The sequence below is a fragment of the Psittacula echo genome (assembly GCF_963264785.1).
Source record: "Psittacula echo genome assembly, chromosome: 22".
NCBI classification, from domain to species: Eukaryota; Metazoa; Chordata; class Aves; order Psittaciformes; family Psittacidae; genus Psittacula; species Psittacula echo.
Window position 1 is genome coordinate 4,412,543 of NC_137758.1, and position 139,396 is coordinate 4,551,938.

At 50.9% G+C, this 139,396-nt stretch overlaps 7 protein-coding genes across 9 annotated transcripts in view; 4 read left to right on the forward strand and 3 right to left on the reverse strand.

Annotated features, from left to right (window-relative positions):
• Positions 1-12,552, forward strand: part of WNT2B (Wnt family member 2B) — a gene marked incomplete at both ends in the record, with an annotated part of 16,620 nt that extends 4,068 nt beyond the window's left edge. Inside the window, 4 exons of the mRNA XM_080633078.1 lie at positions 8,138-8,358; positions 10,092-10,369; positions 11,186-11,450; positions 12,323-12,552. Coding sequence (XP_080489204.1) covers positions 8,138-8,358; positions 10,092-10,369; positions 11,186-11,450; positions 12,323-12,552 — 994 coding nt within the window. The remainder of the gene's footprint in view (positions 1-8,137; positions 8,359-10,091; positions 10,370-11,185; positions 11,451-12,322) is intronic.
• Positions 12,553-18,893: 6,341 nt separating this feature from the next.
• On the reverse strand, positions 18,894-42,305 carry ST7L (suppression of tumorigenicity 7 like). Of its 3 annotated transcripts, XM_080632735.1 has the most exons (16): positions 41,873-42,305; positions 40,921-41,003; positions 39,687-39,846; positions 38,784-38,838; positions 38,093-38,208; positions 36,084-36,162; positions 35,174-35,328; positions 34,352-34,449; positions 33,644-33,758; positions 31,759-31,831; positions 30,983-31,085; positions 27,843-27,993; positions 27,615-27,707; positions 24,697-24,836; positions 19,587-19,655; positions 18,894-19,368 (listed from the first exon to the last, which is right to left on the reverse strand). In XM_080632735.1, exons 1-15 carry the CDS (start codon positions 42,069-42,071, stop codon positions 19,602-19,604), a joined length of 1,674 nt encoding a protein of 557 aa, XP_080488861.1. In that variant the 5' UTR covers positions 42,072-42,305; the 3' UTR covers positions 18,894-19,368; positions 19,587-19,601. The 3 variants fall into 3 exon arrangements, with proteins under 3 accessions (XP_080488861.1, XP_080488862.1, XP_080488863.1); XM_080632736.1 differs by lacking the exons at positions 35,174-35,328; positions 36,084-36,162; XM_080632737.1 differs by lacking the exons at positions 39,687-39,846; positions 40,921-41,003; positions 41,873-42,305 and adding an exon at positions 39,220-39,343.
• A 59-nt stretch (positions 42,306-42,364) lies between these two features.
• On the forward strand, positions 42,365-54,774 carry CAPZA1 (capping actin protein of muscle Z-line subunit alpha 1). Its single transcript, XM_080632738.1, has 10 exons — positions 42,365-42,455; positions 47,849-47,912; positions 48,167-48,218; positions 49,055-49,118; positions 50,217-50,423; positions 50,804-50,883; positions 51,318-51,396; positions 51,882-51,953; positions 52,567-52,629; positions 53,237-54,774. The coding sequence occupies exons 1-10, from the start codon at positions 42,417-42,419 to the stop codon at positions 53,375-53,377; spliced, it is 861 nt and encodes a 286-aa protein (XP_080488864.1). The 5' UTR covers positions 42,365-42,416; the 3' UTR covers positions 53,378-54,774.
• Positions 54,775-56,701: 1,927 nt separating this feature from the next.
• On the forward strand, positions 56,702-63,377 carry MOV10 (Mov10 RNA helicase; the record flags this gene model as incomplete). The annotated part of the gene is given in 24 exon segments (XM_080633133.1): positions 56,702-56,835; positions 57,695-57,791; positions 57,892-58,025; positions 58,111-58,349; positions 58,418-58,658; positions 58,882-59,004; positions 59,110-59,263; positions 59,340-59,494; positions 59,599-59,775; positions 59,859-60,006; positions 60,077-60,238; positions 60,337-60,477; positions 60,479-60,532; positions 60,535-60,591; positions 60,755-60,902; positions 60,991-61,110; positions 61,195-61,297; positions 61,486-61,609; positions 61,687-61,878; positions 62,003-62,077; positions 62,167-62,292; positions 62,447-62,535; positions 62,664-62,785; positions 63,007-63,377. Coding segments are annotated over 23 exon segments (3,108 nt in total). The 3' UTR covers positions 62,779-62,785; positions 63,007-63,377.
• A 426-nt stretch (positions 63,378-63,803) lies between these two features.
• On the reverse strand, positions 63,804-72,658 carry RHOC (ras homolog family member C). The gene is made up of 6 exons (XM_080632804.1): positions 72,619-72,658; positions 71,404-71,476; positions 65,424-65,581; positions 65,037-65,157; positions 64,610-64,740; positions 63,804-64,460 (listed from the first exon to the last, which is right to left on the reverse strand). The coding sequence occupies exons 2-6, from the start codon at positions 71,408-71,410 to the stop codon at positions 64,287-64,289; spliced, it is 591 nt and encodes a 196-aa protein (XP_080488930.1). The 5' UTR covers positions 71,411-71,476; positions 72,619-72,658; the 3' UTR covers positions 63,804-64,286.
• Positions 72,659-73,746: 1,088 nt separating this feature from the next.
• Positions 73,747-82,123, reverse strand: PPM1J (protein phosphatase, Mg2+/Mn2+ dependent 1J). Its single transcript, XM_080633079.1, has 10 exons — positions 81,830-82,123; positions 80,555-80,681; positions 79,758-80,069; positions 79,286-79,398; positions 77,843-77,927; positions 76,209-76,327; positions 75,931-75,994; positions 75,644-75,751; positions 75,392-75,543; positions 73,747-75,251 (listed from the first exon to the last, which is right to left on the reverse strand). The coding sequence occupies exons 1-10, from the start codon at positions 82,111-82,113 to the stop codon at positions 75,104-75,106; spliced, it is 1,512 nt and encodes a 503-aa protein (XP_080489205.1). The 5' UTR covers positions 82,114-82,123; the 3' UTR covers positions 73,747-75,103.
• Positions 82,124-95,890: 13,767 nt separating this feature from the next.
• TAFA3 (TAFA chemokine like family member 3) lies at positions 95,891-105,785 on the forward strand (the record flags this gene model as incomplete). Its single annotated transcript, XM_080632934.1, has 6 exons — positions 95,891-96,005; positions 102,241-102,390; positions 103,216-103,340; positions 104,677-104,750; positions 105,509-105,645; positions 105,700-105,785. The coding sequence occupies 6 exons, from the start codon at positions 95,891-95,893 to the stop codon at positions 105,783-105,785; spliced, it is 687 nt and encodes a 228-aa protein (XP_080489060.1).
• Between the last annotated feature and the right edge of the window lie 33,611 nt (positions 105,786-139,396).

Consider the following 139,396-nt stretch of genomic DNA (forward strand, 5'->3'; position numbering starts at 1 on the left):
TGGAGAAGGGGATGTTCCTGCCACAATGCATAGGAAGGAGCGGTGCTCCTGCAGCCGTTCCTCTCTGGGCTTCGCCATGATTTTCTCTCATGGCACCAGTGGTGGATCCTGGTCCAGGGGCCGTGGATGGGCACAGAGAGTGATGGAAAAATTGAGCCACCCGTATGTGTGGGTATAGGATACAGGGGCTTATTTAAACAGGCACCACACCGAGGTGTGTGGGAGGGGAAATAGCATCAGTAGGAATGTTTGAAAGGAAGCCAACAGAAAGACAGCTGCATGGAGGAGCTCCACAGCCGCGTAACCCTGCTGGGGTCACTGCCTCCCTCTGTGCCAGGCCCAGCGGCCAGCCCCCAGCAGCACCAGGAGCGCTTCACTAGAGTCTAGCAGCTCATAAGGTGGCTCCAAAGACCTTTTCTGCAGCTCGTGATGCCATCCCATGCCATGGATGAGCCTTTCCCTCCTCCACCAGCATCCCCACTCCAGAGCAGCTCATGCTCCAGCCCCCGTGCTGTCACAGGCAAGATGACATCTCAATGGTGAGATGATGCACAGCGCTCAAAGCACAAGGGAGCTGCAGGGGGCTCACACGGGCTGTACGTTTGTTGTTGCAGAGCATTTTGCATGGCAATAAAAGCAGGAGGTCAGTGACCAGGAAGTCTTTATCCCTGCTCTGGCTGCCCGCACAGCCATGCTTTGAAAAATCAGTTTTAAAGTAATGTCAGCCTGATGGGGAATGAACCCTGTGGCCTCTGCAGCAGCCTTGGTGTTCTTGGTTGGGCTGTATTGAACAGATGGGTTCTCTCAGTCACTCGGCACTGTTAGACTAATCCCAACTGTGTTTCTTAGTTCATTTGTCATTAGGGTCACTTTCACCTATGGGAAATCTTTCTTGCAAAGCAATGCAGAACAAAGCATCCTTCTGGTTTTCCAAGCTCATTCGCTTTTACTAACACTAAGAGCAATTTGGGCAGTGCCTGCAGCCCAGGAGATGTGTGCTGGGCTCCGAGCAGCTTGCATCTAACACACAAGTGATGCCACGGACTAGAGAAGAATTATCCATCCTACTGCACCAACAGAGACTGTCTTACCTCCCCCCGCTCTTAGCAAAGTGCTTTGAGGTTTGGGGGAGAAAACAATACTTAAGGATGAAGCATATTCTTGAGGAGCAGTTTGTGTTGGATTCATGCATCACCCTTGACAGACAGCTTTCACCCAGTGCTGAGTGAGAGTGTGGGGCACTGCAGCGTTTCCCTTCCCACAAAACCAACATCCCGTGGCTGCACATGGGAGCAGGAAAACCACAGAGAGGGGACTGCGACAAGGAACCAAAGGCAACTGGGAAAAGGGTGGCACAGACACGATCGAGGTGCAGAAAATGTCCCTTGGATGGCACGGGTTGAATGGCTCAGCATTATGGTCTTACAAATTACTCAAGTGAGACTAACGCTCTCAACATACAGAGTAGTGGCTCTAAGTGAGGAAATTAGGACTATTAATCATTCCAAGGCGTTAACAACTCCAGCAGGCCAGGATGGCCCTGTTCCCAGTGGGGCTTAATAAAATACTCAGGGTTTATAATAATAAAACAATATCTCAAATGTCTATAGCACCTTGCAACCCACAGTGCTTTGCAGTTGGCTATAAATTGTCTGCCCACAGCCAGGGAGAGCAGAGGAAGGAAAGTGCAGCATCCTTGGGAAGTATGCAAAGAACTTGAGGAGGTGAATGCTGCCAGGCACGTTGGAATTTGCTCTTTATCAGGCACAGAGGCAGGGATGTTGGATTTGATCCTATCTGGATGAGGTGTCTCCAATAACTGTCTAGGGCTTTCCAGTCTCCCACCAAAATGCAGATTTCGTGCTGACTCAATGGGATGGGAAGAGAACGGAAGCCAAGATAGTTTGGCTCCCAAGTTGATCTTTCAGGACTATCAAAATGGTTGTAATGGGGAGGTGGATCAGTTTTCTCAGGGGTAGGACTCCAGCAGCCTCTGACACCACCAAGAAGCCAAACCACGCTCCCATCTCAGTATCCAGGGCAGAGCTCTTGGAGCAGATGTCAGCAGGGATGAGGCTCTGTGCAAAGCAAGCTCTTGGCCCCAGCCCATGGGATGGATGGCACAGGAGGCTGGGCATCTCCTGCCCAAGGAGATGAGGACTGGGGCTCCAGCATTCACCATTGACCATGGCACAGCACACTCAGGGGAAAGAGCAGTACCAGTGTCATGGGGAACATCCCAAGCTGGGACCAAGCCCCAGTTACAGCTCAACTCATGGGTGTCTGGTCGCACACGCTGGAGCTGTGGAGGGGCTGGAGCCCAGCACTTCTTCTAACTGGTGCTGAGGTTATTTGTCCAAGTCATATTAGGTGGGAGAGCTGCATGTAACACACAGGCAGTGGCAATCAGGGGATGCTGAGTTGACAGGCATGCTTAACACGGCCAGGAACAACACCTTGTGCTTTACACGCTTGTTTGCGGTTTTGGTTCGGTTTTCTTTGTTGTTTAAATGTGGCTTGGTCAAGGTCAGAGCCCCCGAGTGATGCTCTGCACACAGCGCGAGGCTGCCGGCATCTCTTTAATGCCTGTAAGAAAGGAGCCTGTTTGGAACCCCCCGGCAGCAGCTGATGTGGCTGGGTCCAGTGATTTAAGCTTGCATTACCCAAGCTGAGAGCACCCTGTGCTTGAGGATAGGCAGCATCAGTACCTCTAGAGACAACCCCTGCAGTCCTGATCCACCTCTGGGGCAGCAGCACCAGAGGGACGTGGAGCTGTTGGAGCGAGGCCAGAGGAGGCCACGGAGCTGCTGCGAGGGCTGGAGCAGCTCTGCTCTGGAGCCTGGCTGAGAGAGCTGGGCTGGGGCAGCCTGGAGAAGAGAAGGCTCCTGAAGGGGAGACCTGAGAGCAGCTCCAGTGCCTAAAGGGGCTGCAGGAAACCTGGAGAGGGGCTTGGGACAAGGGCCTGTAGGGACAGGCCAAGGGGAATGGCTTTAACCTGCCAGAGGGGAGACTGAGATGAGCTCTTAGGCAGGAGTTCTTCCCTGTGAAGGGGGTGTGACCATTTTGTGATTCTATGATAAGTATGGAAGGGAAATTCTCAGGCTGAAAACCCATCAGATGGGATGTCAGAGCTGAGCCTGCTTCCTGCACCAAGGCTCTGGTTGGAGGAGCAGCTGTCAAGGATTTCAAAGCCATCACGCTGACGGGCTTCATGGTGCTATGTCTGGCCAGAGCATCTCCTGCTTCCCAGGCACTGCATCCCCCTCGTGCTGCTGTTCCTGCCCTACTCTGAGCCAAAGAAGGAGTTACGAACAGGTGTCAAAATGGTTTTGGATCCTCTGAAAGAGAGAAGCCACAGGAAGAAGGGCTGTTACCCTCCCACAGATGAACTCTCTGCATTACCATATGGCACGTCTGGCTTACTGATCATGAGATTTAAGGTCCCTTCCAACCCAAGCCTGTCTGTGATTCTATGATGTGGGAGGCAGCCTGTAACCCACACACCCCACACTGACACGTGGGCAAAGGCCAAAACCACACAGCAAGGCACTAGGAGGAAACACAGAGCTTTACTCAGCCACCGCAACCACCACAGCCCTGCAACGGCTGCTGTTTCCCTGCAATGCTTGTCCTGACCCTATGGAAAACAAGCGGCAGCCGGGAATGCTGCAGGGATACAAAGCTTCGCCTCTGTGGCGCTGACTTACCAACTCCCTGGAGAAACGGCCCTGCACGTGTGGCTGGTGATGGGAGCCATGGGGCTGCCGTTGCCTCTTGCGGACTGGAGAACCACGAACCACTGGGTCTGCCAGGAGAGTTTCAGCAGTTAACCACAGTTATGCCAAGAGCTCAGCAGCAGAAGTTACCTCCTGCCTGTTGCTGAGTGCCTTTGGTTGTGCGCTGAGGGATCTGCAAGTCACAGAAACATAGAAACCCAGAACACTTCGTGTTGGAAGGGACCTTAAAGCTCCTCCAGCTCCAACCCCTGCCACGGGCAGGGACCCCTTCCACTGGAGCAGCTTGCTCCAAGCCCCTGTGTCCAACCTGGCCTTGAACACTGCCAGGGATGGGGCAGCCACAGCTTCTCTGGGCACCCTGGGCCAGCGCCTCAGCACCCTCACAGGGAAGAGCTTCTGCCTAAGAGCTCATCTCAGTCTCCCCTCTGGCAGGTTCAAGCCATTCCCCTTGGCCTGGCCCTACAGGCCCTTGTCCAAAGCCCCTCTCCAGGTTTCCTGCAGCCCCTTTAGGTATTGGAAGGCTTCTCCAAGGTCTCCGCAGAGCTGGTCAGGCTCTCATGGGAAGCACGGGAGCAGAACACATTCAGCACGGAGGCACGCCGTGGAAGGGGGTTAGCACAAAACGCACGCTGCCAAGTAAATAGATGCGTCTGCCTCTGATTTGCATGTTTATCTTAGAAGCAATTTGGGTTTCGCCTTGTTTACAAGAGTCGAAGTCAGCAGACTCTCAACAAGAACAACAACTGGGAGCCAACACGTGATGCTTGGCTCCTGTCTCCTGCTCCCCCAGTGCAGTGGGGCAACCAGCGAGGAGCTTGCTTTGGCTGCATCAGGGGCTGCATCCATGCAGTAGATTGCTTGTAGAGAGAAGGAGGGTTAGCAGGGAGCAAGGAACACTTCATCTCCAGGCTCTGGAAGCACTTGCCTTTCTAGCATGGAGCTTCCATGGGTTCTGCACAAGCTGCTTCTCTCAGGGAACAGGGAAGGGAAGTCAGTGCCACATGGGGTAGCAGAGAATTCCCATGCATCACACCCATCTCCTGGCGGCTGGACTGGAGCAAAGGGGAAATACAAGCTGGTGGTTGATGCTGATTTGCAAGAAGCAAATGGTGCAGCATCACACAGCCAGAGGCTGCCAAAGGGACTGGTGCCAGCCCTGTCCTGAGCTGAGCAAACAGCTCTGTGCTTGGCGAGGCAAGGGCTTTAATACACCAGGACCTCACAGAAGGCAGCAGCCCGTGGAACCCCATTTGACAGGGTGGGGGATCACTATCCCCACATGCACTTAATTATCAGCTGCCTCCCTCGCAGCTCCTCCTCGCTGCAGGCTCTCACAGCCTTTCTCCTTCTGACCATGCAGAATCCAAGCCGGAGCAGCCTCCAGCATCAGAAGCAGTTTCCTCTCACAGAATCCTCTTAGCTCAGGGCTTGAGGGTTCTTTGTTTCCCTGCAGTGAAAATGTAGATTCCCCAAGAGTGCAGCATTTCACAGGAATTTGCCTCTTCCAGCACAACTCCGTGTGTTAAAACTGAAGTTCTGACAAGGCAGCCGGGGGCTGCTCAGAGCATCCATTGTCTTTCCTCTTCCAGTGCTTTTCAAGTGCCATAGTTTTTTAGGAATACAATCGGAAGGGATGCTTTCATCACAGCAAAACAAATGCTTGGGTTGTTCCCCTCCCACCATCCTGCTTGGCAGAACTCTCTGATGTTCCCATCTCGCTCCATTTCAGAAGAGCTGAACCCAACTGGAGCATTTCTCACGCAATGGAAGATCTCAGCCCTGCCGAGCTAACCCCAGCCTTTCCAAGAGGGGAAGGTGCCGTGCCACTTCCCAGCACACAGCCATCGGGAGGTGGGTTTCAGGATGCACTCCACTGCATGCCTGTAGGTACCGCAGCAGGTACGCTGCTTGTTGGCAGCCACAAGCAAAGGGAGATGCAGGCACTGGTGCTCCCTCGGCGGTCGGTGCCCTTTGCCCGGTCTCCTTCCACTTTCTCCTGCTGATAATGTTTGCTCTGAGCTGAGTATTTGGCAGGAGAATTAATGAGACGTAGTTAGCTCAGGGTGCAAAGGGAGGGCCTGGTGTTTATCTTGTCTGGAGGGTTCTCCTTGATCTTGGCCTCCCGGGGGTGCTGTAGTTGGTGTGTTACCTTGTCGCTCTCCTCTTGTGGAGGCAGCTCCATCTTCTCCAGCTTTCCCAGCATCTCTCCTCCAGTGAAGGGGAGCTTTTGTACTGCTGCAGCCTCCATCCTGCAGCCTTGTCCCAGCTTTTGGCAGCACAGGCAGGGACACATCAGCCATTCCCATCCTTGCTGGTCCTGGCCAGGCTGTGCAGAATGAATTCAGGACCAGGGTACCCAGCCATGCTTCCCTGCGGGATCTCTGCAGCCCCACTCGAGACCTCTGGCCATTGCCATCATCCAGCTCGTGAGATGCTCCTCTTGTCCTGCTCCCTGTGGGAAGCACCGGCAGCTCCTGCAGCCCGGTACAAGCAAGGCAATTAAACATCCATGGGCAGCATTGCTCCTGTTGGCTTTTCTGCCCTAAAGAGCTTCTGCCACCTCCCTTTTCCCCTCTGCTGCAGAATGAAAGGCTGACGAGCAAAATAATGCTCACCAGCCCTCAAAGTTGGGGCTTACAAAACCACGGGGAGCCGGGTTTATTATCCTCAGCTCCAGCCTGAGATGACCTTGTGCCTCTGCCAGCATTTAAACAAAATATGTTTGAAAAGGGAACAGATCCCACTGCGTTCTGTGCTCCCAGGGCTTCCCTGAGCCCACAGCTCACTCTGGGGCTGATGGAAGTGATAGAACACGGCCAGAGAGAGACAATGAAATATGGCCCAAGCTTATAGCTTTTTATTATCATTAAAGGAAGGTTCTTGCTTCCAGTCGGAGGGAGGTGGGGGTAAAGAATGTGAATCCCACCCAAACCTCATCCCTTCCCTCCAGAACCACAGCTCCATGCTCCCTAGCAAAGCACACATCACCACTGCCTGGCTGGGATGAGCGGGTGGCGCAGGCAGGGGCTGCCCGGGATGGAAAATTCCATGTTGCCACCGTTGTCCAGGCTGGTGCAAAGCTCAGGATCCCTCCCTGTGTCTGTGGAATGCTGCCCGTGGGGCTCAGCCAGGCTCTACCAGACTGTTGTTTGCACATTGTCTTTCTGCTCCGAGCTCCCACCCTCTCCCACTGCTGCAGGGAGGGGACCGGGATGCAGGCACAGTGCAGGGATGCAGTCAGGGTACAGGGATGCAGTCAGGGTACAGGGGTGCACACAGGGTGCAGGGAAAGCTGAGAGGTTTGGGCTTGCTCAGCCTGGAGAAGGCTCAGGGGTGACCTTATCACTGTGTTCCAGTATTTAAAGGGTGGCTACAAAGATGGAGACTCCTTTTTGACAATGAGTCCTATGGAAAAGACGAGGGGTGATGGGCACAAGTCACTCCTGGGGAGATTCCGACTGGACAAGAGGAAAATTTTTCCCAGTGAGAGCAAGCAGCCACTGGAATAATCTCCCCAGGGAGTGGTGGATTCCCTAACATTGGACACTGTTAAGATTTGGCTGGACAGGGTGCTGGGACATCAAGTCTAGGTCATGCTTTGCCTAGGAAGGTTGGACCAGATGATCCTTGAGTTTCCTTCCAGCCTGGGATTCTGTGATTCTAGGAACAGCAGTGTCATCCAGGACTGCAGCAACAGGAGGTGAAGCCTGCTCCTCCTCTCCCAGCTGAGCATCATGTGGGTGCCTGTGCCATGGACCCCACAGCGTGCCCCAGCCAGCGTGCAGAGCCTGTGCTGGGCTCCATCCTGCTGCGCTCAGCAAGGCCGGGCTGGGATGCAGGGGAGAGGGTGGGAGCGAGGTTTTGCACATCAGCGAGTTCCTGTGCTCTGCCTCAGGAGTTCACAGAGCCCAGGCTTGCAGGAGCATGAGCACCACAACTCACAGCACCGTGGTGGGCATCTGAGGGGAGATGGGCTCTGCAGGACCCTGCTCCCTGCCGCAGCCATGTGCACACAGAGCAAAGCTTCACCCACCCTGGGCTGGTGCAGCTCAGCAGTATTTTGTTAAACCCAAAGACCAAAGCCAAGTGGCTGTTATGTGCCCTGTCCCTGTATCCTGCCTGTCTGAACCACAGCGCTGGGCAGGTCTCCTTGGGCAGCCAAGCAGGTACGGGGATGCAGGCAGGGTACAGGCAGGGCTCTGCATCTCACACATACCAAGGGGATGCTGCAAGGAGGGATGCCCTCAACAGGGCCCAGGGCAGCTGTGACAGGTAGAAAGAGGGAAAGGTGGGCTTCAATATCAACCCCTCCACAGCAGAGAGAAGACCCAAGGAGGCAGAGCCCTGCAGCTTCCCTCTGTTCATGCAGTGTGATAACGTGGCTCTGTTCTATCCCACAGGTACATCGGGGCGCTGGGTGCGAGGGTGATCTGCGATAACATCCCAGGGCTGGTGAACAAGCAGAGGCAACTGTGCCAGAGGTATCCTGACATCATGCAGTCGGTCGGGGAGGGAGCCAAGGAATGGATCCGGGAGTGTCAGCACCAGTTCCGGCACCACCGCTGGAACTGCAGCACCCTGGACCGGGACCACACCGTCTTCGGACGGGTCATGCTGCGAAGTAGGTGCTGCCCCATCCCCTCTCCTCTGCCTTGTCTCCCTGGGAGAGTCTCTCCTCTCGCTGGGCTGCCGTGCCCAGTGGCTTGAATTACTCCCTTAGGAGAGCTTTGCCTTTCCCTGTAAATTAATCAAGCCGTAATGGGAGCAGAGCACTGCGTTTGGAATAGCTGCACCAGATGAGAAGGAGCACTGGGGGAGAAGGGGGAAAGGAGGAGACACCTCCAGAGAACAGGCTCGTATGTAAACAGTAATGGGATATATAAATATTTGGAGAGCAGGGTTGGCCAGGACTCAGCTGTTCACGTGGGAACTGGCTGCTCCCTTGCATGGCAGAGCCGCGGCTCCAGTCCTCGCTTCGGGCTCCGAGGTGGAGGAGGACCACGGCCACGGGGCCCGGGCGGCTGCGCACAGACCCTGCTGGGAGGGACCTTCCTCTCCAGGTGAGGGTCAGGTACAGCGCAGGCAGGGATGTACCCGAGGAGCAAGGAGAAGAGGTTTAGTGGGGACAGGGACCGGGGTGGCTCCAGAGCAGGAGCAGCATCGTGGGCTCCAGCAGCAATCGGGCCCCGGAATCTGGAGAGAACCCAGCACTGCGGGACAGATGCTGCTGCACCCCGTGCCGTGCTGGGGCACATCCAGCCATGCGGCCTCTGAATCAAAACAGTTGGGAAGAGCCTTTCCATTCACCAGGAGGGGCTCATATGGAGGACATGTGAGCCCCACAGCGGGAGTGGGAGCAGGGGGCTGCTCCCAGCTGCAGGGGGATGGGGCAGCTCCCTATGGGGTGAACAAGCAGCAGAGCTTGCCAGGAGACCCCCAGATCGGAGCTGGTGGGAGAGAAGCAGCTGTAAGCACCAGGATGCAGCATTCACCCTCCATGCTGCAGCCTGCCCCATTTCAGCCTCTCCATCCCTGTGCCTGCACCTTTACTCTTGCTCGCATCCTCTCCTGGCAAAGGATGGGAAATGATGAAAGCTCCTTGCCACAGCCCCATCTTGCGAGGCCCAAAGAGAGCTCTGCTGCCTTTGAAGTTGCTTTCAAAGGCTCTCAAAATGAAGATGAACATGGTTTTGATTTGCAGCTTCTTTTACAGCATTATAAAACCAGCTGCGAACTCAAACCAGAGACATACAATAGCAGGCAGCAAGCTGTGCCATGGGACAAGGGGAGCCCGGCCAGAGCCGGCACCAAGCTCCCGTGCTCCACATCACCCTGGGAGGGAGGTGGCCTTGGCTGAAGGGTCCTGGTGGTCACAGCACCAACAGGCACCCACACCGCCCCCATGCTTCAGGTCAGCAGCCCTGAGAGCAGCCCAGCATCTGAGCTGCACAGCCCTGAGGCTCCACATGAAAATATCCTTACAATCATAGAATCAACCAGGTTGCAAAACACCTCTAAGATCACCCAGTCCAGCCATTCCCCAGCACTGCCAAGGCCACCACTAATCCATGGCACTGAGGGCTTCCTCTATATGGTTTGTGAACCCTTCCAAGGACAGTGACTCCAGCCCTGCCCTGGGCAGCCTGTTCCAATGCCTGAGCACCCTTTGGGGAAGGAATTGTTCCTCAGCTCCATCTAAACCCGCCCTGGTGCAGCTTTCCTTTAGTCTGAAAGGTGCCAGGGAAGCTGGGGCTGGGCTTGTCTTCCCTGTGCACGGGATGCTCTCACCCAGCTGCATGGTTCCATGCTCCCCGGCACGCTCCCTGCTCATCCCTGTTCCTCTCCCTGTGGCAGGCAGCAGGGAGGCCGCCTTCGTCTACGCCATCTCCTCGGCTGGAGTGGTCTACGCCATCACACGTGCGTGCAGCCAAGGGGACCTGAAGTCCTGCAGCTGCGACCCGCTCAAGAGGGGCCGCTCCAAGGACGAGCGCGGGGAGTTTGACTGGGGCGGCTGCAGCGACAACATCAACTATGGGATCCGGTTTGCCAAAGCCTTCGTGGACGCCAAGGAGAAGAAAGTGAAGGATGCCCGGGCACTGATGAACCTGCACAACAACCGCTGCGGGAGGATGGTGAGTGCAGCCCCTGCGGCTGAGTTAGCAGCATCCCATCGGGACCTCCTGCTGGGGAATGGGCAGTAGGAGCCGCCCGGGCATGGGAGCTGGGCCCTGGGTGTCCAGGAAGGGCAGGTACCACTGCAGACAGAAGCAGGATGCTGCCCCTGCATGGTCTGTGCAGGGAACAGCTCCATGAGGATGGCAGGACCCTGCTTACTTGTGCTCCCAGCACATGTCCTTGATGATGCTGGCATCAGTGACCATGGGAATCACAGAGTGGTTTAGGTTGGAAGGGAGCTTAAAGCTCATCCAGCTCCAACCCCTGCCACGGGCAGGGACCCCTTCCACTAGAGCAGCTTGCTCCAAGCCCCTGTGTCCAACCTGGCCTTGAACACTGCCAGGGATGGGGCAGCCACAGCTTCTCTGGGCACCCTGTGCCAGCGCCTCAGCACCCTCACAGGGAAGAGCTTCTGCCTAAGAGCTCATCTCAGTCTCCCCTCTGGCAGGTTCAAGCCATTCCCCTTGGCCTGTCCCTACAGGCCCTTGTCCCAAGCCCCTCTCCAGCTTTCCTGCAGCCCCTTTAGGCACTGGAGCTGCTCTCAGGTCTCCCCTTCAGGAGCCTTCTCTTCTCCAGGCTGACCCAGCCCAGCTCTCTCAGCCTGGCTCCAGAGCAGAGCTGCTCCAGCCTCCTTACGCAGCATCCCTCCCTGGTTAGGGGCTCCGTCTCGCACAGGCGAGGGCTGACAAGCTGCACCAGGGGCGAGCAGACATAGGTGTGATGTGTGACACCCAGGGTGACCATCGCTCCTCACAGCATCCCTCTTCCCACAGGCCGTGAAGCGCTTCCTGAAGCTGGAGTGCAAATGCCATGGAGTGAGCGGCTCCTGCACACTAAGGACTTGTTGGCTGGCAATGTCAGATTTTCGAAAGACAGGGGATTACCTAAGGAAGAAATACAACGGGGCCATCCAGGTGACCATGAACCAGGATGGCACCGGCTTCACCGTGGCCAACAAGAACTTCAGGAAGCCCACAAAAACTGACCTGGTGTACTTTGAGAACTCACCCGATTACTGCGTGATGGACAAGTCAGCAGGTAAAAACCAAAGCTCCAGCTGGGGCCCAAAAGCTGCTCTCTCTCCCCTCCTGCCCAGCCTGGCAGGGCTGCTTTGGGATGTCAGCTCCCCCACCAAGCCCTGGTCCGCAGTGGGGTTGTGCTGTGGGGGTTCACCCAGTGTCAGTACTCACTGGAGCATTGGGTCCCTGCACAGACAGGACTGGATTTGTCCACAATCCTCAGGCTTTCCACTGAAGATCCAATCTGAGGAGGCTTCTTTCAATAACAGTAGCACAGTATTTCCCCAGAGCCTTCCTCCTGCAGAGCAGAGCTCTCTTAAAGAGGCAATAAAGAGCCTGTTTCACACAGTGGGCTGCTGGCTCCTCTGAACACAGCTTGAGGGATGAGCAGGGAGGGTGGCCGCAGGGCTGCTCAGCCCCTGCAGGGGTGATCAGTGGTTTCCCAGCCTGGAGCATCCCCAGGTCAGAGGTTCACAGTGGCTGTGGGGGCTCAGCTGGGCAACAACCTCTTCCTTGCAGCCTGAGCCCAGCCTTTGGGGCTATACTGTGGGACCATGCTGCAGCACATGCTGTGACAGAAACAGTGAGAACTCACCACTGCTAAGGCAGGTGTAGCCAAGGTCTCTGGTGCAGATGGTAGATACCGGCTGTCTAAAGAAATGGTAAATGCCCCATCCCTGGCAGTGTTTTAGGCCAGGTTGAGTGATGTGGTCTAGTGGAAGGTGTCCCTGCCTGGGGCAGTGGGTTGGAACTGGATGATGTTAAGGTCCTTTCCAACCCAAACCGCAGCCTGTGGTACCCAATCCCACCACTGCTGACTGCAGGGCAGGGTTGGAGGCATCATTTGAGTGAGGAGAAGGAACACCCTGACCCGCTCTCTCCCTCTTCCAGGCTCGCTGGGCACGGCCGGCCGCGTGTGCAACAAGATGTCCCGGGGGACAGACGGCTGCGAGGTGATGTGCTGCGGGCGCGGGTACGACACCACGCGCGTCACGCGCATCACCAAGTGCGAGTGCAAGTTCCACTGGTGCTGCGCTGTGCGCTGCAAGGAGTGCGAGGACACTGTGGACGTGCACACGTGTAAGGCACCCAAACGGGCCGAGTGGTTGGACCAGACCTGAGGAGATGGAGCGCAGAGGGAAGAACCCACCGCCACCTCTCCCCTTCCTGAGTTTTAAACCCCTGTGCCCTGAGGGCCAGGACGTTCTGGGAGCTGTAGTTCAACTGCATGGCTTTTATTTAATTAATTCTGCAAAGCACTAAAGAGAGGACTACATTTCCCAGGAAGTGCCGTGGACCCTTCTGTTTGCTCAGCAAAACTAATCCCCTACCTAGGAGGAGTCTGCAATCCTTGCTTAAACTGTGAAACTGCCGCTGCCGGTTGCGCTCTCTGCAAAGGAGCGGTGCAGCCGAGAGGGATGCGGAGGACCGATGGTCGGGATGCGATGGCTGAGGACACATGCACCTCCCCAGAGAACTTCTGTTGCAGTAAAGCTTCACCAGCAAACAACCACTAGTGCAGAATAATCCGCTCTTGCAGAAAGCATTCTTGCTTGTACTTTCCGGCAAGGCCAGAGGAAGGGGGTTGTGAATCCATAAGACAGCTCCGTGATCCCTCACACTGAGCACCAGCAACCTCTGCACGAGGCTTCTCCCCGTCTGCCCAGCAAAGGTGATGAGCGGAGCTGTGGGTTGAAACTGAGTCCTCAAGGACTGCACAGAGGCAAGGGCCAGGCCCAGGCGCTGGCAGACCCAGAGGTCTAGAGAAAGCAAAGCAACCTATGAACTCACTGGTAGGTTCTGGAGTCAACAGATAGAGCAGCATCTCTGTACAGCTCACTTGTATGTTGTGTATACTGCTTATTAAGTCAAAATTCATTATAAACCTGTATCAGAAAATTATATTCTTTGCTTTTTGAGTTCCTACACACCCCAGCGGGCGCTTCCCCAGGGCAGGAGTCAGCCTGCAGCATTTCTGCTGCTCCTGTGCCCGCACCTCCTAAAGCACAGAGCTCCCCACCTTGTTTCCCACAAAGCAGAGCCACGGCATTCACTGTGAAAAGCCCCAGGGAATCCTCATTAAGCAGCAGCAACGCTCCAGGACGTGTAATGACACAGCACGGGATCAAGCGGGAGATGCTGGTTTAGGTTCCAAACCTTTCCCATAAAAAGAAAACCAACTCAAACACCCCAAAAACTTAAACCATCAACTATTAGCAAAACCACAGAGCCTGGGTATCAGAAACACAGTGGTTCCCTAGAGCTAACTCCAAGGGCTGGTGCAAGATGAAGTCCCATTGCGGACTTAGGGGAAATGCAGACTGGTCAATGTCTTCCTGCAGGTGAGCCCCAGTGAAGCTCCCCTTCAGCACACTCCTCAGCAAGAAGTTTCCCATCTATAAACGTTTATGAAGGCTGCAGTCCCATCAGGGAACACTCAGTTCAAACCCCTCAAGTAATGTGCCTAAAATGTGCAGGGAGCTTTTTATGTAAGTTCATCTTCTACTTACTCTTCAGTGAGAAGCGTGCCTGAGCTCAAGGATAAGGAGCAGAATTAATTCCTCCATGAGCCTCAGAGTAAGTTACCTTCTTAGAATAAGCTGGACAGGACACCTAAGAGGAGTTAGAAGGCATTGGAAACACAGGATCCATAGAAATTCAGGCTATTTTCTCTCATATGTGAGTGAGAATGTCACCGTGGCCCAGGTAACACCATAATTTTTGGGATGGATGTAGTGATAAGATCAAGTTGCAGCATGATCAAGTTGCAAGTGATAAGATCAAGAGCTGCAGCGATGCAGAGTGCATGCACTGCTCACCTATACCCCAGTCCCAAACCCCCTTGTTGCTGCCCTTCAGTTCAACATCACGTTCACACACACACACACACACACACACAAAAGGCTTTGCTTGTGTGGCCTGTGGGGGTCATCTGCTGTAACAGGTCCAGCTCTCAGGGTCAGATTCATCAGGGAACATTGCCTCCCATTTGCACAACCTGCCCAGACCTGTGTGGGAGCTTTCACATCCTGAATCACTGCAGTCGAGTCACCACGGGCTGCTCCAGCGAGCAGCAAGGGGGTCACTGCTCTGGAATCTCAGCTCATGAGTCAATGCAGGAGAATGCGATAGTCACACACTGTGTCACACTGGTTTATAACTGATGATAGTCTACAGCCAAATTAGAAATCAAGAGGTTCTTAAGAGAAGGGTCCGAGCTGATGAGGCCATGATGTGATTGCACAGTTCAGTGCATCCAGACTGAAAGGAAAATGTCATTGCCCAGAAATAACCAAAGCAAGCAGATCCCCACTGGAGACACACACTCATCTTGCGGATGCATCCTCACTGAGGCACTAAGTGTGGGTGTGTTTTCTAGCTTTCCCCAATGACCAGACTCACCGAAGGACCCACCAAAAAGCACAGTACAGCAACTGAAACTGGAAATGAGGAAAATTCCAAGCACATGAGCAGCATCCCTCATCACTGTCTTCTTGCTGCAGTGCTAAGGGCTGGGGCGTGCAGAGCACACCCTACTTGGGAGGCTTGAGAGAGGGAGGAGGGAGCCAGGAGACGAGAGGCAGAGCTAAAAACCAGAGCTGCCCTTCCCCTCTATCCACCTTTATTAAAAGCGGGGTGAATTCAGACCAGTGTGGTTGCTGCTGTCAGCGTGACCTATGTTGAGAGGATTTTGACTCGTAAGATCAGAATAGCTCACACATCACCTGTGCACTGTACAGCCTTAACTGCAGAAGAGGGAAGAATCTATCAGCCCTTTGTAACAGCAGAACAGGGCAAGCTGGGTACTACACAGAAGCTGGCAGAGAACAAACCCCATCTGCTCTTCCTGCCCTTGCTACCAACACTGTCCTCTGCTCAAAGCACAGCACCAGGGTGGGTCTGCTCCTTGCCTCCACAGCCCACACGTATTAGGCAGCTTGGTAGGTACATCTCTTCCCTCAGTGTCTCATCTGTGGGCAGGGGCAAGGGCAGCATTCATGTGTCTGTGTGAGCCCCATCCCTGTCTCCTTTCCGCTCAGGGAGTTTGCTCTTGTATTCAAGCTCTCCAGCCTGCTGGCACTGGAGGCAGATGATGCAGCCTGTAGAGGTGCAGGCACTTCCCTCTCCCCCTCCCCCTGGAATCTGCCTCTCACTTGTGGTCCTTGGGATTCACCCAATGTTTCTCAGAAAAAAAGAAGAGGACCTCAAGACAAGTATGCATTTAATAAGCAGAGAGACAAATAAGCTCCAGTTATCCCAGCAGAATTACAACACCAGAGAACAATTTTCTGCATTCCTTTGAAGGCCTGAAGGAACCCAATTGCCTGCTCTCAGCCTAAATAGGTACCAGACACCAAGTGCTCCATAAGCAAACAGAGCCCCCAAAGTGCAAAAATGAAATAAGTAAAAAGCTTCACATTACATATAAACCAGCCGTTTGCACCTTGTTATTAATGGTCTTGACTATGACCTTTAAACCCTGCCTTGCTCAGAGTCATGGATCTACGAGCCTTGGCACCCTCACAACAATTCCAGGATGAGGAGCCGGGAATAAACAAGAGCACCGGAGGAGATGCGGAAAGGAACCGGCCTGCCACAAACCCGGAGCAGGAACTGCTCCAGTGGAGCAGCCAGGGCTATGGGGTGACCATCTCCATGTGAATCTGTCACCAAACCTCGGTGACCAGGGCTTCTGACAGCAGAAGTCCTGCTGCCACATATACACATGCACAAAAGCTAGTCACACACATTATCCCCAGAGAGCAAAGGGCTCACAGCATAGGAAATAACTGCAAGAGAGCTCATTCCCCAGAGGATAATTGTGATGTGGTTCAAAGCCCATATGAACTAGAGCTGCTTTAAGGAGACCCTGCTACCCAGAAATATTTATTAGTCTAAACTGCCTCACCGCTGCTCTAAGAGCTTTGTTGTTCTAATAGCACCAGTAGCCAGTGGAAAGCTTGACTCCATAAAGATGTTCAGCACAAAGTCATCACCTCTGGAGGAGAAGACGTTGCCACACACGGCTGGGAACGCTTTGGAGACATGCACATGCTGGGCTGGCTCCTGCATCCTTGCCTGGGCAGCAGGTACCAGCCACTGCAGACCTCTGGCAGCATCCACTGCAGTGGACCGAAATCATTCTCCTTGTACAAAGGGTCCTATTAAAAACTGAAGCTGTTGCAGTAGCTCTTTCAAACTCATGAATTCCTCAGATCATAGAATCACAGAACTATTTGTGTTGGGAAGGGACCTTAAAGCCCATCCAGCTCCAACCCCTGCCATGGGCAGGGATCCCTTCCACTAGAGCAGCTTGCTCCAAGCCCCTGTGTCCAACCTGGCCTTGAACACTGCCAGGGATGGGGCAGCCACAGCTTCTCTGGGCACCCTGTGCCAGCGCCTCAGCACCCTCACAGGGAAGAGCTTCTGCCTAAGAGCTCATCTCAGTCTCCCCTCGGGCAGGTTCAAGCCATTCCCCTTGGCCTGTCCCTACAGGCCCTTGTCCCAAGCCCCTCTCCAGGTTTCCTGCAGCCCCTTTAGGCGCTGGAGCTGCTCTAAGGTCTCCCCTTCAGGAGCCTTCTCTTCTCCAGGCTGACCCAGCCCAGCTCTCTCAGCCTGGCTCCAGAGCAGAGCTGCTCCAGCCCTCGCAGCATCTCCATGGCCTCCTCTGGACTTGCTCCAAGAGCTCCACATCCCTCTTGTGTTGTTGCCCCACAGCTGGATGAGGACTGCAGGGGGTCTCCTTGGAGTGCAGTAGAGGAGGAGAATCCTCTCAGATATATATATATATACACACACACACACACACACATGCATGCAACTTAACTGCATATGGACTGATACAGACTATTACCATGGTATGCATCAGGTTGTAGTGCCTTGCTCCAAAGAGGCAAATCAATGTCCTATACTGCATGAACAGCCAGCTAGGAAATCATATAGAGAGCTCCTCCTTCCTCAAGAATTACTGGCACTTGCAGAGAGAGGAAGATTTTCATTACACTGCCTGTTGCCAGCTATACTTTCAGCATAAGCCCATCCCCTTTCTGTTACTGTTATGTCAGGGGAGGACAGTGAAAGAAAGCAGCTCTTGGGATGATACATGGGAGGCAGTGCTTCATTTATAACCCCACACAAACGCTGGAAAATGTTCAACTTTAAAAAGCATTAGGTTGGTTACCTTATGGGCCCCTGCGGACCGAGAAGTGAAATTACATGAACACAACAGATCTATTAATCACCACAATGATTCCACAGTGAGAACCAGCCCCAATGACATACATTCAACTGGAAAGGAAGTTGAGAAAATTACCTGCTAGTAGTTAGGCAACTCAGAAAATGTGATAGTACCTTTGTGCAGGGCTCCCCTCTTGACTCCTCAATGAATTCAAGTATTTCACTTGGATTAAAGCCCAGTCAATACATACATACAGTGGAGAGTAACAACAGCATTTCTAGCTAAACATGCGTGTTTCCTTTCAGCCAGGGTTACAAATAAGCTACACTTACATGAGATGCATAGGCAACTCTCCACCTGATAGCACTTTGCTTACAACGTAAAGAAGGATTTGGGAAAAAAGAAGAAAAAAGTCATTCCCAGTCTTCTGCATCAAGACAGATTACAGGTCAACTCAGACTGACCTCTGATTGATTTAGGTGTTACTACAGAGAACAGCAAGCTTCTTCCATCCAAAATTGAGAAACTAGAATAATTTACACCACCTTTGAAAGCAGCCGTCAACATCACAGCTGACATCAATCCTTCACCAAGATCAGTGAAGATTACACATGTAAAATCTCCCTAGTTATCATGTATATGCATTTATCTATAAAATGTAAGATGATGGCCGTTTCCTGTGCTCAGAATTAGCATTTCTCCACCAGTTTGGGGTATTTTTATCACTCCCACCCTTAAGCAGCCTTGTTTAATGTGACTCTGCCTCCTCAATGCCAAGCAGTGGACCTGAATGTGAGAAAGGAGACATTTTCTCTAATGGGGGTCATACCAATTACCTCAAACCACTTGGCTGCCACAGCCATTTTTTCACCTCTGCAGTAAACAAACCCTTGTAGCTGGTGCGTGTATGAAGCAATTCCTTTGAAGAGTGCTCCACATCTCTGCTCTCTTCAAGTCTTGATATCAACAACAATGATACTTTGGACTAACACTTGGAAGTTCAGGTCTCCCAGAAGACTCCCATGCAGATATCACAACCACTTTTGGCAATTTCAGAAAGCAGCCTGTGCTTCAAGGCAAAGTGGTTTGAAAGACAAAAGATACACAATTAAATGTAAAGAAGTACCAGTGTGAAGGAGTTTATACTTCCATTTCCTTGCGTAACGCAAGCTTATAGGACACAAACAAATCTTTGTTTGCCCACTAAAATCCAATTTAAACAGACACTTAAGAAGGCAACAAGTTCAATGTGTTAAGAAGCAAACTTTTAATAAAGAAAGCAGAACCATACTTTGCTGTTAACAAATATTTTGAAGAAGGCTTATAAAATTAAATCTAAGCCAATTATCTGGTGCATCTGCAGCTGAGAAGGAAGTGTCAATACTCCAAACATCTGCTCCATTTGTGTCCTCTCCTTTCTTACAGAGGAAGTATCAGCTTCCAGTTGTATGATTAAGGTATTGCTCAACAAAAACTGTTTTCTTAGATGATTACAGACTAAGGCCAAAGAAGGAATTCATAAGTTAAGCACCATTACCAACATGGAAGCCTGTCAAAGGTAGGAGTCTGAAGAGCACAGCTTTCTTCCTTGCCCCACACATCTAGGGGTCAGGTAACCACCCAGGGTGAGGCTTCTGAGAACAATCATGGAAAGCACCTCCAGTCACACTGGAGCCAGCTGATGCCAGAAACTGGACAGCAGGAAGACCTTGATGTTTTCCATAATGGAGTTGAGGGGTAAAAGAAGAGTCCCAGAGCACTGGAAGAAACAGAACACAACAACAAATTAGCTCAGTTTCCAAACCAACGTCTTTTCACAGGCTCGAGGTATGAACACAGAACTGCCCTGTATCTTTCCCTCAAGGCAACAGAGCTGATGCCATGAAATAGGCTTGTAGGAAACATTAAATATCACCCAAGGCATACAAAGGAAGAAAAATGCCTCTGGAAGCCAGAGCTCCAGCCTCATCCACTCACCTTGGTGCAGGCCATTCAGCTGGAGGCCAGAACGCTGGGAGCACTCACAGGCCACAGCACCCGCAGCACCTAGGGAGAAGCAGGGGGGATTAGGAGGGCGTTTCTCTGTTCCACAGCTCTTCCAGCCACCCTCTTCAGTGTGGAACGGGCTGGGGAAGAGGACAGTGTGTTTTCTTGGAAGTTCCTGGATTCTGTATAGGTCATCAACTCAAATGTGTGAAAACTGAACAGACCATCCACCAAGACCAGCCCATGCTTCCAGACAGGATCCATATTCTAGATGCCATCTAAACAGTTCCAGAAATAAAGATTAGGCTAAGACAAATGGTGCAAACTCCTCTGCACCTTCTCAACCCATCCCCCAAGTATTCTGCTGGGACTTGCGTTATCCTTGCACAAACCCTCTTTTCACAAGGCAGCAATGACAGGACTCATTTACTTTGAGGGTTTTACTTGGGCCCTCCTGGCTTCTATCATAACCTCAAATATTACATTAAAAAGGCTTTTAAAACATAACATTCAGAGCAGTGCAGGAGCTTTTCACTGAGCTAGCTTCTTCCCTGCCTGCTTGCGTGTGGCACCTTCACATTAAGTGCATGAGTTAAGATGTAGATTAGCACGGCAAGAAACCTTTGCCCTTGGCATCGACACTCAGCTGTGACAGGAAACTTCAGGCTTTGTTTTTTTCTATGAAGTGTAGAACCACTCATTTCACATTGGAGGGAAGTGCACATCTCCAAACTATACACATTTTCTCTTAGATAAGCAAAAGACTCAAGTGTTTATAAATATGAAAAGTTCAGCAGCTGGCTAAAAAGTTAATTCTCCAGTCTCACTAATGAGCTCTGGGGAAAGTGGCAGAGGGATTTGTTCAGACAGTAACACAGTGTGTCACAGAAAGCAGGACTTGCCAGACAGGCTCTACTTAGTCCTATTTTCTCTCTCTAGACGGCTGCTATCAGAAAAATGGCAAGAAGTCCTTTAACAGGGAGCTACGAACAAGAAGAATGAGAAATGGTTTCTTCTAATCATGCAATCATAAAAAATAGCTAATTTTTAATGTAAGTCCCATGACTTCTTGCTTTGTTGTGAAAATATCAAGCAATCCATATCAAAACACTTTAGAACACGGACTGTCTTAGGATTTTGTCCAATTCTCTGCACAAGGAAGTTGTTTTTAGTAGGATTTAGCAGGAACACTGCTGCAATATTTTCTCAGTACTTTAATGTTAACTACTACTGGCCTATTCCAGTAGCACAAAGTTTGGACTTAAAGAATGAGACTGACTTGCTTGGAAGGTAAGCATGTTAGCTGTGTTCAGAAACTTCTAAGAAGCCTATTTGCAGTGCTTGCTGTCACTCTGCATCTCTGGCTTTCTTGAAGGCAGACTTCTCGGTGTCTTCATAAGAGATTACAGAAGGATTTGGGCAAGATGATACAGAGCTACCCAGTTCTCCACCTATGTAATGATTAAAAACTAAACATCCATACTGAACAGAGAAATGATCAGACTCTTTTGTCTGCAGTTTCAGAGGTTGTTTTATGTAACAGTATTTTTCAGCTTGCTCAGTGAACTGCACAGATTACTGCCACCCCTTTTGTGTGCCTCCTCCCTCCTGTCACTTAGGATATTCTGACCAGCTTCCTTACATAGCTGCTGGTCTCTGATGACCAAGAACAGGGTGATTCTCCAAGAGATCAGAAATCTGGCTGAAACAAAGAGCAAGGCTGAGCTCTTACCCACTGAGAGCAACTGCACTTGTTCTTCAGCTGATGTGGAGTTCTCTATCACTGCTTACGCCACCATTCCCAGTGCCACATCTTCCCTTCATCAGAGAATATTAAAAGTCCTAGTTGCAAGAGAACTGGGAAGCCACAGTTGTCTCTAACAGGATCTATAAACCACAGAATGGTTTGGGTTGGAAGGGACCTCAAAGCTCATTCAGTTCCAACCGCTGCCACAGGCAGGGACACCTTCCACTACAGCAGCTTGCTCCAAGCCCCATCCAACCTGGCTTTGAACACTGCCAGGGATGGGGCAGCCACAGCTTCTCTGGGCACCCTGTGCCAGCACCTCAGCGTCCTCACAGGGAAGAGCTTCTGCCTAAGAGCTCATCCCAGCCTCCCCTCTGGCAGGTTAAAGTCATTCCTCTTGTCCTGTCCCCACAGGCCCTTGTCCAAAGCCCCTCTCCAGGTTTCTTGCAGATGCTTGTAAGTGCTAACGCCAGCACCAGTCCCTGGTGCCGGGAAACCCTTCCACCTCCGCAAGATCCAATGAAACCCCCTCTGGTGCCTGGTCCCAGAGCCCTGAGCACGGTCCAGGACAAACCCCTTCCAGAAGGATCTGACCTGGGGACAGCGCCAGCGCTCCGGTCTCTCTTGCTGGTGTATTACGCTGTATATATTGGAACTAGTAAATGCTTCATTGTGATTTTTGGCCACTTGGAACATTTTTAGCAACTTGCCAAGGTTTACCCTGTGATTTATTATGGAGGAAACAAACTCAAGCACTAACAAATGAAAATATGTAAACTCAGACTTTTCAAGTCAATACAAAGGTATTCAGCTTCTTAAAACCCTTTAGAGGCCTACAGTTCGCTGTAGATTCAATTGCTGGAAACAACAGGTTGCTTAAGAAACAACTGAAATGTAATCTAAGGAGTCATATTTAAGTCACTTTATAGAGATTTATAGTGAAAAATTCCATATCTATCATACTTTCCAACTGTCCTTCCTAAAGCTCTGTTCTGGATTTGCTGGGAAATTCAACAGTTGAACATTTTGTTAGAAATATTTTGTATTGCTTCTTCATTAAGGCCAAGGTACTCCAGGTATCTACCATCTAGAACTTCATTATCTCAAAACACTGTATGTAATAAGTTAAAACACACCATGAAAATATACTTGTAATAACTAAATGCATGGGAAAAAATAATTTAGAAAGCTTAAAGCACTGGAATTACCTGCAAATATAATGCTACATACTGCAAATAATAGTTTTATTACAGTATTTTTGGGTAGAGAGGCAGATGTCATTAAATAGAAGGTAAACTTCCATTTTCAGTGTGAAAATTCAAATAGATGCTAGTACCATGTACTTCCAGAACACAACAGTGTTAGCAGCCATCACAGCACTATCTGTACTTAAAATACTGAAGCAATCTATGAATAAAATCAGAAGGGTTAGTTTGATTTTAAGTATCATTGTTTCTTGCAAGTTGTCTGAATGCCTTGAATGCATCAGGAATGGGATCAGAGTACAATAATTATGGGTATTACTGGGAGTTCACATTAATTGCATCTAAAATAGCAGGTTGTATTTGTCAGCTGTCAATCTCAAGAGATGAATATGTAATTCCTTTCTTCACTGTTTATCTTAATGCACAGTTTCCACTTTTTACTAGCATGAAACTGGTACAATGAGTGGCAAGAACCCCTCTGTCTGTGCCTGCCATCAGTGGGACTTGGTTGGTGGAATAATGCAGCAACATGCATGTTTCTTGACCATCTTCTCAGCTGAATAGACACCATCCATCCTTTCCTATAGAAAACAAGCAAAATAAATAGACTGCCAAATGACCAAACTCTGGGAGTCTTTTCCCCTCATTTGGACACGTCACTTGACATTCAAAATGCCATTATGCAAAGCCAACTAACTTGTACAAAGTCTTTTTTTTTTTGGTTCAAGAAACCCAGCAGAGAACTTCACCAAGCAATTCTTTGTTAGCATAACATTTGACCTTGTATCTCTTTGGAAATCATACAACTTTGCTAATGCAGTCCTTACAGAATTAATCAAGCAGATAGTTAGACCCTGGTTACTATGAACCCAGCCAATTATGAGCAGCACTGAAATTTGTCACTGGCATGTCCAACTACATTTTCCAACGTAAAGATCAACAGAACTGTGTGGAAATGAGGCCCCACTTTCAGACCTGCATGACTTGGACACTGTAGACTAGAATCACTAGCAAAGCCAACGCTTTTAGGAACAAAGTATCCTCAAGCAAAAAGGCTCACCTCCCGGGTCTCCATTACCTGCTGCATTAAAACAGCAAGAAAGCATAATGCCTTTCATCCTCTATTTTGACGAGCAAAGCTAGAAGAAATGATTCATTGAGAATTCAGAGCTCTTTATTTGCCACTCTGCTTTACCTCATGAGCTCCACAGTTCAATAAAGGGCAAATCTACTGCATGGCTTAGTTTGAGAAGTGGGGAGGGGAAGCTGCCTAAGGCAGTTTCCCCCTCTGTCAAATGAGACAGCACAGCTTTCAGAGTGCAAGGAAAGATGACAAGGTTACAGTCAGCAGCAGGGGTAACAAATAAGGAAAAGAAACCTGGAAAAAAGCAGGGCAGAGAAAGGGAGAAAGGAGACACAGAAGGTACCCATAGGAACAAACAGCTCAACAGCAGACATTTAGATACACTGAAAGCAGCCCGGATTAGAAACATATCTACCTAAAAGCCTGATTGCCACTGTCAAGTCCAATTTCTGTCCTTGAACAAGTACTCAAATGACAGAACTGTGGGCACTGAACACGTCCTCCATCAAGTAACTGGAACCGGGCGAGATATAAACCCACTGGTCTGGTTCCCAGAAGGGAAGTGACAGCTAGCTAACTGCTAAACCCGGCTGGAACTTAACAGCTACTTTACCACTGCTCCCATCCATTCCATTCACATCATGCTACTAGTTTCCAACGCTCAGCAACAGACCTGGTTTTTCCTGCAGCCCAGCCTGCCTTTTCCTCACTTCTCAAGATCTCCAGTCAACAAATGTATCTGAGGCTCTCACACCACAGTCTTGACTTCCATGAGAATAAAATCCATACTCACCACAGTGCTCTGTGCCAGAATTTCTCTGAAATGCTGCTCCCTCACCATAAGAGTGCAAATTAAAGCCATGCTGTTACAGTAAGAGTCAGTATCTTTCCAAACCAGACATTTTGCTCAAATTTCAAGAAGTGTTGATTGCTAATGAGATTCTTACAAAAGGAGAGAAAATGATTCATGCCCAACAAGCATGAGACTGACTAGAATGTTCTTCACCACCAGCCTCTAAGTTCGAAACATCCCACAGGTTACCCCATGACAGAGAGAATACTCACAGCTTTAGCAAAAATGACCATCAGCTCAGGGAACTGGTGTGTGAGGAGGGCAAGCATCGCCGAAAAGGAACACAGGCCTGCTGTGAAATGGATGAAAAAGGGCAGCTCCTTCTGTGGGTAAACAGAGACTTCGTGAAATGCTGAAAGGGAAAATGGAGAATTATTGGTATTTGATAATCAAGGACAGTTTTCTGAATTAATTACAGTCTTGTACCTCAGTTCTAGGCTTTCAGAGGGAATAAGTGGGGAATACTGTGCAGCACGTTAGGTCTCAGCACTTAAATTTCTCAAACCTTTTCCCCTATATTAAATTCTTCATCAGTTGGAACTAGATGATCTTAATGTCCTTTCCAACCCTAACCATTCTATGATTCTATGCTTATTAATAGTTGCTACCTCTTTCTCTTCCCAATCTTTTTTATCTTGCATGGGCTTTATTTTTGAAGCATTTCATGAGGCTTAGCTTTTGGTACCTACTCTTTTCAACAGGACAGCAGGAAGAACTGTAGAATTCACAAGCTGTCCAAATTACCTAAACCAACTGAAACAATTCAGGTGTTTCAAGCCTCTGAAGCATTAATCGTGTTACCTGAAGAGACCAGCACTTCTCCTCACCCTGTAAGAAGCCCAACGCAACCATCCTGTTGTATATACAAGGTAGCTCCTTAATACTTCTCAAAGATTCCTGCTTGGTAGGCCACAGTAAATTGTTTCAGAGCAGCTGACAGAGCAGACCTCAAAGAAAACACTACCAGGACCAGGTTGTAAATTCTGTACATAGCAGCTCCTTGCAATTTCCAATTCATGGTAACAAAATCCAAAGAAGGCGATTAGACAGGCTAAGGACTGGCATCTGGAGCTTTCAGCACTCAAGACACTACTACTGGTTACTAGCTGAGGAACCATGTGTGAATTTGCAATTACTGGCTCAGAATACCTGCAGCTTTGAATTTTTATCCAGTGATTTGAAAGGGGTTTTAAATGAAGACAAAAACCAGTTTCTGTAGAAATTATAAGTGTATATATATATATATAAGTATAGAAATATAAGTAATTCTGAAAGGGCAGCCCGCCCCTGCTTGACGAACTGTGCTTAAAATCTAACAAAACCCTCAAAATTTAAGCGAGCCCTCTCATAAAACAAGAAAATGCAATAATATTAATTTTTAAGCTGAAGTCTGAGGAGGAGGCAGAAGACGCTTTACCCTCTCAGTTGTTGCTCCTGAATGCTGGCATATAATAAGCTTCCATTGTAAGAGCAAGCCCAGCAGAAGTGGTTTGTGCTCGTGCAACTTGTTAATGGTCAAGCGCTTGAGTTTTGGTTTGCTTTTAAGAGTATGATTTTGGAGCACTACTAAGGAGAACATTTGGAGTTCTGTGTCTAATGCTCATCAGCCATGTTTAATGTTCTTCCAGAGATTATCAGTTCACCTGCAACCAGCCCTGCTAGGCCACAGTACAGGTGATAGTAACTTGCTCCTCTCTATTGTGCAACCAAAGAAATCACTTGTCTACCATGGAACACTCTTACACTCATACTATGTGAAACATGGAGCAATATAATTTAGGAAAGGTCCCAACACAAGTTTTTTCTACATTGAAAAATCAAAATCAAATCCAAAATAGATAAGGTCAACTAAAGATAAATCTGTGTGTTCACAGCCACAGAACTGGTACCAGTCAGACTAATACAGGATTTGTGAATCATTGATTTGGTCAACATTATTTTAAATAAATTAAAAAAAAAAAAAAAAAAAAAAAACAAAACCAAAAGTGTCAAGATTTCTCAAGGAAGTTCTGCAATAAAAGTGTTAAGATGATTTTATTTATGGGTAGGTTTATATTTAAAACATAACAGGAATGCGTGAGTGATCCTGTTGAAATAGCTGCATGTGTTGGTGTTTAATTATGCTGGGAAGTCTACAATTTAGGGGTAGTTGCTAACCAAGGAATTCCTTGTGCAATATCCTGCATAAGTGAGAAATGAGTAATTTAAAGCAGTCTGGGGGCAAATTTAAATTACACATTTTAAATATAACTTCAGGCTTTTGAAACAGAAACAAGTATGCATAGTTCTCCTTTCCACAGCTGTTGTCTCAGTGGTTCTGCTGGTGCTTTTGCAGTAGCCCTTTTCAGTCCCATGGGACTTGTGTTTCTTCGTGATATAGAAGTCCGCCCCAACGGAATTCTGTTAGCATGTACAATTAACAGTCCAATTCTGATCTGAATTAATGCTATTTTCCTAAATCTGATGAGCACAGGCCCCAGTGAGTAGTCTGTTTGCCTTACCTAAGGAAAAAATAACATGGAGGCTCATCATTGCACAAAGTAATCTTGAAGTAATGGGCAGCTGAAGACTTACTTTTCAGTGTCAAGTGTTAGTATAAATCCATAAATACATACATAGATAAAAAGTTCCAGGGAACAGACAAATATGTACCAATGAATTAATGACAGAAAGCAATATTCTGTGAAGCTGAGATTAACCAAGGGTTCTCTGTATGATCACAGACAAGTTCTGCTAGACGCCAAAATGCAGGGCTGGAATCATGCATTTATTCCTTGCTAAAAGGACAGTGCTCCTCTACAACAGCAGTCAAATCCAAGACTTCTTTTAAAGTAATTTACAGAACTGGCCCACTTTCCTGTTCTCAGAGTTGGCCAAACGTGGTCTGAATGTAACACACACAGATTTCATCTCTGAAGGACTTGTGCTGTTACAGAATCAAGCTAACCTTTACCACACATGCATGCCAAGTGCTTCAGGATCGTTTGGGAGGGACAGCAACAAACAGCTGAATCCCCTTCACAGGAAGCTCCAACTAAAAAATTCACAGTAAGGTAAATACAGAATACCACAAGCTGAACATGTCCTTAAGCTCATGTTTTATTACCATTACTGCTTAGAAACCACTTACTTGGCAACAGTTCTCTGTCTGCTGTTTCTGTGCAACTGGGATAGGGATAGAACAGATGACCTTTCTCTAATGGGTACGGGATCATCCTAAATGCTGAAAGAAAGAGTGACTGGCATTAGATCTGTATCTAAACCAAGCAACAAAGAGAACCAATTGTGCTGGAGATGAATAAAGGCAGAGAGACTACTCTACTGTATAGAAAAAAATAAACCAAGGAGAGATACTTACTGCCTTCCCATGTGCAGTGTAGCAGATTTAAAGCCCCTTCTATCCTCTTCCAATGCTGGAGGTGAAAGAAAGCATATGCTACTGCCTCACTGTCCCCTCGCTTCAGAATATGCTCTGGAGGTAGCACCAAGCTTTTCATTTCTAGTAAATACTGAAAGTAAGAAAGGAAAGGACTCTTATTACATGGTACATTCAAGAATTTTGAATCTTTAAACAAATGATCATTTGAGGCACAAAGGAGCGTATCACATGGGCCAGCTTCTGCCTGTTGAAGAACCAGCCCCATCCCACCACAGAGCAGACAGCCCACATGGGAAGTGAAAAGCTTTTATCTAAGACTCAATTTGAGGTTTTCACACACAAAGTATCAGCAAAAGAACCCTGTATCTTCAGTAAGGCAAAATAAAAATACATTCTTGTGGACTATACATAGAAGTGTAACATTGCAGGTGCAACACCAATGGACTACACGTTTAGGCTACTAACAACCAAACCACAGAGGTTATTTTTGCACATCATTTCATCACCCAGAGTTTCAATGTGGGAGGCTAAGTACTTGTTAGCTCTCAAGTATGAGGAGCAAACCAGAAAGTGTCAGTGTGCTAACCAAAGGAATAACAACAAACCAAATCCAGAAAAATCTTGGTTTCATGTGGTTTTGCTGGACTACCACAAAGTATCTCTTGATTTCAGGTTTTTTTCAATTGCAGCCTTGTCCCTCCATCAGCAGAATAGCTGCTGCACAGCAGGGTCAGGGAACACAAGGACCAATCATTTTCCATTTCCCTCGAAACACAGGACATACAATTTTATTTTCTGATAGCTATTAAGAAGAAGGGTGGGTATTCATTTGAATTTAGCTTTTAAAACCTGATGAGTAATTTTTACAGGAATGAAACGACAGCTTCAGCTCTAGTATTTACTTGTGAGTCGTTCTTTCCTACCATGTAGTGTCTCATTGAATCACAGCCAAAGTTAATCCACATTCTTTGATCAATGTAGCTGGCAATTCCTTTGACTGTCTCCCGAAGTGTAAGAATGCAGCTAACTCGCCGATTTATTTCAGCAGATGCCACAAACTATGAGATTATTTACTAATCCAGTTTGAGGACTTAACTTTTCCCATTCAGATTCTTGAAGGAATGTAGGAGGGGTTATGCCCTAGCCAAATAAAGCACATTTACTGCCTGGCTAGGTTCTTCTCTTAGTGCCTTGGGCCTGCACTCCAGAGGGGAATATTCCTGCTAATCCCCTCTAATCCTCTTCAATTTTTTTCTTTTTAATTTATTTTTGTTTAACACAGGGAAGGATCACTCACACTGGGCTGCTGTGGGAAAATGGTCTCCAATATCTGACCCTTGACCTGACTCCTCATCACTACTAACCACGCACAGTGGTGGGGATGAAGCCCAACTGCAAGTATTGCCACAACATGCCAGTGCGTTGGCTGCCTCTGTGCCCACGTTACCCATAAACAGCAAAATTCCAGAGTCTGGCAGGTTTTCATGTCAGTGTTCAACCATAAAACAGGCAAAGTCTCACTGCTGAAAATACCTTGGGGTTTGCAGATTTGAGAAAAGTCTTTATACACAATATAAAATTCTAAGATATTCAAGAAGATGATCGGAAAAGATTGTTTCCTACATGTAACCAAAATGTAGTAATGTGAAACAGCTCAGGAGGGCCAGTTTTCTAGCGCTGCAAAATGCCTTCCTCACTTGCCAAACAAAACCCATCCTTGTAAAAGCAGAACTCAGAACAAAGAGAAACAAGCATTATTTTCCTTATGCAAAATGATGTTAAGTGCAAAGACAACCCCTTTCATCAGATGTAAGAAGAAAGGGATTTCAACTTTATATACTCATTTATTTTTAGTCCATGGGACAGAACTGACTACAAATTCCAAACCCAGATTTTCTTCCCCACTAGTCCACTGACTTTGCTTGGACTATGAGCATTTCAGAGCTCTGGATAGCCAGCACCAATAAATTCCTGCCCTGCCATCTAATAAACTCATGTTTCAAAGCACTACTGTAATAAAAATCAATCATGAAGACGACTGGATAGGTACACAATTAGAAGAGAAGATCAAATTGCTGAAACCTGGAATCAATTTCTGTGATTGTCTATAGACCTACAGAATATATTTTGCAAATAGTCTGTTTGAAATGGTATCTTAACTTCTTTTAAAATGTATATGAAGCTCCTGAAACAACTGGAGGATACACAAAATAAAAGCACTTTTAGATAACGATAATGCGTTATAATCTTCTTCCCCTAAAGGCAGAGGCTAAAGAAAAATCTGTCTGAGACTGTCTGAAATGAACTTGCCACGCTCTTGATCAGTCATGCACACAAGCAGCAATTTCTCCCAGCAATTAGCTTTCTCAGTGCACATTCTATTAGATTGGACAGGCAGACAGAATAGAGCAGCTGGATAATTCCAGTCCTCTCAGCACCGGTCACTGGGACTCCGTGATCATTTGGAGAGGATTAGGTCCAGGACTAAGCCAACCTTCTGCATTCAAGGTTTCAAGCTGAACACGTCACCAATGCTAGTACAGTAAAAAGCAACATAACATTTTATTTTCACCCAATGGAATCTGTATCTTGGCCACTTCAAGTAATGCCAGTAATTACATTACAACCTGTAGCAACACTGATTCTGAATCTTGTTGACATGTGGATGAATAAACTAAGCAACTGTAGATCTTTGCATAAGCTGAGTCCTGAAGCCATGTGTGGAAGCACAGCAGAAAAGAGTGTTTTCAAACACTGTGAGTGGTTATTGTCTGCAGAACTCGATTTAGCTTCAAGGATTTTAAATATCTAAATTTTTATGTATTAACGCTTACCCTTACCCAGTAAAGGGACTTCAGTACCAGATTAATGGATTTTCCAATGAGTTAGAAAATTCTGAGTTTATATGTTTAAAAAAAACCCTGTTTGATCATCACCTATTGCAAACAACTAATTCTGGCACCAAACATTTATGACATAAATGCTGATGTGTTTAACTCCTCCGTGGCTGGAGTTACCCTAACCAACCCAAGGGAACATGGGGCTAGAAAGGCAATAATATAACATGACTTGCTTTCAACAGACAAGAAGCGGTCCAATAGGAAATAAAATACTCCTACCTTTGGAACATGAGGGTTAAATTCCACAGCTCTGTGAATTGCTTCCACAGCATTAATTTCTGCTGTACTGAGCCCTCTTTTGGAAGCAGTTTCTGGGGAGAACCTGAAAGGTAAAACCCATACTGAACAAAAGTTATAAATAATAAATGCTAACCAGGTGTTGATTTGCATTTGTAAGCTTGGAGTTCATTAAAAATTGGCTGATTTATCAGGAAAGATAAACAAACCCTTCTAGGAGACAAATGGTCATGTTCATTTAGGTATCCTGACTGTCATCCACGCCCATATGACAAAGTTTTGTTTAACTGTTTGAAACCGCATGTCAATCACGTAAGGTAACTGAGTGCCCAGTCATTCATATCCCTGTTACAGCATCACCTACTCAGAGGTAAAGCTAGAAATCAGCTGTGCAAACAGACCAGGGTGAAAGTGAAATGCCAACATGAACTATCACAACCATCCCGCACCCAATCCTCAAAACAAAGAAGTGTTGAACATCACAAGCAAGACGCTGAAAACAAGATTGATACAAAAGCACACGTGTGTACATGGGCTCTTGATAAACATCTTCACCTGTATTAACTTTACGGATGCTTAACAGAAACTTTAGATTACGTTTTAACTACACACACATATGTATGTAGGAATACACTTAACTTGCTCTTAGAAATGTAACTGCTACATACTGGATTTAGACCTTTTTAATTCACATTCATATTTACAGCATAACCCAAGATTAGTAACAAATCACTGTTTCCACAAACATGCGTGCTTACCTTTCTGAAACAGCCCTGGCTTTTAACAGGGCTGCTGTGTAACATATTGCTGCTGACTTTGGAAGACTGATATCTATGATAAAATAAAACAATAAAGCTGTAAGATTCTAAGGCAAGACAAACATTTTAAACCCACATCCTTTGAGCTTAAAGATTTTCACTTGGGTGTACCAGACAATGAATGTAACATCTGGAACATTTCAGCTAGGATGAGAAACTCAGCATTTCTTTGCACAGTCTCCCTTCTGCTCACCAGTCAGATTACCAGCTGATTAACAACTCAGAGTTGTAGTTAGGTGGTAAAGGGTAATTTTTATTTCTTAATGTACCAAAACATTGAAACTAAATATAGAGAGACATGCATGTTTAAATACACACTTAAGAATGGTGTGATTTTCCTGTATGAACCCAATGAAGTTTCACATAACCTTCTTTTACCTGATACTGCAACTGTACATTAACAGTGAGCTTTACACAATGCTAAAAGAGAGACTGACTTGAAGCTGACCAAAAAACGACACTACTGACAGGTTGACAAATTTGACTGAAGATGCAATTTCCATTCTTTTCCAGTTCCATGGGGAAAAATTCTTTCAGTTGCAGCTTTTTGTAGAATATCTGAGGCCAAGTTTGAGCTGACAATTACAGATTAGAAGGTTAACACTCCACAGTACAAGTTTACTTTAAAAGCAGACAAAGTCTGGGGTCTAATTCCCAAGTACCATGTTGTGTACAGTCAGATGGCTCTTGCTTTTTTTTTGTAAATCCCATCCTGGGCTTGTCCATCACTTACTAGAAATCTGGCTGTCGTTTCAAGCAAAACACAGGGGTGCTACAGAGAATCTGAAGCTCATACTCGTTTTTCCAGATGCTTAGAAAAAAAAAAATCAGCAACCTTTTCTTCAGTGTCACAATTCCTGATTTTAAAGTAAAGAAGCACGAGGAAATAAGGAAACGGTTTTGTGAAATTAATAAGGATCCACACAGAACACCATGGACAGTCAAGTAACAGGAGCAGGCTGCTAGGGTGGCCACACACACGGGGCACAGGATTTGGGCAAGAATATTCTACTTTCAGTTCACTGAAGCAATAAAGAACAGACATAAGAGAGAACATAGCAACTGCTCACAGGCAGGGAACAATGGCCACAAAACACTGCGTCTGTGTCCCTCCATTCTGAAGGTGATTTAAGGGACAGCTTTGACAGCAGCACTAACGATGTGGGCATTACCTAGGTGGCAAAACTGTAAGGACAATAAGAAAGTAAGTACATATTTTAGTAACCTTTATCTAGACTTGCACAGTACCCAAAACGTATTAGCTGAGATGGAAAGTGAAAGCAAGCTCCTGCCATTTAATAGACCAAAGCTCGCACACCACTGACATGCATCACACTTGCACGTTGCTAATCTCTGGCAAGCAACCTCAGTTTACAGAATCATGAGGCCAAGCCTAGAAGATAACAGAAGGGAAAACTACCTGTTCCAGCTTATTTACAGCAATTACTATGGAGGCTATGTGCTGACTGATAAAAGGCTGATGAATTTAGGCATAATCAGGGATGGAGAAGAGATTAAAAATTTACAATATCCTTGAATCAAAGCAGAGTGAGTGCAGGGATTTCTTCACAGATTAGAAATCACTTAAAAGAAATCACTTAAAAACACAAAATAATTTGTGTGCTATTTAGCTTGCCTACATTTGACTCCATTGTTCAAAAGGAAAAACTTAACTTGGGCTCTGGAGCTTCCTATTTGTTGCTGATGAAGCGAATCTACTCACCTAGCTGAGCTTAGGGGTAGACATCTGGACAGGCACACCTTGCCCTCCTCACCTACACTCTTATGTGAAAACAACACTATTTCTCCAATAGACATCACTTACCATCATACTTTGCTAAAACTGCTTGGACATCTGCATAGGCCTGTAACTCCAGCAGTGCCTCCAGGAGGTTTTCATGAATATTCAGCATGCTGAGAAGTGGAAACTCTTTCATTAACTGCAAATCAATACAGAGAAATATATTAAGCCCACACAGAATTGCACCTGAATCCCTGAAATACTTCACAGAAATCAGTACAACAATTTAAGCTTTTTCAATGTTCTCTTCCTTCAAAGTGTTAGAAACTGGCACATAAGCAGCATGAAAAGAATCACATCATTTCTACCTTAGTTTTTGCCTATATTCGCCTGCTGGAAAATAAGTAGACTAAGGCTCACACAACACACTCTCAGCCAAAATTTGCACAACTCCCACAGTGAGTTCATTTGGTCAATAATATTTTCCTATGAAAAAAGAACTCATGATACACCTGGGGCAAGCGAAAGAATTGTGAAGTCTAAAGCTGGCTATTTTGAGAAGTTAGAGTCAAGTATGAAGCAAACTGGACAGCAGAAACATACGACATTACGTAACTTAAACCTGACATGGAGAAACAGAAAAACCTGTTCTCAAGAAATCATCAATCACAACGTACAAATCTCATCAGAGGAGAACTGAATTAGATTAACTATGATGCTAGAAAGGAACATTAAACAATCAATTTGGAAATGTGACAAAACAAGTTGCTTTCTTTTTACATTTTCACTTACATCTCTCATCATTTTTACTGCCTCTCGTATTCTTCCAAGCTTTCTTGCACACATAGCCAGTCTCCTTTTCACATATACCAATACATTGGTGTCTCTTCCTGATAACAAAGACAGAAAAGTTTAGGCTATCAGCTATCAGTCCTTCCCTCTCTTTCCCTCTCTCAAAAGCCCCAAACCACCCAAAACCCCACAGCCTTCCCTGTGAGGGTGCTGAGGCCCTGGCACAGGTTGCCCAGAGAAGCTGTGGCTGCCTCACCCCTAGCAGTGTTCAGGGACAGGTTGAAAGGGGCTTGGAGCAAGCTGCTCCAGTGGGTGTCCCTGCCTGTGGCAGGGAGTTGGAACTGGATGAGCTTTAAGGTCCCTTTGAACCCAAACCACTCTAGGATTCTATGAGCCTTTTTCATAACCACATGTAAAAGGATAAAATAATTACTACTGCTGCCCCAAGCAAGGCCCATCTAAACTAATGGCAGCAACTTTCAACTAGGTCAAATGAGAAAAAAAAGAAAAATCTATTTTTTCCTGAAAATATTTGGTAGAATAAGAGCAGATGCCATTGGCACACACTAACTGCTTCAGTAATTTGCTCTACCTATCCATCTTTCCCAGAAATAATGTATTAAGCCTCAGCAAGACAACCCACGATGAGTACAGAGCATAACTGCCACTGCCTAAGATTCATTCAGGTGCTACAGAAGATCTCATAGCATGGCTAAAAGAGCAGGAACTCCTTCACTGAGCTGGGAATCAAACTAGAATCACGAATTATATCTTTAGTTTTACATTTCTGCTCACACAAAAACAAGAGTTATGAGTCCTTACTCAGCTGTGCTTCATGCTGGGGACTCTGGGAATGGCAGTTCTGAGACTTCCTGTAAATCATTTCTCCTGCTTTCAGAGCCTGCTTGAAATACTTCTCAGCATCCACAATAGTTGTTGCTTCTTCCTCAGCCAGGAGGACATATGCAGTGGCACAACTGTAATAAGGAAGGCATAAAGTTTAGTATTTTTTAAGTGTTAGAAGCATTAGAACTGGCAGTTTTCACTGATGTTTAGTATCAAAGCACTAACAATATTCAAGTACCAGAACACTGCCTTAAGTTCAAATGGTGAGCGGCAGGAAAACAGAAACCTTTTCCATGTTACAGAGCACACATTTGGAGAAAGAACAGAAGAATAACAGCAAGTCAAATTATTTTCCTTGAAATATTAAAAATGCTCTGGCAATGGTTGGGAGAGGGGTTTTGTGGTTGCTTTGCTTTTTTTGAAGCAGGAGGTAGACATTTTGCAAAAAATCAACAAGACTACATAAACAACAGACCACAGAAGTGTGTGGAATTGTTTGGTTTGTATCATAAGAGTGTTTTCAAATCCCTCACAGGAGTGACACCTGTGAACTTCCAATACAGTATTAGCACAATGCCACCTCTGAAACACTTACAACCTCTTCTTCAGTTGAGACTGTTCCATATCTGAATAACATTTCTCATTGGTTATGGCTACTGATACATAGATTAAATGACATCTTTCCCAAGAAAAGAGGGTAACAAAAGCTATTTTATAATAGAATGGTTCGATACTTCAGTGCAACTGGCAGCCCATGTAAAATTCTCACAGTCACCCTTAAGCTATTCAGAATTATCAGAACACGAAACTGGCAGCGTACTCAGTATCACTCCATTTAATCTTCCCCACTAGAAATACAGCAATTGAACTTAGACTCTAAACTTACTCATTGTTCAACTCTAAAGCTTGATACGCTGCTTTAATCCGAGCTTGAGGGTTTCTCTCTCGCCACGCTTTCTGCATAACTGTGGCAAAAACATTGAAAGGTTGATGAGGGACAGAAATAAACACCTGAGAGCCAACAGAGGTGATGCTGGCTGCTCTGTGTCAGCCCCACAGTAACATTCACTTCCATTCTGCAAATTCCTCTTTGCTATACGACTGGTACAGGGAACAGTAAACAAGAGTTTGAATCCCGTAAGCAACTTCTCATCATGCAGCAAACTTAGTTCAAGAAAGCAACACCACCAGGAAGATTATTCTCTGACCATGTAAGAACTCCTACACTGGGAGCAAAGACAGCTTACACAGCCAGGCAGATGTACAATTTCTACACTGCTACACATTTTTGGAAACACTTCCCCAGACTTGCTGAAAGCTTGGCAGGAGCAGCTGTTAAACACAGGTTCTTGCACGGACCTGCACAGAGTTTTAATTTAAGCTTTCAAACAGAACTTCAAAGGAAACAGGGATGGAGTGTGCTGTATCTTGCACAGGTACTGTTTCATACTTAAGGATTTAGACAACTACCAGATCACAAAGGGTTAAATTACTTGTTTTTAAATTCATAGAATCCCAGAGTGGTTTAGGTTGGAAAGGACCTGAAAGCTCATCCAGTTCCAACCCCACATGCCATGGGCAGGGATACCTTCCACTAGAGCAGCTTGCTCCAAGCCCCTGTGTCCAACCTGGCCTTGAACACTGCCAGGGATGGGGCAGCCACAGCTTCTCTGGGCACCCTGGGCCAGCGCCTCAGCACCCTCACAAGGAAGAACTTCTGTCTAAGAGCTCATCTCAGTCTCCCCTCTCTCAGGTTAAAACCATTTCCCCAGTCCTGTCTCTACATGCCCATGTCAAAAGCCCTTCTCCAGCTTTCTTGTAGAGGCCCTTTTAGGTACTGGAAGGCTGTTACAAGGTCTCCCCTGGGCCTTCTCCACTCCAGGAACATTTGAGTTGCAAATTCAATTCAAGATACACTATAATAATTTATCGCCTTATCAGAATGTGTTCTAGGAACAACCAAAAAGGGTGAAATTATCTATTCAAAAGGGTCACTTGAATTGCAACTTGAATTTAAAATCAGTCAGATAAGGAGCAAACAAAAGTTTAATGGAATGACTCTAAACCCTTTCCCACTATGCTTGCATTAGGGAAAAATAGAAATCCCAAACTGAAACCCAACTTCTAAGCAAAAGGAAAACAATATATTTGGAGCTACCACTTTTTGTGCAAGAACTAACAGCTTTCACCCTAAATCTGGAGGTCTGAAAAAACTCCAAAACTCATGGAGTTACGTATCTGGCCTATCTCAAGTACGATAAGAAAACTGAAGAATCTATACATGTTTCTTTTGGAACAAAACCTTCTGCTGTCCAGCAAGAATAACGTGGAAAAATGTTTGAGTTTTCTTTTGGAAACAAAATATTAGTCTTGGCTTAGGGAGCGAGACAATACACTCCATTTTGTGAAACAAAAACACATCGTTCATGTCAACCATGTCACAGCCAGCTGACAAGTAACACTTCCCCAGCTTGACAAATTGACAATGGTTTGCACCCAGCCTGACAATAACCAGGTAGAGAACGTTTTCTGCACTGAACATGTGGAACACAATGGAAGAATTCTGCAGACTGTATTATTCATTACGGAGGTTTAAATGAGACATCTCTGGCTGTTGAGAATACAATCCAGGTTTTCAATATTGTGTTAACTATTTGAAAAGTGTGAGATCTTAAACTAAGTCAGGATCCTGACAGCCTCCAAGTTAGTAGAGAAAGAACATGGCAAAAACCCCATCTTTTCACTAAGTACATCTGTTAAACCCAAATAGTAGTTGAGAAAAACTATCATTTCACAAAGCATTTCACACAACAGCATGTGCTACCATCAGTATATATTAAATACCCACTTTACACTCTCCAGCAGTCAGATATGCCATGCATAAGACACTGGTACCTGTATCTGAAGGCCGAAGGGCATCTGTATCACATGTGAAAAAGTTCTGATGATCCTGAGCAGACAAATTCATGTCGTAGTAGGTAAGAGGCTCCTTCCCAGTCACCCACATGTACCTTTAACAGGAGAAATCTCAGTAAGAGGCACCCCTAGTAAATACCAATGCTGATATCAAGGGGCATTGATATGCCTAACAACTGAAGCTAGTGCAGGAAAATTCTATTAATAAAATACTGGAGCTACTAACCAGAACTTTCAAGTACTACCGTCCCATAAACTGTACAGATTGGAAAGTACTAACCAACCTGAGAACTCACTTCTTAGGAAGCAGTTTTTCCTATGAAATAACATAAGGAGACTTACAATACAGCCGTATAAGTTTAATAAAGAGAAGTTAAATTCAGAATCACTGTCTCAACCTCTGAATAAAGCTTTTCCTCCTACCTTACTGTCTCTCAAAAAAAAAAAAAAAAAAAAAATTATGTTATAGTAATATTTGCATTCTTAACATTGAAACTGCCAAAACTTGGATAGGTGCCTTTTAAACACAGGATTGGCATCAATCACCACTATAATCCTGCAGGTCTCCAGCTGCCTCCTGATATTACTAGTTTGAGCTCTGTACAGGAGTCATGTGTATGCCCCCAAATTCATTTTAATAACATGCAATGGCAAGTAGGGTAATAAATACCTGCTGTACTCTGCCCCTCTGAAAAGATTGAGAGGATTTCGCCACACTTTGCACTCTGAGGGAAAAAAGAATATGAACTTTTAAAATATGGAGTGAAGGCAACACTCCCCTGACTTTAAAATACAGGAATGCAAATGCAGGCTTACTTTCTAAAAGTGCTTTAATTGTATTGTTACACAACCTGAACAGAAACATATGATCTTCATTATAAACTTCTGCTATTCCATAAGCATTGTTGCTCCCCAACATCTCTGGGGTACAAAAACACATGGTGGAAGGATCAAGCACTGCCATTTACACTCATGCAATATTTATCTTGCACATATTCAGAACAGAAAATATCTACTGTTACTGAAACAGCTTTACTTAAACGGGCAAAATATTTTAACCATACTTTTAGGAATTAACATTTTAGATCAAAGACATTATTATTTACCATGGAATGGTCTGTGTTGGAAGGGACCTTAAAGCTCATCCAGTTCCAACCCCCTGCCACAGGCAGGGACACCTTCCACTAGAGCAGCTTGCTCCAAGCCCTGTCCAACCTGGCCTTGAACACTGCCAAGGATGGGGCAGCCACAGCTTCTCTGGGCACCCTGTGCCAGCGCCTCAGCACTCCCACGTGGAAGAATTTCTGCCTAAGAGCTCATGTCAGTCTCCCCTCTGGCAGGTGAAAACCATTCCCCCCTTGTCCTGTTCCTACAGGCCCTTGTCGAAAGCCCCTCTCCAGGTTTCTTGTAGGCTCCATTCTAGGTATTGGAAGATTTTGTTTATTGGAAGATTTTGTTTACCTTTACCATTATTAATAAGCACTAACGTGGAGTCAAAGCCATTTAAAAGCCAGTTCATGCCAAACAGCAACCCTGAAGCTTAAGGAAAACTGCTGGGACACATCAGCGATACCTGGCATGTTCTGCCTGCTCGTCTCATTCTCTCCAGCAGAGAATGCTGCTGGTGGTGGAGGGCTGTTTTCTGCCCCACCGATGAGGGGCCTCAGATGACTCACAGAAACCTGTTCGATGAAAGACGTGCCGTACTTTCGGAAATGCCACCACTCAAACACCTGTCACAGGGGGAAAACACACCAGAAACTCCTTAGGTGACACCCTTCCAACAAACATCAGAGGTGAAGAGTCAGTCGGTCATAACTGGTACATCCTCTTGCAAATGACTGTAGACAGAACCCATCTGCTTACAAATTAACACCAATTATTTTGGCCTGTCTTGTCACGCAAGATCACCCACATGACATGAAAGAGACTAAAAAACAACAGTAAAATTTTAGTCAAACCTATGTTCCTCCCTCCCCAAGTCATTAGAATAATGTCTAAACCCTTTCAGTTGGGTTGTGGTTGGAACTGGATGGGGCAGCCCCAGCTTCTCTGGGCACCCCGTGCCAGCACCTCACCACCCTCGCAGGGAAGAGCTTCTTAATATCAAATCTAATTCTACCTTCCGATATCTAATCTAAACCCTTCAATCAAGTTCCAAGCAACACTACTGACTGCAAAACAATTGCGTCTGCCACATAAGACACTTTTTTTTTAGTGGTGGCTACAAGAAAACCTTACCTATGAAGCAGATTTTGCACATTCTGGTAAATAGGTTTAACTGATGTGAAAAGACATTTTCTTTAGGTTCTAATACTGAAATAGAGATTAACCTAAAAGATTTGCATGTAGAACCATGGGTTTAGAAGATCCTCACTGAAACATTGCTTCATTTTCAGTTACATGATGACACTTGCACAGCACCACCACCCCCTGAGTTACTGTGGGAAGCCAAACAATCAACCAGCTGGGTTAAGGGAGATACAGATCTCTGTGTTTTCTTTACACAGAGAAGCCTGTAGAGTTTGCATGTGTTTGTTGCATTTTTCATACATCTATGAATATACACACATCTGTGCACATACATATAGACATGTACCTCCTTAAAACAAGTGATTTTCCTCAGACTCACCCTAATGTACAACTCACATGTACAATGCATCAGAGAAGATACTAAAAAAGTTCCTTCCTAGTACAAAGGCACCCTCTAGAGTCTGACCAGAAAAGAGCTGACTGCATTTACCCTTAATAAAAGCATCTTAGAGGTGTTAAAAGTTGTTTAAAAGAAATAAACGTGGACTACTTACAAATATCAGTCCAGATATAAAAGATGAAGTCACTGTAAGGGCAAAGTAGAATTTTGGAGTCAAAGTGCTTAAGAACACAGTCACTGTTAAGAGAAACAGAAACAAAGGCTTTACAAGAGAACTGAAAAACACAAAGAGGTTTTTATTAAACAATGCCAAATGAAATATGCAAATTACAATGTGGCCCTAATAGCTTTACAGATGTTCCTTTGTTAGAGAATTCTTGCCATTTATTATTATTTCTTGTTTGCAACCATCTATTACAGAAAATTAGGTAATATACCCAATCTAAAAAAACTTCAGCGTAAAATCTTAGAGCAAATGATGGGTTCAACCACATCACAGCTGCTGGACCACAAGCCAATTTAATGTATTATTTCATTTTAATCCCAAATGGAAAAGTGCTGTTTTGATGCAAGTTGATCCTCGACGTTAAGCACACATTTCCCACAGACCTTCCTTCCCGGTATTCCCAACACAAGGCGGTATTCCCAACACAAGGCAGTTTTCCAGCGCTCTCTGCCCCTGGGTTTAACCCTACTGCACATCAGCTCCGGCCCCACCGACAACCCTGGGGAAGCACAGGCGGGCAGGCGGCCGGCAGCTCGGGCTCACCCCCGGTTCAGACTCCAGCCGCCCCGGGAGAGGCTGTCTGCAGGGACACGCAGCCAGACGCCACGGGCCGGGGCGTGGGCCGGGGCGGCGGTAGGGCACGACCGGCATCGCCCCGGGCACTGGCTCGGCCGCCTCGGACGCGGGCCCTAGCGAGAGCCCCGGGGCTGGGTGGATGCGCTAAGTGTGTCGCTGCGAGAGGCTCAGGAATGCGGACAGCTGGCCCTGCCCTGCTCGGCCCGCACCAACGCCCCACAGCCCTTCACAGGAGCTCGGTCTGAACAGGGGGAACCGTCCCCGCCGAGCCCGCAGCCCCCCGGTGCGGCCCGCCGCGTCTCACCGGCCGCCAGGCTGTCCCGGAGCCGCAAGGGCACCCGCAGCACCACGTAGAAAAGGCCGAGCCCGGCGGCCACAGCCAGGAGCCCGCGGGCCCACGGGGCCGCCGCCGCCACCCGCCGCCTCAGCTGCTCCCAGCGCCGCAGCGCCGCGGCCGCTCCGAGGCACGTAGGCCCGCGGCCGCTCCCGCCGCCGTCCGCCATGGTCGCCGCCGAGGGACGCCGGGAGAGGGGTGGGCCGGGCAGCGGGGCGGGGCGCGGCGGCCTCCACCGGCGCGGGCAGGCCGCTCCCCGGACCCATCACCACTCCTGCACCGGCGGGGCGCAGCCCGAGCGTCCTCGTGAGCCCCGCAGGGTCCCGCGGCTGCCACTGCCGGTGGCTCCGCCAGCGCGGCCCTTCCCGGTCCGCCCGCTCCTGCGATGGCAGCCACGGCAGCATCTGCCCGCAGCTAACATGGCGCTGAGCGCGCTTCCGGGCCAGCCCGGCAGCGGCGCGAGGTCCGCCGCTCCCGGCATGCTCCGCGCGGGGCCGGGTCCAGAGCTGCCAAAATGGCGGACTTCGAAGACCGGGTGTCGGATGAGGAGAAGGTAGGGAAGGGGCTTGTTCTTCACGGCGGGATGGCGCCATTGTCTCCGCAACGCCCGCGGGAGGGTAGTGGGCGGGAGGTGGTGAGGAGGCTCACCCGTTCTCGGTGTGCTAGCCTGTGGCCCGGTTTCCCGTCGCCTCCGTGCGGGCGGGCCGCCGAGCCCGACCGGGCCGCTGCTGCCCTGGTGAGAGGCCGGCGGCCGGGGATCAGCGGTTACCAGAGCAACGCTTTGCTTTTCGGGTTGTTTTGGTGCAGCTGAGGTGGCTCGGCGTGTCTTTATGCGTGGGAATACATTTTAGATCTTCCGTTTGCTCTTCCCTGCTCAACAAAGTTAGCGGCGTCTTAAGAAGGTGCTATGCAACCTATTGGGCTCCCAAACACCTTCAGAGCGTGTCCTCGTGTTTTCTGCTTGCCTCAGCTACTGACAGTAATTTTGATGTTGATCCTACAAATTATACTGAGTGGAATAGAATCACTGAATCAGCCAGGTTGGAAAAGGGCTGTAAGATCAAGTCCAACCATTCCCCCACGTCTGCAAGTCCACCACTAACCCCTGTCACTGAGAGACTAAGCAGAAGCAAACAGGGAAGGGAGAAATGAACAGGCAGCACTGATGCCATTTAACGTATGAAACTTGCCTTTTCTGCTAGGTAACGCCAGTTGCCTGCAACAGTAGATAAAAAATCCACTGTCACTCTTTCTTACATCATAAAAAATATTACACGTAGCTTTTTGCTTTGTTTCTTAATGTTCTGGAGGAGGTAGTAAGCTCATGGATATTCAAGGGTCTTGCAAGTCTGGAGATTGCTTTCATTTTTCCCTTAAACTGCCTATTTCGTCTTCATTACAATTACATTCATTGTGAGTCAAGCAGATAGAGCTTTAAAGGTGCAACTCACCCTTTAGTTAATATTTTAAGTGGCATGAGCATTGTTGGAAACAAGAATTCCAGAACAGAATTCATCTGGCCTTTAGCACATAACTGAAATCTGATGGTGTATAAACTATTTTCCCCTGACATCATTTGGCTGAATTTCACTTGAACTGATACAATTGAAGTCATCATTGCATCTGATGTGAAATTGAAAACAAAACTGAAGCTTGCATCTAGGCAAGGGATTTAGTCTGGGGCTGAGAGCCGGTGGTGCAAGGCCTTGGGGTCACTGGGTGGGGTTTTTCCTCCTTTTGCTGCATTCACCTGAAATTTGCAGTTCTTTCAAAGCGCTTGCATGGAAGAGGTGTCCTTCAAAAAGCGGCTTTTCAGAACTATGCACCCCCCAAGTGCTGTATCTGGCAGAGTAGATGGGATTTCACTTGAAATCGGAGCTTACATTCTATTACATGTCCTGGCTCAGGCAACCTAGATTCAATTTAAAGCAGCTCCATGCCTAGCATGGGTAGAAAAGGATAGAAAATCTGAAAAAGAAATATGCAGTGAAGATTTACTATAGGATCCATTTCATAACCGTTTAGATAGGTCTAGACCTTTTATATATGGTTCCTTTTTTAAGTCTGAGTTTACCAGTGCTTCAATATAAACAAAATTAATTCATTGCACCCCTCCCAAGCCTCACTTCTTTATTCTCTGTATTTTAGGTGAGTTAAGGGATTCATTTTAGTGTAAGGTCTACTGCAGTGTACCTTATTGTCTACTTAAGTTCATCGTGCTGCCATTTTGCCTGTTACACTCATGGCTGAGCAGCTTCTCACAGCCAATTTCCCCATTTCAGCAGCAGGAAGCGAGTTCTGCTGGCATAGTGCACAGCACCTGAAATGGCAGTGCTGGCCAGGAAGTAGGTCAGCTTGCAGAAGTCTTGTTTTGGTGCTTCTGCAAATGAACATCCTGTTACTGTGCTGACACCACTTTGAAACAAAACAAGTCTCAAAACCAACTGCAATTCAAATGCTTGACATTTAGAATTAATTACTCCGCAGCCTGTTTCCTGCACTCCATTCCTGACTTCAATAGTTTGTTTTAAATGCTTTGTATTTAAAGTTGGATGGGGCTTGGAGCAACCTGCTGTAGTAGAAGGTGTCCCTGTCCGCGGCAGGGGGTCGGAACTGGATGAGCTTTAAGGTCCCCTCCAACCCAGACCATTCCAGGATTCTGTGATTTTATTGCTCCACACAAGAGGCAGGGACAGGGATCCCTTAGAAAAGTGAATGCCATTCGCTTACAGCATTTTCTTTGTTGATGGCTGGTTTTGTGATAGCATTTGATTGAAATGCAGGCTTAATTTTGTTCATCCTTCCAAGGAAAAAGAGTTTGTGGAAGACTAAAAATCTCTCCTGTAATATTTACTTTGGTTTTGGTTTGGTTTTTATTTTTTTTTTCCTATTTTTTCACAAGGATCTGTTTATGAGAATCCATTGGTCTAAAAGTCAGCCTGTTAAAACCAGTGTCCCTTTTATGAGGGTTCCATGTACAGTACAATTCTGCAGCCACAACACTGATGCATAAATTCATAAAATACTAAATTTTATGGCTTTTTAGGGGCCTTATTTTTCCATATGTTGGAGCATCTTGTAGAAGGGAATCTGTTCATAGTGCAGTCCTCCCACTGACAGGCATCACAGCATGAAGTACTTTAGCACAGGGACACACCTGCACTAGTGCTTTCACTCATGCTTTCTTAGAAAAGCACATGGTGTCATTTCAGAAGCTGCTCAGCCATTCTGGGCTGGCTCTCAGCAAAGGCCACAGAGAATATAAAGCAGGAGTGTCTCCCTTAGTTACACGTTATCTTCATCACCCTCCAAATATCTGATAGCGAAATGTAACGAGACTGTGGCAGCAATCTCTCCTTGTTACAGTTCTGTAGAGAGTGAAAACTTTCAAACAGCAAGAGCTACGTTTTTAGGATTGCTGGATACTCACAAACCTTACCTAAAAGCAGAAAACCAAGAGAAAGTAGTTTGCCATTCTGTATTGCAGCAGTTACACAAGTCTTTTTAGGGTTTCATTTGTATTGCAGAATTACTTAAAGCATGAAGATAATAGATGCTCAGTCCAGTTAAGGCAGAGCTGTTACTCAACACTGTTGGAATAAGGCAATGTACCCTTTGTTTGGAAAGGTGTTATTTATTTCCTTTCATGGCTTGCTTTTAATCATTATGTGACAAACAATACAAACAACAATTTAGAATTAAACCAGAGAGTACAGTTGAGAGAAGCAAGTTATGTCCAGCTCTGGCATAATTCAGCTGAAGAGGGTGGATATATGCACACTCCTTTGGTTTACTGCTCAGAATGAAAAGTAGAAAAAATAACCAGAGGTTGTAATGAGCACTGTTCTGCAGTCACCTTCAATAAATGGCTGAGGCAGGAGGGCTCATTGCCCAGCTGCTTAGCTGTGCTTATTGCAAGAAATGTGACTTTTATTATTCCAAGGGAGAGTTTTAATTTGTGACATTTCCTGTTTCAAGTGTTCCAAGATGAGTCTATTCCCTTTGGGCCTGTAAAAACCATAAAAGATTTGATTATGAAAACTATAAACTCACTACTTTCATCAGAATCAGTTCCTAGACCACCTAAATTCTATCAGTGCAAGACATGTATATTGGATTTCAGAGCACAGTGGAGGTTTATTACTTTTTAGAAGAGAATGGGGTTTTTGTGTTCCAGCTTCAAAGGCTGCAGGCATTCGGGTATTTTCCTTACATCTGGCCTTTTCAGTTGTTTATTATATCACTCACAGCTTCACGTCCCTGAGTTCTTCCACTACTCTTGACACTTCATGCCTGGGCTACAGTACAGTTTCCAAGAAAACACTACAAGATGGGAGGAGTAACATGCCACAGAATGGCACAAACGGTGTGTCTGCTGCTCAGGGTTAGGAGTGACCAAGGCAGCATTAGGGGATCACAAAAAAACAATCCAAACACCTCCTCAAATTTGGATGCTTTCACTTGGAGGCTCTTGTCTGACTTTTCTCGTTCATTTTGGCACTTTTCGTTGCCCTTTTCTGCCAGTTCCCAGCTTTTTACCTTGCATCTCCATAGCGCCTTCTGCATGCTGAGCAGGTATGTGGCTTTTCAGAGTCCATGGGGCATAATTAGCTGTGGAAGCAGTGCCATGGCAGTTGATGTAATTGATTTACAGCTCCATTTCTAAAGGGATCAACCTCTCTGCTACTTCACATGCTGTTTGCTGTGAAGCTGTGGCATCTCGTTCAGCCAGTCATCAGCAACAAACAAGTTGCATCACAGGGAATCACAGTGTCCTGCAATATTAGGTGTAAAGTTCTCCAACTGCAAGGTGCTGCACATGGGTTGAGGCAGTCCCAAGCAGAAATGCAGGCTGGGTGAAGACCAGGTCGAGACAGCCTTGAGGAGGAGGACTTGCGGGTGTTGTGTGATAAGAAGCTCCCCATGACCCAGCAGAAAGTATTTCCAGCCCAAACCAGCAACCCTGATGTGGGCTGCATCCCCAGAGCATGAGCAGACTGTGTGAGCAGTCGAGGGAGGGGATTCTGCTCTGCTCTGCTCTGGTGAGACCCACCTGCAGTCCTGATCCAGCTTTTGGGCCCCCAGCGTAAGAAGAACATAGATCTGTTGGAGTGAGTCCAGGGAAGGCCATGGAGCTGCTGTGAGGGCTGGAGCAGCTCTGCTCTGGAGCCAGGCTGAGAGAGCTGGAGAAGAGAAGGCTCCTTAAGGGGAGACCTTAGAGCAGCTCCAGTGCCTAAAGGAGCCCCTTTAAAGGAGTGCCTTGTAGGGGGCCTGCAAGAAACCTGGAGAGGGGCTTTGGACAAGGGCCTGTAGGGACAGGCCAAGGGGAATGGCTTTAACCTGCCAGAGGGGAGACTGAGATGAGCTCTTAGGCAGAAGCTCTTCCCTGTGAGGGTGCTGAGGCGCTGGCACAGGGTGCCCAGAGAAGCTGTGGCTGCCCCATCCCTGGCAGTGTTCAAGGCCAGGTTGGACACAGGGGCTTGGAGCAACCTGCTCTAGAGGAAGGTGCCCGTGCCCATGGCAGTGGTTTGGAACTGGATGAGCTTTAAGATCCCTTCCTATGCAGACCACTCTGGGATTCTATGATGTGTCAAACACTCCTTAGCCCTGTGGTTTTGCTGTAGGTTACCATCTAGTTAAAATTACACTTTTACTCCAGTGGTTTCTTATTCTTTGTATATCTTGCCATTTAGCTGACTGATTACAGTTCACAGGTGCCCATGTGAAGTTTGAGTTTCTTCCTGAGTACATTTAGAATTATTCCGCTACGTTACACTAGAAGTCTAGTTTTAGGAGATTATTTCTACTTTGACAATGCATGCCTAGATTTCTTCCTAAATCTGGCACTTCTGTCACTGTCAGAGTAGATGGTGAATTGCTTCAGTGTAGGTTGCAATATGTGTGAACTCAGTAAATTATCTTTTGTCCTTTTCTGCTTCTCTGTAGGTGCGTATAGCTGCAAAATTCATCACTCATGCACCCCCTGGAGAATTCAATGAAGTGTTCAATGGTAAGTAAAGAAGGTAAAATGATTGGTGGTGTTTTCTTCACATTTCATGTATTATAAGAGTCTAAGGCACTGTCACAACATAGTGCTTTTAAGGTTAAGAAGTGGTGAGGTAAATGCATGCTGTCATCCTGTGACTACACATGCATAATGAAATGGTATAATCATTTTAATGTTTGTATTTGCCCAGTTGGAAATGAAATGCATAAAGAGAAACATTTGATTAAAACCCCAATAACCTGAACTCTCTTCTCCAGATGTCCGGTTACTGCTCAGCAATGACAATCTTCTCAGGGAAGGAGCAGCACAGTAAGTACTAATATTTCAAACACAAGTCAAATTACCATCAGAGGTGCATATTTTCTTACACCCATCACTCTCTGACAAAGCCATCTATTTGTTATATTGAGAGCAATCTTCTGTAATTCCTTATCCTCCCAACAAAATACATAATGAAAGGCATGGATGATTCTTTTTAAAGCCCTAAGTTAGAATTTATACTACAGAGGCCATATAAAACTGACAGGAAGGCACTCTGCCAAGCAGTTTTAACTCCGCAGCAGCAGGAATGTCTGATCTTGCTGAAGCATGATCCGAAAAGCAAGTGGAGCCTGAAATACTGAGTAATCCTTAGCTGAGGTTTAGAAAAAGAGCTGCCCTAAAAAGAAAAGCTTTCAAAATACCTTGTTTACTTACCCAGTCTCATCAGAAGGTGTTTCAAGATTATTGCACACAAGCTTTTTGATGCCAAGATCTTACTGCAAGCTATGTGACATGTCACTCAGCAGGTCTTTGCATAAGAAGATTGTTGTGAATATTAGTCTACTCATTTGCTTACCTCGCTGCTGTCTGAATGGGAGCTGGGGTGTTCCTGTTTTGGCCTGCTCACGTTCCCCCAGGCTGCCTGCTGTTCCACTTTGTTCTTTCCTGATCATCACTAAAAGAAACCTGGCTTCAGACCTGGGGTTTTATAGCTATCTTTAATAAAAGGTATTGAAAAATCCTTTAAAAGTGCTCATGTGTATTTGCTAAGTTAAGTTGAAATTTTCTATAATATAAATCATACCATGTACTACTTCTGATTGTACTGTAGTCAAATAAATATGCATGTACAGCTAAAGTTCATGTTCTTTTAATTCTTACAGTGCATTTGCACAGTATAACATGGATCAGTTCACTCCGGTGAAGATAGAAGGGTATGATGATCAGGTAAGGGAAGACTCTCTGCAGTTGAGGTTTGTATTACTACACTGTGCAAACACAATAAAAATGTTGTTTCATCAAGATGTTGGCTAGCTTCATTCCGCTCAGAAGTTACCACCTCTTCTTCTCCCCCCCACATCATTCTGTTACCAACCTTTTGTTCTTACAGAAGCAGCATAAGTAAAATGTTCTTCTAAAGCATTGTCTGATACTACCCAGTAACTAATTCATTGTTCCTTAAGTAAAGCTCCTTGCTGAATGCTATTAAATAGGAGCATGAACAATTAAAGATTATTGTTTATTTAAAGCTCACTTGCAAATCCTTTTGTTGCTGCCTGCTTACAGCTCCTACTGACAAGCAGTAATAGATCCATTTTCTGCATTTTTAACCCATTCCCAGCAACTGTACAAAATATGTCTGGTCTGTTCACCAAGCCAGGTACCACCCTAGCTTTCCTGCTCTCCCGGATATGTTCATGGAAGGCAAGTATTTTTAAGAGGGCTGTCCATAGAAATATCTTTGACAAGAGAAAGTTACAGAACAGCCTGCGAAAAAACGAAACTCAATATTTGGGAAGCCAGAGAATTATGGTGAATAAGGCAAAGGAGAGAGGAGGTACAGTGCTACTTTGCTGTGTACTTTAGTTGGTGTATATTAGAAACAGCCACATCTCTATACCCTTCTTCACCAGAAGGAGAGCTATTGCAACATGGAACATGACAATAAATGGTAAATCCCAGAGTAAAATTTTTTGATTCCTTTAGAAATGAGAAAAGAAAACAGCAAAAATAACTTCAAAAGCAGAACCACCTGTTTGTATTGTCAGGATGCCCAACTTTAGGCTAACTTATACATTATTATAATACAGCCATTTCTGTGAGAGAAGGCTAAGTGCAGTATTACTGTGAAGAGCAGAGTTTAACTGCAGCCTCACTAACCTACTCTTAGTTGAAATTATTACTGAAAGTCCTTGTTTCTTTAAGTGGTATTATAGCTCAAAGAAAGCATCTATGGAAACATTGATATCTATTCTGAAAGGGAAAAACACTAAGCAACACATTTACAGCAGCATAAGTATATCTTAATTTCAACTTCTTTTACAGGTCTTAATCACAGAACATGGTGATCTGGGCAACGGCAGATTTTTAGACCCAAGAAACAAACTTTCTTTTAAGTTTGATCATTTAAGGAAAGAAGCAAGTGACCCCCAGCCTGAAGACACGGAATCGGCTTTAAAGCAATGGAGAGATGCCTGTGACAGTGCATTGAGAGCTTACGTGAAAGATCATTACCCCAATGGCTTCTGTACTGTTGAGTATACGTCTTTTCCTGAAAGTTCATTGTTCCATGTCAGGTGCTTTGTGCTGGGCAGTGCTGTTGAAATTATCCAGCCTCACGAGTGTTTTCACCAACTTTGGAATAAGAAGTTCCAAAGAGGGTGCAAATATTTTGATTGCACACAGTATTAGATCTTCTTTCTCATAGTCATGACTACCAACCACCTGAACACCTTTGGTTAAGTAAAAGGAGGCATTATTTGCACATGTGAAGGTGTTGCGCAATGTCATTAGTGGTATATGTTCCCAGTGCAATACCACAGTAGCAAGCCTCCACAATGCTACCAAGAACAGAAATTAAGAATGGCTTTTTTCTGCTCTTGGGCCTTTTTAACTCTTTTTTCTAAACACAGGTTTATGGTAAATCTATAGATGGGCAGCAAACAATTATTGCCTGTATTGAGAGCCACCAGTTCCAGCCCAAAAACTTCTGGTAAGACTATTTCAATGTAGTGTATTTCCTTTACTAGTCCTCAAACAAACCCATCCTCTATGTTTTCTGACACAGTCTGAGGAACAAATAGTCTTGGGCTTCCAAAGAAGTGCTTTTCTCATTCTGTAGTCTCTTTTCCTTGCAGCCCCCTTGGCACTTCTCTAAAGCCTTCAGTGTGGCTCAGTGACATATCCAGAGAGAAAGGTTTTAGCAGAGGCAGACAGGTACCCCCTTACTTATTCCAGAGCTACTGGAGCTAGTCTGTGCTGAAGCTGCATGGGGTTCTGCTGTGCTTCAGAAACTTAATTCAGTCCCATGTAAGGCACTGTAATATTGGTCATAAGCTGACAGCAGAAACAACTTGCTCTGGTTAGTTTGGTTCTTTTTGTTGTTTGAGCTTTTTGGAAACAGTTTTCATGCTTTGCTTGTGTTAGGAACGGTCGCTGGAGATCAGAATGGAAGTTTACCATCACACCACCAATGGCTCAAGTGGCTGCAGTGCTCAAAATCCAGGTGGGTTCCTTTTTCTGGCAGTAACAGAAAAAAGCTGCATCATGCTTCCCTTACACAAATGCATGTTACTCAGAATGAGATGCTGAAGTGTAGCCAAGATGTCCTTCTGAAGTCAAGATGTTATTACACTATACAATTCAGGAAGTTAAATGTAGTGTTTCAGACATCTACAATCTGGCCTGTGGTTTATTATAGCATTACCCTATAGGCCTCCAACTCTGCTTCACTTTATAGGGCTAAAACCTATACCATGAATTCTTTTATAATTGCTCTTATTTCAACTCTAGGCGTTTACTGCATTAACATAATCTTGAACAGTCTTGACAAAGAATGAAACCTTTTAGAAAATCCATCCTGCTTTTAGTCTCCACGTAAGCAGAGAAGACTGGCACAATGATGCTGTTGTGCCATTCTACTAGCATTGGGGGCTGTAGGGATTGCAAAATGAGTGTTAATGTTAACCTGCATTTTGTTTCTCTGTTCAGGTTCACTATTATGAAGATGGCAATGTTCAACTGGTTAGTCATAAAGATATCCAGGACTCTGTACAGGTTTCAGTAAGTATGCTAAAAGATTGGGTTTATGATAAAGCAACTGTTTTATTCCTTAAACACTTCATGACCATATTCTCTTGATTGGAGAGTAATATAATTTTAGGGTGACTAGTCAGCATAGTTGTAGTGTTTAGAGTCACATGGGAAACACATTCTCAATTGCTTAGACTGTATTAGGAGTCTCTATTGGAAAGCTTATCCTACAAGATTTGGTTCAAGAGGGCAAAATGTGCTTTTCTGTCTAAGTGCAACTGTCTGTGAACAGTAAGAGTGGTATACTAAGAGAAAATAAGTCCTTAGTACAGTGGGGGGAGCAACAGTCCTGAAATCCCTGATCTGTACCATGAAGGTCTACTTCCCTTTTGCTCGCTAGGGCGCAGTACTGCTCCAGTTTGGAGCACAAGCTCTAGCCAGTACATGGAATTAAAGAATAGTTAGGGTTGGAAAGGACCTTAAGGTCATCTAGTTCCAACCCCCTATTTGAACCTCAACATGAGGCAGAAGCTACTGAAGTTATCCACTTCATCTATACTCAGCCTATCATTTGAGAAGAAATGCATCATGTAGCTTTTGTAAGTTGCTCTTAAACATAGAAATTTCTCTTTCCCCTTTGTAGAGTGATGTCCAGACAGCCAAGGAATTTATTAAGATAATAGAAAACGCAGAAAACGAGTACCAGGTAAGATTCGTGGTGGTTAAATAAGCATCAGAGAATCACAGAATGGCTTAGATTGGAAGGGACCTTAAAGATTATCTAGTTCCACCCACCTATAATGGAATCATGCCAGTCTCCATTTACATAATGGAAACATGGAAAACTGACCTTTAATTCTGTCTCTGGCTGAATCTGGTATTGATTGTAAGAATAACTTAGGAAAGGGCAGTAGTATTTGTTTAAAGAATAAATTTTAAAGATATTTGTAATTAAGAATCATGTTTGCTGTGGGGTTATTTTAAATGGCTACAAATGATGCCTGGAACAAGCATGGAAGAGGAATGGATGAGTCTATGAATCTTCCTCTGGGATAGTTAAACATACTGAAGAGGAAATTTGTGTCACAGCTTTTTCTATTGTCCCAGCTTGTGTATACAGAGACTCAGTACAGGTAAGTCAGTGAAACACCAAAGGAGATACTGTTAGATTTTTAAGGGGAGTTTATAGAGACCTTTTATTTACACACAACAGTGACTGTTGCGTGTCTTCACCTCATAGGAAAGGGTTGTGGACTTTACAGTCATGCTTTCTCAGAGTATCTTACTACTGCTGTCACTACTTGCCTTTGCAGACAGCAATCAGCGAAAACTACCAGACAATGTCAGACACCACTTTCAAAGCCTTGCGCCGGCAGCTTCCTGTCACCCGTACCAAGATTGACTGGAACAAAATCCTCAGCTACAAGATTGGCAAAGAGATGCAGAACGCTTAACGCGGGAATGGGGAGATGAGGAAATGTTTGTGTGCAAAAAACAAATGTGGTCCTATGCCAAGTAGATGGTTTCTAAACCAGTGCAGCATTTTTCTAGGGCTTTCAAAGTTAACAGGTTTTCTAGCCTCAGAGAGAACTGTGGAACAAATGGCATTGTCTTTGTGTTTTGTGTTTCCTGCTGCATAAACTTCCTGTTGTGACTGCATTTCCTGATAGGTTGTTTTAATTAAGCCACATTTCATGGCTCAGAAGCGTAGCTGTTTTCAATCACTGGTTGGAAAACTTCCTAGCTGGAAAAGCCCTATTATAAATACAGCTGAGGGTGCAGAGCATTCTCCTCACCCGTGTACAGCACTCCAGGTACTCCAGTAAGTTTGTCAAATCTGCCAACAGCCCCCAGCGCTATGCTGCAAGATACAGTAAATGCAAGAGACAGCGAGTCCTTGTGTAGCCTGACTTCCACAAAGCAAAAACCTGCAGGCTTAGGTTGTACTCTATCAGATGAGTTTACAAGACCCTTTACAGACCCCCCCTCCATGCAGCCAGCTCTTCCAGGGACACAATTAGTGGGTTTTTAACCTGAAGATTTGAGCCATGTTCCCTAAAAGTGAACGTTTTTGCTCTCCCCTCCCCTGTGTGTGTACGGTTATCAGGCATCTGCGTTTTTACAGAGCTACAAATTCCTGTGTTGAATCACTTCTGATCCATGTAGGCTGGATGGTGATTAAAGATGCAAGTGTCTACAGAACAATAGGTATGTTGTGCTTCAATGCTTTGTGGCAGGTTCCTAGAATTTGTATCACAGGTGTATGGATGGATAGTGTACAAAATCAATAAACTTGCACCAAAGTGAGAGAAAAAAACCTTTCCATTTTGTCTCAATCATGGCCAGTTTTTTGTCATACTTAAAGGGGATTTTTGAATGAATCTCTTGCTCTCTCAACTGCTTGCTCTGTGTTGCTTTTTGTCCCCACCTGTAAAAGCAAAAACAACAGTCCTATGAGTTTCTTTGTAAGGGGAGGCTGAAGAAGCATGTGTCTGCCTTTCAGTCGGAACTCAGAACATATACTCACTGCAAAATTAAACCTTTGGTGAGCTTGCTTTGCTTTGTTTGCACTTGGTTATCACTGGACCTTCCTGCAGTTCTGGTTTTTAAACTGCCTAGTGTCTTCCTGGGTTTAAATACACAAATGAGTTGGGAAGATAGGGATGGGGCTGCCTGTGCATTACACTTCAGGTTTTGCACAGTAATATCACAAAATAAGTGTGTCTATTCTTTGTGAGAAGTTTTGTCTAAATGAAATATATTTGTATTTGCTGTTGAGACTGACCTTTCATCCTCCAGGCACCCTTTGTATCCAATAGTCTAGTGAAAATACACTGGTCTTTGTTTTAAAGCCATCTGTGTCTAGTCTTTCCTGGTTTTGCTTCTGTTAGCTACTGCTGGATCTACAGGCACCAGCTTGAAATCAGGGCTGGTGTTACATGCAGACTCACAGGTGATGCTCCCACCCTGGCACACAGGCCAGGGAGCTGCAGGGCTGAGAACTTTCCAGTTGAAAGAGAACTGATTGAAGCCCTGTGCATGAGGGAGAGCAGTAAATGAGGTTGTTCCACTCACCATGGGAACACCTACAGCACCTTTCCTCCTCAGCTCATGAAACACTGGTAGTGGGTTGCATGCTGTAGCGGGTGAAGCAGGATCATCTCTTCCTGAGGTGCTGCATGCCACCAAGCAAAGAGGTGCTCAAGGCCAGTGCTCCAGTGGACAGTGTTTGTAGAAGAGTCGCCTCCCTGCAGCGCCCAGAGTTGAAAGGTTGTGTGGACAAGCATCAAAGGTGCTGTGGTCTGTGGCCATGGTCCCATCCAGACAAGCACTGCAGTAATTCCAAGAATGTGAAGCAGAAGCAGGTCCCAAGATAACGCTGTGCACACAACAGAGCTTTTATCTGCCTCAAGGCTTTTCCCTGCTCTGGGTTAGTTACACTGTGAGCAGCTCACCACCGCTTGTTCCAGCCTGAAGACTGTTTCTATCATTCTGTCCTTCTCCAAATCTTTAGCTAATCATCCTTTAGGGCAACTCATTCCCTGCCTACTCTTGGCCTTCCTCCCCACCAGCCTTCTTTACAGCAGGCTCAGATATCCCAGTCTTAGCTCCTTCCCAACTGCTATTTTTTCCTTGGAAAAGGATCTCTTCTTGTGACCAATCACCACTGGGACACTAAGGAAGCATCAGCCCAGCGGTGACACATGCCCAGAAGCATCCTAATCCTTAAAGCCATGGCTTGTGGTCTGGTGGAGACCAGAGGCTTCAGTGGAGACTGAGGCCAACGACAGAGCAGCACATACCATGTGCTGGCTCTGCTGAGCCAGCAGAAGAGTCGTGGTGAGCAAGCACTGCAGCATGAGCAAGCCAGGGAAGGCAAAGCCAGCCCAGGCAGCAGCAGGGCTATTCAGCTGCACCCGATGGAGAGAGCTTTCCTACCTGTTTACAAGATCAGACCTTAAAGCTCCAAGATTCTGGCTGCAATATGTGACAGAAAGACCAACAAGCAACTTCTCCAGAGGCTACACCCCCATTTTTCAAGCCTCAGAGCCATCAAACAGCCTACAAGGAGCCCTCTACCACCAGTCTATCAGGCACCTCCAGGCAGCAGCACATTCTCAGCATGGCCTGGGGCAGAGGAAAGGCCACCCATGCTAAAATAGGGAAAACAGCAGACTTACCCCAACACACCCAGGCCACAGACGGGGCCCAAGCAGTGCTGCAAGCAGTCCTAGGGTCTGGAGCTGTTTTACAGGGGCAGGTCAGGCACCACCATCCTCACCGGGCAGGCTGGAGGATGAAAGCACAGGAAACCATCTCCTGCTGCTGCCCTATTTATAGAGCTCCTGGAGCTCCTGTCCCTCATCATTGGATACAGCCATGCCAGCACCTGGGCTCCTCTCCTGCCCCCCCAGGGCAACTCCAGCCACTGTTACGGGCCGGGGGTGGCGACAAGCCCAGACCTCTGGCACCCACCGCTCGGCTCCCCCAGCCCTGCGCTTCTGGGGTGCCCCTGCGGGGTACGGGGGGAGGGGGGGTGTTCGCACCCCTCGGGGGTCCGGGCTGGGCCATCCCCACAGCCTTGAGTGGACCCCGCAGCCGGGACCCCCCCGTGGGGTGCGGGAAGCGCTGGGCTATGTGGCAGGATCCGGTTCCTCCCGGCCCCCGCCAACATTGTGCGCACGGCCTCTTTCGCTTTCGTTTCCCGTTACGGGGCCAGCCCCAGCCGCGCCCGGCACAGCCCCGCGCAACTCCGCCCGGCACAGCTCTGTTCAGCCATGCCGCGGGTCAGCGTAGTGGAGGCCAAGCTGTGCGGGGATGAGTTCGTGCAGTTCCTGCGGGACACGGGCCGGGAGCAGGAGAGGCGGCGGGACACGCTGCGGAGCATCTACAACCAGGAGTTTCGGTGCAGGTGAGAGTGCTTGGCCAGACCCGTGCAGCATCGCCTGGGACTGACCCCCCCCAGCATTGCCTGCTCCCCCTGGCCAGCATCACTGGTCCCTGGCCAGCATCTCTGGTCCCCAACCAGCATCACTGAGGCTTCCCATGGGGTGTGAAGCCAGCTCCAGCCGGGGGTGCAGTAGCGCTGGGGAGCAGTGGGGTCTTCAGGGGCTCTCCATTGTCACCTGCCTGGTGGGATGGAAGAGCCTGTGCTTTCCGAGCAATGAGGAGCTGCAGGAGCTGTTAAACACGGGCTCTGCTCTCTCCAGGCATGGATTAAACCAAGCAGCATTGGGATCTGGATGCAGAAGGGCAGAGTTGCCCCTCCACACACCAGCCCACATGCCCCCGAGCTCCTCCATTGCACCACAGCCGTGCTGGGATGTTTTCCAGCTGCATGCCCCCCCCAGCAGCCACATGGACACAGCTTCGGACTCCCAGTGCCTGCCTCACCCCATTGACACCGGTCACGCTGGCCCTTGCCCAGTGTCACCGCTGTTAATCTTTGCCAAAGCCGGGGCTCAGCCCGGGTGTGGGAAGAGAGACCTGGGAAGCGCAGTAGCCGTGCCTTGGAGGAGCTCCCATCTGCAGCTGTGCAGGGGGTGACCCCTTTGGACAGCCTCTGTTCAGGGTGTGGGAATGGGAACATGTCCCTGCTCATTCCTTCTCCCTCTCCTGGCGCAGTGGGCAGCCACCGTGTGCTCCTTACCCCAGCCTCAGCCCTGCTCCATCTTCCGTTGTTCCCACTTTGCCTCCTCTCGGCTGCCAGTGCGGAGCACAGCTCAGCCGTGCTCTGTCCCACACAGAAACCTCTCCCTTTGTCTGTGCAGGACTGAAACAAGAATGCCCAACTTCTCCTGTGTCCTGTATGCGCTGAAGGTGACCCACCAGGCACAGGTTCACGGGGAGCTGGTGCACTTCAAGAAGGTGAGGGATGCTCTGGGCTGGGGCAGTGCAGCAGCAACACTGGGATTGCCTCTGTGGGAGCTGCACCTGGGGCCGTGCTGATACTGGCTGCTCCCTGCAGAAGCAGCAGCGCGTGGTGGTGGCAGACCAGTACTGGAGACCCAGAGTGAGCGCAAAGGCATCGGTGCCCACATCTGCCTCAGGGCAGCAGCCCAGCTCTGGTCCTCGAGTGCGCCTGAGCCGTGCCAAGAAGTGGTATGACCAACAGCACCCTGCCCACACCCGCAATGCCCTGGGGATCCCCACCTCACTTGGAAAACCTGTTTCTGCCTTCCCACAGGGCCAAGCTCATCAGCGAGAAGCACGGGGTAAAGATCTTCTCGGAGCACGACCAGGGCAATGGGCACATCCGCTTCCCGGTGGTGCCTGGCAAGCGCCGGACGGTCACCGTGGTGGTGCGGAACCACGGAGCAGAGGCGGTGACGTTGCGGCGGTGCCGGCCACGCAAGCCCTCGAGGGAGCTCTCCTTCACTGATGAGCAAGGGGTGACACAGGGCCAGTCGCTGCTGCTGCACCCAGGTAGGGTCCATCCCCTGCGCCCTGCCCTGTGCCACTCAGGACCCAGCACTCACCTCTTGGCCGCACAGGCGGCACATACCCCATCCAGGTGCAGTGCCTGGCCTCCTGCAATGGGTACTTCCATGTCGTGGTGGACTTTGAGTTCACCAAGGAGCCGGATGGGTCCTTCAGCATCGGGCGCTGCATCGCTGCTGTTGCCGAGAGCCAGCTGGGCAAGGACCTGGGGCCCTCAGCACCGTTCCAGCCTTACCAGGCCAGCCTCCAGCACCCTGTCACTGTTGTCACCGAGGATGGCATCCCCCCCGATGGGTATGTGGTGGGGTCACCTGCTGCCAACCCTGCTCTCCATCTGGGACAAGGCTCAGCTCCCTGGGACCAGGCTGTCCAGCACCCTGGGACAGTGCTTCATCCCTGTGTGGTGGCCCGTGGTGGTGGGGCTGGGGACACCCTGCTTGGTGGGGACATGGGTGGCTGCATCCTGGGGGCACCCCAGCTCTGCAGTCCCTGTGACACTGCTGTCCTCTCCACCCAGCTTCCTGAAAACCAAACTGGAGATGGAAATCCCGCTGCTCACCTACCAGTACCCGAAGAGCCTCAAGGACACGATCCTGCTCGGACCCAGCACCAGCGCCGGCTCCAGTTGGGCTGCCATGCAGTGAGTGCTGAGGGATGGGGGCAACGCTGCCCATCCCTACACCTGCCCCTGCTGTTCCTTGGCTGAGGTGTCCCTAGGGCACAGTGACATCCCTGCTGCCTTCAGGTCGCTGCTGGAGGCCCCCCTCCAGGCTGGGAACTACCAGCAGAAGTTCCAGCTGCTACTGCACCTTGAGGAGATCCAGATGGAGGTGGACATCCGGCGCTACGACATGCAGGACGTGTCCATGGTGCAGGACAGGGGGTTGCTGGTCCTCGACGTGCGTATGGGAGCCGGGGGGCAGGAGGGGTGCTGGGTATCCCGGGATGCCGGCATCACCCCAGCATTGGGTGCAGGTCCCTGGTGTGGCTGAGAACCGCCCGTCAGTGCTGAAGGGGGATCACCTCTTTGCCAACCTGAGCAGCGAGCGGTACCTCTCCCCACTTGTCCAGTACAAGGGCTACGTGCACGGTGTGGAGCTGGAGAAGGTCAGCCTGGGCTTCTCCTCCAAGTGAGTGATGTCTGGGCTGGCAGAGCCCTGTGCCAAAGGCCTGGGCAAAGCCCAGGAGGGAGCACGGAGCATCCCCGTGCCCTGCTCACACTGCTCCTTTCCAGGCTGCAGAAGAAGTTTGTGAACAACCTGAGGTTCGATGTGACCTTCACCTTCAACCGGCTGCCGCTGCAGGTACAGCACCGGGCGGCAGCCCTGGCCATGGAGCGTGGCTTGTCCAGCCTCCTCTTCCCCTCTGCCTCCTGCCACAAGTCCCTCTTCACGGGCACCTTCCAGCCACGGTGAGTTCTGTGAGGCAGGATGGGATGGGGATGGGATAGGGATGGGGATGGGAGCCCAGCCCACTCTGCCTCTGCTCCCGCAGGTGGTTCGACCGCAAGCTGCAGGCAAATGAGGAGCAGTGCAGAGCTGTGACACACATCGTGACGGGGATGTCCCGGCCAGCCCCGTACCTTGTCTTTGGCCCCCCCGGCACTGGCAAGACGGTGACTCTGGTGGAGGCCATCAAGCAGGTGAGTGGCTGATGTCCAGGTCCAGTGCTGGTCATGGGGCTTAGTGCCGTCACCCCCTCCTCCCGCCTAGGTATGGACGTGCTTCAAGGATGCCCGGATCTTGGCCTGTGCCCCATCCAACAGCGCTGCAGACCTGCTGTGCCAGCGCCTCATCAAGGACATTGCCCCCCGGCACATCTACAGGCTCCTTGCCAGCTCCAGGAACTACAAGGAGGTGCCTGCTGATATCAGGGTAGGTCCCAATCCCCCCATCCTGGCCCCTCCATCCCAGCTCATCTGGGTTGGTGGCCCCCGGGGAGAGCAGGATCCCACCAAATCCCTGCGTTTCAGCCCTGCTGCAACTGGGATGATGAGCAGAGCTGCTACGTGTACCCAAGCAAGGAGCACCTGGGGCGCTACCGGGTCCTCATCACCACCCTGGTGACAGCAGGAAGGTCAGAGGACCTGGGATTGTTCCCACCTCCCATGGCAGGGAAGCTCACGGTCTGCCTTGCAACCAGGCTGCAGGGGCAACCCCAATGGGGTGAAGAGGAAGGTGGGCAGCAGCAGGGACCTCTTGTCTGCAGGAGGATGAGGACAAAGGGGGTTTGAGGGGATGCCGAGGGGGTGTGAGAGGATGCCAAGGAGATGCAATGGGATGTGAGGGGATGCCAAGGAGATGCAATGGGATGTGAGGGGATGCCAAGGAGATGCAATGGGATGTGAGGGGATGCCAAGGAGATGCAATGGGATGTGAGGGGATGCCAAGGAGATGCAATGGGATGATGCCAAGGCAGCCTCACTCCACTTCCTCCCCAGGCTGGTGTCAGCCAACTTTCCCCCAGGATATTTCTCCCATGTCTTCATCGATGAGTGTGGCCAGGCAGTAGAGCCGGAGAGCGTGGTCGCCATCGCAGGTGAGTGGTGCCTGGCTGCTGTCCTGGGGACCAACCCTCCTGAGTCCTGGGGATCCCCCTTCCCCTGCTGAGCTCTCCCTCTGCACAGGGCTCCTGACTGCCATGGATCAGGACACCAACCCCAACGGGGGGCAGCTGGTGCTGGCAGGAGACCCCCAGCAGCTGGGCCCCGTCCTGACATCTCCACTGGCCATTGAGCACGGCTTGGGTGAGCAGGGAGAGGGGAGGGAGCGCTGCTGGCACCCAGAGATGGAGCAGCCCTGCGAGAGCCATGGGATCTTGTTGGGCACAGGCACCTCGCTGCTGGAGAGGCTGATGCTGCACAACCCCCTGTATAAGAAGTCAAGTGGAGGATACGACCCGCAGTTTGTCACCAAACTGCTCTGGAACTACAGGTGGAGATAGGGCCAGCGTGGGGATGGTGCTGCTCGGTGTGTGCACCACGGGCTCTGGCTTCCTAGAGCCTTGTAGTGCCCTGGCTGGTGCAGGAGATGGGATCGCACCCCCTGTCCCGGGTGCATGGTGCCCGGGAGGGTGCTGGGGCTGTGTGGCACCCACCGTGGGCACTGTCCTCCCTCCGCAGGTCCCATGAGGCCATCCTCAGGATCCCCAATGAGCTCTTCTATGACAGCGAGCTGAAGGCCTGCGAGAGCGACGAGCTTGATGTCCGGAGCCTGTATTGTAACTGGGAGGAGCTTCCCAAGAAAGTGAGGGAAATGCAGGAAGGGGAACAGGGGAGCCCCGAGCTGCAGGTGGGGCAAAGCCCAACTCTCTCCACCTCCAGGGCTTCCCCATCATCTTCCATGGGGTTTGCGGGGAAGACCGGAGAGAGGCCAAGAGCCCCTCGTTCTTCAACACAACTGAGATCGAGGTGCTGGTCGAGTACCTCAAGAAGCTGCTGCAGAGCCGGGGCAAGGGGGGCTGCCCCAGTGTGTCACCAAAGGAGGTTGGCATCATCTCTCCCTACAGGAAGCAGGTGAGGGCAGGGCTCTGCAGGCAGGGCATGGACAGAGACCTCCCTATGGCATGGATGAGCAGCCCCAGGGCTACCACATGAGGACAGCTCCATGACCTGGCCCGTGCTTTACGCCTTCCCCCAGGTGGAGAAGATCCGGAAAGCCATCACCTCCCTGGATCCTGTCCTGCGGGCGCTGCCAGACATCAGCCTGCTGAAGGTACGGTCCTGGGAGCTGGGGGAGAGGAACCCTCCCTGCCCCACCACCCCGGGTGCTCCCCAGCCCCTCGTCTGCTTCCCCCCCTCCAGGTGGGCTCTGTGGAGGAGTTCCAGGGCCAGGAGCGGCGCATCATCCTCATCTCCACCGTGCGCAGCTGCAGCGAGTACCTCCAGCTCGACCAGAACTTCAAGCTGGGCTTCCTCAAGAACCCCAAGGTACCTGGGGTTCCTTGGAGCTGGGCCCTCTCCCTTGGCACCCCCCATTCACAGGCAGAGCTGTGCCGGGTGCTCAGCACCACACCAGAGCTGCTTCCTGGGGAGGAGGCTGCGAGGTGCTGCTGCAGGTAAAATCCTTGTTGTTCTCTTTCAGAGGTTCAACGTGGCCATCACCAGGGCCAAAGCTCTGCTGATCGTGGTGGGCAACCCAGCTGTGCTCAGCAAGGACAAGCACTGGCACAGGTGAGCCCCATCCGGCTGAGCCTGAATGATGCTGGGACATGCCCAGTGCTGTGCAGGCAGCGAAAGCAGTGCAGGCAGCGGGGCCAGGGCACCCTCCTGCCCATGGTCCCCTTGCTCTGTGCCCACAGGTTCCTCAGGTACTGCAGGGAGGAGGGTGGCTACACCGGGTACCCCTATGAGGAGGAGAGCCAGGCAGCGGATGGCCTCGCCACGGACCTCCATGCGCTGCACCTCGGCAACTAGCACCCAGGTGAGCAGGGCTGGAGCTGCTGGTGAAGCTGTGGCAGCAGTGGGGTGAGCAGCGGCAGAGCTGCACCTGCAGCACCAGGGGATGGCAGCAGTTTCATGTGTGTGAGGGGCACTGGCGGCTTCTCCTGCAGCAAACATGACAAGGCTGAGGCCAGGCTCTCCCTAGGGGCTGGCTGTCCCCTCCTAAGCCAGCAGCCAGCTCTGCCATGGGGTTTTCTGCAGGAAACCCACCTGGGAAAGGAGGAGAAGTCCCATGGAGCTCCAGCACCCCTCAGCTTGCCCCTGGCCTGCAGCAGCAGCCTGCTCTCCCCTTGCTTCAGCGCATCCCTGAGGAGAGAGGGCTGAACCCCCTGCAAGGGTGTCTCCTGACAGTCACTGCTGCAGCCAAGAGCCCTGGCATGGACCATGGGGCATCCTTCATCCGCTCTCACAGAGCGGGACCACACCAGCACCGGACGGGGTCTGCTCTCCATTTCAAACATGACACAGCCATGGAAAGCCTCTGTGACTGCTCTCACCATTCAGTGAATGGCTTCAGTGAGTTCCAGCCTCTGAAGAGCATCACTGGGTGCAGGCAGAGAGCTGGCCGGGCACAGGGGGGTTCTGCACCCCTACCACAAGAGTGGGCAGGGCTGTGCAGGTTCACTTTACTTTGATTCCCTAGAATAAATGTTTGGAGAATAAACAGGGTATTGATGTTGAGTCCTGGGCTCTGCCACCACTGCTGCGGCTGCCAGAGCAGGAACAGGCTCACTGCAGCCCTGCTCCAGCATGGTTACAGAGGAGGGATGGCTCCAGCAGTGACAACAGTGCCCATTACATCAGCAACTGGTATGACTGGGGAGCTCCCACCTGGCTCCTTCCAAGTGAGCTGCTCCCTGGGTCTTACCCAAACAAGTGCTGATGAGCCCTGATCCTGCGCAAGCAGCTGGAGCAAGAGGGGATGAAGGATGCCACGCAAGCAGAGCTGATTACTAAAATACTGGTTTGCATTTATTGCCCCAGTTTGGCAGTTCAGTTCCTGGTGCTCAGTCCGTGACCAAGGCATACCCCAAGAGGTGTCACTGGCAGAGTAGGGCTGAGGTGCTGCCCCAGCACAGGTCCCAGGAGCTCTGCACATGAATGGGCTGAAAGCTGCCCTGGGCAAGTCTGTATAGAGCACAGTGTGCTGCTCCCACAGCCAAGAGCACCCTGAGGGCCCAACAGACCCCACATTGGAGCTGTGAGCACAGCCAGCAGCACCTCCCCACCTCTGGGGCTCCTACATGGAGCTGGGGAGGGAGCATGAACACCACAAGCCCCACGGGAGAGGCAAAACCAGGGCGATGGGTACAGACTGGGGCGACGGGCAGCTATGCTAATGCCCACCCATAGAGAGCAGTGGGTACTGAAGGCACTGGTGGCTCTGGAGCCTCACAGGGACACCCCACAGGCTCATGTGGCAGCTCCTGTGCAGAGGGTTCAGGGCAGGTACTGGCACCGCGTGGTCCTGCTCTGGCTGCTCACAGCAGCGGGCAGCCCCTGCGCTTCTTGTTCTTGCGGACCTGCAGGCCTGCTCGGGTGGCCATCTCGAAGACCTCCCGCACGCCCTCCTTTGTCTTGGCTGAGCACTCGAGGTAGCCGAAGGCGTTGATCCTGTTGGCCATGTCCCTCCCCTCCTCTGGCTTCACCGGCTCCTAGGGAGCATCAAATAGAGGGTTTGGAAACATCGCCAGAAAGCAGCAGCAGAAGCACAGTGCCCTTGGCTGTGGGTCCAGCCATCAGTGCTGGGCACCGGGAGCAGTGGATTGCTGGCTGGGGCAGCAGGACCCAGCGCTGTCCTGACCTGCTTCATCTTCGCCAGCTCCCGCCGCGTGTGCTCGTCATTGCGCAGGTCCTTCTTGTTCCCCACCAGGATGATGGGCACGTTGGGGCAGAAGTGCTTCACCTCTGGTGTCCATTTCTCGGGGATGTTCTCTGCAACAAGCACACAGGGAACCCCCCTTGAGCTCCCCCCCCGGCCTCCCCACAGCCGTGGGAACCGGCACTGGGCTCTTCCCATAGGATGTGGGGAGAACTTGCCCACAGCATCCTCGTCTCCCACCACCTCCCGCAAGCCAGGATGTTCCCAGCATCTTCCTGGCGCACACACAAAGCCAGGAGATGGAGGGGAGGGACAGGCAGCATGGGGGCTTCCTGGAGCCCAGGGGATTTAGCAGCAGCACCCGATCCTGTGGGAGCCCCTGGTCTCCCCCTCACTCCCTGGTCCCTACCAAGGCTGTCCGGGCTGTCGACGGAGAAGCACATGAGGATAACATCTGTGTCCGGGTACGAGAGGGGCCGCAGCCTGTCATAGTCCTCCTGTCCTGCAGTATCCCACAGGGCAAGCTCCACCTGTGAGGGCAGAGGGGTATCGTTGGCAGCTCGCAGGCATCTCCACAGGCCAGGAGCCAGCAGGTTGATCTTACTCAGCCATAGCTACCAGCTTCCTCAACCTGGGTTCAAGGCTACCCAGAGATACAAGGACCATGGGGCTCCCCCAAGAGCTGAGAGTGTGTCTGAGCTGCGTGGACCAAGCCAGGTGGCAGTGATGGATGGTGGCCATGCCAACAAAGGAGTGAGGGGATGGGAACAGCTCTGGCACCCACAACGGCCCTTACCTGCTTCCCGTCTACCTCTATGTCAGCAATGTAGTTCTCGAACACGGTGGGCACATAGACCTCAGGGAACTGGTCCTTGCTGAACACAATCAGCAGACACGTTTTTCCACAGGCACCATCTCCCACGATCACCAGCTTCTTCCTGATGGCTGCCATCGCTGTGGGGAGAAGAGTGCAGCTGTGAGCGGTCCATGCTCCTGCCCCATCTTTGCCCCTTGTGCTCCAAAGTCTTTCACATGACTGGCCAGCAAGGGCAAGGACACAAGCATCTGGGCACATCCCAGTGGGAGTAGCCTGTGGCTGCCAGGACAGGGGCTCTCCTGACACCCTCACATACATCACCAGCTCCTGCAAGGAGCCATCTACACCAGTGGCTGCAGCTACAGCCAGAACCACCACACTGATGCCCACCCAAGGTAACAGCTGGTGGCTGCATGCAGGGACCTCCTGCAAGATGCTTGACTGCTCTGCCCTATCCAGCCAGGCTCCTGGCCATCATCCAACCCCTCCACATTGGCCTTCTTGCTGTGCCACCACCCTGGAGATTGGATTTCTGACAACCTCAATCACAGTAATCCACAATAAACCAGTCGTGCTGGTTGTATTTAGATAACGAATTCTCCAGGGCAGAAGCTGCACTCTGGGTCTCACCCAGGCACGCTCACCCTCTCCCACATCATCCCATGGAACACCCCAAGCTGAGCTCTAGGGGGTCTGGGTGAGCACAACCTGCGTGCCCAGCACCCAGCACTGCACTGGCCCCATCCCAGCCAAGCTGACAAAGAGGCCTTTGAACCATCACCGCTGGCACTGGCGGCATGGAAGCTGCCAGCCATCAGTCAGTGAACAGAGATGAAACCCAACAGCAAACCAGGTTGCTTTCTGCCCCACTTTGATGCAGTCCTGCAAGTACAACCCCCCCTGACTCTGCAGGAGACCCCCCCCTGCAGTCCTGATCCAGCTCTGGGGCAGCAGCACCAGAGGGACGTGGAGCTGCTGGAGCGAGGGCAGAGGAGGCCATGGAGATGCTGCGAGGGCTGGAGCAGCTCTGCTCTGGAGCCAGGCTGAGAGAGCTGGGCTGGGGCAGCCTGGAGAAGAGAAGGCTCCTGAAGGGGAGACCTGAGAGCAGCTCCAGTGCCTAAAGGGGCTGCAGGAAACCTGGAGAGGGGCTTTGGCACGACATCAAACCTTAACTACGGCCTGGTGCCTGTCCTCTCATGGGGCAATCACATTCACGCCTGGAGCCTATAGCAAAGGAGGAAAAGAAAACAGCCCCCTAAGGCTGCATCACAATTAGCTGGGAGTGAAGCATTAAGGAATGAGACTCAGCACTGACTTGCATTTCAAACACTGGCTGAAGAGAGCTCCTCTCATCCGCACACTCAGCAGGTCACTGCTGAACTCCTGCCTGGAGGAAACCTCCCCGCTCCGCTGCACGGAGCCATGGGGAAGGCGTGGGCACCAGCTCTCACAAATCAAACTGCCCCAGCATGGTCTTGGGGCAGAAGAGAGAAAGATTTCACCCAGCTCCCATCCAGACCCTGCTGCAGCCCTGGATCCTGGAAGGTTACAAGTGCTTTGGCTCCCAAGCCAATGCAGGAATGGCTCATGGCTGCCGAGTGCTGTGTGAAGTTGGCACTTGCAAGGTGAGAATAGTGAGGATGAAGGGCTGTATCCGGCAGGAGCTGGCACTCCTCAACCATCCCAGTGGAAGAGCTTGAGATTGTAAAGGGCGAGTGCATTCATGCATCACTGAAGTTGAAGGAAAAGCTTGAAGTGCCCAAACGGTCCCACTGCTGGGGGCTGAGAGAGGACAGAAACTCACCAGCAAGGCTCTCATCCCCTTTCCTTGTGTCCTCCTGCATGTCCCAGCTGGGCCAGGGATGCCACAGCCCCCAGCATGGGCAGTGTCCAGGAGCTCATCCCGAGGAGACAGGACATGTGTGTTATGGAAGCAGACAGAACGGCTGAAGGAGCCTGCTGTCCCCTGCCCACTTGAGGGGGGAAGGCTCTCAAGGATGGCATATCCCTGGGGACACAAGAAATGCATCATCCCTGCTGCAAACCATCCTCGTTTGACCAAAGGCTTGCTCTGTCTCCAGCCATCACCTCCACAACACAGGAAAAGGAGAGCTTTTGGGCAAAAAAAACTCTATTTACTTAAACAGAAAAAGTCTATTTACTTAGAAAGCTCCTTTACCCACAGCAAAATGTGGTTTGCTGCCTTGTGACTCTCTATCTCAAAGACAAACAGAGGAAGGACTGTGGTGTGGGACGCGCCGCTATCTACTCCACACAGCGCAGCAGGAGATGCATCTGCAGCGCAAGGAACAGCAGATGCCCTGACAGACAAACACCCACTGCCAGACCCCGAGATCTGCCTGTACTCAGTCTGCCGGACATCAGACCTAAACCAAAACCAGTTAGAGTGGGGCTGCCTGCTCCCGTTCTGATGCTGCAAGCTGTCACCGCATCCAGACCCCTTCCCACGGTCTCCATTGTCCACCCTGACCCAGGATAGCTCCAGCCCAGCAGCTCCGGATCCCGGCATGGTGCCGAGTGGTGACTCAGCGGGCAGAGGCACTGTCCCCACCCCAAACCTCAGCACAATTCATTCCATTACTCATGAGAGCAACCCAGAAATAGCCCTTACTAATCCCGATCTGCCGTGCAAAGGCGAGGGAGGGGGAAAAGGAGGCTGTGAGCACCGTGTGCTGTCCCCATCCCTTGCTCAGCTGGCACAGCACCAACACAGATGCCAGGAGAAATCAGCTCCTCTGCCAGGAGATGCTCTGTCACTCAGCAGGATGAGGCCAGTCCTTTGCATGGGGAGCCTGATGCAAAGGGCTTCTTCACACAGTTCCCAGATCATGAGCAATAAAAGAAAGTGGAAAACATGAAGACAGTGTGAGCAGCACAGCTTGACTACAACTGCCAGCAGGCCAAATGATTTCAAAGGACACAGTTACCCACATCAGACAGGGAAATTCAGATTTTAAACTCTGCCAAGTGGTAACCACCCTGAGTTCCAGCAAAGGCTGCCCAACCACACTCACAACCCAACCCAGCCCATACAGGGGTGTGAGCAGAGATACCTCCTGCTCATTCACAGAGATAACAAAAGGGAGCAGCAAGTTCGTGCCCATGGTGCTACCAGCACCAGCCTAATGCTGAGCAGGCAGCTCCATCAGCATGCCAAGATACTACAAAATGAAACCAAACTGCTCTGTTCTCCTTTCCAAGCAGCTATTCCAAAGCCATCACCATAACACCAGCTGGGCTCCAGGACAGCCTTGGTGTTATTGGCCTCTCTCAGCTCTGTGCCTCAAACAGTGAGGCTCCTGCTGAGCAGGAAATAGGGAACCCCTCTGGCAGCAGGATGTGTCCATCACCCAGTGTCTGGTACAGGATCTCAGGAAATGGCAGAGAGATGTTAATGCTTTGAAGGGCTCCAGTTAGGGACAGGAATCTTCCAACCAGGCTCCCTTATGGAGCAAGCAGCAGGGTTTTGTTCTACACCAGAAACTCCCAAGTGCTGCTGCTGCCACCGCACCCTGACCCAACCTCTCACAGCATTTATCAGCCGACCAGCCCCATCTGCTCTGCTCACAGCCCCAGAGCCTCGGCAGGGCTGGGATGGAGCCATGCTGGGAGCAGCCCTTCCCAGGGACACCCCCAGTGCTCCCCACTCCCAGCAAAACCTCCTTATCCAGAAGGAGCACAGGAGAGCAGAGCAAGGAGGAGGATCAAGCACTTGTGCATCACCCCACAGATCCTTCTTGGCCAGAGATGGGAGAACAGACCTGGGGCTCATGTTCCTGCCTTGCAGAGCTGCCACCAGCATCTCCTTACAGGCTGTTGGATGATCAGGGACTATTCCTGTGCCCTGCCAGCTCTCTGGGCATGCCCCTCAGGCTGGAGCTACAAGGAAAAAGCAGTCCTGGCACCCCAAACCCCTGGTACCACCGGAACCCCAGCACTGTGACACAGGCACAGAAGGAAAACCTCTTTGAAGAGAGGTGCTGGGAGCTGGTAGCGCTGCATCTTCAGCTCTGCCCAGCTTCTTAACACAAAAAGCACCTGACGCAGTTTGATCGTTTTGCTTGAGCGCTTGCTGTGGAAGGAGCCGGGATAACGCAGCACGGATGGGCTCAGGGCTGCAGCCACGAGGGATGTAACTGGGTTTTAAAAGCCCCAAACCAGACACCTATGGCTGAGGCTGTGCAAGCGGTACCACAGACAAGAGCTGAGGCGGCTGCAGCATCCGCGGAGCACAGAACACCCGCAGGGAGCGCAGGAAATGCTTTGTGAGCAGCGTAGCCAAGGACAAGCTGTCTCCACTTCTAAACATGGCTCTGTGTGTGCACAGGGCTGCTGCCACAGCCAGGGCACCTCGGGACAGGACCCCAGAGAGGTGCCACCGGGCAAACAAGAGCTCCTTTGGACAGCTCCAGGCCACCACAAGCACCGCTGGACCCGCAGCAGGACATGGGGTGCCTCCATCCAGCGGGACTCCTCACCCCACCGCTGGGTCACAGCTCCCATCAGCACAAGTGGGAGCCCCACTGAAGTGTGTGTCAAGGCCGTGGCTGTCCCCAGGTTAATTAAGGGAATTAAGGTGCTTGGGGACAGAACAGAGGTACACGGGTCAGTTGCCAGCAGAAAGCCCCTTGTGCTGTTTCACAGCAGGAATGGTTTTAAGTGGCAGGACTTGCTGGCACAGCCGGAAGTAAACTTCCACACTAACACCTGACAGGTATGCCCATCGAGGGCGATTTAATTTGCTGAGACATCTAAACCATGGCCAAGGTAGTGCAAGTCCTGGCAAGTGCCTCAGGTATCGGAGGAACTCTTACACAGAAGCGGAAAAACATTCCAAAAAGGGCTTGAAGTGAAGAGCAATGAAATGGCCAGGACAGAATCATGGCATAGAATCCCAGACTGGTTTGGGTTGGAAAGGACCTCAAAGCTCATCCAGTTCCAACCCCCTTCCACAGGCAGGGACACCTTCCACTGGAGCAGCTTGCTCCAAGCCCCTGTGTCCAACCTGGCCTTGAACACTGCCAGGGATGGGGCAGCCACAGCTTCTCTGGGCACCCTGTGCCAGCGCCTCAGCACCCTCACAGGGAAGAACTTCATATCTAATCTAATATCCCCAGGGCTCCGAGCTCCACAGTGGATCACAGCTTCAAGACAACGAAGTAGTGCTGGCTTTGGCACAGCAGCATCCCCAGTTTTAGGCTCATCCAGCTCCGAAGCTCCAAGCTGTGCACTCATGAGCAGCACAGAGGAGAGCAGCCTCCAGCCCTTGTTTGCACCAGCAACCATCACTCACACCCCAGGCACACACCGCACCCGCTGCTTGGAGCCTCCCATCCTGCCTGCCACGGCTGCCAAAGCTGCCCTGTGCTGTGGAACACACCTGGCTTTACCCCCAGGAAAGCTGCCTGAAACCTCCTTGTATCAAGACCCATCACATCCAAATGATGGGCGACCATCCAAAAAGGAGCTCAACCTCAGTGCTTCCGGTTTAGATCTTCCCAATTCTTTCCCTATAATTGTGAGCTGTGCTTTGGGCATGATCAGCCAGCCTGGGCATACAGCAGACTCCAAAGGGCAACCACCCAGACCCAGATCAGAGCGCCTTTCATTGCTAAATCCCGCAAAACCATCCACAAACAGAGCAGAGAAGGGGACTTGGAACAGGAAAAAATCTCAAGCCTAAACAAAGCCTGAACCACAAGTGCCTGAGCCTTGTGGGGAAACACTGCCTGCCCTCACCTCCTTTTCCAAAGGACATCATGCCATGCTCTTATTTTACCTCCCGCGGAAGTAAGAGCCTTCCCAGCCCCACTGCAGGACAAGTGCCTTACTGGAAGCTCCGAATATCCAGCCACCATCCCGACAGATGCCTTTACTTATGCAAGGCCTGACTGCCACTGCCCCAGGGCGAAGGGATATTTGCTAATACATTCCTTACTTTTCATGTCAATATGCCTCTCCAGTGCACACAGCCAGTTAGGAGGTGAGCCTGGTGAAACGCTCCTGATAACCTGTTGGAAGAAAGGGACTTGGCTTATTTTCCACTTAAAACAACATTACCCTGGAGAAGCTGTAGCTGTCAGGAACATGGATTCCACTGAGTCAGTAAAATCTCACACAGTCTCTACCTGCGCTATGCATAGCTCAGGAGGATGAGCTGGACATAACCGTTTGAACACCAAAAGGCACTTGGCAAAATAGAAACAACATGCAAATCGTCTCAGCGATACACAAGCAGCCAAAGCTGCTGCCTCACAGACTCCATTCCACAACCTAAACACTTCACTGGGAAGGGGGCAGTGCTGCTGCCTGGCTGGGGGGACCCATCCATGTCCCTGCTCCAGGATCCCCATCTCACCAACACATCCAGGGATATCATTGCCACCGGGAGGCTGAGGTTGGATTTAGGGGGGGTTGGAGGCTGCTGGGAAGCTTGGCTGCCAGACTCAGTGCTGGAAAGAGCCGCGCAGTCATGCTTTTGGAATGCTCCCTTGCTCCTAAGACATTACACAATTATTTCTCCTCTCTGCAAGCCCCCCTAACATAAATGTTTAAAAGTGAGCTCAGCAGTAAGCAAAGAGAACTTTGTTTTCCTTTCTCTAAAGAGACACAAAGCGGCTGCTTCATGAACAGAGCCACTTGCGGGGATGCTGTTAGAGCCCCGCGACTGCGGGGAGGGTTGGTGGGACGGGATAGAACCCCCGGGCTCTCCCCCAGCCTGGCCGGGTCTGTCAGTGGTGGGGAAGCAGCCGGAGCCCTGTCCCTGCGGCACCCACAAGTCAGGACCCGCATCCCAAGGCTGCAGTTGAAGGATAACCCGCGGTGTCCCGACTGCCACTGACTCATCCCTACCCATGCCAAGGACCCCCGCCCCATCCCAGGCACACCCACCCTATCCTGTCCTCCCGCACCCCACCCAGCCCGGCGGGGGCGTCCGCTTCGCGGCTCTGCTCCCCCAGCAGTGCTCTAACACCACACCAGCACTGACCCCCCCATCCCCAGCACTGAACCCCGATCCCAGCTCTGACTCCCCATCCCCAGCACGGATTCCCCCCACTCCCGCTGCCCAGACCCCAGCACTGAACCCCGATCTCAGCGCTGACTCTCCCAGCAGTGCCCCCTCCGCTCGGTTCTCCCAGCCCAGCCCCGGCACCTTTCTCCGCCGCTGCCGCTGTCCCGGTCCCGGTCCCAACTCTGGCGCCGGCTCCGCGGCGCCGGCGGCACCGCCCCGTGCACGACCGCCCGGGGGAGGCGGTGCTGAGCCGAGCACCCGCCCCGGGGGCACCCCGCCGGGCAGCATGGCCAGGAAAGGGAGGGGGGATCGGTGCTTCCAGCCTGAACCCCCGGGGCTCCCCGGAGGGCTCTCGGTTTAGGTAATGCCAGGCAGGGAGAGGGGCTGCGAGGGCTCCGAACCCCCGCTTCGCGTAGCACCAACAGCAAAGCTCACCCGCGCTATGCCCTCCAACCAGGAATGCCCCCATCCATCCGAGCATCTCTCAGGGAGGTGCTTTCCCCCCAGAGAGCGTTATTGATAGAACCAAGAGCCCCACTTCGAGAAGCAAGCTCTTCCAGGGATGCAGACTCCGAGGGGGGGGGGGGGCGGGGGGCACCACCCAAACTCCATCGGACCCCCTCTGCACTTCCACATGCTGCCTACTCGAGGAAAGCCCCATTTCTCACCATAACAGACACAGCAGACATGCAAGAAACAGGCCCTATTCACAGCATCTCAGGTCCACTGGCAGGAAGGGCTGTGACACAGCAGGCCCTGCACCGAGGTGAGCCCAGTGACACAGAGAGGGTTCCATCTCCCCTTACCCACCACAGGCTGTCAGCAGAGAAACCATCACCTTTTTCTTTTCTCCATTCCCTTGTCAATATCCAGGTGCTGCCTACAGCAGGGAGGAAAACCAGGCTGGTACCTGCAGGTTTTCAGTGCTTATCCAAGCCCAACGCAGCACTCACCAGCCAGGTCCCATTCTGGGTCACTGACCAAGCCTTCCCTATGAGACTGGCAAGCCCCAGGTTGCTCTGACCCCACAGTGGGGTTCCTACTCCCATGGGATCTGTGCAGTGCCAAGGGCAGAGGGACAACACTCACATGGCTCTGCCTGGGTCTATTTGCTGCCAAGCCTGCCTACACCAATTAATCGGGGCTAATTGGCTTTTAAGGTAAGTCTTCGTTGCAGGAGCTCTGAAAGACAGACTTTGAAGTGGGGCTGCAAGTGGCAAAACCTTTATTTAAACACAGTGCTACACCAGGACAGGCTCCTGGCCTCAGTATCCCTCCATGCTCCCTTCAGCACAGATGGCAATAGGTTAAATGCTCACTGGCTAACTTTCACTTCCCATTAAGTGCACCCAGTTTATTTACACCCGATTACAGGAGACAAACAACATCCACCAAAGGTGACACGTGGCAAGAGCTGGCTGCACCCAGCAACAGCAGGACACAAACTACTGGTGCCAAACCAAGGAACCATAGCCCTGCTCTCCCACCACCACGCTGCCAGGATGAAGCATTCCCCCTGTGACGGGAGGATGCAAAGCTCCGATAGGTTCAGGAAATACATCCTCCAGGGTAAAGGTTGTGTGATTCAAAATAAGACCTTGTGCAGGGATCAGCCACTGCTGCAGCTCTGCTCAGTGCCAGCTTGGACATTATTAGGGAAAAGGAGGGAGTTGCCTTTCCTTCATCCCAGTCACAACCAAGCTGCTTTTATTGTGGGCTTCCAGCCCTCAGCTAAGCAGATCCATGCAGCAGTTAAGCTTGCCTGAATAGGGCCGCTCTGTGGTCAACTGCAGCTCAGCTTAGAACCACTCAAAACTATAGACATATATTCATACAGTCTCCCCACACCAAGATTTAGACATTTTCCAGCTCAGCTTCCCAGTCAACAATAAATAATTGGCTCCAGAAACACAGCCGTGACCCGAGGCATGAAGAGGGGTGGGAACAGAACCCATGGCACAGCCAGTGCAAATGCTCATTCCTTCCCAGGGGCAATTTGTGCACTGTAGTGATGGAGCACAGCCCCATCCTCCCAAACCAGTGACTAAGACGAGGTACATGGCTGGGGTGAAGGTGTGAGGGGCTGGAAAGGGCAAGCGCAAAGCTGAGATGTGAGTCATGGGGCTTGTCCACCACCACATCACCCACACCAGCACTGAGCATTGCCTTTAGCAGAGCTTCACCCATCACAGCCTATCCCTGCCCCAACAGCAGCTTCAGTGTCACAGGACTGCAGCAGCAGGCACACGCTTCTCCAGGTACAAGTGCTCCACCGGCCCAAGGGCCACTGCACACTGCTTGAACCAATGTACCCAGGGTGAGGTGTAAAGGATGCCCTGAGAAGCCAGGGAGCCTTTTGGCTCTTCACAGCAACCAAGAAAGTAGCAGCACAAAAAACATTCCTCCACACCAGTCCCAGCCTCTGTCCAAGGCCCTTCCGTCTCACCCAGAGCTGTGCTCACACAGGTGGAGAGGCATGCTCTGAGCAGGGGCACAGACAGAGGCTCCAGGTTTCTTACTCTTCTCACAGTTGGCTCAGGAAACAAGTGCTTGGGGGAGAGGTAGCCCCAGGGCAGCATCAGTGTCCTGCTCGTCTCCATCCACACTGCCCTGGGTTCACTGAGCATCACGTGTAGTTGCCTGGGCCACCCAGCGGGATCACAAAGACAGAGATGTCATCGCCAGAGCCCAGTTTGTCATTAGCCAGCCGCCAGCCCCGCTCCTTCAGCACCCCTCTGGACCGCACCACGAGCTCCTGGGCCACCATGGTGTACCTGCGGGCAGAGCACAGCATGGCTCAGCAGTGAGCCCAGCCCAGAGGGATGCATGGCCACAACCCTGCTCCAAGGAGCAAGGCCAAGAGGAGGTGTTAGACTGCAGGACATGCTCATCCCCCTACCTACTCGCAGCTTACCTGCATGGGTCATTGGGCTCATAGCTCGTCAGCACCTCCATCACCACACCAGCCACCTCCTTGTCGTTGGTGACATCCCAGAGCCCATCGGTGCCCAGGACCAGGACATCATCAGGGCAGTGCTCGTACTGCGTGAGGTCGTAAACCCTGACCTGGCAAGCAGCAGGGCAAGACACAAGGGTGAGGGGCAGAGAAGATTCTCATTGCTCCAGCCACAGCAGGAACCCCTGGGCACAGAGCAGCCAGGCTCACCTCTGGGAAGCAGGACAGGAAAGGCTTGATGTGGATGTTGGAGCTGAACACCTTGAGGTCATGGTCTCCCAGACCCCGCGTCACTCCAATCGTGGCCATCACCCGAGCCTGGAGAACAGTGAAATCAAAGGAAAACTTTCAGCTGCTTCATCTCCACCTCCATTCCCAGCTGAGAATTGGTGGCTTTGGAGCGGTGACAGCATGAGCAGAAACAGGCTGGAAACCCCCAGATTCAGCAAAAGCGGGCAGGAAGTGACCCCCACACAGCTCCTGCCACAGCACTTCACCTTTTTTCCTTCTCCGTAGATAAGTGGAAACTTCAGGTCATCCTCTTCTATCTTTTTGTAAGCCCTGGTTAAAATAAGACAACATGTCAGCAGGAGGCAGCTTCCGGCACCTCCCCTGCCTGCTCAGGACACAGCACCCCCAGGGACAAGGACCGCTCAAGACACGGGTACCCGGCGTGCCAGAGCCCTGCTTCCCACGGGAGTGATGCTGATCCAGGCAGAGCAGGACCCCCGCGTTGCCCTTCAGCACAGAGCCTGTGAGGTGGTTTAGGGGTTACCAGCCATTCATGTCCTGGTCTCTGTACAGCATCTTCCTCCCCAGCTCCTTGGGCTGGATCCTGCGGGGGAACTCGAGATGGGTGAACTCCTTCCCCAGCAGCTCAGGCCTCAGGAATGCCTGTAGGAAGAAAGTGATGGCTCAACTGAAGGGCTGGGAGAGTAGGATCCATGGAGCAGCACCTGCCCCAGCAGCCAGTACTGCCCACAGCACCAGGCATGGGACCTGCCAACCTGCTGGGACCTCAGCTACGGCATTTCATGGTGAGGACATCATCAACTGCTCTGCTGCAACTCGAACAAGGGGTGGTAAAGCAGCTCCAAACCACTCATCTGTGCCACTCTCAGAGCAGAGACGGAGCGGGGCACTGCCACGCCAACACCCAGCAAGAAGGTGAAGCTTCTGCATGGGGAGTTTTGGGAAATCAGGATCTCCAAAAGGGACCAAACCCCAGCAAATTCCAGGAGAAGCTGGAATTTGCCCGGAGGAGTCAGAGCTTCAATGCTCCCAGGCTCAGCACAGGGCATGGCATGCGTCTGAGGGAAAGAGCTGATGGGTCTTTTCAGAAACCATGACCTGGCTGTGATAAGGGACAAGCAGCAGCACAGAGCTCCTTCCCAGGCCCTTCCAGGGCCTCCTGGAGCACAAACTGGGAATAGGGACAGCACTGGCAGATGCAGATGGAGGAAGAAAGAGCAAAAGAAAGGAGGAGAGCCCTTGGGAGTACAGGAGGGTTCAGTGCAGAGGCACGGAGAGCCCCATCCTCCTCCAGGAGGCTCTGACCATGGGCACTTTGCAGCGGAGCAAGCGCATGCCTGGCTCCTGCCTGCACCCTGCCCACAGCAGCCGGCTGGAGGAGATCCTGCTCCCAGCAGTTTCCTCCTGTGGGTCATTCAAAAATAGAGTCAAGAAAAAACACCCCAGTGTTTTTCCAAGCCAGGAAATGGCATCCAGCAAGGCCTCCACCAACAGCCGCCGCCTCCTCCTCTGTGCTGCTGCCATCAGAGAGGTCTTTATAACCTTAAGAAGTCTCCCTGTGTGGCACAGGGGGGTTTGTCCAGGCCAGGCAGGAGAAGGAGCTTTCAGGATGAAAGCTCAAAACCCACTGGCACACGGCAGCTCCCTGCCTCCCCAGGGAGCAGCCAGGGAAGAAACTAGGACAAGAAACTCCTTGGACCACACGAGGGAGCAGGATGGATGGAGGGAGCAGAGCTGTGCTCCTCCTCCTGATCACTGCACAAGCAGCCCAGCGCTCCTGCAGCAGCACAGGCTGCTCCCCATTCCCGGGCAGGAGAGAGATAAGATAGACCAAACTGGCTCCATGCAAAAGTACCAAACCAGCCCCATGCTGAGAGCCCAGGATTCCCAAGCCAGACTCAGGCACAGCCCTTCACACTGAACCTGCAGCAAAGCAGGGCTCCACCAGCCATGAGATGCCCCACACCAGTGAGCCAGGGCAGCTCTATGTCCCAGCACCTCTGGGCAGCCCAGAGAGCACTTGATGGATGACTGCCATCAGCAGATCCCAGCTTCAGGGCTGCTCTCAGCCCCTGGAACCCCACCAAGAAGGCAGCACAGGGGGCTGGCTGGGAGGTGGTTCAGCAGGGACAAGGTTAGAAGAAAGGTCCTTCTTACTAAAAACTGCAGCCTCTGCCTCTCTGTCTCTGGAGTAAACTCCCTGGACATTGGAATGATTTCCCCGTTACGGATGATAATGGCCCTGCAATGAAACATGGAAGGATGAGATTAGAGAGGAGGAAAGGAGATGTGGCACGGGAGCTAAGTCTTGCTTTCTGGTGCAGATTCCCTCATGGCTGCTCAGCTGGTGCAGTCTCTTCCCATGTGCTGCCTGCCCTCTTCCCTGCTAGCCCCTGCCTCCCTCCTGCAGGGATAGGGGCAGGGAAGAAGAGAAATGGAAGAGAAGCATGGGGCAGAGGGGAACAAAACAGAGCAAACCAAAGGACAGGGTATGGTTAGAAAAGGAGCAGTGCAAAGGTGGCAAACCCTCCTTTAGAGGGGAGCTGCACACAGGACAGGCAGAAACTGCCAGCAGCAGGACATGGGTGAAAGTGCCCACCAGCACTGTGGGTCACTGCTGGGGCCAGTCGGATTGACTGATGTGTTAAAGAAACATGAAAGTCTGATTATGAGATGCTTCTGGATGTCATGGGAGGGGATGGAGGATCTCCAACACTGGTCACCCTGCTGTCCTGCCTCAAGCTGGGGTCCCCTCCAGGGATGCAGGGCTTGGCTGAGCCCAGCTGCAGCAGCATCTGATGCCCAAGGAAGGAACACAGAGGCACAATTACAGCCTCAAGACCCTGCTCACACTGCTATCCTGCATAGCTGGTGCCTGGCCACTGCTGCCATGGAGGGGGCCTGCACTCAAAAGCAGAGGCACAAAGGATCTCCTCTGTCCCAGAGCTGCAAGCATGTCCTCCACAACCTACCAGAGCCTGTATTTGCTGGCCTGACACTGCTCAGGACAAGCCAAGCCAGGGCAATTCAAACCAGCTTCACCCTCAGGTGGACATTTCCTGCCATTGCTCCGGGGTACAAACACACCCAGGTGCAACCACAGGAAAGCACCCAAGGAAATGCACGTCAAAATCCTTGGGCTCCAAGCTCCCAAGGCATTTATCTGCACATGGATGTGTGTGTCCTTCTCCTGAGAGAGTTCACTGGTACGAAGTGTGCCCTAAAATGAGGTCTCGCATGTTTTGGAAAGCTTTGCTGAGGGCAATTTTCACACCCCAGCTTGCAGCCCAGGCCAGCACTGGCAGCAGGATGTGACCCAGCGCCATCCAGGAAGCAGACAGGATGCTGTTGGGAAGGAAGGGAGCGAATCCCAGATTTGGGAAGATGATTCTGCAGGCCCATGGGTGCCTTGGTCAAACACAAAGCCCACAGCAGGGCATGTTGCCCAGGGGCAGGCAGGGGGTGGCTCTGCCCTCTCCCCAGCACAGCCCAGCTTCAGGGATGCACTGGGTGCTCCTCACTGTGCCTCCAGCACTGCTCTGCTCTACCAGGGTGCTCCCCCGTTACCAGGTGGGATGGGGCTGCCCTGTGGGGCTGTACCTGCTGTCACCAGCGTTGGCCACGTAGAACTTGCCCATGAGGTAGATGGCAGCCAGGGCACAGCAGCCCCCAGCCAGGCGCTGGGATGCTTTCTCCTGCTCGATCTGGTCGTCCTGGGGAGATAAAGAGCAGCTCCAGGCAGGACACCTTTCCATGCAGCCCAGGGGACAGGGCTCCACCAGGACAGTGGAGTGGACAGGATAAAGCGAGATAGGAGGGGAGCAGCTGGGACTGCTGGAATGAAGTGCAGTGAAGCACCCACATAGAGCCCAAAGCCTCTGCATCCCAAAATACAGGAGAGCATCACAGTGCCCTCTCCGAGACCATCCTGCTAAGAGCCCTCCCTCACTGCAGCCCCTTCCTTGCTGTAGAGCTGCCTTTTGCTGGAGAGACAAGCCAATGCAGACACAGAGCAAAGGGATGCTCCCAGAGGATGCCCTGGAAATCTCTGCAGGCAGGGGGGCTCACTCACCATGTGCTTAAAGGCATTCTCAATAGCACCGATCACCAGGCTCTCATGGGAGACAGCTTTCTCCAGATGAAACCGTGGCACAGAATCACTGGCGACCTCCCCATCGTCCTCTGTAAGGGGCACCCGACTTAACTCCACAGGGCCATGTGGGAGGCAGATGGGAGGTGGGGATGGATCCTGCAGGATGTCCACGAGGTCCCGGAGCTGCTCGCAGATGTGGAGATGGAGCCTCTCAGATGCCATGACAGCAGCACCACTGCCCGCATGGCCATCAAACAAGGCCCAGTAGTGGAAATAAAACCCCTTTCTGCCCTGTGGGGAGAGAAAAGAAGGTGAAGAGAGCCTGTGAGGAAGCAGACTGGATGAGGGATTCAGAGCACCTGGGTCACCAGTCAACACAGGGCTGTCTCCAGCTTGCAGGTCCCATCCCAGGGCAGGCAGGAGCACTATGGGCAGCTGATCCAGGGTTCTGGACATGGCTGGTCCCTGGCTGGAGCCCAGCCCTATGTCAGCACCTTGTGCCTCCAGCAGCCGGCTCCTTCAAAGGAGCAGCAGGACAGGGCCAGCAAGCAGCCACCTCCTCAGCCCAGTGGGGCACATTGGCCAGTGGCACCCCCAGGCCAGCCAGCCCTGGTGTATTCCAACAGGGGTGATGGCAGGAGCTGTCAGGGAACAGGGCAGCTGGCCCAGGAAACAGGGGAATCCCCAGGGAAGCAGCACTGCACACACATTGCCATGTGTCCTGTCTCACACCCTGCTACTGGACATCCTCCTGTGCATGCTGCCTCAGCTCTCACCCCAGCCAGCTCCGCACAGCCTTCCTTGGACAGCAGCCGGCCTCTGGGGCTGGGCCTTCTCTCCACAAACACCACCTCACAGCATGCCTGGTCCTCGTTGTGCTGGCTCTTCCCCGCATTAATCACCCTGCCGGGGGAAAACAAGGTGTAAAAACTCTGCTTTGCACCCCATGCTCCAGCAAAGACCACCCCACAGCACCTCACCCCCCCGGGGATGCTCTCCCCTCCGCAAGCAGAGGTCCCAGACCACTTGCATGGGTTGATCCAGGGCCAGCAGCTCTCACCAGCACAGCCAGGTCCAAGCACCAAGAAAGGGGACCACAAAAGAACTGGTTGAGAGTGACTGCCCAAAGACCTGCATAAGTCTCAACACAACCAGCCAGGACTCACGGACAGGATTACAGTCTCCTCCATGTCCCATCACACCCAGTACCTCTCAGAGGAGGGGAGAAGGTGAAGAAGGTGAAACCAGCAGAACTTTTGCTAAAAGATTCACATTGACTTTCCACAGCCTATGCTGGCACAGTAGAGCTCAGGTCTAGGCTGCAAAACCTGCTCACAGGAGGAAGCTGTGAACATGTACAGCAGGATGAGCTCTTTGGGCATGAACTTTTCAAGTGGTTTGCAGAAAGAAGTGTCAGGAGACGGCAGAGAAGTCTTGCTGCTGAGCAGAGAGTGGGTTTGGTCCAGGTATTCTCATCCCAGTATCTCCTGAGGTAAATTAACATCTCTAAGAGCTCCCCAGGATATAAGGAAGATCAGGATGCAGGAATGGACTAATCACAGAGCAGCAAAAATGGCCTTCAAAGCCCGACCTTCCCCATGGTCCTTCAGTTAAGGATGAAACTCGCAGCGAGTAAAAGGAGAAGAGAATCAGGCTTTTGAAGGGGAAGTCAAAATCAGGTCCCACTCTCAAAACAGCTTAAGCTCCCCGAGTCCTGAGAGAGCCACAGCAGCTCCTTCAGCCCCCGGCATCAATTCCCCATCAGTGCCACCGGGCATTGCACAGAGAAGCGCAGGAACAAACAAGACAGAAGAGCCTGAAACCCTCGGGGATGGGTTCGAGCACAAACGCATGCTGACGGCTTCCCCAGCAGCCGGCATTTACGGAGCAAGCGTCCATCTGCTGCTCCTAGAGAAGCAAACGCAGCTCACGGCCGGCTGCTGCGACCCACTTTAGCTCCCACGGGTGCCGAGCGCTGCCAGTCCCCCTTCCCAGGGCCGCAACCCCCCCATCATCCGCCCCGCAGGTACCCCCACTCAGGCCCCACTCACTCGGCATAGCCCGTGCTCCAAGGCAGGCGGCGGCGGCCGTCGCGGGGGCTCTGCACAGCCCGGCCAGCGTGGTCCTGGGCACGCCGCAGCTCCGCGGGGCTCAGCTGGAGGAAGGCGGGCCGGCAACACGGCTCTGACCGGCAACACGGCTCCGACCTGCCGCAAGGCTCCGGCCGCGACCGGCCGCACGGCTCCGGCGGCGGCCCCCCGGCCCCGCCGCTCCGGGGCTCCGCGCCCAAGCCCGTCACCAGCTGCGCGACGGCGGCGCGCACCCGCGGCAGCATGCCGGCAGGAGGTGGGCCGAACCGAGCCGTGCTGAGCCCTGCCGGGCCGTGCCCGCCGCCCCGCCCCGGGCACTCAGCGCGTAAGCGCAGCGCCCGCGGTTACTGCGCATCCGGGACGGCCCCCGGCGCATCCCGCCCCCCCCGGAGCATGAGCCATGGGTGCGCAGGGAAGCAGCTCCGAGCACGTCGTTCACCGGCTTCAGGGAGATGGGTCTGCGGTAGAGACGGGCTCGCTGTGCCCATACGGGGCTGTTCGCCTTCCCGGCAGATGGGTTTCCTGGCCGGATCTTCTAAGGGCTCCGGCAGAGCCGTCTGCCCTGATGCGCCATCCCCTTCCAGAGGCAGGTGCTTCGTCACTCTCCCGGCGCCCATCAGCAGAACCCAACCCTTCGGCAGCCGTGCCGAGGAGTAGCGAAGCTAACATGGGAGGAGCGAGGGATTACTCCCCCTTCCACCCAGGCTGCAGCCCTCCAGGCCCGGTCGGGATGCAGCTTTAGCTGACCCAGAACAGCACATTCTGGCTGGCTGGCTGAAGAGCTGCACTCACACAGCCCAGCCTCAGCCACTCCATGCCTCTCGGGTCCTGTTACAACAAAGGACTTGCTAACCTTACAGTATTTTCCTACTATAAAGTAAAATTGAGGCTATTTCCTAACACTGGTACCTGAAAGTTCTCAGCTCCACAGAGGAACCATTTATTCCCCTCTATGCAGAGCTTTGGTACAGCAAGGCCTAGGCAAAAGCAGGGCTCTGACTACCAACTCTGTAAAGCCCTCCATGGTTTAGCCACCTTCTTTATCCAAAAGCCCTCTAATTTTACTAAATTGCTAAGGTGACTGCATGGAAGCTGCTCATTACTCTCTATACTCACATCTTCTAATCCTCAACATTAAGCTGTGCAGTAACCTGCCTTTTTAAGGTACTCCCACATCCACTTTCCCCCTTTGCTTTCTAATACCCCCTTGCATACCCCTATTTGAAGCTGCTGCCTCATTTCCTGCCTTGCTTTGCACCCTCTGCTCACCTGAGCATCACAGCTGTTACTTTGCTCCAATTAAAGTGTTCCCTGATAAATACATCTGTGCTCTCCCATTATGTGTTTTAAAAGACCGAGGGAGGGAGGTAGAAGTGCTGACCTGCAGCTCTTTGAGATGACAGCATAGGTAAGTTTATAATACAGTCACAGACTGGCTTGTGTTGGATGGAGCTTTAAAGCTCATCCAGTTCCAAATCCCTGCCATAGCCAGGAGCACATTCCACTAGAGCTGGTTGCTCCAAGCCCTGTCCAACCTGGCTTTGAACATTGCCAGCCCCTCGCCACCCTCGCATGGAAGAACTTCTGCCTGAAACCTCATTTTGGTCTTCTCTCTGGCAAGTTAAAGCTATTCCCCCTTGTCCTATCCCTGCAGGCTCTTGTCCAAAGCTCCTCTCCAGATTTGTTGTTGGCTTCTGTGTGTGCTTCTTCAACGCATCTCATGTTAATGGGTCAGAGCTTCCTGTCAGTTCTCTGTATTCCTGCGTGAGCTGCTCTGCTGCCAGCACCACGCTGCCAGGGTAAGGGCGTCTGCTGCGGGAGCTGCAGAGAGCCGGGAAGGCGCTGGATGGCGGCACAGGCTGCCTTGTGCTTGTTCCAGCTGTCTTTTCTTCTTCAGCATCTCTGTCCTGCTGCCGGTAGCACAGGGGGTCTCAAAGGAGTGCAATATCCTTTGTGTTAACCTTGGAAATCACCGGTTTTTTCAGGGAATGTTTATCTTCTCCTGAAGGCTGATAGCCTGCCCCGTACTGCTGAGTCACCAGGATGCTTTGCTTGGGAGGAAGGAAATGGCAGTTTCCAGTAGGAATTTTCTGACCCTGCTTGACATTTGTTGCTTCTGTTTTCCTAAGCACTGCGCAGCATCCTGGATTCAGCTGTAATGGTTATTTTTCTCCTTCTGGGTAGCTGATGCAGTGCTGTGCTTCAGCTTTAGCCTGGGAGTGAGCAAGTGGTTGTGTGGTTCTGAGTTACTGGCTGGGCTTAAACCACAACACACAAGAATGATCTGACATAAACACATGCTGCAAGAATGCTGCCTGCAACAATGCAATGCTAATAACAGCTTTCCAAGAAAGAGGGCAACATTTCCTCCTATTCATGTTGCCTGCCAGTTTGATGGGAAGCTTCTTCCTGGTCTGTGAGGCTGGTGTTGCCCTTCACAAGGCTGCCTGGAACAAGACCTGTGCATGTGTCTGGGGATGCAGTCACAGGATGAGTCAGACTATGAGCCTGGGGAGCAAATGTCAGTAAATGGGCATTTGGGATGGAGTCTGGGGAGCAAATGCCAGTAAATGGGAACTTTGGATGATGGCAGCTCTGACCTTTGCCCTGCAGTTCCTGCAGGGATGCCTGTACTTTTTCTGCCTCCATGTATCACCCAAAGTATCCCCCCTGCCTGCGCTCACCCTCTGTGGGCAGTGGGGTTTCCTTCCCTCTCCAGCTGAGTGTCTCCCTGCCCCACAGCTCCAGCAAGAGGATAAATGCCCCTGTCCTCCTCTCTCCCAGTTGTCAAGGGTTTGCTTATGCAGAGTAGAAGAGATGTAAGGTTATGTCATCTTCCCGTTTCTGGATAGAGTTGTGTGAAAATGGTAATGAAAATTATGTCTTTTAATTTTTTTTTTTTTTTTTTTTTTTGGGGGGGGGGGGGGAGATATAAATGGAGGAACAATCTTCCAAATCCTCTTTCAAATGAAAAATTCTGTTTCTTAGAATCATGAATTGGTTTGTGTTGGGAAGGGACCTTAAAGCTCCTCCAGCTCCAACCCCTGCCACAGGCAGGGACCCCTTCCACTGGAGCAGCTTGCTCCAAGCCCCTGTGTCCAACCTGGCCTTGAACACTGCCAGGGATGGGGCAGCCACAGCTTCTCTGGGCACCCTGTGCCAGCGCCTCAGCACCCTCACTGGGAAGAGCTTCTGCCTAAGAGCTCATCTCAGTCTCCTCTCTGCCAAGTTAAAGCCATTACCTTTAGAGAGGAGATTTTAGGCCTTTCATAAAGCTGTTTTCTTTGACAGGACCAGCCCTTTCCCTGGTTCTCCCTGTCCCTGTGCAGGGCAAGAGATGCTGACCCCACCAGGGCAGGATCTGTGTGTGCATGAGAAGGAAGTGGCTGTGCATGGGGAGCACCAGGACCAATAACTCCCTGCCTATGTGCTGCCTTGGCAAACACCAATTTGAAGACAACAACATAGGCATTAGACTTAAATTATGCTGTTTTGCCGAGTTTCACATGCAAATGCTTAGAATTAAAAAAGCTTTTCTAATTTTCATCATTCCTTTATGTAGCTGAGCCCCAGAGTAGGTAGGATGAAGCCAGGAATATTTCCTTATGAGAGAATGACATGTTGGTGGCATTTAAACCAGAACAGAAGTAAATTAAACATCTAGATCATAAAAGTACCAGAGGATGCTTTAAAATAGGCTCTTTGCAGCAGTGCATTAGTTGCCTGCACAGCTTTACTGTGTAATGAGCAATATATTAATTTATAATTAGTGTAATACAGTGAAGCTCAGCAAATAGCTCTGTGCACTCTGGATAATTCATCAGCAGAAGAAGCAGCTCTTAATGGTTTCCAAGGTTTGCCTGTCCCCTGTAATTGGGAAGTTCAGAATTTATTGTTATTTCTTTGAAGGGATAATTTGATTGCAACCACACATCTTTATTCCATGCCTGCTTCTGGCAGAAAAGCCTTTGGAACGTTGCGGCTCAGGGCATGTGTGACCTCTCTTCAGGGTGTTGTAATCAGGGGTTTGAGTCTCCTGCTCTTATCTAACATCACCTGATAGCAGAAATACATGGAAACAAGAATAAACCTGTGGTAATAAGGCTAATAGGAATTTATGGAGCTTTGGGGGATTTTATTTTTCAGGGGAATCTCAGACCTGCGCCCCATGGGATGCTCAGGCTTCCCAGAGATCCTCTCCTCTGTGCTGCTGTGTTGTCAGGCACTGAAATTCCCCATTGTCAGCAAGGTTCCTCTGAAAAAGGACCAAAATCCTCGGAGCTGAGGGCTCGGTGCTGCCCCATAGGAAGGGGGTAAAGAAACTTGAATCTTAATTCAGTGACCCACTGAAGATGGGGAATGACAACTCTTCCCCAGGAATAAAATGTCAGTTCTGCTTTTTCCAGCTTTAATGAAATACTCTGTGTGCCTCTGCCCATTAGCAGCTGTGGATAAGTTGATTGCACTGAGGATTTAAAGTCTTTCTGGCGTGCCCATCTGCCTCGTGTAAGCATCTAACCCAAGCCTTTGTCCTAAACCTTGGGTTTTCTTCCTGAAAAAGAGATGGTTGGTCATCCAGAGAGCCCAGGAGTGTTCCAGGTACATCCACAGCTTCCAGCCTAAGGGAAAATGAGTTGATACCAGCAGTTTTCATCGCTAGGATTTTCTGGTGCAGTTGCTTTCCTTGCCAAACTTCTCTTGTTATGGATACCAAGAACTCTTCCCCTCTCCCAGTAAAACACGGGGCTTGAAGAGTCCCAGCCAGGGGAGAGGGATGGGGGGGCTGCTGCTGTACTGTTGAACAGGAAGTCAGCGGGAGAAAGAATTACTGTGATCATTTCCAGCCAGATTTGCATGAAATCAGTTTTACCAAAGTCTTAATTCTTCCCCTGCATTGAGATGCTGTGATCCAGAAGCAGCAAGTTTGTGTTTCTGTACCATTGCATCAATAAAGAGCTTGATTTTTGTAGGCTTCTTTATTGAATAATCTGGCCTGATTTAATTGGAATTTGGCTGGTGTGGAAGGTACTTTTGATTGCATTTGCTCTTCATTTCCATGAAAACTTTGTGATCTGAAAACTAATATGTTTGTATTTATTTATCATAGCAATCGAGACCTGAATTGGCAGGGTCTCCATCAAGTTACCTGACAAATAGAAACAACAGATTGAATTTAGTTTCATATTGATTTTTGCCATTATTATTAAAACCCTCTGCTCTGGAGGAGGAGCTGCTTGTATTTCCTTAACATCTTATTGCTGGGGGTTGAGTTAATCTTGTAGAGTGTTTCCCTTTTCTTTTTTGAGCAACAAAATCTAATTAATTGCAATCTAACATGTGGAGATCTTGGCTGTATAAAGGGGGGGTAAAAGCCTCAGTTGCCTTAGATAAAACAGCAAAGAAACCTATTCTTATCATGGGCCTCTTAAAGCTGTGGTGCTTTCCCCTGGCTCTCTGTGGGTGTTTCCTCCCCCCGAGAAGATGTCAAGTTTGTGGGTCCCCCAGGAGCTGGTGGACCACCCGGAGCATCTCCATCCAGCCTGGCTCTCTGCTTTCACCAGCACTAATTGGTTTTACTGATCCAAACTGAGGATGTTCTAAATCAAACCAAGATTAGAGAGGGACAAGACTTGGCTTCTGCTGTGGATACTCTAAGGGAGAGGCGCCTTCCCCAGTTTTCATCACTAAGATGCAATCAGGGGCTGCTACAAACCGGGTGCCTGGTGAGGGCAGCCCAAATGTGGCGCTTTGCTGGGCTTTTCAGCAGAGCCAGGAGAGGGGAGGGGTGAAGGTGTCGGTGATCTCATGGAAAGAAAACGGCTGAGACGTTTGCAACCTGCCCACGCATGGTTTATCTGAAGAGCTGCCATCGATCTGTAACTCAGATTGGTCTTGGATATCACTTGGCACTTCTGGCTGAGCTGTGGCTTGAAAGGTCCAGGGGTAAACTGTGAGCTAGCTTCAAAAACCAAAGGCTTCATCAGTACACAAATGGTTTAGAGTAAGGCAGAGAAAACGAGTTGTGTGTAATTCCAGCTGTCCCGGGGCTGCGGGACTGACTCCTGGCAACAACTGTCGGGAAAAATCAGCTCTTGCTTTTGCAGTTTGCTGTGAGAGCAGCCGGTGTAGAGCCCAGGGTGTCCCGGGAGGGCTGCTAAGCCAGCAGAGTCATCCCGGGTTGGGCTTGGGGTCCCGGTGCCAGGTCCTGCAGGTACCGGGTCGCTACTGGCACTTGAGCGGGTCTTGTCTCCTGTAAAGTTCCGGGTTTGGTGGGTGATGCTGAAGCCAGGCTCCGGCTTTGAGAAGCGGGGCTGGCAATCAGCCTGTCTGTCTTCTGTCCGTCCGTCTGCCCTCTCACCGTACAGTACCACTCGTTGCCCGCCAGGCCCATCACACTTTGTTTTGGGGCGGAAAATGTTTTATTCAGGTAAATGAGCTCTGCCCGGTCCTCCCCCCTTCCTACGTTAACGAACGCCGGGGCTAATCAGGGAGGAGCAGCGCCCTGCCGGGAGGGACCAGCGTCGCGGAGCAGGGTGGCAGCCCGGGATCACGGTGCGTGTCCCGAGGGCGGCGGCAGGCGGCGCTGCGCCCTTTTGTGCGGGCACCGGCACCGCACCGGAGCCGGTCCGCTCGGCTCGGCTCCGCTCCGCGCCCGCCCAGCCCCGCGCCGCCCCGAGCGCTGCCGGTGCCGCCGCCCGGCGATGCCACCGGCCCCCGGCCGCAGCGGCCCGCGGACGCGGCGCTGACCCGGCCCTGCGGAGCGGGCGGACGGCGGCCATGGGCAGCGGCGGCCCCGGCCCGCACGGACGGCACAGGCAGGTACGGAAAGTTCGGGGTGGGACGGGACGGGACCCGCGGTGATGAGCGCGGCGCAGCGGCGAGCGCCTGCGGGGCCCCGCGCTCCTGCCCGATGCCGGTCCCGGGGCTGTGCGGGAAGGCGCCGCGCCCGTCCCGCTGGGGCAGGGCCGTCACCGACCGGGCACCGGGGGTGAGCCGGGGCGGGGGGAGCTGGAGGCTCGGCGGCCCCGGGGTTCCGCGGCGGAGTGCGCTCCCAGCCCGGCCGCCGCTCGGGTGCAGCGTGTTTGGGTTCTCTTTCACCTCTGGGGCGGTTGGTGGGAGGCTCCCCGAGCTCCTCGGCGGCTCGGTGCGGGGCTCGGCTGGGTCTTCGCGGTAAGTTTCTCCCTGCGGGCTCCTGCTGAACTCTCGGTTACCGGTGATGCCACAAGAAGTGGCGATCTCTGGCCCCTGCCCGGCCCTTGGCGGGGGCACAGCCCGCGGAGGGGGTGCTCGCCCCCGCCTGGCTCTGGCAAGGGACTGCTGCTGGGGACGAGCTCTGGCCGGGGCGGTTTGCCCCCAGCGCCACGATCCTGCCGGCCCCTCGAAACTGCTTCTGGAGAGATCCCGGGTGACTGCAGCCAAAAATGCTTCTTCACCCTGGAAAGGGAAACTGAGACCAACCGTTTCCTGCCTTTGGTGCGAGCTGTCCCCTGAAGCCGAAGCTTCAGGCAGGACGGATGGGTTGTGGGCTTCAGTCTTCCTCTACCTCTTTTCTTTCTGTTGTAACTCCTTCAGCTGGGGTGGACTTGCTTGGCTGGAGCAGGGTGGGGGTGCTGGATGGGGAGCAGCTCTCATGGGCTGAGTGTCCCCTTCACTTGCAAGGGGATGCTTGGTGGTCCAGAGGAGAGGGTGAGCTGTACCAGTCCTATTCTGGAGACAGGCAGGAGCGGATCCATGCTGTGGCGTTGGGCAGGGAGCAGGAGTCTCCTCCTCCTGCCGGTTAGCGTTCCCTTTTGATGCAGTGTGAGGCTTGGGGGGCTACTGAGTGTGCAGGTGCCCTTGTCCTTCGAGAACTCATCTGTGCTGGGGCACCCACACCGCAGCAAAGAGCCCACTCAGGTGAGATGCTGAAAGTCCAGGGGATACAATTTGAGCTGTGAAGCCCTCTGCTTTCCTCCACTGAGAAGACTGAGCTGTTGTTGACCTTGAGTTTCAACACCCCTGAGGAGCGACCGTGCTCTGCCAAAGAGGTTCCTGGCACTGATGAGTCTGAGGTTCGAGCTGTCAAAGGCAGCAGGGTGGTGGGATTCACCGAGCGAGGGAGACGGAACAGGGCCATGCCAGGGTGGAATTAGAGCAAAAAACTCTCCTGCTCACCTTGGCTGGGAAGGAAATGCTGCAGATGCCTGAGGAATAAGCAAGGAGATGGAAATAAATCACAGAGGAGAGTGCAAGAGAGCACACTTGGAGGGAAGGAGTCCTCTGTGTTTCTGTGTGCTCCCTGGTTTCCTCTTTGCCCTGGAGGGCACGCACCTCATGCTGCCCTCACTAGAACATCTGTGGGGCTGGACTGCTCCAAGTGCACCCAAGTAAGAGCTAAAAGGACTCTGCTCAACCTTGAGCTCTTGGGCTTGGGTCAGGCTCCCCTGCAGCAGGTTTTCCTCTGGGGAGGAGCAGTGCAGTGTTTGAGGAGCACAGAGTATGGGAGGGTGCAGGAATTACTGCATGAAGCTCTCGTCAGCGCAGCTCCAAATGGGGATGCAGTATCCTAGGTGCTGTCCCAGCACTATGGCTGGTTTAGCTCTGGCTCCCAAGCTTTACCTGTAATTGAGCATCCTCAGCACTGCAGAGGGAGCAGGATTTGGCAAGTCTCCTGCCCTGCACTAGAAGCCCGAAGCGGTGGATGTGGAAGTTGCTGCTGCAGTTGGTCTGTGCTCAGGGGATGGTAGCATCTTGCTGATCAGGCTCCCCAGGGACACCCCAGCCGTGCAGCTTGTTCTCAGGATGGGCAGCAGCAGTGTCTTAGAGATCCTGGGCCAAAACCTCACAGCCTGTGCGTGTCTGAGCACTTCCCCATCAGCCCAGGGTGGACGATCCAGCTCTTAGCTGATTTTCCATCCTTTTGGAGAAGGGAGATGCCCTCTGCCAACCCTGCCCTGCTGCTTTTGCCTTCTCTTTGGCTGCTGAAGACAGAACGACACGAGAGCCTGTGCTGTTCCTTCCCGGGGAATTGTGGAGGTGTCTCCTTGCTTGTCAGGATCTTTCAAGGAGGCATCAGCTTCTCAGGAGACTCAGCAGCCTCTTTGTGCCACTGCCATCACCTCTTGTGCAGCCCATGGAGCTGTGCTTCAGGATGAGGGAAGGACACCTTTCCTCTGGGCAGTGCCCATGGGCACAGAACAGCGTGGTCTGGGGACCCAGCCCTCCCTCTTGTATGAGGGGGGGTTCGTCTTGGCCACGAGTGTCATGAGGTTTGCAGGTAGCCGTGCGCAGGGTTATCAGGGGCCAGGTGTGCAGCCTGTCTCCTGCTCCTGCACATTGGGGTGTTTGCTGAGACTTCTTGCTTCAGGGAAGCAGTAAATAAGCTCTCCCCCTTCAATGTGCATTGTGACATCTCCAGCATTGTGGGAAGGTTTCTGTGCCTCAGCTTTCCTCTCCAATCTGTGCCTGGGGTCTGGGGCACCATAGAGCCTTGGGTTGTGCTCTGTGGGTCAAAGCCTGCACCTCTCCTTGCACTAAATGAAGCTGACCCAACTCCAAGCAGTGCTGAAATAGCAGGAGTATGAAAATAGCTTCTGGAAAACTGGCAGAAGTACAGGGCCAGATGTGCACAAAGGTTGACAGTGCTGGAGCTGCGGTGGGGAGGGCTTGTGTCACTTGGCATAGAAACCAGCCACTGTGCTGGCCTTCCCCATCCCTCTCTGCTTCTTTTTTTGGGTGGAATTGTGCTCACTGTCATTATCCGGCTCACATGGACCATTGCAAACAGTGCTCCAGACTGGCAGGACGTGGAGCATAATCCGGCCTGACAGAAAGTCCCTCATTAGCACTGCGGGTGCCGGCTGCGTTCCAGCTGAGCGGCGATGGCACCGTCCTGGCTGCAGTGTCACAGCTCTACCTGGGGCCTTAATAAAGGAGGAGGAGAAAGCCTCCAGCTCCTGTGATCAGAAGAGGGGCTGGGAGAGCAGCGCAGGGCTGCTCCTGATGTGTCTGTGCTGGGGAACCTCCATGAGGCTCAGACACAGGTGATGGCCCATGTCTGTGTGCCCATGGGGAGGGACAGTCATCTCTTGCCATGCTGGTTATGGCTGAAGTTTATCTTCTGAGAGATTTAGGCCCTTTGGGGTTACTTCAGGTCCCAGCTCAGACCCAAAAAGTGGAAAGTAGCTACAAAATGTTAACGGAAAATTCCACAAAACTCCAAACAGAACGTAATGGAATTAAAGGATCCTGATATTTTCAATCCAAATTAAGTGCTTTGATGTGCTGGAGCGCCACTCTTCATTTCAGAATGACATCCCAGCATGTCAGACCAAACATTTGGAGTTGGAGTCTCACAACGGTGGAGGTTGATAACTGTCAAAATAGCAATTTCTGTGGAGCTCTGTTTTCTGATGGGAGTTTGTGCTGGAGTGGGAGCCCTGAGCGCCTGTGCCAGTGTGGATCCAGGGAGGAGCATCGCTCTGGTGGCACCTCCTGGCCCCGTGCTCCTCAGAGCCCCGGGTGCTGTCCCCAGCCACTGGCTTGGCTCCCGCTCAGTGCAGCAGCTTCCCTTGAGCACAGCGTGGACACTGTGGCTGCATTATTGATAACGCTGTGATTTATTTATGCTTCCTTGGCTCGAGCAAACAGCTCAGCCCTTCTGAGCTAAATATAGGCTGTGCTGGGAGTGCAGCCCTGTCCTGTGTGGGATGAAGGCAGCCAGCGGGGCGCTTGCTTTTTGGTCCTGCCGAGGGATTTGGGGATGGAATCCCTGGATTGATGGCTCCTGGAGCCGTCCCTTCTAGTGTGAGGCATCCCTGCCCATGGCAGGGGTTTGGAACTAGGTAACCTTAAGGTCCTTTCCAACCCTAACTATTCTGTGATTCATTCTATGATTTTGGAGAATTCAGTGATCCAGAAGGTCCCACGGGAAGGAGCTGGGCTCTTCCAGAGTGGCTCTGGGTGGGCTGTGGGGCTCAGTGCTCATGCCTGGAAGTGTGGCTGTGCTCCCTGTATGCCTTATGTAGACGGGAAGCTGGAGCAGCATCTGAGAGACCGGGATGTCAGATGTGAGCCGACCTCCCATGGGACCTGGCTGCTCTGATGGAAGCTGCATGGAATGTGTGTTGGCATCCAATGCTTCCTGCTGCAAACAATGCAGAGGCTGGTGCCAGCATCGTGTCTGCTGTCCTTGCATCTGGGCTGCCAGATGTGCCCCTTCGTGCAGCAGGACAGATGTGTGCTGTGGCACATGTCCCTGGCTCTGCTGGTCTAGTGTGGCAGGGGGCATGCGCTGTGTAGGGGGGCATCCTGCCGGGGTGCTGAGCACTGATGCACACAATGCCCCTGGGTTTCAGTGAGGGGGTGAGCAGCTCTGAGAGCTCTTTACTTTCTCATAGAAGAACTAGCACGTGTTTTAAGCTGCCTTCAGCATTTACACAATGGGCTGTGGCATCTCTGAAGGGACTCCAACAGCGCAGGCTGTTGTGTGAAATTCCCCCTCTGAGGAAGGCTCTTGCAGAGCAGATTCCGGGAATTGCCTAAATACAGCTTTATACGGGGGAGCTGGCACGGTGTCATTGCATCAACTCATGCCTGCTTCAAGGAGTGATGGTTTCCTTGCACATGAAGCCCTCTCGGCTTCATTCTGCTGATGCAGAGAGGTGTGGGGCTGTGTGGGGTGTAGCCTGAGAGAGGGTTGTGCTGGAGCGGGGTCAGTCCCTTGTCACCGGTGGGCAGGGATGGAGCCAGGTGAGCAGGATGCCTGCGTGTCCATGTCCTCCCCAGCCATGCTGCAGTCTGCTGCTGGCCACGCTGACTGTTCTGTAGCATTAATGAAGAGTGTTTGCTTATATCTACATTCTTTTCTAGCATAAATCCTGTGGTTTTGTTAAGACACCTTTCCCCCTTTCTCTCTTTTATTGGTTGGTTGGGGTTTTTTTTCCTGGTCAAACGTCAACATTTTTGATGGCATTTTTCTATCTCTCCTCCCCCCCTTCCCCCCCCAGCTGGGAGAATCAAAATGAAAAATCTCATTTGAAATCAGCATTTTAGAACAAAACATTTTTTATTTCAAAATGCCGGTTTAAAACAGAACAATTCCCTTTGAAATGCTTCAAAACAAGAAATGCTCTTTTACCACCTCAAATCACTTGGTTTTGATTTAAAACCTCAGCGTTTCCTGTTCTGGTGCCTCATTATGAGCCTGTTTCACTGCTTCAGTTTGGGCCAGAGCAGATAGAAATTGGGAAGGTTGTTGGAAATTCCAGATTTATCCTTCCAGGAGCTGGGGTTTGCCTGGGGCCTGCCAGGAATCCCACGCTGCCCTCGCTGCCTGCGTTGATGCTGGTGGGTGCCATACCCTCTGGCAGGTTAAAGCCATTCCCCTTGGCCTGTCCCTACAGGCCCTTGTCCCAAGCCCCTCTCCAGCTTTCCTGCAGCCCCTTTAGGCGCTGGAGCTGCTCTAAGGTCTCCCCTTCAGGAGCCTTCTCTTCTCCAGGCTGCCCCAGCCCAGCTCTCTCAGCCTGGCTCCAGAGCAGAGGTGCTGGCAGCACTCCTGAACCTCGGTGTCACTTGTCTTTATGGCCTCTTGTTAATAAATGATGCTCCAGCACTGAAGTTTTATGGCAGACACGGTTACTTGCCCTGGACCCAGTCAGATCGCAGCAGGCGATAACTGAGGCTGGGAGGCTGTCACTTCACTCAGCAGAGATGGTGCTCTCAAAGCTGTTACTGCTTGTGCTGCTGTCTGCAGCGCCCCAGAGCTGTTCCCACCTGCAGGGCTGTGGCTGAGAAATAGTGCAGAGAATGTATTTAAAGCAGTCAACAGTAAAATACCAGGTCTTTGGGGATTTACATTTTTCCTTAAGGGCTCCAGATGATGTAAATCTCAGCTCCTTCCCAGTGCATCCTCTGTGGCTTGGGAGGGGGTTGCTGGGGACCAGGTGTGCTCAGAGGTAGTGGATGCAGCTCTGTGTCTGTGTGGTTCTATGAGCTTTGAAGCTATTACTGAGAGGAGAAACAGCCCCAGAGGAAGGTGCTGTGCTGGGACACGGGGTCATGGGTCCTGGTGCCATCCAGACATCAGCTCCCCAGTTCCTTAGTTCCTCGTGCGGTGCCAAGCAGGATGGTTGCTGAGCTCTGGGACACCCATTGTGGTCACTCCATCCATCTGTCTGCTGATGAGTGGTTTGCATGAGGACCAGACCTCAGGTGTCACTGCAAGGGACCTCGGTGACACTAGGACAATGATGGCGTGTAACTGCACATGGAAAAGGCAGTTTCCTGGAATAACTCACTGCTGATTTAGTCTGGCTCTTCCCACACACCCTGGGTCTGCTTCTAGTGTTTGTGATCTGTATTCATAACGTACTATATTGATTTTCTGTCATTGATATATATTGATATATTGACAGCATGATTTTGCGCTGTCAGCAGTAAAATTCAAGAGCAACGACTCTGAAGCAGGTGGAGCTGCACAGTTGAAAGGTTGTGAGCAGGGCTATGGGCTGAGCTCCCAGAAAGGTTTTGGTGTGTGCAATGGGCACGTGTGTGCACATGAACTGATACTGGGCCAGCCAAGCCCTGGGGCATCCCCAGCCATTCCCAGGGCACACGGTGGTTCACACTCCCCACACACTTCCAGCAGGTATCACCACCCCATTCCTCTTTCTCCTTTCAGATGCACTGATGTCTGCCCCTTGCAGAGACCTGACCCACCCGGGCTTGGCAGATGTGCAGGTGGCGGTGTGAATGCCCAGTAAAAGGTAACTACTGCCCATCTGTGCTGCTGCTGGTTCATTTCTTAGTGTCCCGCTGCCATGGCCGTGCTGCTGAAGAAGCCCAAGCCCATCCAGGTGTGGTGGGTGAATGCTGGGTGTGTGTCCTGCTTCCCAGGGCCAGGTCCCCGCAGCCAGGTCCCTGTGGTTGTGGGTGTTTTGGGGCTGCAACGTTGCATGCAGCAGCCTCGGTGAGTGAGGGCTGCACCTCCCAACTCTCCTCAGCCCCCCCTTCCCTCGTGCATCTCTTCTTGGTTTTGGTAGAATGAGTGAGAGAGACCTCCAGAGCCTGAGCAAATGGGTTTTCGTGCTCACTCTCTGCCTTACCACGCTGTGGGGAAGACTGACGCTGGCCTCCACCCATCACAGAAGCCATTCAGGTAGGGGAAGCGACGTCCTCGCTGCGTGTGTCGTGTAAAATCTGAGGCTCATCTATGTATTTAGATCATTACCGAGGTAATTCGTGATCTGTGGGCAGGGAGATGTGAATTTTCTGTCTTAGATAGGTCTCAGTGAATGTTACAAACTCTCCACTTTAGGCTTTCATTAGAAATACAGATTTTCAGCCATCTGGTTTTAAAGATCACCTCGATACATGGAACAAGTGAAAACTGATGTAGAACTGAGAGTCTTGCTGGAAAAGGTACCCTTGACTCTGGGATGTGAATCTGTCATTCCCGGTGGTGGTTTCTGGACCCCGCTCTGTGTGTCTGGAATGCTGCTCTGTGTGATTGATGGGGTTTTTGGAGGGGTTATATGAGCCCACATTTGCAGTGTGTGCTTTGAGAAGAGAAGCAGGTGAGAAGTCATGCTCAGCCCTTTGTGCCAGAGCTGGAGCCTTGATGGGCCTCAGGAGGGTGGATCTGGTGGTCCAGGGCTGAGTTCCTCTCCTGAGTGCATGGTGGGAGGATGCTGTGGATGCAGCAGGATGGCAGAGCCAAGTGCTTGAGTATGGAGCAATCCTGGGCACATGCTGCCTGCCTCTTGTGCCTTTGCTTGCAGCTGAAGGTGTCGAAGGGTTAATGTGCAATTGCTGGTGCTCCTGCCTGACCCACACCAAACCCTGTCCTAGTTCTCTCATTTTTGCCTGGCAGTTAAAGCAGTTCTCATCTTATAATCCCCATCCTCATTGCTTAAAACCAAAATGTATCTTCCCAAATGACTCCCTCAGCCAGGCAGTCAGCAGGTACCTGCCTTACCCTCCTGCTAACCTGCAGCAGGTGTGTGGGCAGGTAAAAACTCAGTGATTTCTAGAAGGACTTTTCGGCACCCAGTGTACCCAGTCTGGGACCGCAGAGCCCTGCTCCATCCCTGCAGGGGCCATGTGCAGGGAGATGCTGCTTTAGGGAAGAGTCAGCCCTGGCATGAATAAAGCTGCAACTCACCTTGGGTTAAAGTTGAGATGCTCCAGTGCACTCGTGGGATGTGAATGATGGATAAATCTCACTCTGTACGTGAGGAGGTGGGCTTGGGTGCTCACGTGCACACAGGCAGAGCTGGGGGTTCTTTGCTCACACACTTGCCCACAGTGACCAAATCTGGGACTTTGTATTCAAGTGAATTCTAATGCACAGCAGAGAGGGCACTGCAGGGCAAAACTTCAGAGTCTGACCCCATTCTGTGTCTGTATTAACACAGCTCCTCTCTGCACGTCCTGGGTTCCTGGCAGCGTGGCTGCCTCCTCTCCGGGGCTGTATTTCCATGGGCTCAAACCAGGAATTCTTAACCTGCCTGCTGTGGTTTTCTGTTGTCTGCCCTGCGCTTTTGCTTCATTTGGGACAGTTTTTGGTAAAGGAATGCACTTCCATGGAATCCCCTTTCATAGAGGGGCTTTGGACAAGGGCCTGTAGGGACAGGACAAGGGGGAATGGCTTTAACCTGACAGCGGAGATTGAGATGAGCTCTTAGGCAGAAGTTCTTTAAGGTCCCTTCCAACTCAAACCATTCCAGGATCCTAGGAGGGTTCCCTTGCACTTGGAGCTGTGTTGGTTCCTCCATCGTGTGCAGCCTTTACATCACGATGGAATACTTTTCTAAGCCATCTTCCCCAGCTGAGGCAGGAGCTGCGCAGGGGGAGGCAGGTTGTGTGTCGGGAGCTGTATCTGCTGACCACAGTGGTCCATGCAGTGGCAGAGCATTGCAGCTGTTCTCCACACATCCAAGGCATTTCCAAGTGTGAAGTGATGGGATCTGAGCAGTTCATAGATGTGCACACATTCGAATATTTGATGGAAGGGGACAGCATGACGTGGAGTCTTGAGGTGACCAGATAGTAGTGATAATGAGCAATAAAAACAAGCCTGCTTTTTCTCCAAACCTCTCTTAAATAATACATCTGCATCTCGGGCAGCAGTGATTTTAAGACTTTAATTATTTAGTGAATATTAGTAGTAGAGTTGTCATGGGGCACGGAGCATGGATCACTCGTGCTGCTGGTGCCCAGGTTGGATGCTCAGGGCTCTGCTGCCCTCTGAGCAGAGCCCACCGGGGACTGGACCCTCTGCCTGTCCCTGCTGTGCTGCTCAGCCCTCCTTGGACATCTGGACCCCTTGAATGGCATTGCAGTACCCAGAAGGAAGGGGTTTGGCACAGAGGGTTTGGCCATCACCTGGCAGTTACACACATTCAACTTCTCTTCAGTTTACAACTCCCCTCCAGCAAGTGCAGTGACATTTTGCACTGAACCTGTGGAGCTCTGCCCACACCTCCCTGAGACACACAAAATGTGTCCTTTCACAATATACCGTAAAAAAACCCATGTTCTGCTGCTCACTTAAAGGTCAGCCAGAATAGGACAGCACTTTTGTTTTACTCTATGCAGGGTTCAGAAGCCCTGTGCTCTTACGATGCTTATATGGCTCCATGAGATCAGATTCTTTTTAAGAAGGATTCCAGTGGGGAAATACCAGTTGAATGGGAGGGACAAGCGTGCCAGAAGCTCTGGATCTTATCCCAGGCTCCCTGGGGGTTTCCTGCTCTTGGCTTGAAACACACCATCCATCTGACTTGCATTTTCAGTCCTATCTGGCTTGAAGTTTCCTGCTGCTCAGCAAAAGGAGAAGCAGCTGCAGGGAGCTCTGGAGGAGCCCGTCACTTGCTCTGCACTCGGGCTTTCTGCTTGCTCTTCCCAGCCGTGTGATATGGAAGCCAGTGTGGCAGGAGCCCTGGGCACGGGCTGCCCATCTCTGCATGAGGAAACACAAAGTCTCTTGCTGACATCCTGGGAACCTCAGTACTTGATGCAGAGGGATTCATGTGTGTCCATCCGGTTACAACCCTCCAAATTCAAGGCCAGGTTGGACACAGGGGCTTGGAGCAAGCTGCTCTAGTGGAAGGTGTCCCTGCCCGTGGCAGGGGGTTGGAGCTGAATGAGCTTTAAGGTCCCTTCCAACCCAAACCAGGCTGTGACTCTATGGAACTCCCACACTTGCTCTGGTGTCAGTCTTGGTGGCACTGGTGTTTGGTGGGGTTGAGGAGCAGAGAAGTGGGTGAGTCTGGTGTGCAGGGTGCTGGGATGTTTGACACCAGGCAGGGTGGCTCTTCTGCTCCCCATGGGGCTGTCCCTCCTGCCCAAAGGCAGCCTGCAGCTCCATGGGCAGCAGTCTCTTGGGAAGGGGATGCCCCATACCCTGTGGCTGTGCCTTGGGCTGTGGCTGCTGCCTGGAGGGGTCTGTGCCAGGAGGCAGATGCCCGGGGCAAGTTTCCAGTGTGGATGTGTCCCAGGGCAGGGATGCTCACAGGACCTTCAAGCAGATGAAAGTACTTCATAGATGTGGAGAGGCCATGGAGGTCCTGGGGTGCACGCTGCTGCCTCAACGCTGCCAGCAGCAGGGCCCTTCCTGCAGGGCTGACCTTCACCCCTGACACAGCTCTTCTCGTCACAGCCCCACAGGGCTCGGCCACAAAGCAGCATCTGAGCAGTGAGAGCATCTCTCTGCTGTGGGTTTTGCCTTCCCTGCATGGTGTGCCCAGACAGCTCTGCACAAGGCACAAGCTGGAGATGGGCCATGTCCATCTGTCCTGGTGGGAGCACCTTCTGTGTGTCTGCACACCCCCAGTCTGCTGTGTCCCTTGGTGCCACTGCAGGGACACAGCGGGTGTGGAGCAGGATGGGCTCTGAGGGTGCTGTGCTCTGCCAGCTGCAGGAAAGGCAGATTTCTCTTTATCTGCATGCTGCACCTTTTTGAGCAAGTGAAAAGGACTCTGGCACGTTGGCAAACTCCCTCTGCAGGGCTGTAAGGAGCCATTTCTCAGCTCTGCATCACCCTCCCTCAGCTGAACCCTCTTAAATTAGCTGAAAATGAGAAGCCCAAGAGCAGAAGTGAGGGGGAGCAGAGGGGTCGTGTGCCCCTTCCTTTTGAGAAGAGTTCTGCTGATGAAGCTTGGTGGAGAAGCTCCTGCAGAAGCGGGTCGAAAGCACAACCGCAAGTGAAGCTCAAGGGTATAAAATCCCCTGTTCGAGGGGTGTGCAGGGTGGGGGAGTGACTCCTCGTGGTCCTGCACCAGAGCGTGGTGGGGACGTGGGTTCATCGCCAGCCAAAGCCAAGGACCCCTGCTCAGTGCTCAGATCATTCAAAGAAGCCTAATAATGATAAAATCAGGGCAAAACACCCGTGTTCGTTCTGTAATGAGTTGCTTTCCCTCTCACTTTCACCAGAGCCTATCCTTTCTGCATTAAAGAACAGAAATAATCATTAAAGCTGAATTATGATGGCATTTAAAAGGGAGAATAAAATCTATGGCCAGAGATGCTACTAGAAAATATCTCCAGGATAGGTAATTGTGTAATTATTATGGGCGGAATGAGAGTGATGGTTCATTAAAAGAAAATGACCATGAAATAACAATAAATAGAGGCAAATTAAAGCCATGGTAATTGCGTGGCCCATCCTGCCCATGTGCTGGCGGGTGCAGGGCACAGGGGTGTGTGGCTCCCTGACGCAGTGGGCTGTGAGGGATGAGCAGTGGTGTCACTGCCCATGTTCATGTTAGAATGTGGTTGTTCTGCCTGGCAATGAGCGTCTGCCGTGGCCCCGGGCTGGTGGCATCGCAGGAAAGCAAATCCTAGGATGGTTCCTTGCATCCTGCCCTTTCATCTCCCGGTTAGTGCTCAGCTTTGGGAACAGGAAAGGCACAAGGACTGCGTTGGCTAGAAACTGATGTGGCCGTGCCTGGTTGGCACAAGCCAGGAGGCTGCGCTTGGATCGGCGTTTTGCTCCGGGAATGTGAAAACGCAGCTGCCAGGCAGAGGGATTCCCCCCAGCGCCTGGGGACAGATCCCATTTCCTGAGCTTTCATTCGAGGAGGTGAAGTGGCTGCTTTCCAGAAGGGAGGCAGGCGGTGTTTGCGGGTGAGCACGGTGTGTACGTGCTGTGACACGGGTCAGCATCCCTGGTCCCCGCAGAGCTGGGTAGGGAACACCAGCATGAACTCCCGGGGCCACCCACCCTGCTTTAGGGGGCTGAGGGTGGATGGGCACCTCTGCCGGCCCCTCTAGCTGTGGCTGGGGATGAAGCAGAGCTGGGAGCTGAGGCTGGATGGGCAGGGTTGGAGCAACTGCCAGAGGCTGTGGGTCCCTGCACCAGCAGCAGCAGCACCCACTCTGCTCCCCGCTGCCCTGCGTGTCCTGCTTGCGCCCATATCCCAGCTTTTCCTCCTGCGGCTGCTGGGGTGGATGGGGCTGCGGGTGTGGAGCAGCCAGCTCTGATGCCCCGATGCTCCTGTCTGCATGCGTTTCGGGGCGGCACGCTGCATTCACGCAGCTTCCCCATCCTCCTCGCAGCCTGGCTCCTGCTCGCTGCAGAAACAAAAGCCTGTTCCCAGCAACCCAGAGGCTGTCTCTGCGCTCTCTCCTGTGCTCATTAATCAGGACCTGGAGGGATCACCCATTCTCAGGTCATGGGAATGAAGCCTATCCAGCCCTGTTTGGCTAATGTGCGTTGTGCTCGCGTGAGCCATTACCCAGCGAAAGTCATTGATTTGTAATGCTAACAAGCTTCGAAACCCAGATCCCAGAGGTGATAAGCCAACACATTGGTTTTCTTTCTTCCTTAATATTTTAATGGCACTGGGAAGGGGAGCAGCAGGGCAGCCTAGGTTTCTGATGAACACTGGCGTTTCTGTTGCTGCAGGGCAGACACGCATCCTGGTCCTCACTCCTCCAGCCAGAGGGTGGGCTGTGGTGGTGAGACAGGAGCGTTGGTTTTAGCTGGGGTTGGAGGTGTTGGTACTCTGAAGCCAAAGGCAGCACAACACTTCATTCCCTCTTGTAGCAAAGTGTGCAGCTCATTATGAGCTGCAATTAACTAATTGCTTATTCATTTGAATCAAGCTCTTGGCTCGGCTGTGGCAAGAGGCTGGGCAGGATAGGTGTGGGAGCTGTGAGGAGGAGGAGCTCAGATACAGGAGGTCTGAAGCAGGATCAGTGCTTCTCCCTATGGGTGGGCTGGAGCGATGCTGGGCCGAGCTGGGTGTGTGTCATCAGCATCCCTGGGTGACTGCTGGAGGCTGGGACAGCTCTGAAGTGCCCGGGTCACACTGGGGCAGGGAGCAGGGGGTGTCCTGGGGGCTCCAGGGCACTGCCCCAGCTGACGGTGGCTGTTTCTCCTCCCGCAGTGCACGTAGAGCCCGGCACATGCGAGGTCATTGCAGCTCACAGGTGCTGCAACAAGAACAAGATCGAGGAGCGCTCCCAGACGGTGAAATGCTCCTGCTTCCCAGGACAGGTGGCAGGGACGACGCGGGCAGCTCCCTCCTGTGTAGATGGTGAGTACCAGATGGTGGTGGCCAGGTCCTGTGCCGTTTCTGGCTGCACCTTCCTGCTCGGTTAGGCTGGTGTGGGGTCTCTGTGCCCTTGGGATTAACAGCGGAGAGCTGCCTGGGGCTCCTGCAGTAGAGAATGAGGGAAAAGGGAGCGTTTTGGGGACACTCTTCATTGGTGTGGCTGTGTTACCCACTCCATGCAGCCCCAGGCTGTGTGCCATTGGGGGGATATGGTGCTCCAGTGGTTCGAGCTCCTCTGGTGCATCACTGCGCTGGGGCCAGGCATTGCAGCATTGATCCCTGCCTGTCTGCTCATCACACTGCTGCAGCCAGCAGCAGAGATATGACTCCAGCCTGTGTATGTCATCAGAAATGACATACTCCAGTGTGTATGCATCCACAGTGTGTATGCCTCCAGTGTGTATGGCATCAGAAAATGCCTGGATGAATTGTGAGGGAAGGCTTTTGTTGTCCCAAACAGCTTGTGTGTTCTTGTTCCCAAATGTAAGAGAGCCTGCTCTAGTTAGCCCTGTTGGAGGTGTAGATTTCAAGAGCCTAACAGAGCAGGGTGCTAGTAGACAGTCCCTTTGCCTCCATAAGTGGAGCCTGAAGTGGGTTATTGCACAGCACTGCTCTCCTTGCTCTTGCTGGGAGTCAGGACTTGTCCTCAGGCTTCTTACCTTCGGTAGTGAGAGAGAGCAGAGTGTTTGGGTGGCTGGTGAAGCAGATGGACCCGGTGAAGCGATGACTTCAGCAGGGTCATTGCAAACACAGGGCTGGCACTCCCCACGCCCCTCACCCCTGACACTGACACCCTTCTCCCCACAGCCTCCATCGTGCTGCAGAAGTGGTGGTGCCAGATGGAGCCCTGCCTCGACGGCGAGGAGTGCAAGGTGCTGCCCGACCTCTCAGGCTGGAGCTGCAGTAGCGGCAACAAAGTGAAGACAACCAAGGTATGTCCCCTGCAGGGGCTGGGGGGAGCCGGGCTCTGCTTTCCCTAAATCTGGGGCAAGCAAAACCCAGGAAAGCGTCCCCAAAGAGTGTGCAGGGGAAGGGGAGAGCTCTGGCTTCTCCAGGGCGTGCGCTGGAGAAGTTGTGGGGACTTTGTCATGGATGCACTGAAGCAGAGCATAGAGGCTGGGCTGGGCTCTTATCACCTGTGCTGAAGGGGCTGAAGGAGGTAGCATGAACCTCAGGTGGATCCCACAGTTTTGCTGATCAAGAACTCACCATAGAACCATAGAATGGTTTGTGTGGAACCCCCAGCCACGGGCAGGGACCCCTTTCACTGGAGCAGGTTGCTCCAAGCCCCTGTGTCCAACCTGGCCTTGAACACTGCCAGGGATGGGGCAGCCACAGCTTCTCTGGGCACCCTGGGCCAGCGCCTCAGCACCCTCACAGGGAAGAGCTTCTGCCTAAGAGCTCATCTCAGTCTCCCCTCTGGCAGGTTAAAGCCATTCCCCTTGGCCTGTACTTATGTGCCCTTGTGGGCCAGATTTCTCCCATGGGGAGGCTCAGTGAGAAGGGGTTCACATGGCTCAGCCCACAGGCAGACGTGCTGGGATGTTTCTGTACCAGCCCAGGGCTGCTGGTCCATCCTGGCTGCTCCCCAGCATCTCCCCATTGCTCCGGGAGAGCTGGTTGCTCATTCCAGCCCCGTGGCACAGCCCTGAACCTGTCACCACTCCCCCATCTGAGGCAATCATCTGTGACAACGCTACATGATTATTATTTTCATGGCTTGCTGAATGCCCCAAAGAACAAGGTGTAATTAAAATTTTATCAGACTCATTAGTAATTACATATATGCCATGATTAATCAGCTGCATAATTTTGCAATCATTGTTCATGCTGTTGACTTATACCTTTTATTATTCCTTATGCTTTAGTTTTTCTCACCCCACGTCCCCTGCCATAAAATTATCGTAGTAAGTGATGTTGGCTTTCGTTTCATTATTGCTATTACTGTTGTGCACAGAAAGCACTTTCATGCTCAAGTGTTTTTATGGACATCCGAGAAGATTCCTCTGGCCCTGTTCATCCACCACTGACCAGCAGCTGCAGTGTTACACGTAGTTCATTGTCTTTTTCCCACCTTAGATTTTGGGGTTTTTCCCTCAGCTGCTAATTTAGCCCAAAGCCTCTGCTCTGGCTTTGTGGTCCTGGGCTCTTACCTGGGACCATTTTCACCTGCAGGGTCCCAGAGCTTCTGTTCTCCTCCCTTGTCCAGTAGCCCTATCTCCATGGCCGTCCTCCCAGCACCCAGCTGGGTCCCTTGCCCTGCCCTAGTGCCCTGCCCTAGTGCCCTGCCCCAGTGCAGCGGTGTTCTGGAAATGCAGACCTGTGTTTTTGGAAGGCCTTTGGTGAGTTTGGGTGCCCCGCTGGGTGCTGTGCCGAGGAGGTTGGATGTGCCACTCCCAGTCCCCTCTGCAGACAGATCCCTGTGGAAGCTGTAGCCAGAGCACGGGGTTTACAAGTGATCCATAAGCTGAAATTTGGAATGAATGCAAAGAATAAATCACATTTTCATCCCCTAAGGCTGTTCACTGACAATTTGTGGATAGGAGAATCATGGAATTGAATCCTAGGCTGGTTTGGGTTGGAGGGGACCTTAGACCTCATCCAGCTCCAGCCCCTGCCACGGGCAGGGACCCCTTCCACTGGAGCAGCTTGCTCCAAGCCCCTGTGTCCAACCTGGCCTTGAACACTGCCAGGGATGGGGCAGCCACAGCTTCTCTGGGCACCCTGGGCCAGCGCCTCAGCACCCTCACAGGGAAGAGCTTCTGCCTAAGAGCTCATCTCAGTCTCCCCTGTTCTGGCAGGTTAAAGCCATTCCCCTTGGCCTGTCCCTACAGGCCCTTGTCCAAAGCCCCTCTCCAGGTTTCCTGCAGCCCCTTTAGGCACTGGAGCTGCTCTCAGGTCTCCCCTTCAGGAGCCTTCTCTTCTCCAGGCTGCCCCAGCCCAGCTCTCTCAGCCTGGCTCCAGAGCAGAGCTGCTCCAGCCCTCGCAGCATCTCCATGGCCTCCTCTGGACTTGTTTGAGCAGGTCCATATCACCTGCTGCAAACAGTTCAACTGTTTCCATCAGCAGGCTCCTGCCTCTCGCTCTCCTGTGCCCGCAGGTCACACGATAGCCTCCAAGCACTCAGCAGCAGCCAACCAGCCTTGGTACCGGTCCCCAGTGCTCTGCAGAACCATGAGCGGCAGGATGTGACCCATGGAGGCAGGATGCTTCAGGATTGCCGTCCTGCATCTGCTGGTGGGACCCTGCCAGGTACCGGATCAGAAGTCCGCTGAGTCTGTTTCCCAACAGGCTGCGAGTATGGGACCCCCGTGCAGCTGCAAGACTTGTGTCCCTCCACAGTCCCCTCCTCTCCCATGGACACAATCACCGACTAAGAAATGGGCTCTTTTTCCTACCCTCTTAGCTAAAATACTGCAATCATGTAAGAGCTGTTGACCATAGAGACACAAACATACAGCCAGACAGCAGTCCCACAAGATGGGCTTTACTCTGAAATAGCTGAAATCATTGCTGAGTCGCCTTTCCCCGTCTCCCAAGACGCTGAATGAGGTTGCCTTCAGGAACTGGGAAGTCAATGGTTGTGTAACACCCTGCCCCACTTGGCTCATGGCTCCTGGGATGGTGGGTGCCCGAGAGCAGGCGCTGAGCTCTGGCCTCATCTCAAGTTGGGGTGTGCTGAGCCCTGGAGCATGGTGCTTTCCTCACCTCTTGGCTGCTGTGACCGTGCATGGTGGATGTGGCGGTGGGGCTGGGGGGGTCTGACACCCCCTCATCCACTGGAGATGGTGAAATGTCTCCATGAGCATGCTGTTGGATACTCCTTCCTCGGGAACTGCATTAATCAGGCTGTGACTGTAACATACCCTGCAAGGCCCAGGCACCAAAATACTGCTTGTGTTTGCTATTGAGTTTCAGATTCATGTGCAGGGAAGCCATTCCTGTGTGCAGGGCTGGAGTGCCTGACACCCTGCAGATGCCTCAGAGCCCCAGACTGATCCAGGGTTTGTTGTATTAATTGCAATGGTACCACCTCCTGGCTCTGAGCTCATGCCCTTCTGCAGGACTCACTATTCCCCTGGTGTGGCAGCTCGAGGGGGTGATGATGGGAGCTCCATGCTAACAACATCCACAGGGCTGGGGACTCCAGGGGACACGATGGCTCAGAAGGAGCCAGGGGGTGGTGCCTGCCATCGGCGGGACTCCTCATGTAGATGCTTTTGTAACGGGACGTGTGATACCTGCTCCAGATGGGATGTAAATACCAGACTGTGAAAGAATAAATGCATTTTAATCTCTGCAGAGGATCTTTTCATTCAGCAGCAAAGGGAGGCTTTGGGAGCGCTTCCCTTGCTGACCGGATCCAAGGCGGAGCGGCCGGGGCTCTGCCCTGGGTGTTCCAATCCCAAGCAGCTCATGCAGCGGTGGCCACTGTCATTACTCGTGCAAATGTCGAATTCTCTGGCTCAGTAAAATCTTTTGGCTGTGACTTACACTCTCTAATTACACATTGCATTAAAAAGGCATCCTCCTGTATTTAGCTGAACCACAGAGGGATGATGCTCAGCAGGCTGATTTTCATCTCCATTTCACTGATGCTGCCTCAGGGGTGAGCCTGCTCCTGTCTCTCCATTTCTGCACGCTGAGGTCTGACCAGCAACAACCTGCTCCGGCTCCGTTAGGCAGCTGCTGGCGTGCTGTCAGCCCTTTTGTCCTGTCATGGGTTACCCAGCAAAGGGCTTTTGTGTCTTGCCAAGTGTTTGGATCCATTTTTTGGTTATTACCCATTGCACTGGCTGGAATGGTTTGAGGAGCAGCAGGCGGCAAAGCCTCACAGAGGAGCTGGCTGCTGCCCGTGTGCATGGGGCTATCAAGCTCTCCATCAAAGTTGCCCGGGCCACAAGTTATTAGGAGAAGGAATGCACAGCAGGAGCCTCCTTCCCTGGGGAAAGCAGACTGAGATGGACAAAAGATACAGATAAATCCAGCATCAGCTTTCTGCACCTCTCCTGATGCGGAGCCGTATCTGGTGGGAGATCTTATCAGTTCAAAACAGCAAGCGCGGGGAGGAAAAATACTAACAAATTCAGAATAATTGGCAAGAGATTCCTCAGCGCTGATAAAAAGAGGATGCGCCCTTCCAGAGAGGAAAGGCAGGGCTTGTCCTGAAGATGAGCAGCACTTGAGAGGAGGGGACAACTTGTGCCTGAATCCGGGCCAGGGTATGGAGTGAGGGCCAGGGCTGCTGGGCTGGAACAAGCAGCTGGGCAAGCTCATGTACAGTGATGTTCACAGCATGAAGGGTTTACCCCCTCCAGACCTGATCCCTGTTAGCACAGGCGATGGCTGGGCTGGCAGCAAGTGAGCCCTGGTTAAACACCTTCTTCCCCTCTGATATCCACTGCAGCCTGTATGCTTGAGGGAGAGAAACTGCCTGGCTCTGGAGGAGAGTTGGAAGCCTGTTCTGACAAGCAAAAGCTAATTAGTTCATAGTGGTCCTGCAGCAGTTCATGTGCATTAATGTCTCCAGGATGCTTTGCTGAGAGCTTCCCGTGTCCTGTCCCTTTTCCTCTGTGCGCTGGCTCCTGCTGCTGTAATGCGATGTCCCCGCAGATGCTACCTCTCCCCAGGGCCAGTCTGTTTGTGTCATCCGTCCCCAAGAGCCCCAGCTATAAAATGTAGAGTGGAAGCCTTATTCCTGATAACAAACACTGCGCTGCTGCTGGGAGAATCCTGCTTGGCTAAGCGTATTTGCAGTCCTAATGTGAAGGATCCACTCGGCAGAAGTGTAGAGCTTGACACCTACATTGGTATAAAAACATTGTATTGTCTGCATAATAGCCACTCTTAACACTGATTTTTCACTTGCGTGGTTTAGTGAGGAAATAGCCCCTTGGTGTCTCTGCTGCGTGCTGACCTTGCCTGTTGTACACTGTTATCACATTATCAGAGTACACAAATGTGGAAAATCCTGCTCCTCCCAGCAGGTAAATGCTTCTCAGAGGCAAGCGCTGCAGCCTGCAGTAGGGCTGGCTTTACATCCTGTCTCCCGGAAGGAACCAGGGAAGGATGCTCCTGCCCCAGCTCCCAGCACTCTTCCCTTGTGCTCTCTTTCCGTATTGTCAAGGCTCTCCTTTGGCCAAACAGGCAGAACGTTTCCAGCAGGAGCATTAAGCCAAGGAAGAGGGTGATGGAGATGGGAACACCCTTGTGCTGTGGCTGCGGATGCCTGCCCCTGTGGCAAGGACTGAATGCTGCTTTGTGTCTTTGCTCTCTCAGTGGGACAGTGCTGACTTAGTGGCCTCCAGCTGCCTCAGACACCCTGTTTTCACCTGGGACTATGCTGCTGTCCCTGGAGGCCCAAGGAGCCTTAAGGAGGCTCAGAGACCTCAAGATTGCGGCCTGGAGCAGCACCATGCCCAAATCCCCCTAAGCTTGCCCTTGGCACATCAGTGCAGTATCCAACGTGGAGTGTGAACAGCCAAGATTTGGTAGTTACTGAAGGGGCAATTAGAAGAAACTGTCACAGTTAAGGTACTTTCAACATCATCTCCCTGGGTATTATTATAATTACACCCCATTCAATTAGTCCTCGGGGCGGGGGGGGGGGAAGCCTTTTGTACTAAGGTTTGGTGGAGAATTATTAGACAGTGAATTAGAAGACAAGGATTCCATTTTACTTCACAATAATAAAGGCATAATGTATAAAATACCCCAAAATTACTAGCTGACTAAATTTAATGCTGTGCTAGGAGGTGAAATGAAAGGTAAAATGAAACCCTTTGAGTGGCTATGATGTACACTACAAGGGAGGGGTATTATCTGAGAAATAAGATGGGAACATAATTAACCACCCGGCATTACACTGAAAGATGGCAAATTGAAATGGGAGACAAAATCAGGCAAAACTGCAGAGCAGGCTCATTTATTTCTGCTTTATAAATCAGTGCTACCTGTCAACAGTAATGTAAAGGTGTTCCATAGCAGGAGCTTGCTGAGGGATAATGCTGGTGGGGACCTCACCTCATCTGAGCCAGGATGGATGTGCACACACCTGCACTGTGTGTCACCAGGGAAGAAGCTGATGCCTTCAAGAGCCAAGTCCTTGGTGCCGCTTTCTCTCACCGCCCTTTGTGCCTCCTGCCAGCGTTGCTCCTCATCGTCACGCTGGCATCTTGCCTTCAGAGGCCTCTTGCACTGGTGAGCTGAGCAGCCCACTTTAGGGCTGGAGGAACATTTCCTTTCCCTGGCTTTATGTTTCCTCCTCTCAGACTTAATTGGCTTCTCTCTCCTATAGCAGGAAGAGGCAGAGGTAACCTCTGCCACCTCCATCCTACTGCTGTCTCTGAGCTTGCTCCTCTCTGGCCACTTGGTTTATCGCTGCTTTTACAATGAATTCAAACAAGGACAAGACAAGAGTTTGTCTTTCCTAGAAGCAGCAAGACTTTCCCTAGAATTACCTCAGCTATGGGGAAAAAATCACCACTCAGCTCCCATGCTGTTCTTAGGAATGCAGAACCCCAAAACTGGCTTCTCAGAGAAGCAGATCTTGCCCAGGTAGTGTGATTCATATAGGTGGAAGGTGGCACATGTGTGTTCGCACATGGGTATTCTTCTATTATTCTTTAGTTCAGCACTTCTCTAATTTGCCAATACCTTTCACTAAGAAACTCTTTAGGTTTTCCTTTCTCTCTGGCATGCTCCTAGGTAGATATATTCCTGTTTGACTGAGGGGGCTGCAGGGGGGTGAAGTGAACTGCTCCAGTGTTCACACACGTTGCCCCTTCCCACCAAGAAGAATTCAGAGCCTTGGCTGCTGCTGAGCCCCTCTGCCAGGATATGGGGACACGGGGTTGTGGGCACCTTCCCCATTGCCTCAAGTGTTGGGACTCCATTAAAGTCCCCAACATAAAAATACAACAGCAGAGTGTTTGCTCTGGTTGATAAGCTATGATGGGGCTGTTACAAGCATTAGATGGCTCTTCCAAAAATGCATCCTCATGTTTTATTAACATGTGCATTTGTGGAGATGTTCATAAGGGAATGGATAAAATATTCATTCAGATGCTACTGTGCAATGGAAGCGGAGTCAGGGAGCAAACCACACTGCTGGGGTCACCTGCAGACCTGGCCCTGCTGCAGGCTGCCTGGTCCTGCCAGCCTTGTCCCTTGTCTCTTCTTCTGGGCTCAGCTGAATCTCCACGTTTGCATCCCTATGCATGTAGAAAAGCAAAACACTCCCCCCTTCCCAGGCAGAAGGCTCATGGAGACAGGGTGGCCGTTCTGGACAGGCTCTGCTTACTGACTGCAGCAGGGATTAAAGTCAAGCCTCATTTTTATAAAGTGATTTCTAATCTTGTTTTTAATGTGGGGGGAGGGGAGGCTGCAGTGGCCAGAGCAGAAACAGAATCATTGGCTTGGGCAAAGCAGCGAGGGAGGATGCAATTTAATTTGTGTATTTCCCAGCTTCTTGTTAATCTCCTGATTTACTGCTGGTATTTGATTTCTGTAGCATTACTTCATAATAAAGGGATTAGCTAGGACCATAGATCTCCTCTTTGATGCTCATCTGCTGGGGATTACTGAGAAATGTTGTAGTTAGTTAATGGGTCAAATAGGTAAAGATGAAAATACATCTATGATTTTGTTGACCTTTGCAGGAGCATTCACTCTATGATCTAACACTTGCTCTCCTGGCCTGTTCAGCATCCCTGATGCCTGTCTGATGGGGGTCCTGATTCCCTGCTGTCAGGTTCAGAGCCCCAGCACCATAAAGCAGGAGCTGCTCTCCCGAAAGGAGCTCCTGCAGCCTTGTTGTCCACAGGGACCAAAGCCACTGAAAGATGCTCTGGGGAGATGGAACTTGTGCGGGGCATGGGAGGACTTGGCTGCCTGGGCAGCTCCTGTGTTTGTGGGACAGGGTCATTTACAGCTGTGTGAAGCCCATGTCATGGCAGGGAGGTTGGTGCAGCTCTGTCACAGGGATGTTAATGGCACCAGTGCAGAATCAGGCTCAGTCTGCATGACTGGTTCCCCCAGCCAGGACAACATCTCCTGTCCCCTCTGCTGCCCGAGCTGATTTGATGCCCAGGGATGTGCTGGAGAGCAGGGCATCTGTTGCACTCAGTCCAGCTTCTTTCAGGCAGAAGATTTTCCAGTTTTCATCCAAGTCAGCAGAAAAAGGATTTTGCCAGCTCCCACCTCTCCTTGCTGGCTGCAGGGCACCCCTTGGCCATGGCACCCCTTGGCATAGGCAGCTTCCTTCTCCCCATCTTCTTAGACATCCCCTCTCTCCAGGGAGCATCAGCTCTGTAACCCTGACTTGCCCAGCTCACGCTGGTCTCTTGCTGCAGCCATGGTCCTTGGGAAATGCTGTTTCAGCCCCATGTGTGCCTCCCGGAGCGTCACGGTGCTCTGGAGCTGCATTGGGAGAACCTTCAGCATCACTTGATGGCCAGGCTGACAGCACTGTGCTGGGCTGCCAGTGGTGCCTCTGGCAGCAGCGTGGAGAGGAGATGCTTTGGGCAGCATGTAAAACCCCTGCGGAGCGTGGTTTGAATTCTTCCTGTGCACATCAGTGGCAACAGAGGTTAATATAATATTAGCAGGCTGACCTGAATATGGATAAGTCAGACATCCCTAATAAATGCCTGCTAACTGAAAACATGGACAAATTAGCACATGCTCCATTGCCTTCTGATGATGTGCTTTTCTCTGGTGTCAGCTCCCCAACATGTGTTAGGAGCCGCCTGTGCCTTGAGTCCCATGGAGAAGGACTGGCCACCTCCTTCACTGTCACCTTCTCCTTTAGCAAGCTTCAAGCTGGATCAGTGCAGTGACCCCAGCACAGCTTTTCCTGGCCCAGCCTGGTCCTCTGAGCTCCCAGGAGAGAGATTCTGCAGCAGAGAGACACAACTGATTTATTGGAAGCACAAAGCTCTGCACGGAGCCAGGATCAAGTAATAATCCAATTGAATACTTGTGGATGCATTCATATCAGTTAGCTCTAAGTCAATCAATTATTTAACTACACTGGGAATCAGGCCTGCGACTATTAAAGGGGCTGAAAATCACGTTGCATTAATAACAATAATAAATATGGTGGCTATTCAGTTCTTTAAGAAAATGATTCCATGAGTTGTGAAATCTGTTGTGCAGGAGCTGCCAGGATATGGACCAAGGGGGATTATTACACATACCAGAACCAAGGGACAAAATTAGAGAGTGCTTAAAATTCTCCACAAAGGCAAAATGCAGAATATGAAAACTTTTGCAATCATTTATAATAATGAAATTTTGATTAGAAAGCCGGGATCATGCATAAGGTATTGCATCAGCCCTCCAGGCCAAACAGTGTGGAATCAGTGGATGCTGGTCAGGAAGCAGGATGAGTGATGGAACTGAGCAGTGTGTGCTGATGCGAGGTGGGGGGAATGAGCAAAATGAACTGATTTGGAGGAGGAGGAGAAGGAGGACAAGAAGGAGGAGACAACCCCATGGGTTAGGAGTGTCTTTCCAGAACATCTCCATCCAGCATTCGTGGCACTGGTGGCTCAGCCCCGTGTGCACCATGCAGAGGAAAGAAATCTTTCTTCTGTGTTTTTCTGCTCTTACATAGTGGGGAAAACAGTTCATAAGTTATTTAAGCAGGCAGAAGATAATTAACTTTAATCAATCTGGATTCTGCCCAGGTTATAGCTCTGAAACAGCATTAATCCTACTAATTACTTAATATTACTAACACAGTTTTCAACGAGATCAACAGTGCATTCAGTGAATCCAGCATTGAGTAATAGATGTAAAGTGATTGATTCTGGGCTGAAAAGCCCTCCGGTACTGCAAATCTGGCCATTTTATTAATCAAATTATCACTTTCAGGGCATTTAAGAAGTCGCAGCTCAATCTTGCAGGGGAATTTTTTCATTACACTGATGGGTTATTCCTGGGTTGCATTACGGAGCGTTATTTCAAGAACATTAAGAGAATTCAGACTAGATTAACAGTATCTCTGAGAAACAGAAATTACAGGGTGAGCGTTGAGGTTTTGATTGATGGGATTGGACTTGTGTCCAGCTCCGTGCTGATCCACTCCACCAGTAGGTTTGGGCAGGACCCATCCAAGCATTGGGTCAGCAACACAAGCCCTCCACAATCCTTTCCATCCGTTTGGTGGTGCCTCTGCTTGCATTCAGCTCCGTGCAGGTGCCAGGCTCTGTCTGGTGCTTCCCAGGCCTGGCTGTGGGTGGCACGAGCTGTGCAAGCCCTGCAGATGTGCAGGAGAGGAGGGAAGATGCCTGATTGGCATAAATAAACTCCCTGGTAAAGGAAAACAAAAGCCACCAGACTCCTCGGTCTGTTATTTTCCAGTCATTCCACCGTGCAAGGCGCAGAAACCAAGGGAAATGGAAAGGTGAGGATGCATTATTGATTAATTGCTTTGTCATCTCCAAATGGTTATTGAGCATGGCTGTGACTTTGACAAATTGCTCCTCAATTTTTGTGACTGGTACGCGAGTTGATGAATGCAGTTTTACGAGGCTCCTGTCAGAGGCTGACGTGGAGTCCGATCCCAGTGCCTTGCAAGAGGCAGCGGTGTCGTGTTTTCAGTCACTGATGGCATTTGTGAAGAGACAACCAGGAAATAATCAAGCGGGGGATATTTTGTTTGAAAGGAGAGCTGGGTTAATAAGTTGATGGGAAGGTGGAATTATCAACTTCGTGTAGTCACACTGATGGGTGAGCTGATGCCATCACCAGCGCAGGGTGTCTGAATCCTGAACCCAGCCCACATCAGTGTAGTCCCTGCTCAAGAGATTGGCACTGGAATACCCCTTATGCTTCAGCCTCTGGCTCTCTCCAGACTGATACCGCTCCTTGGGTAAGGCACATGTGTTTTGGGGCTTGGTGCCTGATTAATCATAGAATCCCAGACTGGTTTGGGTTGGAAGGGACCTTAAAGCTCCTCCAGCTCCAACCCCTGCCACGGGCAGGGACACCTTCCACTGGAGCAGCTTGCTCCAAGCCCCTGTGTCCAACCTGGCCTTGAACACTGCCAGGGATGGGGCAGCCACAGCTTCTCTGGGCACCCTGGGCCAGCGCCTCAGCACCCTCACAGGGAAGAGCTTCTGCCTAAGATCTCCTCCCAATCCCCCCTCTGGCTGGTTAAAGCCATTACCCCTTTTCCTGTCCCTGCATGCCCCTGTAATACCTGGTTTTGGCTCCTGCAATTTCCCTTTGGATCAGATGCCTTGGGCAGCAAAGCACACAAGGAAATGCAGTTAAAATCCTCTGCAGGAAACTGGAAAATTAACCACCTATGGTTGTGGTGCCAGGCAGCTGTCACCTCTAGCACTGGGCATTTCATCCTTAAATCCTCAACCCTGAGCAATGGAAGAGCATGACAGCAGGGCCCAGAGTGGACAGGTTGTCTCTCTTAACAAATAGCATCAGGGATAACTGGGAACATTAGGTGCTGCAAAAGGCCGTTCTTGTAGACCAGAAGGCAAGTGGCCTCATAAAGAAGGATTTCACACTATTTAAACAATCAAATCCCTGCTGGCTGCCTGGGAAAATAGCCTTTCACTGTGAAAGAGCTGTGATTTGAAAACAGTGACTGCCAGACCCCACTTCCCCAAAGGCTGGTTGCAAAGGGAAGAGCCAGAGGAGCCGGTGTGATAACAGCCGCTGCACAGACATGAATCACTTGCCTTGGTCCATCCCAGGTGAGTGTCCTCCCGTGCTGCCTGGGTGCAAAGAACCCCAGCAGAAAACCTGGCTGTGAGCACAGAGCCGAGGGTCTGGGATGGGAGGAGAGCTCCAGGGACCCTTCACCCCGTGCTCCCCTGCCCACCTCCCACTGTGGTTCTGCTCATTTTCACTCCTCAGTGAGCAATCATCTGCTGTTCAGACAAACTGTCTTTCTGCTCCACTTGGAACCGTTTCCCCCCAGCTCTGCTCAGTGCTCCATTTAGTGCTATGTGTTTAGCAAGCTGCTTCCTTCAAGTTTTTCTCACGGAGTTCATGTGCAAAGGGTTTTTCTTGCTGCTTGTGCTCATCACTGGGTTGCTGACAACGCATTCGTGCTGCAGCTCGCTCTGGTGTGAGCTGTTTCTGCACATCCAGCTCTCTCCTGTTAGCACCTTTTCCACGTGAGACCTGGGGCGAGCTATTGGGGATGGGGCACAGGGAACAGGCAGTCTTCAAGATGGCAAGACGAGTAATGAATACTTGAACTGCTTCACTGGAATAAATTCAGCTTTACTGAAATGAACTGAAATTAGTGGCCTTGTGCAAAACGAGAACAGGGACGTTGCTTATCTCATATCATAATGTCCCAGCAATTAGTTCTTAAAGCAAAGCTGCGTTCAGTTAGGACAAACTCCACCATCAGACGGTCTCCCCTGCATCACTTCCCAATGCAGGGTGGCTGCTGAGCTGCCCTGGAGCTGGGAGCTGGAGATGTGCCACCAGATGCGGGGAATGAAAGAGAACAAGCAAATCTGCCTCTGAACAAATAAGCCACTGTTATTTGGGGTGGAGCATTGGGACTTGGCATCAGGTTCCCTCTTCTATTAATCAGTATTTGCGTTGGGTTTAATTAGTTTTGATTGCAGTTTACAAATGTAAATGTGTCTCTCATGATATCTCCCTCACCTCCTGGGAACATGAAATGAGAGTTTAGTGCAACAGCTTCGGAGGAAGGAAAACAAGCAGAAAAGCTCTGTGTACATTCACAGCACCAGGGCAGTTCCTGGTATCTCCAAAGCCCCTGTGTCCAGCCTGGCCTTGAACACTGCCAGGGATGGGGCAGCCACAGCTTCTCTGGGCACCCTGTGCCAGCGCCTCAGCACCCTCACAGGGAAGAGCTTCTGCCTAAGAGCTCATCTCAGTCTCCCCTCTGGCAGGTTAAAGCCATTCCCCTTGGCCTGTCCCTACAGGCCCTTGTCCAAAGCCCCTCTCCAGCTTTCTTATAAACCCCCCTAAGATATTGGAAGACTGCTTTAAGGTCTCTGGGACCACAGGAGACCAAACAGGGAGATGTCCGGTCTCCGTCAGCTGAAGGCAAGCTTCCTCACTAGGTTAATGTACTTGATTCATCACCCACAAAGGGATATCATCTTTCTTATTAGTGTTTGCCATCTTATAGTTTAATTAAGGTCACCCAGTGGGCCTGTAAATGACATCTTAATTAATAGCCTATGATATCTGCAGGTGCCAGCCAGGCTTGCTGAAGAGTCAGTACTTCAGGAAAGGAGCGCAAGAACTGATGCGAGGCACACCTGCAGGTATTCATCTCCAGGAGGAGACAGTGTGGGCTTACCCTGAACTAGCCCATGCACACACACGTGCAAACACGAGCAGCACGGTGGCAAACACCTTGGTACACAACACAGGGCATGTGGCGAGGGCCAAGCTCTTGTCAGTGGGAGCTGTGTGACTGCAAGTGATGCATCCCCTTTGTTTACCGGCTGCTGGCTGGGGTCAATAGGAACAGCGATGGGGCTGTGCTGCTGCTTTAGCGGCTGAGTGCAGGGCTGCCAGCAGCGAATGCACACATCCTGGTGGCAACATGGCTGTGACCCGCTGGTGACAGTTGAGGACACAGCAGCCACCCTCTCTCATGTAGGTAAACACTAAGTCCCACTGAAAGTCGTAAGCTCAGTGCATTGCCATGTACAGGATGATTTCATAGCATCGTATCATAGAATGAGAGACTGGTTTGGGTCAGAAGGGACCTTAAAGCTCATCCAGCTCCAACCCCTGCCATGGGCAAGGACACCTTCCACTAGAGCAGCTTGCTCCAAGCCCCTGTGTCCAACCTGGCCTTGAACACTGCCAGGGATGGGGCAGCCACAGCTTCTCTGGGCACCCTGTGCCAGCGCCTCAGCACCCTCACAGGGAAGAGCTTCTGCCTAAGAGCTCACCTAAATCTCCTCTCTGCCAGCTTAGAGCCATCACTCCTTGTCCTATCACTCTTATGAAAAACATTCCCCCACTTGCACTTTCCGGGGCAGCATGGATGGGGGCGAAGGGCTCCTCACCCCCGATGGCAGCCCCATGCCAGATTTACACCGTGGCGTTTACTCACAGACCATGAGCTAATGCAGTCACCACCTCACTGGCCCGTAAATCAGGGTGTGTGATCTGACAACGCGCTCGTGACTCAGCTGTGTACCCAGATCCATCTCTTGTGATTTATGACTCAGCTTTGTGACTTATTTCAGACTCAGTCATAGTTCAGAGCCCATAACTCAGATCCATCACGTATTCATCAGTGACACAGGACTTGGATAACTTGGGGATAACTTCAGAATTAATTGTGTTACTTATGAAGTTGCTGACATGTCTTATAAATTGCCACATGGTCAATAAATCAGCGAGACACCTGAGAAGTTAATCATATTTTCTTTTTCAGTCAAAAACTGCATATGCCTTATAAATCAGACACTGGAACAGCTTATTGTACATCAAACCCACACTTGGAAAACAGCATTTGGGGGAGAATATATATTTATGTTCTATCTGTCCTGAACAGGGTTAAAGAAAATGTAAGGGCAAATGAAAGTGAAACATGTGAAGGAAAAGCACCCATCACCATCCCTACTGCAGCATTTGTGCTGATGGAGCCAACGCTGTCCCTGCAGCTCCTGTGCATGGAGCTGACTGGGGCCTGCACACCAGGACACGGTCCTGCACACTAATGTGGGATGCTCGGGTGGTGGTGGAGCCTTGCTGCTGGGGTGGAATGCTGCCAAGATCTCATCTCAGGCTCCCCTGTTTCAGTTTGAACCCAGCACCCCTTGTCCTATCGCTACAGTTCCTGATGCAGGTCCCTCTCCAGCATCCTTGTAGCCCCCTTCAGACACTGGAAGCTGCTTTGAGGTCTCCACGCAGCTTCTCTTCTCTTCTCCAGGCTGAGCAGCCTCAGTTTACTCAGCCTGTCGAGGCACGTACGGCACAAACATGTGAGGACTGACATTTCTCCAGCGTAGGACGATGGCTTTAGGGAATTGCAGGGCTCACAGGGACATGTAGGTCGACCCTCCAGAGCCTTCTGCTCCGTAGCGCTGGCTGCTGCTGTTATTTCTATCAGTGCCCTGCTCAGAAAGTGTAACAAATATGCTCTTAATGACAACAATCAATGAATTCGATAAAGAATCGGATTTTATTTAATGTGCAATTCACTTAGAGCTTGACACATCTATTTAGATTTATTAAAGCAATTCTTGTACACTGACTCAGTACTGATTGATTCCTTGAAATACATTTTAGTGGGGCTTTAAAATCCCAGCAAGACAGACGTTTTCTATATCCAGCATTTAAACTACTACAAATGCAACACGTTCTTATCAGTAGGTGTCCCTTTAGAATACAGAATCTCCCTATTTTTGCTCTATAGAAAATGCATAGAAGAGATTATTCAGGACATATTTAAAACATGGGGGGGGGTTAATGAATCTGTGGGCATTTTACCATAAATTACACATGGAAATCTAAAATCTAATCAACCAGCTGCATAAGCATAGCCATATGTGCCGGAGTTTCACTCCTGCAAGAAGAAAGGCAAATTAAATGAACACATTGGAGATGATTTGAATACATCAAGCAGATTTTTAAAGTATTTCCCTCAGAAAGGCAGCCTGCATGAAGCCCTGTCACTAATGGGATGGGAATAGCTGCTGGTAAATGTTTACAGTAGCAGCTATGGATGGGAAAACAAAACTCCAGGCAAAACATCCAAGGTTTTCCATCAGATGTGGCTCTGAAACCTGGTTTTTCCTGCTGCTTTCCCCAGTGGTGCGGGGTCCATGGGTAGCTCTGCCCTCCCTGCCGAGGGGCCTCCAGGATCCCTGCTCTGTGCCCAGCCTCAGGCACTCAAGAGCTTTTCCAGAAGCATCTTTAGAAAGATTTGGTCCTAAGAGCTCCTTCCCTGTGATGTGCACCTAAAGTGGAGGCCTTCAACTCCACTTCCAATGCATTAAAGGGCTTGGCAAGGGTGGGTGGCCTTCTTTCTCCAAAGCCTTTTGAAACCCATAGATGGAGATTACCAGGGAGCTGCTGCATCTGCTGCTGCTGGTGACCAAGCCTGGTCCAAGCCCTCCTGGGATGCTCCTGGGAGCAGTGGAGAGGGGTCACAGTCAAGGAGGAGAAAACTGAATTCCAGGCTGGTTTGGGTTGGAAGGGACCTTAAAGCTCACCCAGCTCCAACCCCTGCCACGGGCAGGGACCCCTTCCACTGGAGCAGCTTGCTCCAAGCCCCTGTGTCCAACCTGGCCTTGAACACTGCCAGGAATGGGGCAGCCACAGCTTCTCTGGGCACCCTGTGCCAGCGCCTCAGCACCCTCACAGGGAAGAGCTTCTGCCTAAGAGCTCATCTCAGTCTCCCCTCTGGCAGGTTAAAGCCATTCCCCTTGGCCTGTCCCTACAGGCCCTTGTCCCAAGCCCCTCTCCAGGTTTCCTGCAGCCCCTTTAGGCACTGGAGCTGCTCTCAGGTCTCCCCTTCAGGAGCCTTCTCTTCTCCAGGCTGCCCCAGCCCAGCTCTCTCAGCCTGGCTCCAGAGCAGAGCTGCTCCAGCCCTCGCAGCATCTCTGTGGCCTCCTCTGGACTCACTTGTGCATGTTTGCAGGCAGCAGATGTGAAAGGTGAAGCTGCACGTGGAATAGGTTCATGAGATGCAAACCCTGGGAGGTGTCAACCAAGCTCCCGAGTGCCGTATATGGGAGCGCTCGCAGCTCAGCCTCATTTTCTGCTTGCAGTCAAAGCAGAGCGGATGTCCCCAGTTCCAGCTATCGGTGTGGTTTTCTTAGGGGTAGAATAAAGGGCTGATGAGAAGTTAAAACCCTCCAGAAGCTGTGAGTCTGTAGTGATGTGCTGCTTGGTTTCTATGGGAACAGGCTGAGCTGGCTGATTGGAAAACCACGCGGAGAAGAGGCAAGAGAAGCAGAGAGTGGTGCTGCTGATGCGAAGATTAATTGGTGTGACTCAGGCTGGGCTTTTACATCATTTGCCGCCATCCCAAAAGCTGCGCCAGCACCTGAGTTGGGATGCAATGAGGGGATGCTCACAAGACAAAAACCTCACTGTTTGTTGCCATGGCTGTAGTTCTCTTACCTTAAAAAACCCAAATGAAGTGGATGATTTATGTTTGTCTGCTGGTTTAAATGTCACCTGTAACTTTGCTCACAAAGATCAGCGCAAAAACCATCTGCTGCCAGTGGGAAGGCAAGAGATGTTCCTTCCCTTGCCCTTGCTTGTCTTTGTCTCACCGGTATTTGCCACAAGTTAAAAATGTGGGTTTTTCCCATTGGGAGCATCTTACCCATTGTGGAAATGACTTAGACAAGCCACGGGGCTGCTATATCTCAGTCCTGGCATGGCACATGCCACAAACCCTCCCATCTCTCCTTAAAACAGATCCCTGAGCTAAAACCCTCCATGCTTTCATCCTGGAGCACGGAGATGCCCTGGCTCCATGCTCTGCAAGAGGGAATGGTGGCTGGGAACTGGGAAGCAGAAACCTGGTGCTCACCTGGTGGTGAGCAGTTGTATTCCCTCGCCTTGTTATTTCCCTTATCGTTATTATTCTTGGTGGTAGCAGCAGTGGTTTTGTGTTATACCATAGTTACTGGACTGCTCTCATCTCAACCCATGGGATTTACAGTCTTTCCATTCTCCTCCCCATCCCTGCAGGAGCAGAGGGAGAGAGTGAGTGAGCGGCTGCGTGGTTCTGAGTTACTGGCTGGGCTTAAACCACGACACCTTTGATGAAGGCAAAGCTGCACGAAGGCACCAGCTCCATGTTGGTGCCTTTCCCAGCCTGTTTGGCACAGGGGCATTGCAGGTTTGATGCCCATTTGAGGACAGTGCGTGGGCTGGGAGTGTGGTGGAATGTTTGTAGAGTGTGTGGAGCATGTGGAGTATGCTCCACTTCAGCCACTTAGAAATTACAAGTACCACTATAGCCTTGTTTGAAAAGAAAACACATTTGGAAACCAAAATTAGACCTCAAGCTGAAAGATAAACCCTGTTGTAAGCACTTGTAAGAAAGAGTTTAAGAAAAGGATTAAAAGGGATTTGTTTGGTCTCCAAGAGAGAGGAGCTCCACCAGTAAATCTGATTATCAGCTCTGCATAGCGCTCGCTGATTTAAAATGCCAAAAGGCTGATGCTGGAAATAAGGTGGATTTCCATAATCACAGCCCTTCGCTCTGCTGTGCTGGTAGTCACGGAAGCTGGAGGCCACGTGTGGAGCGTGTAGGATGGGATGACAGCCCCGCACACCCCTCAGAGGAGGCTGGGCTCCCTTTGGGAGCAGGGCACATTCTTGTCCTCTGCCTGCAGAAGGCCATGTCATGCCTGCAGGTCCCAGACAAGAAACTGAACTGACTGTGCTCATTTCCCTGGTGTTGGCTATGGATAGGTGAGGTTTTCATCCTCCTCCTAATGAAGGATGCTCAATGCAAATCAGGAGATAATACTTATGTGTCAGCGGCTGTTGAATTATTCATTGTTGGAAAAACCCTCACCAGGGACTAGCCAAAGGCAAGCACAATAAGCAATTAACTGCCTTCACTGGTGCTACCTGCCTCTCATTAGGCTGTGTTCAAGTAATCAATACTTCTTCCAAGGGATGTGCTTGGCTCAGCCAGGAAGCAGAGTGCAGGAGCTCTGCTGAGCACAGGGTAACTCCGGCTGATAGTTCCTAGAGAGTGGAGGAAGGCTTCTGTTTGTCCCTGGATGTCTGTCCTGACTGCATCTGGTGCCTCTCCATGACCCCCCCCAGAAGCTGTGGGGCTGGAGCACCCTTGTCCCACTAAAGCAAAGAAGGACGAAGTTCTGCTTAAGGTGGCACAACTGCCCCGGGCGCTTATGCTGCTTTGTACCGGCTCTTGAGGGCTCTCTGAGACCAAAGGGAACCTGATAAGCTCAGTGCATCCCATCATCAGCACCACTCCCTGCAAGTCTTTGTGGGAACTCATCAAACCACTTCTTACAAGTACAGTGGCTTTTTCCCCCCCACTGCTGTTGGAAGGGTTTTACAACCCAGATTTACACTCTCTGAGCTTAGAAACCTGTTTGTGATTTCCAGCCTCAATTTATTCCTCAGTTCGTGCCTCGTTATCCCTCTGCTAACACCATCCCTTCATTTGGCTCACCCCTCTTCCCGGGGGACATCAGCACAGGGGTGTGCAGCTGCATAATGCATCTGCTTGCAAGTTCCCCCACCCCGGCAGATCTGCGCGGTGGGACATCCTCATCCCAGCTCTGATGTGCTCCCTACTGCTCCTTCTTCACAGCAGCAATGCCAAGGTGAGCAGGCAGAGCTTAGGCATTATCCCTCCATCAGTGTCACCATCCCAGGATGCTCATCCAGGGCCCAAAAGATGAAATACAGACCCTCGGTCTCAGGCTAATCAATAGCAGCTCATCACGTCACTGCTTCCAATGTTTGGGTGTTTTCTTTTTGCCTTTTCATAAAGATAAATGCTCCTAATGAGCTGGTTAAACATTAGTGATCAAGAGGAAATGGGTTTTAATTAAATTTACATACAAAAAATGGGTTGTAATTACAACAATTAGCTCACTATGAAAATCGGGTATGCAGAGAGGCTGAAAATGTTCTTGCAAACAAAAGGACACAAAAATCACAGGCACACTTGGGAAATAGCCTCCTTCAATTTGTCACTTTGACTTCAATCCTGGACTTTGAATTTATGCCTTACAGCCCAAGGGTTTCGCTCTCTTGCTGGGTGATGCCACACACGCACGTGCTTGCAGGATGAAACATCAGAGCGGCAGGAGCTGTTTTGAAGTCCCCTGTTTTCTGTTGTCTTTCCTACCCTTTAACCCTCTGCTTCACCTGCTGCTGAGAGGTACCAATGCTTGCTGGAAACTGAGAGCTGGAATAGTTCTGAGTTTACTCAGTTATGAGTAAAAGGGGTGGTTCTTTTCGTTTAAGATGAAGGTGAAAAGCCCAGCTCTCCCAGCCTGTCTCCATAGGGGATGTCAGCTCTGCCCGTGCCTGCAGTGACCCTCACTTGGTGCTTGCTCCCTATGCTACTGTGCCTCGAGGGCTCCCACAGTCTCTGCCCCATAGCCTGGACTCTCTCTGCTGTGACAGAGGTGAACCAAGGCTGTTCTCTGCTGCAAGAATACCCCTTTCCACCTGTGTGCCTGGAAGGTGAAGGGGTGGTTTGCATACTGGGAGCTGTAATCTGTAGTGTGATGCACGGATTTTTGTTGTCTCCTCCAAAGATATTTAAAGGATTAGAGAAAGCTCACATCCTACAAGGGATATAAATGTTATTAAAAGAGAAATGTATTTTTCAGCACAGGCAGCCTGATAAATGTGCAGCCAATAGTGGTTTAAATACCCTGGTGCAGTTATTCATAGAAAATGCTCTTCTTTGGGGTTTTTTTCCCTTTTTTTTTTTTTCCTAGTGCAACTGTAGTCATCATTCAGCCTTATACCTATAATGGATGGTTGCTAGAAGCCTTCCAAACAAACCAGCACAATCAGATACAGACAGTTAACCCACCTCAATTCTCTAAGGAAATTTCATGTTAGGCCCTTTAATATGCTCTTTTTGAAATGATTCAGGTAAATCAGTGCACGGGGCACTGCTGCGGGGAAAGATTGAACCTGGAACAAAGTGGAATGAGATGTGAAATAATCAAAACAAGGGAAAAACACGCAGGCAAGCTTCAGGTACACCTCCAACATTCAAATGAGCTCATTTGCAGAGCTAAACATTTCCCAGGGACTCGAGTTGATTCAAAGAGAAATGTATTTAATTTAAACCAACTCACTTCAGGGAGCTCTGCGCAGGGATGAAATGGATTCAATAATTGATCAACCAGGGAGTAAGAAAGAGGAAAAAGAGAGAAAAGGGTGGGGAAAAAGGCACCTGGATGGTGCATGGAGCTGGAGAGGGAACGCGGGGTTAGCTGCCAGTGTGAGCCTGGCCAGGGTCCCAGAGCCACCTCCCCTGTCCCCGAGGCTTGGCAGCACTGAATCACCAAAAGACAAACCAGGGGCACAGGGCTGAATCCACAACACATCCCAGCGCCTCTCCGGAGGGATGTGGGAATATTCCTTCATCCCACTGGAATGACACAAGTTTAAATTACATTTTGAGCTTGGAGCAACCTGATATCCCTGCCCGTGGCAGGGGTTGGAGCTGGATGAGCTTTAAGGTCCCTTCAACCCAAACCAGTCTGGAATTCAGTGATTTTCTCCCAGCCAGAAGTCACACAGAGCCTTGGTGTTGGTTTCCTTTCTGCTTCGCTGGGTATCTTACAAACTGCTTAAAATAAAGCAAATATACTTAGTCCTTTCTCAGCAGCTCTAAGGGCAGATTAAGATGTAGTTGGTATCAAAACACACATAGCAATGATTTCTCTGCAGTGGCTCAGATTTGGATGTAAAATGGAAATACCCTTTTAGCGCTTGGATGTAACACTGCTGTGTATGCAAACAGCAATTAAAACCTGCAGCCAAACTACATAAATCCGCCAGCGACAGAATAACTATGGCTGAGGGGAAAGAAACTGCAGTTCATCTGCATTTTGTAGGAGTCATTTTGTTCAGGCTACAGTTGCTCTGGATGAAATGTGACTTGTAAGTACTGTTCCACTGCACTGAGCCCATGCTGCGAGCACAGGAGGCTTTGAGGTGATGAGAGAGGTGCAGCGACATCAGGGACCCACCTCACCCAGCCACAGCAGCCAAACCCTCCTCTTCCACCCCACCAAGCCCAGCTGAGCAGGGGAGGGTCAAAGCCAGCCCCAGCACTGCCTCTCTACACATTGCTTTTATTGATTTCTATTTAAATAGCTTCCCCATAAGAACTAACACAGCCTTTCAGATAATATGGGGTTTTGCCAGCAGCAGCCATCACACGACTTAACACGAGCTGAATTTAAGACCAGTCTATCTCTTTTTACTGCAGACTTTACACACTCCTCGCTTGGGGGCCTCAAGGATATGTGGACTGGGGGGAAGCTCTGTGAGTGTTTGCTGGTATCAGTGGGAAACAATGTATGGATGCCCTTATAACTTCATATAAATTAATTAAATTAGAGGCATAAATGTGGTTGTTATCCGCTTCATTTAGTATTGACTGTGATATTCCTGCTCAATAAGGCTCAATGAGGGCAGTGTGCAATGCACCCTGGGTTGGGGATGCTTCAGGGAGGCAACCCCCCCGCAAGCTCTAGGCGCAACCAAGTGGAGCTGCTTAGCCCTTCTGAGGAGCTCGTGGGGCTGGTAACTCCTCCAGCAGCATTCCCCCTGCATGGCTCCTGCTCTTAGGGACACCACTATAGGAAAAGCAAGGATCAGGAAGGCTGGAGCTCAAATGGATGCTGGACAAGGAAGCAAATGTGCCTTTGGATCAGCAACGGGGTGCCCAGCTCTGCTGCTGAGGGCTGGAAATGAGGTAAAGGATGTATTCAAGGATACTCAAATGAGGCCAGGAGAAGAGAAACTGGGCTGCATCCCCAGAGCATGAGGAGCAGGTCGAGGAAGGGGTTTTGGGCTCAGTCACACACTGAAGCCAGGTCATGGGGAGCTTCTCGTCACCCAACACCCCCAAGTCATCCTAAGGGCTGCTCTCAATCCCGTCGCTGCCCAGCCTATATTTGTGCTTGGTGTCCCCCCCGACTTCACTTCCTTGGCACACAGCTTGAGGGAGACAGTAATTCAAGCACGACAGGCCAAATTCCTATACCTCTGTGCATCATTTTAGCTGTGGAATAACTGCATTATCTCCCATGGAGACAGGCTCTGAGCAGTGCAGCCAGGCAGCAATTTGGCAGCATGTGTCCCCATGTATTTTATTATACCCAGAATTGAAATAATCATCTCCTGGATCTGTATGGGATGAACACTCCCAAACATGGAAGCTAAGCTGCTTTGCTGGGCTCTCACAGCCTGTTGGGTCTGTGTGGGGGCAGTTTATACCCCACCAGCATCCCAGGGGAATGCCATGGCACTCCCCTGCCATCCCTGCTCTGTGAAGGGGGGGAGCTTCTCACAAGTGTGATACTTGGCTCTTCAAAGGACAATTGACTCTTCAAAGGACGATTTTCACTAGCTTTTAAAGATGGTATTGAAATAAGATCTATATATTTATACCTGTATCTGATCCTTTCTAACGCAAATGTGCACTCCTTCAAACACCAGCTCTCACAGGCTGAATGCTTTAACCCAGCACTGGAAGTAACACTTCAACCCATCAGGGCAGTTTTGTGCCTCCCATCCTTCATCTCCAGTTCCCAAGGCTGGTGCAGGGATGCGGTGCCTTTGGGCAGGGGGGGAGCGATGGCTCTAGACCTTTTCTGATGAGTATGTCCCCATCTAACCCTGGAACTGTTTCACCTTTCCTGGCTTTTCACCTGCTCTGCTCTGTTTTGTTAGAGGAGGTGGCTGCACATATAAATATCCAAGCCATAAAGAATATGAAACAACTGAGATGACAGTAAACATTGCTAAGCCTGAATCAGCAATAAAATAAGGGTACAGAAATTGTTGGCTGGAATAATCCTTGGATAATGGCTTTAACCTGTCAGAGGGGAGATTGAGAGGAACAGAAGCTCTTCCCTGTGAGGGTGCTGAGGCGCTGGCCCAGGGTGCCCAGAGAAGCTGTGGCTGCCCCATCCCTGGCAGTGTTCAAGGCCAGGTTGGACACAGGGGCTTGGAGCAAGCTGCTCCAGTGGAAGGGGTCCCTGCCTGTGGCAGGGGTTGGAGCTGGAGGAGCTTTCAGGTCTGTTCCAACACAAACCTGCTGGTCTTCCAGACAGGTGGGGGGGAAGCTGCTTCCCGCAGTCTGAGGGGGATGAAGAAAGACTACAGGGCCTTGGGGCGGATGGTGAAAGAGTCTGGGGCTCAAGTGATCTTCTCCTCAGTTCTTCCATCTTCCGGTGATGATGTGGGATTGAATGGGAAAATTCAGTCCGTAAACAATTGGCTTCGAGACTGGTGCTTCAGGCAGGGCTTTGGGTTCTTTGATAACGGCTGGTTTTATAAGGCTCCAGTCTGGATGATGGCACGTGGGAAAGGTTTAACTCACAGAGGCAAAAGGATGCTGGGGCATGAATTAACAGGGCTCATTTGGAGAGCTTTAAGCTAGATTCGAAGGGGGATGGGGTTGTAACTGGGCTTGCCCCAGTGGGGCAGCACTCTAGGATTGATGAAGACCGGGAGGCCTCCTATAATCCTAGGGTGAAATTGGTGAGCTCAGCTCCCTCCTTGAAATGCCTGTACACCAATGCGTGCAGCATGGGAAATAAGCAGGAGGAGTTGGAGACCTGTGTTAAGTCAGGAGATTATGATCTGGTGGCAATTACAGAGACGTAGTGGGACAGCTCGCATGACTGGAATATACTCATGGAGGGCTATGTCCTTTTCAGGAAAGACAGGCCAGCCAGGCGGGGTGGGGGGGTTGCTCTTTATGTGCGAGAGCAGCTACAATGTACTGAGCTCTGTCCAGGAACAGGGGACGAGCGAGTTGAGAGTCTGTGGGTGAGAATTAAGGGGCAGGCTGGCAGGGGCGATACTGTTGTGGGTGTCTGTTACAGGCCACCAGATCAGGGTGAGGAAGTTGACGAGGCCTTCTACAAGCAGCTGAGAGCAGCCTCACAGTCACAGGACGTGGTCGTCGTGGGGGATTTTAATTTCCCTGATGTTTGCTGGAAGGACTACTCAGCAACCCAGCCACAGTCCAGGAGGTTCCTCCAGTGTATGGATGATAACTTCCTCATCCAAATGGTGGATGAGCCAACCAGGAGAGGAGCGCTGCTGGATCTCATCCTCACTAACAAGGAGGGTCTGGTCGAAGCAGTAAGGGTTGAGGGCTGCCTTGGTTGCAGCGACCACGAGATGGTGGAATTCAGGATCTTGTGTGGTAGGACCAGTACAATAGCAAGTAGAATTGCAACCCTGGACTTCAGCAGGGCAAACTTTGGCCTTTTCAAGCAATTGCTAGGGGAAGTCCCATGGGCAAGGCTGCTTGAAGGTAAAGGGGCCCAAGATAGTTGGTTGGCATTCAAGAATTGCTTATTCCAAGCTCAAGAGCAAAGCATCCCGACACGTAGGAAGTCAAGGAAGAGGGCCAGGAGACCTGCGTGGCTGAATAAGGAACTGCTGGGTATGCTCAAGTGGAAGAGCAGAGTTTATAGGTCATGGAAGGAGGGGCTGGCCACTCGGGAGGAATATAAGGCTGCTGCTAGAGGATGTAGGAAGGCAGCTAGGATGGCTAAGGCCTCCTTAGAATTAAATCTGGCCAGAGGGGTCAAGGACAACAGAAAGAGCTTTTTCAAATACATAGCTGATAAAACTAACACCAGAGGCAAGGTTGGCCCACTGGTGAATGGGATGGGTGCCCTGGTGACAGAAGATACTGAGATGGCAGAGTTATTGAATGCCTTCTTTGTCTCTGTCTACTCTGCTGGAGGCAGTCCTGAAGAACCCTGTACTCCTGAGACCTCAGATGAAGTCAGGTCACTGGAGCGGTTTGCCTTAGTCCATGAGGAATGGGTTAGGGACCAGTTGAGCAATCTGGACATCCATAAATCCATGGGTCCAGATGGGATGCACCCGCGGGTGCTGAGGGAACTGGCGGAAGTCATTGCTAGACCACTCTCCATCATCTTTACCAAGTCTTGGGAAACGGGAGAGGTGCCTGAGGACTGGAGGAAAGCAAATGTCACTCCAGTCTTCAAAAAAGGCAAGAAGGAGGACCCGGGTAACTATAGACCGGTCAGCCTCACCTCCATCCCTGGGAAAGTGATGGAACACCTTATCCTTGATGCCATCTTAAGGCATGTCAAGGATAAGAGGGTTATGAGGGGCAGTCAACATGGCTTTACCAAGGGGAAGTCATGTTTGACCAACCTCCTAGCCTTTTATGAGGAAATAACATTGTGGATGGATGATGGCAGAGCGGTGGATGTGGTCTACCTTGACTTCAGCAAAGCATTTGACACAGTCTCCCACAGCATCCTCATAGCTAAATTGAGGAAGTGTGGCCTGGATGATCAGGTAGTGAGGTGGACTGCAAACTGGCTGAAGGACAGAAGCCAGAGAGTTGTAGTCTATGGGGCGGAGTCCAGTTGGAGGCCTGTATCTAGTGGAGTGCCTCAAGGGTCAGTATTGGGACCAGTATTATTTAATATATTCATCAATGATTTAGATGAGGGAATTGAGTGTACTGTCGGCAAGTTTGCTGATGACACTAAGCTGGGAGGAGTGGCTGACACGCCAGAAGGCTGTGCTGCCATCCAGCGGGACCTGGACAGGCTGGAGAGTTGGGCAGGGAGAAACTTGATGAAATATAACAAGGGAAAGTGTAGAGTCCTGCATCTGGGCAGGAACAACCCCAGGTTCCAGTATAGGTTGGGGAACGACCTGTTAGAGAGTAGTGTAGGGGAGAGGGACCTGGGGGTCCTAGTGGACAGCAGGATGACCATGAGTCAACACTGTGCCCTTGTGGCCAAGAAGGCCAATGGCATCCTGGGGTGTATTAGAAGGGGGGTGGTCAGTAGGTCGAGAGAGGTCCTCCTTCCCCTCTACTCGGCCCTGGTGAGACCGCATCTGGAATATTGTGTCCAGTTCTGGGCCCCTCAGTTCAAGAAGGACAGGGACCTGCTGGAGAGAGTCCAGCGCAGGGCGACAAAGATGATTAAGGGAGTGGAGCATCTCCCTTATGAGGAAAGGCTGAGGGAGCTGGGTCTCTATAGTTTGGAGAAGAGGAGACTGCGGGGGGACCTTATTAGTGTATATAAATATATAAAGGGGGAGTGTCATGAGGATGGAGCCAGGCTCTTCTCAATGGCAAACTATGATAAGACAAGGGGTAATGGGTATAAACTGGAACACAAGAGGTTCCACTTAAACTTGAGAAGAAACTTCTTCTCAGTGAGGGTGACAGAACACTGGAACAGGCTGCCCAGGGAGGTTGTGGAGTCTCCTTCTCTGGAGACATTCAAAACCCGCCTGGACACATTCCTGTGTAATCTTATCTAGGTGTTCCTGCTCTGGCAGGGGGATTGGACTAGATGATCTTTTGAGGTCCCTTCCAATCTCTAACATACTGTGATACTGTGATACTGTGAAACCATTGTATTGCTCTGTGACTCTGTTTTTCCATGGAAGGTAGAAGCAACCTTCAGGGGCCTGCTCAGAAAGTGTGGCTGCCAGGAAAGAGCAGAGTCTACATGATGTGCAGGACCATGTCTCCTGGTTCCTCACTCTTTTCCTCTCCACTGCCAGGCATTTATGAATGGGAAAACATCTGCATACAAAACTGCATGTGGGAAAAGTGTGTTACTTCAAGTAATGTCAGCACAAGGAGGTCTCTTTCTGCTTTGCTGGTTTTGGCGAAGGGCTGTGGGGATGTTGTGGAACACGAGGGTGATATTTGTCATGTAGACATGTCGAAAAGAAACCACACCAATAAATCCTGGTGGTTTAAACAGAAAGAGGAGAAAGCCACCGCCTGCTCCCCTCTCTTGGGTATCAGAGGTGGCCAAGGAAGGGCAGGCAGGGCTGGCACTGCTTGCAGCACCAGGACTATCACATTTGGAGAAAGATGGATCATTTTCCCTTGTAAATGCTGCAAACACAGTGGAGGATCCAGGAGAAAATGAATGAAGGGGAAAAAACCAGCAGGAAAATAATCCCCAGTGTTATAGAGAGAACTGGAGCTCATAGGGCAGCAGTCCCAGGGGGAATCGCTCACTAGGAGGAGTTCACACCATTGAAGGACCAGAACAAAAACCCTGCAAGGATGGAAAAATGGAGGGAGCTGGAGGAGCTGTGGACCCGCTGCTTCTGACAGTGCTGGATTAAAGCAGTGAGACCCTGAGCTGTGCAGGAGCCTGTTTGTTCCAGCATCTGCATCTGTGTCTCCCTTCAATGGGCATCTTTTATCAGGAATGGCTCTGCTACCTGCTTTTCTCAAGACACACAAACCCACTCTGCCTGCCTGCAGCTCTGCTGCTTTTCCCTTTCCTTCACATCAAACAAGGGTTAACACAAGCAAAGCCAGGCAGGTTTACACTGAAATCCCCCCTGCAGATCCCCAAACAAAACCTGCAAAAAAGCCTTGAATAAATTTCTTCCTGTTTGGCTGCAGTTTCCAGTGTTAAACGGGCTCTTTATGTGCTTTGGTTACCCCAGCAGGAAGAGGGCTCTGGCTGTTTGCAGAGTGAAGGCAGCTCAGTCTGCCTTCTGCTGTGCTGTTGTTTCATCTTCATCATTACTGGTTTAAAGACCCAATAAGCCTGAGTGACCTCTGGTTAAAGTCACCTTGCGCACAACCAGCCCAGTGCTGCTGGGGACCTGACAGGGCTCACAAACCACCTCTGTGCCTTGCTGCTTCCAGACACTGGAGGAAATGCATCTTTTGATCCCTACCAGGCAAACCTGAGCTGTCAGATGGGAGATTTAGAACAGGCTCGTTTCCCAAACAGAATAACTTGCAGTTTGGTGGGAGTTTTTAAGCCAAGCTCTTTCCCTGCTTATTTTCTGGATTTGCTGTTTTCATAGAATCATAGAACAGTCAGGGTTGGAAAGGACCTTAAGATCATCCAGATCCACCCTCCTGCCACTGGCAGGGACACCTCACACTAAACCATGGCACCCAAGGCTCTGTCCAGCCTGGCCTTGAACACCACCAGGGAATGGAGCATTCACAGCTTCCCTGGGCAACCCATTCCAGTGCCTCACCATGCTTACAGTAAAGAACTTCCTCCTTAGATCCAATCTAAACTTCCCCTGTTTAAGTTTGAACCCATCACCCCTTGTCCTGTCACTACAGTCCCTAATGAAGATCCCCTCCCCAGCATCCCTATAGCCCCCCTTCAGATACTGGAAGGCTGCTATGAGGTCTCCACACAGCCTTCTCTTCTCCAGGCTGAACAGCCCCAACTTCCTCAGCCTATTTTTGTATGGATTTAGATTAAAGAACTGCCTCCTTTATTCAACAGCAGTTGTGGACTTGCTGCTGCAGTTTATTCTTGATGGGAAGAAAGACCAAAAACCAGCAAAATATCTCAAACAGGGATCTCCCTCTAAAGGGAATGGCTGTCATGCCTACACCCATGTTTTTGGGTTATGTGTGACTTCCCCATGCACAGGAAGAAGAGGAGGAATATGAAGCTCTTGGGATTAAACCAAAACAGCCTGGGGTGTCTCGCCTGCACCCCACAACACTGTCAAAACCAGGAGGCAATGGGCAAAGCCTCTTCTCAGTGACATTGATCCACTGGTTGATTTTGAAGCCCCATCAGGATGTGTGTGTTGGGAAGGACCATCAACTGCCGGTGCTGTCACGGTGGGCACAAGCCCTGTTCCATCATCCCGCTGGGTACTCCCATTCCTTTGGGAGCTTATTACTTTGGCAGCAGCTGTGATCCCATGGTGCAGGGTCAGTCCTTTGGGATAAGGACTGAAAGGGCATTCTCCTTGCTGTGGCATGGGTGACGGTTTCCCAGTGCTCAATGCCATGCGAGCTTTTTCCCGAGTTAAACCCTCACATCCCAAAGAATGAAATCCATGGTGATTTCTCAAAACACAGAGAAAAGGGAGAACTCATGAATGGAAAAAGATGCCTGACGTATCATTTTCTGAACATACTTTGGGAAAAGAAAGAGCTTACTTCCAAATAATGTTTCGTATTTTGATAACAGGGCTCTTAATGAGCTCTGGGTGCCGATGCCAGCAGGCTCAGCTGTAACAGGAGTGTGAAAACTCACACTTCTGGAAGCCTTTTAATAGCCTCTTTAATATGGCACTTGGGAGGCGGGTTAGCAGGCTCAAAGGGAGGCTTGCAACAAAGGGAGGAGGGCAGCACCTGGGGCTCTGCAGTGTGGAGCCACAGGCTCCTCTGTGCCAGGGATGGGCAGCACAGGATGCTCTGCTGCTGGGTCGTGCCCTCTCTGGCTCTGAGACTCCTGGACCATGCACAGGATATTAGCATATAGAAAAAGCAGAACCTCCAGTGGTGCTGCCCATCGAGTATTTATTTACCCCTGCACCCATTTCCAGGTAATTTATATATTATATTTATATATTTTCAGCTCTAAGGGCAGCAGCACAAGAGGGACGTGGAGCTGTTGGAGCGAGTCCAGAGGAGGCCATGGAGATGCTGCGAGGGCTGGAGCAGCTCTGCTCTGGAGCCAGGCTGAGAGAGCTGGGCTGGGGCAGCCTGGAGAAGAGAAGGCTCCTGAAGGGGAGACCTGAGAGCAGCTCCAGTGCCTAAAGGGGCTGCAGGAAACCTGGAGAGGGGCTTGGGACAAGGGCCTGCAGGGACAGGACAAGGGGAATGGCTTTAACCTGCCAGAACAGGGGAGACTGAGATGAGCTCTTAGGCAGAAGCTCTTCCCTGTGAGGGTGCTGAGGCGCTGGCACAGGGTGCCCAGAGAAGCTGTGGCTGCCCCATCCCTGGCAGTGCTCAAGGCCAGGTTGGCCACAGGGGCTTGGAGCAAGCTGCTCCAGTGGAAGGTGTCCCTGCCCGTGACGGGGGTTGGAACTGAATAAGCTTTAGGGTGCTTTCCAACTCAAACCATTCTATTCCTCTATTATTATTGCTCTTCCATTGACAGAGACAAGAAGGCAAAGAGCAATCCCATGTGTTGGCCCATCAAGCAGGGCTAGGAGCCAGACCTCCTTCCTTCAGTGCTCCTCACTCTCTTAGTGCTGAGCTCAGAAAGAGCCAACAGCCTGATTTATTTATTTATCAGTCAGTTATGAGCGCAGACGATGCCTTTGAAGCTCCCTTCAGTTATCTCTGCCTGGCAAAGAAACATTGTGCATCTTGGTCTTTTATTCCTTTTGATCTGGGTGCCGTGATTTTCACTTCTGCTGCTGAGGCACTTGCTCAGGCCTCCATTTGATGTGGGTTAACGATGCTTTCCACAACCCTTTGATGCTCCCTGAAATGCTGCTTTTACTTTCTTCAGCAGCAGACCATACTCCACCTCTCCGTTCCATCCTCACTGGCACCCAGGGGTGTACCCTGGTGCAGCAGTCCAGTCTGGACCAGCTGATGCTGCACTGGTGAGAAGAATGAGTGGGAAATGACCTGCAGGTTGGACTTTTAACAAATGGAGCCCTGAAATCCCCGCCTCCCAACCTGCTTTGTCAGGGGACCCTCTCTCTGTCCAGAACCTTGTTAAGCAAAGCCCCAGCTCTCCTCCCTCCCTCCACCCCAGGGTTTGCCTAAAGGCACATCACAAAATCTCCCCTCAAGTGTGCCAGGTTCCAGGAGAAGCTGCTAAAGGGTGATAAGTGTTAAAAAGCTCCCCAAATCTCCAAAATGGGACCTTCATCATCCCTGAAAAATGAGCACTCAGCTTCTTGCCTGGATGTTTAAGTGGAGTAGGACCAGGAGCCTTTACTGAGCATTAAACCCACACACGCCACTACTTGCTCTGTGCTAATTGTTGCCCCGCTGAGCTGGGGTCACTTCTCCTCCTGTACAAACAGCCATTAAATGTCACCTGAGGGGTCTGTAACAGCCCGGCTGCCTGCTGTTTAATACACAGCATGTCCCAGGTGCCAGCTGTGATTGATTCCACTTCCTTGCATCAATAGTCTAATTAGGACTGTGTTTTAAGGGTTAGGTAAATCTGAGAGGAGCACTCATGGCAGGGAGTGCCATGTCTTCACTTGGGAGCAGCAGTGGACCCCACAGCCCCTCATGGGAGCAATACAAGGGATTTCTAGCCCATCAAATCCAGGCAAAGGCATGAAAGGACTTGGGGCAGAGGCTGCTGAGCTCAGGGTCTCTGCAGCTTCTGGTTGTCAAGCACTGCCAGGGACACTGTGAGTATGGCTGCTGCAGGGGTAGGGATGGGGGAACTGGGCTCCCATGGCTGGAGTTGGTTTGGTGCTTTGGTGATGTCCAGTGTCCTCGCTCTCGGCTTTGCAGCTCTCAGCATTAGCTGCCTGCCAGCATAGAATCATAGAACCCCAAACTGGTTTGTGTTGGAAGGGACCTCAAAGCTCATCCATTTCCAACCCCTGCCACGGGCAGGGACCCCTTCCCCGGAGCAGCTTGCTCCAAGCCCCTGTGTCCAACCTGGCCTTGAACACTGCCAGGGATGGGGCAGCCACAGCTTCTCTGGGCACCCTGTGCCAGCGCCTCAGCACCCTCACAGGGAAGAGCTTCTGCCTAAGAGCTCATCTCAGTCTCCCCTCTGGCTCTGCTGCAGCTGATGCGCTAAGGAAGACCAAAGCGGAGGAGTCTGGTGTATGATATTGTACATGATAACTTCACAAAAATCAATTCCTCCCAGCGGGGAAATAGCACTGAAGAAGGAGAAAGGCAGAGGGAGAAAGGTTATAAGTTATCAGAGAAAACCGCTTTGAAGAAAACAGTAAGCTTCCCCTCCAGAGGACTAAGCAGCATATTACATTCTAACCTGATTAACACTGGCTTCCTTACAAATGAATCTGGAAATGGCTTTGAACTTTTGCATGGAGCCTGATCAGCACCGGCTGTGCAGCCTAGTGGGACAGGGGATCACGGAGCTGGCTGGTGGGGGAGTGCCTGGTCAGGACCTGAATTCCTCCAAAGGGAATTTGAAGGCATTTCTCTGAGATGGAGGCTTGTAATCCAGCCCTTTTCCTATGCTCTCCAGAGCTGGCTGGTATTGCCAGGGCGTGGGAAGCAGGTGCAAGGCACTGATTCAAGTACCCACTGGGTACCACTTCCTTATTCTCTGTAATCTATATTTTCACTCTAGTGTGCCTTGCAGAGAGACATCCTACTTACCAGCTCTGCACTATTCCTGTCCCTCCAGTTCACTTCAGCTGTTTTGGACACTTACCCTGTGAAAGCTGGGGTGAGAAACTCGTGTCATCACTTGACTGCAGGAGCTGGGGCCTTGGGAAAAGTAAACAAGACCGAGAACACCATTTTAAAACTGTGGTGAAACCGAACAAGAACTTGGTGGCTGTTGCCAGTTTTCCTCTTACCCTTTCCCACCACTGAGGAAGCTGTGTGCAGACACTGCACAGGGGAAGCCAAGAAGCTGTTTGAGAAGGCCAAGCTGGGTACCACCAAGCATGGGAGCTGGAGATTCCAGCCTTGATGCAAGCTGGGGGTACCAGCATCTCCTCTGGCTTCTGCATGGTGTGGGGTTGGGCAGCCCTATGGAAGCAGCTCCAGCCATGGAGCGCGAGGGGTGAATCAGACGTTCCTTGTGCCTAATGAAACTGCTCGAGTGGAGCAGTGTCAGCACATCAAGGGCACTGCGGACCCCACAGACGCAGCGAGCATGAGCATGCTTGGGTTATTATTACCTCTACTATTACTTTGCTTTCCTACTGCCGCTCCTATTTAAAGCCCTGAATCAACATCAGAACGTTTGTGCCATGCTAAGACACCCTGCGGAGTCACAGGACTGGCTGCTGCTGGCTGCCCCATGTGCAACCATAGAATCACAGAGCGGTTTGAGTTGGGAGGGACCTTAAAGCTCATCCAGCTCCAACCCCTGCCACGGGCAGGGACATCTTCCCCTAGAGCAGCTTGCTCCAAGCCCCTGTGTCCAACCTGGCCTTGAACACTGCCAGGGATGGGGCAGCCACAGCTTCTCTGGGCACCCTGTGCCAGCGCCTCAGCACCCTCACAGGGAAGAGCTTCTGCCTAAGAGCTCATCTCAGTCTCCCCTCTGGCAGGTTAAAGCCATTCCCCTTGGCCTGTCCCTACAGGCCCTTGTCCAAAACCCCTCTCCAGGTTTCTTCTTTCCGTCATACCTGTGGCTGTCGCTTTTCAAGCTCTCACCTAAGGGAGACCCAGGCAGCAGGAAATTAGCTGCTGCTCAGTAAATGATTGTGTTTGATTAGTGAAGTTAGGCTGGACCTAAAACAAAAGTCCTTGTTGCCTTCATGCTGGAGAAGGCTGTGTGGGACTCAGTCATGCAGGGTGGGATATAAAGAAAAGCCTGGGCTGCAGTCCCGCATGAGATGTGCACTGGGTAGGAACTGTTAATGAATGCCTGTGCTGTGCTGCTCAGAAAGACCATGCAGCAATACATGGCTTGGATACACTGCACTTCTCGCTCCTCTCCAAAACCAAGAAGACATTAGGGCTGTAGATCATGTAAAATCAGCAGCATGAGCCTCTGTCAGCCTGAAGAGAAGTGGTAAATCTCGGAGGACAGAGAGATTGTTGTTTTAACAGGTCGGATGGTGACTGTAAATCTCTGCAAGTGATGGATTCCCAGTGCGGCGCTGTCAGGCACTCAGAGTGTGCTCAGAGGCCGTGGCACGGGCTGGTGGAGATGCCCAGGCTTCTTGTGGGATGCCAGACTGGAACAGCAGCTCTTCCTTGTGCTGCAATGGGAGGGAGACAGGTGGATGCAGGAGCAATGCACTTTTCTGGCAGTAATGAAAGGGTCTTTGAAATGTTAAGGGAGGGGAAAGAGAGAGGTCTTGCTTTTATTTCAGGAGCTTTTAATGAGCTGTGGAGCTGTGCAGCCCTGGCACTGGGCTTTCCTGCTGAGCTACTCTCCTCCAGTTATTTACTGTTTAAAAAGGAAGAACAATCAGTTGGAAGGGACCTTAAAGCTCCTCCAGCTTCAACCCCTGCCACAGACAGGGACACCTTCCACTGGAGCAGCTTGCTCCAAGCCCCTATGTCCAACCTGGCCTTGAACACTGCCAGGGATGGGGCAGCCACAGCTTCTCTGGGCACCCTGGGCCAGCGCCTCAGCACCCTCACAGGGAAGAGCTTCTGCCTAAGAGCTCATCTCAGTCTCCCCTCTGGCAGGTTCAAGCCATTCCCCTTGGCCTGTCCCTACAGGCCCTTGTCCAAAGCCCCTCTCCAGGTTTCCTGTAGCCCCTTTAGGCACTGGAGCTGCTCTAAGGTCTCCCTTTAAGGAGCCTTCTCTTCTCCAGAAAGCATTAGAAGCCAAAAGTGCTGGGAAAAGCCCACCTGGGCCAGGGCTGCTGTCCTGAACAGCCATTCCTGTGCTGCCCACGTGCTGCCTGCACCTGTGGCCCCTACTCCTTGGGCACAGGTTATCTCACCCAATGCTTCTGCTGGGAATACCCCAGGACAGTGCATTCCTGTTGGACACTCGGCTCCCAAATACCCTGGAGCCGGTGTGTGCTTGTGCTCAGCCTCCAGCCCTGCCTGCATGAATGGCACATGGGCATGGATCAGCATCAGAGCCTCCTGGTCTCCACAGGGTCACATAAGGAGATGAGGCTGCACAGACAGCCCTGGGAAGACCCTGGTCTGCTTGTGTTTGTCATTTTAGCCATGAAAAGTAGTGGGGTTTTTCTTCCAATAGAGCCTTACAGGTTATTGGTTTTAATTTACCACATCCTTGAAGGTGAGGTTAACACCATTCATACATTTTCATTTATAAATTTGTCAGTAATAAGCGTGTGGGCACATGGGAGAAGGAACTGCATAATTGCGACTTACACGCTTGTCTTACTGAAAAACTGCTGGCTCAGGCCCCATCCGCGCCTGTGCGTCACGCATGAAATTGCAAATAGAATTTAATTTGCCCTTGTATCCTCTAGGATCAGCTTAAAATGATTAATGCAGGAGAGAACATTGTCAAGATTTTATTCATTACAATCTCGAAGGGCTGCAGCACAAAACCATCACGTAGAACACGATAATGTGCAATACGCAGCTTTCTGAAGTGCTTTCTGAAGGCAAACAATTGTATTTCTGCTCCTTGATTTCAGCACTGAGGCAAGCAGGATTCATCCCTTGCTCCCCTGGACACTGGAAATGTGGTTTGTTTAAGCTTAGGACATTTGGGGCTGGTGGATGGAGCAGAGAGTACCCCAGGAGGCAGAAGGTTGAACAAACCAGGCTCTGAGACAGGGAGAGCCCAAAGTTCAGGTTAAGGTCTGCTCACATGAGGTGTCCAAAGCATTCAGGGGGTTCCTTTTCCCCACACATCTCCTGGGGAAAAATCCAGCATCAAGCAGGGAAAGAAGGACCCCAGCAGCGCTA

Coding starts and splice junctions, on each gene's coding strand:
- ST7L (XM_080632735.1), bottom strand. CDS start 42,071: ATGGCGGACGGCGGCGGGAGCGGCCGCGGGCCTACGTGCCTCGGAGCG. Junction 36,163..38,092: donor CCTTCGGCCTTCAGATACAG/GTACCAGTGTCT, acceptor TTTTTGCCACAG/TTATGCAGAAAGCGTGGCGA. Junction 31,832..33,643: donor AGTTTTAGCAAAGTATGATG/GTAAGTGATGTC, acceptor ATTTTATCATAG/ATATCAGTCTTCCAAAGTCA.
- CAPZA1 (XM_080632738.1), top strand. CDS start 42,417: ATGGCGGACTTCGAAGACCGGGTGTCGGATGAGGAGAAG. Junction 50,424..50,803: donor ACCCCAATGGCTTCTGTACT/GTTGAGTATACG, acceptor TTCTAAACACAG/GTTTATGGTAAATCTATAGA. Junction 50,884..51,317: donor TTCCAGCCCAAAAACTTCTG/GTAAGACTATTT, acceptor TGCTTGTGTTAG/GAACGGTCGCTGGAGATCAG.
- RHOC (XM_080632804.1), bottom strand. Junction 65,158..65,423: donor TAGAGGTAGACGGGAAGCAG/GTAAGGGCCGTT, acceptor CTGCCCTCACAG/GTGGAGCTTGCCCTGTGGGA. Junction 64,461..64,609: donor AGCTGGCGAAGATGAAGCAG/GTCAGGACAGCG, acceptor GATGCTCCCTAG/GAGCCGGTGAAGCCAGAGGA.
- PPM1J (XM_080633079.1), bottom strand. CDS start 82,113: ATGCTGCCGCGGGTGCGCGCCGCCGTCGCGCAGCTGGTGACGGGCTTG. Junction 80,682..81,829: donor TGGAGCACGGGCTATGCCGA/GTGAGTGGGGCC, acceptor TTCCCCCGGCAG/GGTGATTAATGCGGGGAAGA. Junction 77,928..79,285: donor GCCAACGCTGGTGACAGCAG/GTACAGCCCCAC, acceptor GTTTCATTGCAG/GGCCATTATCATCCGTAACG.